This window comes from Acomys russatus, chromosome 3, assembly GCF_903995435.1.
Source record: "Acomys russatus chromosome 3, mAcoRus1.1, whole genome shotgun sequence".
Taxonomy (NCBI): Eukaryota; Metazoa; Chordata; class Mammalia; order Rodentia; family Muridae; genus Acomys; species Acomys russatus.
In genome coordinates, this window is record NC_067139.1 from 30152656 (window position 1) to 30296834 (window position 144179).

Below are 144179 nucleotides of genomic sequence, written 5' to 3' on the forward strand. Positions count from 1 at the left end.
CAGGAAGACTGCTGTGGGACACCTTGCTCAGCAAAGCATGGGCTGGGGAGGGGGTGTGAGGGGCCACCACAAAAAGCTTAGACCAGTTCTGTGTCTATCACATCCATCACCCTGTAAATCTCTCTCTCTCTCTCTCTCTCTCTCCCTCTCTCCCTCCTCTCCCTCTCCTCCTCTCTCCTCTCTCCTCTCTCCTCTCTCCTCCTCTCCATCTCTCTCTCTCTCTCTCTCTCTCTCCCTCTCCACCAGCATTTGATTCCACATGTTTAAAGAGCTCACCTCTCTTCAGCCTTCAGCAGAATTAGTGGGGGCGTGGAGGTGGGGGGCATCCTGAACACATAAATTAGACTGAACTTCCCTCTTGATGCAAGCTTTCACCAATGGCAAGACTAGTGTTATGTTAGCTCGTTTAAGTTCCCTGCAAAACAGTATTTCGTCTGTGCAGATTTCAGTGCTTGCATTATGAAACATGAGCGCTCAGCTCAACTCACCTTCTATCTGTGTGTCTGCATCACTTTTGTCTTCTTTCTTCCGTCCTCTCACATCACAGGAAGAACTGGTCACATGATCCTGCTGAGCTGCAGAGGAGTGGGACATGAGGAGGGCAGATGTCTGCTGACTTAGTGCTCTCTCCTATCCCCACGGAGCTTTGCCTCCCGTGGTTAGTTGCATGTCCCTTAAATCTCCTTTTTGGCAGAAGAATTTGTGGCTTATGGATGTGTTGATTGTTTTAACGAAATTTGGGTATATGACGTGATTTCTAAGAACGTTAATCCTGGGCTGGCAACAGTCAACTCAATGCAAAAATATGCTTAGCTGCATTTTCTTTATGCTTAGCTGCATTTTCCAATGCTACAATAAACATGTGTCTTCTATAGTGTGTGTGGGGGGGTGGGGAAGGGGATAAATAACCACCAGGAAAACAACCAGGATAGCTAATCTTGATTTTGAATGGAATCACCTAGAAGATCCACATCCGGTGTGCCTGTGAGCTTCCTTCCAAAGAGGATTAACTAAGGGAGAGGATTAGCTCTCAGAGTGGGCAACGCTTTCCAACAGGTGGCCCAGATATGAAAAGGTTCAAGGAAAAGTAGTGTTGCCTGCTTGCCTGCTTCCACTCCTTCCTGAGTGTATCTACCCTGCTGTTGCTTTTGCTGCTGCTGCTGCTGCCTCAGACTGCTGCTTCTTTCACCTTCCAAAGCAAACTGAGTACCAGCAGCTCTCCAGCAATCCTTTAGGCCTTCAATAACAGACTGGGACTGTCGAGGCTTCATGGACTAAGTAAGCTGCTACGATTTCTCTTCCTCTAGAGCCTGCAGATGACCGCCATTGGCCTACTCAAATCCTATGGTGTAAACCATTCTACAAATCTCCTCTTAAAATATATACATACATACATACATACATACATACATACATACATACATACATACATACACACACACATGTGCATTCTATTGTTTCTGTTCCTCTTAGGTGACAAGAGGATGAACTAGAAGATTACTTTGGGGCCTCCAATTCTGGAAAGAGAGGTGTCCCTTTGGCCTATCATTTGGCACTTATCTATTGAGTCTGCCCTACACAGTAGTCTGGTCAGAAAACTACAGAATACTGGCAATTCTGAAAGCTAGCTCATTTCATTTCTTTCTTTCTTTCTTTCTTTCTTTCTTTTTTACAATGAAAGCAGTTGACTTAGAGGAATTCACTGAATGTGATTCCCATCATGAACCCTCCTCTCCAAAGCCCTGTTGAAGATCTTCCAGCTCATAAGCACACCCTTCATATTGGGAGCTCTCTCTCTCTCTCTCTCTCTCTCTCTCTCTCTCTGAGTGTGTGTGTGTGTGTGTATGTATGTGTGTGTTTGTCAAAGACCACTGTGCAGATCACGCAGCACTCAGAAGTGAACTGACTGTTTTCACTGTGAGCTTAGGCTCTGAGTCCTGCAGATGGGGGGCCCCCTTCCTCCCCTTAAACACCCCTGGGGTAGATGGGAATGGAGAGCATAGTGGAGGTGACACCATGAAGGGAAACTTAGGTTCTATGTTAGTTGGGCACAGAGTGATGCCCAACCTTGGCTGAACAAGAAATCACCTTGGTGGGCAAGGGGTGTTAAAAACAGTCATTCTCTGGGTTAGAAAGATGGATCCATGGTTAAGAGCTCTTCCATGCTCTTCCAGAGGACTCCGGTTCAATTCCCAGCACACATATGGCAACTCACAACCATCACAACCTTTAGCCCTAGGGGATTCAGTGCCCTCTTCTGGCCTCTATGGGCACTGCACACTGAAGGTGCACAGACGAGCATGCAGATACACATCCCTACATGTGAAATAAATTTAAATAAATAAATAATGCTCATTCTCCCAAATAAAAAATACCAGGCTTCAGCTGTGTCATCTTGAGCAGGCCACTCAATTTCTGTCAGTCCCAGTTTCTATATCTAAAAAACCAACTTGAGAAAACCTGGCTACTTAAAGAGATGTTGTAAAGATCACACAAACGATTGCTTTCTAAAGTCACATGAACATGGTGACATGTTAGTCACATTATGATCTTTCATGGGCTTCTTGCAGCCACAGACTCCTTTCTGTGACAAAATGAGCACAGATGATATTTGATAACCATGGGATAGAATTGGCACCTGTAGGAACTGAACCCTATGCTTCTGGGCCCATAAGGCTTACATGTACAACAACTAAAGAGAGTGACCTCAAGGTTATGGTAAAACCAATCACTGTGGGAAATAGCAATGTTCTCTTGGGCCACTGTGTGTACAAACTTGTATGTTATTTGGGAAGCAAACACTAAGACATCCCAGCAGATGCTATGAAACAATGAACGTTCACTTAGGGCAATTTGCAAAGCTCAAGAACAGGGGTGTGTGTATGTGTGTGTGTGTGTGTGTGTGTGTGTGTGTGTGTGTGTGTGTGTGTGTGTGTGTGTGTGTTCTCAGCCATTGACTTTCAAATCCTCTCCCACTAGATGGGTCACATTGGAGCCTACTCCTAGTTAATCCTTCCTTAACTGTGTGACCTCAGCCAGTTCTCTATTTCTATCGGCCTCATTTGGAGCTGGAGTACACAGTAATTGAAACTGTTGGAATTTCTTTCCATTCCTAAAACTGAGTGGTTTGAAGCACAATTTCACATGGTCATTTAAAACCGTTTTGTAAATGACTTTAGATTTTCTCTGTAGCTGCTTTTATGTCATTATTTGTTAAATCAATGATTTGGTTAAGATCTCTTGCCAGGAGATTAGCTCCTAAAACGCCATCACTTTTCAGTAAAATAGGGACTGCTTGTCAGCTACAGTAATGGATACACTACGCATTATTTTTGCAACGTGGAGTCGGCAAATGCCTGTGGCCAAGCTTCCTATGTGGTTCATTCCTGGGGAAGGCAGAAGCTACTTTGTACACCCATTATTAACTAAAATGAACTTGGAGGTGACTTCAGCAGTGCTTCAAACGCATGACCCGAGAGCTCCGAGTTCCTTCTGCCTCCGGAACTGTTTGACATGGGAGAGTTAGCCAACGGTGCCGCCTCTGGTGGTTCAAGGGTTGACCAAGGATGTGAGACTCGGGAGCTCTAGGATCCTAGGATCAACATCCTAGCACATGGGTGAGGATAGGAAAGGGTGGCAACTGTGAACGCAAAGCTCTTCCCACAAAGCCAACCCAGGCTACCGCAAAGCCACCACAACGCCTTTGTGTCCCCTAGTCACCCAGCAAAGCCAGCACTGATCACCTTAGACCACATCTCCAAGGTCCCAGCTCCCTTCACCACCTCACTTTTTAGCAGTGAGTGGAAAACAGGGTCTAGAAAATGTCTTGGGGGGGGTGGGGAGACCACGCACTAATTCAAGAAGTAGACTCGAATGTCTCAGTGTGTCGGGCACAAGAGATACAGCTTTGAGCAGCACAAATATATTTCGTGATGGATTATGTTCTAATTAAAAGCTGGTAGAAAATGAAATCTGTTCTTCATAGCCTTTAAAGACATTTCAGCTTGGCCTACGTTTTTGTATGTTTCAGTCTGTTTGAGACTGGGTCTCACTTTGCAGTCCAAGCTGGCTTGGAACTTGAGGTTCTCCTGCCTCAGTTTCCCAAGTGCTAGGGTTACAGATGTATGTCACCACAATTTTCTTAAAATGCATCATCGCCGAGTTGGGGAAAACCTCCAAATATTCAAAATGTAATTTGGCTTCCAGCTCACAATGAGAGCATATTGTTAGTATTTATATTTACCTTTGCCAATGTAGGAAGATCAGTGTGTCTCATTTTATAACTTAAGTATTCAGCCCCCATGGCATAAGAGTCTCCACTTGTGCCAGTCTCAGGGACACCAGGATTGTCGATGTGTTCACGGGAAGGTTTACTCCCTTCAGGGTTAGGGTTTTTTTATTCTTGGCACCAAAACTTGTAGGTTTAAGTCCAAATTTCTGCAAACAGATCAACTGAACAGTATGGCTTTTGAGTTGAGTATGGAAATTGCCACACTTGGGAGGCAGCAGAGACAGGAGGATTACAAGTTTGAGGACCACCTAGGTGGTAACACACAGTTAAGAGAAAGGTATAACTTTTGTTAAAAACTTTCTTTGCAAAAAGCAGAAAATTCCACACAAGCTGGAGTAACCAGGGACGTTTTTGGTTTTTGTTTTTTGTTTTTTTGAGGCAGTGCTTTTCTGTGTCCTGGACTTGCTTTATAGACCAGGCTGACGTCAAATTCACAGAGATCCAGCTGCCTCTGCCTCCCGAGTGCTAGGATTTCAGGTGTGTGCCACCACGCCCAGCTGCATTTTGTGATTTTTCTACCAATGTGTCCACTGATGACTTTTCTACTTTATGATCCTGTTAGAGTGTTATATATTCAGGAAAAGGTCCAGTTTTGAAGTTTGATCTAAAGATAGATGCAGTATGGTATTCTCTTGTGATACCAAAGGGGAGCAAAGAGCTGAGGCATCTAGTCTGCTATGATGCTAGGCTGGGGCGGAAGGGCTAGTTGAAGTAGAAGGGGTAGCTGGGGTGGAATGAGTAGCTTAGGTAGAAGGGGTAGCTGGGGTGGAATGGGTAGCTGAGGTAGAAGGGGTAGCTGGGGTGGAATGGGTAGCTGTGGGTGAAACAGGTAGCTGGGCTGGAAGGGGTAGCTGGGGTGGAATGGGTAGCTGAGGTAGAAAGGGTAGCTGGAGTAACTAGGGTAGAAGGGTGGGTTTAAGTGCATTGGATGCTTTCTTGAATACCATGGTTTTAATTAATGGTGGGTTTTCAGGATATAACTCTATTCTAAGGTGTCATACAATATAAGCAAAAGTTCTTGGGATTCTAAAATCAGAAATCATAGTATCAGTAGGTCTTGCAGAGATGCTAAGTGGAGCCTTGGTAGCTCCAGGGATCAATATTCTAGAGGTTTGAGTCAACTTGCTTGGAAACCACTACATTGTAGGGTTTTTTGTTGTTGTTACATTTAGTGTGTGTGTGTGTGTGTGTGTGTGTGTGTGTGTGTGTGTGTGCACCACAGCACAGATATAGAGGTCAGAGAACAGGTTGCAGAAGTTGGGCCTCTCCTTCCATCGTGCGGGTCCTGGGGATCTGACTCAGGCAGTTAGGCTTGGTGACAAGTGTCTTCATTGGCTGGGCCACCTTCCTGGCCTTCCAATTCATCCTTAGCCAATTCCTCCACTAGGTTTCTTTTCTCTGCCTAGAAACTTCTCCTTGTGATCTGCCTTGTTCCCAGAGGTTAACTTTCTTTCACCTTCCGTTTGCTCCATCTTTCTAAAAATCCAAATCTCAAGGACAAGAGCCAAATTGGATTCCTTCATTCTGTTTTTTGTTTCATCTTCTTCTTCTTGTTGTTTGTTTGTTTGTAAAAATCTGACCACCCCAGGCTAATCTGTAGCCACAGTCCGAGCCTTCCTTGTTGCTTGTGAGCCCAGCCTTTAATAGCCAAGTCATCTCTCCAGTCCCCATTCCTAGTTTAATCAAAGCCCTTGGTAGATGCCGGAGATACAGTTAATTTGGTAAAGTGCTTGCCTTGCATGAATGAATCTCCCAGTACCATGTCAGTTGGGCATGGTGGAGTAGACGTGTAATCCCAGCACTCAGGAGATGAAGGCAGGAGGACCAGAAGTTCAAGGTTAGCCTCAACTACATTTTGAGTTTAAGGCCAACCTGGGCTACATGGGACCCTATCTCACAAAACAAAAACCATGGTGAGGCATCAGAGAAGGGCTGGCAGTTGTTGGGTTGTATGTGGATTAGTACTGAGTCTGCCTTGCTGGAAGGATCGGAGGCAGATATAGCTGAACATAGGCATATGCAAGGGGCTATGGGCACAGAGACACCACAGTGCCCACTACAGGGGTTGGCATGAGTTTTTCTAGCTTCCAATCACATTTTCTATGTATTAGGCTATGAGAATAACCATGGCATAACACTACCAACTGAACACAAATCACCAGGATACACATCTTCTGTTTGTGCCAAGCATAAGGACTACTAAATCTGTGAGCATCAGCCGCTCTTGGTTGTTTTCCCGATGTATATGGGATTACACTTCCTCCTCAAAGAGTTCCTATAACCCTCTCCAGTGGGGTCTGCATCCCTCCAAGTGGAGGCCCAGACATGTCTAAACCAAGGGCTACCACATTTGATAGTTTGAGTCCTAGGTACCAAAGCTAGGGTTGCTTAGAAGAGTTAAGAATCATTGTTAGAAAACGCCAAAGGCGGAGAAAGGCAGATCAGGAGGGCAGAGTGAGGTCAGAATCAGTTCCGGGGCCAGAGGGGAAGGCACAGAGGTGATGTGAGACGGGAGCAGGCACTGTGTTTGCTTCTGTGGTCTCACTACTTAACGTATGGCTGGTGTCCTGGAAGGATTTCCTTTCCTTCTTTCTTGACTCTTGGTCATAGGCTCCTCTCATTTCAGCTGATCCCGAATGATCTGCTGGAACCATTTCCTCTTGATTACCTGAGAACTCTTCCACATTTTTAATCATCTGGAGTTCAGCTTGCTTTAAAGAATATGGCACAGAAGACAAACTTTAGAACTACACCACAGGCTGCTGACATGAGTCCCGCAGCCTGGAGATGAGCAACAGTCAAACTGCTCCGTATTACTGACTCACAGGAAGAGCTGCCCTAGGTATTTCCTGCTGCATAGCCTGACCCACCCACCTCCCAAGAAAGACAAGCTGCCACAAAGTGCCAGGTTATAGTCATCATATCTCCAGTGTAGTCCAGCACTGTGGCACAAACCAACACCTGATGCTCTGCCTGGTAGGATACAATTCATGGCAGACCACCCTGGGTGTGGGATATGCTCTCTTAAAAAAAAAAAGAAAGAAAAGAAAAGAAACACATAGATGCCCGGCGTGGTGGCGCACACCTTTAATCCCAGCACTGAGGAGGCAGAGGCAGGCAGATCTCTGTGAGTTTGGGGCCAGCCTGGTCTACAAAGCGAGTCCAGGACAGCTAAGAGTATACTGAAAAACCAACCAACCAACCAAGCAAAACCAAACCAAACCAAAACAACAACAGAAAAATCCCACATGAGATGTAGAGTAAAAGATGTGGGTGGACAGATAGCTCAGCAGCTAAGAGCACTGGCTGTTCTAGAAGACTGGAGTTCAATTCTCAGCACCTACACGGCAACTCACGACTGTAACTCCAGGTCCAAAGGGTCCAACAGCCCCTCACAGGCATTCACGGAGGCAAGACACCAATGCACATGAAATAAAAATAAAGTTTAAAATGTTTTAAAAACTTAAAAGATGTGATTGATCATACTTTTTAAATCTTTTTAATTGGATCAATGAACACTAGCAGTGTTTAAATATCATGTTCTGAAGGAAACCATTCTAGTATCAACTCATGGTAACCCTACCTTCCTTGAAATTGAACTCACATCTCATCTCCCTGTAGAAGTTTCGCTGCTGAACATTCAAAGGAGATGTGAAGTCACTGGTCTATGAGTGATAATTTATTTGATTTTTTTTTTTTTTTTGAGGCAGGGTCTAACTATGTAGCCTAAGCTGGCCTCAGCCTAGTAAGTGCTAGGATTAGAGGTGTGTGCTGCAATAGAAGGAATCAACCACCCGAGTTCCTGTTAGAGGACCAGTGGTGGTGTGGGCTACTCAAAATGCTACTATTGATATTAGGTGATGGAAGCAGTGAAAGCAATAGTGGGGGGAGGGGAGGAAGATGATTAGTAAGTGAAGATGCTTGCTACCAAGCCTGAGTTCAACATCTGGGACCCAGATGGGGGCAGAAAAGAACAGACTCACTCACAAGTCGTCCTCTGACCCCGACACACATGACGGCATATGCACCCACACAATAAACAAACACACAAAACAACAACAAGCAACATGGACTTTTATGGTGTAGTATGGCAGCTAGGCTTTTACCTTGGGCTCCTAATGTCAGCACTCCTATCTTTTGGAAGATGCTTCACTCATATTTTTTAGGCAATCTTCAGTGGACGCATCATCACTATCCAAAACTCTTTGTAGCTAGGTGTGGTGGCGGCGGCGGCGCACACCTTTAATCCCAGCACTCGGGAGGCAGAGGCAAGTGGATCTCTGAGTTTGAGGCCAGCCTGGTCTATGAAGTGAGTCAGGATTGTCACCCGAAATGCCCTCCTAGTCCTTTCCTTAATTACAACCTCAAGGAGCCCTTGAGTCGGTCAAGGCTGTGTACGTTTCAGTTCAAGACATGTTTACAGTGCTCTGAAGGGACGAGGCAACTGTTTATTGAGAACACAGTGCTTGAATATCATTTTAAATGGCACAGAGAAGATTTCCATCACAAGGTGCTCCCGGCAGCAGAGATTTACCACACAGGAAGCAAAAATCACTTCTGCCATGAATGAGCTGGGGGAGACATCTAACAAACACAAGAATCTCATCTGCCCATGGTACTAGCATACAGTGGCTTTGCAGGCTTTTCACAACCCATCACTTAGGGAATGCCCCCTGTGCCTGTGGAGGAAGGGGAAGGGAGGGGGAGGGGAAGGGGGGAGGGAGATGAGAACACTTCACAGGCTCAGCCAAGCCTCAACCTTACTAGGTAGGTGACACTGAACTTCCTGCCTCCACTTCCCAAGTGCTGGGATCATCGACACACACTAACATCTAGGCAACCTTTGTCTTACAAGGAAAGAGCTCAACTTTGTTTCTTGTTCAAATCTTGGGATTGATAATAATCCTTCCACTCTGCCCTTGGGGGAGCTCACAGGTGAAGGTGACTAACACCACACAAAATCCCCTCTCTTAAAGATTCCACGGAGACCCCTTTCTTTGTCTCTTTGTGCGCTTCATCAATTGGCTACTTATACAGAGAGCATACTTAAGACCCGATGACTTTTTTTTTTTTTTTTTTTTTTTGACATCTGACATCGTATTTAAGAGCACGTGGTTTGAAGTGAGAATTGAGTTCAATCTGCGACTGTCCCGGTATATACATCTCTGAATAAATCATATTAAATTCTTTGGGACTGTTTTCCCATCTCTAAAATGGGACTAATAATAAAAATTACACCACTGTGTGTTAAGGAACAAATAAACTAAGATTTGCACATTTCTTAACATCGGGAATAGGCATTCACTAAATGACAAAGTTAATTCTTAGTCTTATTAGGCAGTTATGACTGCCGCAAATCTGGTACTTGTGCCAGGCAGTTAACACTAATCCCTGCCTGGATGGATGAGTGATAATTGACTCGCCCAGGGTGCAATTCACTCCCAATGACAACAGGACTTCGGACTCCAGGCCCCAGCATCCCCATCACCCTCCATTACCCTCCATCACTTTAAAGACTTTTATAGAATGGGATGCAGTATCCAGCACCAGAAGAGAATTCTCCTTGGTGAAGGCCAGCGCCACAGGGCGGGAAAGACCATGCGTGACCATGGGCTTCAGGGCTGGGAACTCCTCAGGCTTCCCCAAGCAGATGATGGCTGGCCCGGAGGTATCAGCAACAATCACGTTTCCTTGGTGATCGAAGGCCACGGCGGAGGCAATTATTTTGGAGGGAAAGAGGAGGTTCAGCCCGAAGCTATCCACCTGGCCAATCAGCTGCATAGTGGAGTTGAACACTTTCACCCTTGTGTTGACACAGCCTGCCATCCCCAAGGGATGCTCTAGGACCGCGACGGCCCCGGTGGAGCAAGACACAGCCACCCCACGGGGATTGCACAGTTGAGCTTGCAATCTCTCAATCCTCCGAAGGACTCCTTCGGGGAAATCCACTTCCAGCAGGTGCAAGGTCCCCGCCTCTGCGTCAGTCACCAGGACCTGGTTCTGAGAGGTGATCTCCACACCCCAAGGCAGAGAAAACTGCTTTCCCACAACCAGCTTGATCTGGCCAAAGAAATCAAACACTTTGAGGGAGTGGTCGCCAGCGTCGGTGACAACCACGTGGCAGTCATTGGTGACAGCAACGTCCAGTGGGTACTTCACGTCTTGCGCTGCGTCCCCCTTTTCTCCAAACTGATGTGCGCCTCCTCCTCCAGAGTCAAAGATCTTGACCCGCCTTTTACCGTCGTGCACGACCACTACACGTCCGGTCTTGGGGCACAGTGCAAGCCCCGTGGGGTTCACCAGGGTCCCCCACCCACCAAAGGCGTGGTGGCAGGTGAGAGCCCCGGGTGTACAGGGGGTGGCGCTGAGGGCAGCGGGGGACGCGTGCAGGGTGGTGCCCAGGAGCTCCAGAAGGTGCAGCACCGGCAGGCAATCGCTGGTGTTACAGGCTCGGCAGGCCCGCCTGCAGAAGGGACACTCGAGGGCCAGCGTCCGCGGGTGCGCGAGCGCGGCCACGCAGGCCAGGCAGACCACGTGGCCGCAGGGTAGGTTGCGCGGGCGCCTCTGCTGCCGGTGGCCGAACCTCTCGAAGCACACCTTGCACTCCAGCAGGCTGACCTCCGCCTCGCGCACCAGTTCGGTCCGCACCCCCGCCGCCTCCTCCCCCATCGCTCCCGCCGCGCAGCGGCCTCCTCGCAGTCCTCCGTCACGGTCACGGTCACCGGGCGGGGCGTCCGGTCTGACGTGCGGCGTCGCAGGGCCCCGGACCGAATGCCCGCTGCTGCCCTCTGGCGGGAACACGCCGCAGCCGTTCGCATGCGCATGGGAAGGGAGATGGGGCTTTAGAGATGAGAGTCTCCCGGAGCTGATGCCCAGCGGAGCACCAATCAGCTGCCCTAGGTGTTGGGTACCAGGGCTGCGCAGGAATGACAGGGCTCCTAGTCTCCGTATATTATGACTCTTGAGGGCAGAGAAACAAGAAAGAAAATAACTTCAAGGGCCGAGGCAGGTGTGCATACTTCTTTGGTGTGTTTTATCACACTTGTGAGAATGTAACACTCGCGGCGCTGGGTGTGGTAACTGTAATGCCAGAACTCAGGAAGCAGAAACGGGAGAATAGCAGTTGGTCATTAGAGGCCAGCTTAGACTACAGTGTCTTAAAACAAGCAAACACTCCACCACCACCATCAACAAAAACCCAGCCAAAACAAAATAAAGCAAAACAAAACCACAAACGAAAAAAACAAACAAAAGAATACTTGTGGAGCCCTGTGTGGTAGTGCACGCCTTTAATCCTAGCACTCTGGAGGTAGAGGCCAGGTGGGTCCAGGACAAATCCTATCTTGAAACACACACACACAAACAGAGAGAGAGAGAGAGAGAGAGAGAGAGAGAGAGAGAGAGAGAGAGAGAGAGAGAGAGACAGACAGACAGAGACAGACAGACAGACAGACAGAGAGACAGAGAGACAGAGAGACAGAGAAGAGAAGAAAGAAAGAAAGAGAGAGAGAGAGAGAGGGAGAGACGGGGGGAGAGAGAGAGAGAGAGAGAGGGAGAGAGAGAGAGAGAGAGAGAGAGAGAGGGAAGCAAACTAACAAACATTTGAAATGGGTTAGCTCCCTTGCATGGTGGTCTACATAGTGAGTTCTAGACCAGTTAGAGCTATATGGTGAGACCCAGTCTCAAAAACAAATAAAACAACAAGAAACTTGGAGTTAATAGCAATTCCTATAGAATTGACTCCATACCGGCCTTCCTTTAAGTGGTTCTCATGCATTGTTTTATTCAAACCCCATGGACAATTGGAGGGCTTGGATAAAGAATGGCTGGGCTGTGACTGGAACACGGCAGATTGACTATAGGCCCTCTCACTATCTGGCACAGGTCATCAAACATGGCTGTGTATGACAAATGTTTGAGTCTCATTGCCAAAGGTTTCACCGGTCCCTCGTGGGCTGGGCTGACGTAACATAGAGGTAAATTTGAGCCAGTGATTCCATCCCACAGTCTTCCAGGCTCAGGTAAGACTGATGGTGAAGGGACTGAAGAGATGGCTGAGCGGTACAGAACGCTTCCTGCCCCTCTAGAGGACGCGAGTTCAGTTCCCAGAGCTTACACTGGGGGGCGCACAATCACCTGTAACTCCAGCTCCAGTGAATCCGGTGTCCTCCTGGTACATACATATATGTGGCACACAAATATAGACACCTGCATATAAAGAAGTATGAGAAATATTTCAAAATTAAAAATGATTGGATGAAAATGATCTAGCATTTATCTTAGAACAATCTTAAAGTTACGGTCAGTGTCGCCTTCAGGAATCCACTGCGGTATTCAAACCTCTCATTTCCGGAGCTAATTCTGTCTTACATGCACAAGGTCCTTGGTAAAACCATGTGTGAGATCATCCCTGTTCATTTAAAGGCCATAATCATGATTGTTCGCCCTCTTGTTTCATAGATTTCCAAGAAAATGGAGGATTCAATCCTTTGTTAATACCCCTGGAGAGAGAGTCTCTGGAAGGCCAAGAAAAGCACTTTTAAAAAATACAAGTCTCAGAGACTGAATAATCAAGCCAATGCTATGACTTCAGAATGCATTCCCATTCTAAATAAGAAAGCAGCTGAAAATGTTCTCTCACAGAGATTTCTTTCTTTCTTTCTTTCTTTTTTTTTTTTTTTTTTGGTTTTTCGAGACAGGGTTTCTCTGTGTAGACCAGGCTGGCCTCGAACTCACAGCGATCTGCCTGCCTCTGCCTCCTGAGTGCTGGGATTAAAGGCGTGCGCCACCACACCCGGCTCACAGAAATTTCTTTTAGTAGTAATTTTTATTTGTTTATTTTTATTTCTTTGTGTTCAGGTGGGTGTCTGTGTAAGTGTATGTGCACATTTCTGTGTGTGCGTGTGTGTGTGTTCGCGCGCGCGCGCGCACGTGCACACCCTTGGAGGTCCAAAGAGGGCATTAGGTACCTGGGAGCTGGAATTATAGGCAGTTCTAGCCATTTGATGTGGGTAATGGAATCCTAACGTGGGTCCTCAGGATTGATCAGCACGTGTGTTTAACTATTGAGCAATATCTCCAGCTCCTCAGACATAATATAGACTTACAGTGTTGTGTATAAGTGTTTTTGTTACACTGCGTGTGTGTACCACGTACATGGCTGCTGCTGTGGGAAATCAGAAGAGGACGTCAGATTCCTTGGAACTGGAGTTATGGATGACTGTGAGCCACTCTATGGGTACGGGGAATCAAACCTCAGTCTTCTGCAAGAGCATTAAGTGTTCCTCACTGTTGGGCCATCTCTCCAGCTCCTCAGAAAGGATTTTTAAATCAAGAAATACAGTTGGGATACAAAAACTGGACTATTTTTAGAACCAGTCTTGAGCAATAGAAATATGATGAAACCCACATCTTAAAATAATTTCCTCCAGCTCCATTATTTTTTTTTTTAAGTAAAACAAAAAGGAAATTAACTTAGTTGTATACTTTATTCAACCCACCATTTGGACACTGCAATCACCTGAAAATGTGAATGAGACGTTTTATACTCATTTTATGTAGTAAGTAAAAATCTGGCATGTTTTACACTGAGGGTGTACCCAGTTCAGTTCAGTTAACTTCCCTTTGTGGCTGGTGGCTCCCACACGGAGCATGACAAATATAGACCCAGTCATGATAGATGTTACTTTTTAAAGGTATTTCCCTCATCAAATCTCTTACTTGTGTCTAACATCTCCACTCCAGCATTGCATCAAAACTATTCGAACACCCTAATTCAAGGCTGACTGCAGCCAAGCTGTGTCCTCCTGGGGCGTCCAACAGCTCGCACCCTGCTAAACTTCCCTCTCTGCCTTCTCAGTCCTTTGCTGCCTCCGTGAGGCTATTGGCAGTACTACACCACTAGAACTGTTAGGCCCAGGCAGGGTCAGCTTTGCAGAACAGCAAGCACACAATCTCCTCCTGGGTTTTTACTAAGAAGCACCTCACAAGAGTTTGGTTTGTTTGAGGCAGGGCCTCACGTAGCTCATGTTGGCTTCACATTGGTTAAAGAACTGAGGCTGGCCTTGACATTATGGTCCTCTTGCCTCTAACACCCCAGTCCGGGCATGACAGGTGTTTCCTACTGTGCCGGGTCCAAGTAGCAAATTGAAAGTGTGGCGTTTGATTGGCAGTTGAGGTTTCCTCAGATATGCAAGGCTTCAAGCTTGAGTCTATCGCAGTTTAGGGTCCTCAGCCATCATCACGTTCATAGTTTGCCTCCATCCCACGGCTCCACCAGTCTATTCTAGTGTTTCTAGCAGCCCAAGATGACAGCCCAGGCAGGTCTCCTTTCTGTATAACCAAAGATACAGAGTCTAACTGACTGCCTAATCTATTTAAAAACTTGAACTTCAGCCAGGCTGGGAGGCAGAGGCAGGGGATCTCTATGAGTTCAAGGCCAGCCTGGTCTACAAAGTGAGTCCAGGACAGCCAGGGCTACACAAAGAAGCCCTGTCTTTAAAAAACAAAACAAAACAAAACAAAACAAAAAGCAAAAAACAAAACAAAACAAAAAGACCAAAACCTTGCACTTAATTTTCATCTCTTTTTATTGCTTTTGTCTCTGAAGGGACACTAAGTCCATCTTTCGTTTTGCTCAACACTGTATCGTCCCCATCACGGGCCCAACAGGCATGTATGTACTCCATTTACTGGGTGAATGCAGTTATCGGGACAGGAGGAAATATGCAGGGATTTAAAAATCTTGGATGTGGTGGGGTACACCTTTAACCCCAGTGCTTGGGAGGTAAAGGTAGGCATACCTCTGTGAGTTCCAGGCCAGCCAAGGCTACAGAGTAAGGTCTAGCCTCAGGTAAAAAAATAATAAAGGCCTTGGGTTAGGCAGGTAGCTCCATGGTAGAATATGTGTTCTTTACAGCACCAGCACCAACCAATCAGAATTTTATAAAATAAAACAAAAAGTTTGCTTTTATGCTGGGCATGGTGGCCCATGCCTTTAATCCCAGCACTCAGGATGCAGAGGCAGGTGGATCGCTGTGAGTTTGAGGCCAGCCTGGTCTACAAAGTGAGTCCAGGACAGCCAAGGCTACACAGAGAAACCCTGTCTCAAAAAAAAAAAAGTTAGCTTCCGAGAAAAAATTTTTTTATTAATTTTTTCTTGTTACATCTCAATGGTTATCTCATCCCTTGTATCCTCCCATTCTTCCCTCCCTCCCATTTTCCCCTTATTCCCCTCCCCTATGACTGTTCCTGAGGGGGATTACCTCCCCCTGTATATGCTCACAGGGTATCAAGTCTCTTCTTGGTCACCTGCTGTCCTTCCTCTGAGTGCCATCAGGTCTCCCCCTCCAGGGGACATGGTCAAATGTGAGGCACCAGAGTACGTGAGAAAGTCATATCCCACTCTCCACTCAACTGTGGAGAATGTTCTGACCATTGGCTAGATCTGGGTAGGGGTTTAAAGTTTACCTCCTGTATTGTCCTTGGCTGGTGCCTTAGTTTGAGCGGGACCCCTGGGCCCAAATCTGCCTATCATAATGTTCTATTTATAGGTTTCTAGGACCCTCTGGATCCTTCTACTTTGCTATTCTCCCATGCTTCTCTCATCTAGAGTCCCAATAGGATGTCTTCCCCTCTGTCTCAGTTTCCTGGTAAGCGAAGTCTTGCTTCTGAGAAAAATTTTGTCACTCAGAAAATGTCCAAAGAACTTGAAAGGACGATGTTACAGATGTGTCCTGGGGCATGTAGTGCAAGCATAAGTTTGTAAAAACAAACAAAAAAATTTAAAAGAAAACATTCACCTCTTAGCAGGATTTGCCTCTAGTGAAAGGTTGTTTGGTTGGTTTTGTTTTCCTTTGGTAGTCCTCCCTAGACTTCCCAAGTTTTCAGATAGTATGGTTATTTTGTAATAACAAACATTTTACCACTGAGCGATATCCCAAACCTAGCATATTATTACTACTAGTTTTTAAAGACTTAGTTTTAATTTTTATTTACATGCTGTATGCTCTCTGAATGCATGTATGTGCCACTTACGTGAGGGTATTCATGGAGGAACAAAGAGGGTATCAGATCCTCTGGACCTGGAGTTATAGGTGGTTCTGAGCTACCTCACATGGATGCTAAAAACTGAACTCGGGTCCTGTGGAAGAGCAGTATGTGCCCTTAGCCACCAAGCCACTGCTCCAGCTCTCAGCATGTGGTCTTTACCTTTTTGTTGTTGTTGTTTTTCAAGCCAGCTGTGACCTTGGCTGTCCTGGAACTCGCTCTGTAGACCAGGGTAGCCTCGAACTCACAGAGCTCTGCCTGCCTAGGCCTCCCGAATACTGGGGTTAAGGGCATGCACCACCATGCCCAGTTGTTTTTTTATCATTAGAGTATAAATAAATGCTCACCTCTTATTTTAAAATACTGCTTCGACCAGGCAATGGTGGTGCACACCTTTAATTCCAGCACTCAGGAGGCAGAGGCAGGCAGATCTCTGTGAGTTTGAGGCCAGCCTGGTCTACAGAGTGAGTTCCAGGACAGCCAGGGCTACACAGAGAAACCCTGTCTTCTCCCCACCTGTTCTTCAGCACTCACAGAAGATTTTCAGGCCGATTTAAAAAAATTTACACATTAAGGTTATACAAAGCTGGGAGATGGGGACTGTTTACTAAAAACAGGGCAATTATGTTTAAGGTTCACATATGAATCCGCTCCCGTGCCCATTATTAACTTGGCTGCTCTGGTGGGTTTGTTATGTTGACAAGGAATAACATGCATTCAATGGCACAAAGTAGAAAGCCAGAGCCATGTGAATTAAAGACAATTCTAATAAAAGCATCCAGAAAGGTTTCTTTAAAAAATCCCTCCTCTCTCTCACCCACACACAGTGACCACAGACACACATGCACTAGTTACTTTTCTTATTGATGTGGCCAAACACCAGGCACAAACAACTTAAGGAAGACGGGGAGTCTGTTTTGGTTCCGGGTTTGAGGGAAGACATGGTGGAGGGCTTGGACAGAGGCAGCTGGCATGCTGTGCATCTGACTGTTCACTGGCACTAAGAAAGAAGCAGAGGAGGCTTGGGCCAGAACCCAGGCTCCCTATAAACCATTAAAACCTACCCGTAGTGACCTACTTCTTTCAGCTAGGCTCTTAAAGTTTCCAGAACCTTCCAAAACAGTGCCACCAGCTGGAGACCAGGTGTTTAGACTGCGAGACAGTTCACATTCAAATCATAACACGCATGTGTAAATACACACTGAAAATTGCTTCCTTTATGAAATAAAATGACAAGAACATCCTACAGCAGTGAGCAGGCGAGCTAATGCCTCTGTGGGCTGAGTTTCCGTTCATCAAGAGAGCCTCTCTTAAACATAATCCAGGCCACCTTCTGTGGTCCCAAGCACGAATCCTTTCCAGAGCCAATCTCCAGCTGGTCAGTGGATGCTTTGCTTGTCGTTCGTTGTGTGTGCTTTCCTCATTTGGCCACATAGACTGGCTAGGGCACGCTCTTCTTATTTCCTCCCATCTGCAGCTGTTTGTGTGGTCATGCGTGCAGAGCAGGGCAGTTAGCAAATCACGGTGCAGGGCAGCCGGTCTGTTATTTAAAACAACAGCATTATAAAAGAGGCATTTTTGGAAAATACCAAGAATAATTCAGTGTCTGTACCAGGATGTATATGGGGGTATGTTTTCAACCTCAAGGCTTTAAACATCAGAACTCCCTCAGTGAGAAGAGGCATGACGTGAAAGATTGACTACATAAGGCTATCTCATTGGTCTCCTTTAAGACTCTCTGGGTTTGAGTTACGGAAATGAATTCCAGTTACTGCCTGAGCAGTAGTCTACCATACCACATGAGGCTTTCTTCCTTACACTGACAGCAGGGCTCTTAGAAGAGTAAACCAGGGGGCTGGAATACTGATGGCCCCTGAACACTGCCAGCCCCTCTACTGTCCCTGTCTCCACTTCTCGGCTCTGTGGCAGGTCAGGGCAACCCGAGATCCTGCCTGTATCCATTAGTTTTGTCCTCTGAGCAGCTAACTTGCATTTTCAGCTCCGAGCTAAAAAGAAATGGAATACATCTCTAAAGAGAATTGGATTGGCCCAGCTCAGTGGTCCAACCTTGTTCTTTCAGCGGGCTACAAAGGTGAAGTCAGTTACTCATGGTTTCTAGGAGTCTACTCTGTAGACTGAGGCAGGTTTCAGAGAAGCAGGTTTGAGCAGGATATCCGAGTAGGTCAAGGGCAGAAGGCATCTAAGAATGGCACCCTAACTAAATGCTGCTGGAGAGGACGTGAGCTCAGCACTGAGCAGTAAAGAACTTTACACAAAGTTTAGCACTAGAAATTTGTTTCTCATGTGTTAAGTGGTTTTCCTGCATGCCTGGTGTTCGCCAAGGCCAGAAGAGAGTGTTGCACCCCAGCAGGGAGCTATAGACAGCAGTGAACTGCTATATGAATACGGGGAACCAAATCCGTGCCTTCTGGAAGAGTAGTAAGTCCTCTTAACTTTAAAGGATAATCTCTAGGAAGACTATCCATAGCTTTTATTATTATTATTATTATTTTTTTTTTTTTTTTGAGATAGGGTTTCTCTATGTCTTGGAACTCGCTCTGTAAACCAGACCAATCTTGAACTCAGATGTGCTGGTGTCTGCCTCCCTAGTGCTGGGATAAAAGGTGTGTTCTAACCCCGCCACACTCGGCTTTCACCAATTTTAATGGTGTTCCCAGTAACAACCATCACCTTAGCATGTACACAAATATGCACATATATGCACAGCAACCTGTTTTTAAACGATATATCACTGTATTAGCATGAATTAAAAGATATAAACCATGCAGGTGTTAAGTGCGCTGAAATAGACTGATGTATGATTTAACAAAATGCAATTGCTCATAAAACCTGACACATTCAGAACCCAAGCTTTCACAAGAAACAGCTTTAAGCCACTCATTTCAGTAAGACTAAATTAACAGAAAAAAATTACCAAACTCAGAAAAAAAAATTTTTTTTAAGGTTTTATTCTTACAGTTTGAGAGGAAAAGTTTTCCATATAGGTTGGTTTAAATTTTTTTCTCTTTCTTGATTCTGTTACATATAAAATTATAACAAAGGGGGAAGCAAGTGGAGATGGGGTCCCAGAACCTAAGCAGATTAGGATGTATAGCAAAAAGGGTTTGTTTTTGTTTTTGGGTTTTTAAAGACAGAGTTTCTCTGTGAAACAGCTCCGGCTGACCTGGGACTCACTTTGTAGATCAGGCTGGCCTTGAACTCACAGAGATCCGCCTGCCTCTGCCTCCCAAGTGTTGGGATCAAAGGCATACACCACCATGTCTGGCATAAGTATAATTTTTAATAAAGAATTTAAGACTACCCCAAGTCCTATTAAAATCTCACATTTTTTTAGTGATTCTAATTTTCACGCAGGATATGCTTTTTGTTTCTTAAAGTTATAAGCATCATATTTTTGTTTTTCAGTTATGAAAGAAATACATGCTGACTATAAAAAAAGACACATGAGTATTTAGTGTTTTGCTACCAGTCACATACTCTTTAAAGGACTGACTTGTAACATTTTAGTATGTGGTTTCATTTTCAAAAAGTCATGAGCAAAGATCAGTATGTTGCATGAGGAAAAAATTTAAATGATTATGTTTTCAAGCCTTAACATAATGTTTAATTGTTCAAAAACTCATACAGGGATTGACTATGTTTTTTTTTGTTTTTGTTTGGGGGTTTTTGTGGGGGAGGGCATTGGTTTTGCTGTTGTTTGGTTGTTTTTGTTTTGTTTGTTTTCAAGATAGGGTTTCTTTGTGTAGCCTTGGCTGTCCTGGAGCTCTGTAGACCAGGCCAGCCTGCTGGGATTAAAGGTGTGTACCACCAGTGGGCTGTTTTTTACTTCTCAGTAAGGAGATATAATTTTTCAAATATGGAGTCAATTCCCCAGGCTTTATGTCGTTCTTCAAAAACATCAGCCTCTTCAAGGCAACGGATGCTGCACTTTGTACCTGAAGTAAGAAGGTAACAAGTTAAAATATTGTGAAAGACATTAGGCATGATTCTAGAAATGCTCTTGAGGATTTTGTGGCTAAAAATCTTTACTCTTCGTGTCTATGTCTGTGTGTGTGTGTGCACGCACATGTGAACACATGAGTGTGTGAGTGTGGCAGCCTGTGGCAGATACTTGGTGTCATCTGTATCACTCTCTACTTTATCTTCTCAGACAGGGGCTCTCACTGATCCCAGAGCTCATAACTGGCCAGCAAGCTCTCTAATCGGCCTGAGCCCCCTCCACCACCAGGTGCTAGGAGCTCACACGGTCATGAGCGGCCAGGTCTGACTTTGATGTGGGTGCTGGGAATCCAGACTCTGGTCTTCAGGCCTGCATAGCAGGCACTTGACAGACTACACTGTCTTCCCATCCCTTCCGCTCTTGCTTTTTGAGACAAAGGTGCCAGGTAAACTAAGCTGGCCTTGAGTTCACTATGTAGCTAAGGCTGACCTTGACCCTCTGACCCTCCGGCACTAGCCTCCCTGGAGCTGGCACTGTAGGTGGCGTCTTTATCATAAAGCACACAGAGAAGGCGGAACATTATGGAGACTTGACCCTTCCACTAAATGCTCTCTGCTCTTGACATTTTATATACTTTAACTGCATGCACTAACAGTGCACTAGCAACTCAACAGTCCACTGAGTTGATCCTCAGAATGGAAGGAAAGAACAGGTTGTCCTGTGACTGCCACAAGTCACAAACACACACATACACACACACACACACACACACACACACACACACAGAGACAGACAGACACAGGCACACATGCACACACACGTAATAAAAAAGGAATGTTAACTTACCAAATAACGTTTTAAGTTCAGCATCTGGGACATAAAATGGGGGGCCTAGGAAAAAAGAGGTGTGATGAAGAATGATTTACTTTTCCAACTCAAATTCCAAAGACAAACAAAGTCTTGGGGTTACAAGACTCTTCTATAAACTACTCAGAAACCTAGATAGGTGAGGATGTAGCATGCCTTTCTGGTTGTTTTGTTTTATTGTGGGGTGTGTGTGTGTATGTGTGTATGCACATGTGTGAATTTTAAAGATAGGGTCTTATGTAGCTCAGGCTGGCCACAAACTCACTACGTCGTCAAGGATGACCTTTAACTTCTGACCCTCCCTGCCTCTATCTTCCGAGTGCTGAGAGTACAGGCGTGCACTGCCACCTCTGGTTTACACAGTGCTACGGACCAACCCCGAGACTCCACTCACCCTAGGCAAGCACTCCACTAATGAAGCTACAGCCCTGGCCCTCAGCCTTCGCTTTTGTATATCGCACATTGGCAGGTTCCCTTCGGTGTCCTTCTGAGGTGCTCATGTCTGCCCTTCTGCTTGGCTGTGGGACAGAGATTTGTAGCATCGTGTGCCCCACCCCCCAGCTGTCCTCTATTGTGCCCCACCCCCCAGCTGTTCTCTATGGTCGTGTGGTCCCCACCATAGACACAGCCAGTTGTGCTACTCCCCATGCTGCCTTCCCTGGGCCTCCTGCTCCAGGGCAGACCTTAACTGAGGTAAGCCGAGCTCACTTCTGCCTCCACCAGCTTCTTCCCTTTCCTTCTGACTGCCTCAGACATAAGTAGAGACACTAATGTCTCATGCTCTAGTGAGTATTTTAGATTCAAGGTTTTCAAATAAACAAGACTACCACACATAAATATTAATAAAATGGGGCACTTAAAAAAAAAAAGCTCAATTAAAAATGAAACCAATGCCAGACATACTAGCTCATACTTGTAATTCCAAAACATAGAAAGTCAAGGTGGCAGGAGCAAAACCAGTCTGGGATACATATAATTTCAAGGCCGGTTGGGGCTACATGAAACCACCCCATCTCAAAAACAAATAAACAAACCCCAGGGAGCCAGGTGTGGTTCCAGCACTCAGGGCATGGAGGAAGGAGGATAGTGAGTTTGAGGACAGCAGGGGTTACATAATCAGATGCTGCCTCGAAAATAGCCAACCAAGCTGGCTGTGGTGGCGCATGCCTGTAACAAAGTACTCAGGGAGGCAGAGGCAGGCAGGTCTCTGTGAAATTGGTCTACAAAGCAAGTCCAGGACAGCCAAAGCTACTCAATGAAACCCTGTCTCGAAAAACTGAAAACAAAAAAAAAAAAAAAAAAAAAAAAAAAAAAAGCCAAACAAACAAACAATAACCTTCTTCCCCAAACAAGAAATCAAGCAGGTTCTTAAAAATTAAAAGTCTGAGTATTTGATTCTAACTCTTTCATGAAAATACAAGTCTGTCCAAGGCAGATACTAAGCGTCAGTGTCCGAGGCTGGGCAGTGGCTCAGTGGGTGGCTCAGGACCTCTGAGGCCCTGGGGTCCATGCCCAGGGTTGCCAAAGCTTCCTCCCAGCGACAAAAATGAGTTCGATGGAATCATCCTTTCTAGAGATTTAAAATGAAGAGTCAGGCCCAGCATGAAGCTCAGTGATTGTGGGCTTGCCCAGCCACACACAACGCCCTGGGTGTGATCCCCACCAGTGCTGAACACCACACACAAGCAAAACCAGAGGGTGGTAGCGGCACACAGTGGATAGTGTAAGGCCAGCTAGGGGTGCTGGCCCATGTCCACAGCCCAGGCACCTGGACCACTGAAGCACAAAGGTCCTGAGTTTGAAGCTAGCCTAGGCCACATAGTAAGTTCCAGACCAGCTGAGCCTTAAAGGGAGACCTTGTCTTAAAACTAAAACCAAACCGCACTCTTTCAGAGACTTTTTTGCTATGACCCCACATCTCCTCATGCCTCTTCCTTTCTTGGCTGAACTCCCGTGGGGGATGTTTTTGAGTATGTATCAACACTCAATCCATGCAGCTCCACCTCTGGGAACAGCAGAGCCAGGCAATGCCCATGGCATCTCTTTCTCCTAATCTAGCGCTTGTGAGACATCTCTTTACATTACTATCCGCCCTTTTCTCCTTCCATGGATTGAACTATGACCGATGAACAAAACAGGAAAGGCATATAAGGAAACATGGACAGCGAGGAAGACACAAAGCGCCTACTGTTCTCATTAGCCCTGACTATCTTCATGCACACAAGCAGTGCGTGTCCTGTGAGATGAGATAGGAAAAAGTAATTCTCATGTTTATAGACTTGAATGGAGAAATGAGGCAAACAAAAACAAATGTTACGGCCAGGCCGTGGTGGCGCACGCCTTTAATCCCAGCACGTGGGAGGCAGAGGCAGAGGCAGAGGCAGGCAGATGTCTGTGAGTTCAAGGCCAGCCTGGTCTACAGAGCAAGTTCCAGGACAGCTAGAGTGGTTACATAGAGAAACCCTGTCTTAAAAAACAAAACAACAACAAAAACAAGTGTTACCTGCATGCTTTGTTGGATCGTAAGAAAGGGTAGCCACAAGGTAGTGAAACCCTCCTCTCAGTATGGACAGTATTATTTCTGCATAGCTAGAAAGAACACAAAAAGTATATTTCGTTTCTCTGTACAGACAGAGGCTGGAGGGGACAGGAGGCAATGAAGGAAGCCAGCATTTACTATCAACTTTTAAGTGAGTTTCTCTCATAATTGTATAAACCTTTGTGGTGGTTTGAATGAGAATACCCCCAGAGGCTCGTCCATTTGAATTCCAGTTCCCAGTTGGTGGAATTATTTGTGAAGAACTAGGGAGTGTGGCCTTGTTGTAGGAGGTGTGTCACAGGGCTGGGCTTTGAAGCTTCCAAAGCCCATGGCAGGCCCAGCTAGGCGCAGTCTTGCACGCTCTCTCTCTCTCTGCCTTCCGCTGGCAGATTACGATGTGAGTTCTCAGCTACTGCTCCAGTGCTATGCCTGTCTACCCGCTGACGTGTCTGCACCGTGACGGTCATAGACCGACCCTCTGAAGCTGTAAGCACGCTCCCAATTAAATGTTTTCTTTTATAGGCTGCCTCAGTCATGGTGTCTCTTCATTGTGACAGAACAGTGATTAAGATGACCTTGGTGCCCCCTGCCCAGGTTGGCCTCAGATTCACTATGTAGGCAAGGCAGACCTGAATTTCTGATCCTCCTGCCTCCAGTTCCTATGTGCTGGGATTATAGGCATGTGACACCTTGCCGATAGCATGTTGAGTTGGAACCAAGGGCCCTGTGCATGCCAGGCAGGGCTTTCTGTTTTGTTTTGGGTTTTTTGTTTTTTGTTTTTTTTTTTTTGAGATTTTATTTACTTTTATTTCATGTGTGTGGGTGTTTTACCTGGCTCGCATATTTCTTTTCTTTGAATTGCCACAGTAACTCTTAGAATTCATTTAATGCGGAGCTCTGAGCAAACTCTGCAGGTTCGAATCTCAACTGTCAGGTACTAGCTGCCAAACTTGGGACATATCTCTTTGTCCTTAACTTTCTCATGTGCAAATTAGAATCAAGGCAGCATCTATGTTACAGGGCTGCCAGGCTAGCTAAATGTGGTGACACACACTGCGTATTTCAAACTATGCCTGGCACAGGACGAGAGTCCAACAGGTGTTAGCGTTGGTTATGATACTTGCAGAAACAGCCTCAGGTCGCAGAGGGGTAAACTGAGGCCTAGAGAACCACGGTACTTTGGTCAAGGCAACAGAGCTTGCAAAGTGACTGAGCCACTGGCTTCACACATATGTTAGCCTTCCTCAGACTCAGCTAAACACAAAGGGAACCAAGACAACTGAAGAAATCAGCTTACCGGCCACGATCACCTGGGTTGACGGCCACCAACGCTCCTCTGTCCCAAACCCTGTCAAACTTGCAGATATTTGCTCTGCTCAAGAGAGGGGAAAGGTCATTACGTTTTGTCTGAAAAAGGTCAAATCTCAAACAAGATATCTGATGTTCCCCAGGGGACGTGTTGGAACTTAACCCGTCGTCAAGGTATCAGGATCTCACGTCAGCTTTGTTTCATAGACTTTGGTGGGGTGTACTGACCCGCTGGTGGGGATTGTTCACTTCCTAACTTCATCACAGTTTTGCTGTGACTTGGGAAAAAGAGGGAGGGACAGAGGGCAGTGAGTGACAGCTCTGTTCCCAGCCACCAGCTCAGGCATCAGGCTCTGTCAGGTACCATGTTGCCTCTCGCACCTTGTGATTCGTTTTGGTTACAGGCTCGGGTGTCTGGTAGAAGACAGTCTTCCTCTCCCTACCTTCACCTACCTGCTCTGCATCACAACAATGATTCTGAAAGTCTGGGGGCTATCCCCACGAAGTGGAGGGACAAGGCTTTCGTAAGAACAGCTGCAGGACAGCAACATTTGATGCTGCAGAAGTGGACATGAGTGTTGTACAATCCCCACCCCAGCACTGCCTAGCAAGGCCCACCATCATTGTTATTATTATTACCCAGTGTGTGTGTGTGTGTGTGTGTGTGTGTGCAGGTGGAGGTCAGAGGACAACTTTCAGGAGTTAGTTCTTTGCTCCCACTGTAGGTTTTGGGGACGGAATCTAGGTCACTAGGCTTGCATGACAAGCATCTTTTTCCTCTGAGCCATCTTGCTGGACCAAGGACACCCCGCCTTTTTTTTTTTTTTTTTTTTTTTTTTTGAGACAGCATCTCGCCATATAGCCCTGGCTGGCCTCGAACTCAGCGAGATCTGCCCGTTTCCAGTGCTACATTAAAGGCGTGTACCACCGTGCCTTCTTGAATGAACAAGTGGGTGCTTCAGAGGGTAAAGAAGCACTTATCATGCGAGCACAGGGATGTGAGTGCAGACAGCCAGAACCCATGGAAAAGCAAGACGTGTTTATAATACCACTGCTCCTATGGCGAGATGGGAGGTGGGGACAGCAGCGTCCCCAGAAGCTTGGAGGCCAGCTAATCTGGAGTACAAAGTGGCCATAAAACAGGGTGGTACGCAAGAACTGGCCCCTAAGGTTGCCTTCTGACCACCACTCATGTACCATAACATGCACACACTCACGCTCTCACACACTCAGTCACATACACTCACACACACACTCATATACACATTGGCACAGATAGAGAACTCAGTCACACAGATACATACACTAACATTTACACACACGCACTCACACACATTTACACATATATCACACATACCCACTCATGACCTCACACCTACACACTTACCCACACACACATTCACGCTTACATACACACTCTCACAGACTCACTTACACTCACAGTCACACACACACTCATTCACACACTGCCATAATGCTGTAGATAGTGCACTCGGTCCTACCTGGGAAGATCAAAAACGCTGCAGCAGTACAACGAAATGTTCCCCGAAGAACTCTGGAACGACACAACATAAACCACTTTTTAATACTGAACTAGGGAATGTCTAAATGATCAAGGAAGCAGGGCCCAGACAAAGCCAAGGAGAGGGAGGGAACACATATTAAACATATAACTGGGGTTTAACTGTACCTTATGTTTTCTTTTAAAACATGGATGGGGACCAGCTAGATGGCTCAGAGGGTAAGGTGCTTGCAGCCAAGCCAGACAACCTGTGTTTAATCCCTGGTGGATTACATGGTGGAAGGAGAGACCTGACTCCCATAAGCTGTCCTCTGACCTCCATATGTGCACCACAGAATATGCACATATACATACATACATACATACATACACACATACATACATAATACACACACACACACACACACACACATATTCTATCACATATATACTTTTTTCCCCCTGAGACAGGGTTTCTCTGTGTAGCCTTGGCTGTCCTGGACTTGCTTTGTAGACCAGGCTGGCCTCGAACTCACAGCAATCCACTTGCCTCTGCCTCCCTGAGTGCTGGGATTAAAGGCATGTGCCACCACGCCCTATTTATATGTCTTTTTCTAATATCAATTTCTCTAGCTATTATTTATCATCTATATATCAATATATCACCTTTACGCTTAGCTCTAACTCTATCATTTATCTTTAATATCTATCTACCTATCTATCATCTAGCTACCTACCTTTCTGTCTGTCTATCATCTTTTGTTTTGAGAGAAAAATCTCAGGATGTAGCATAGGCTAGCCTTCAGTCAATGATCCTCCTGTCTCTGCCTTCTGAGTGCTAAGCTGCCCCCGGCTGAAGGTCTACCTACCCAAAGTGAGCGACATGTAGGTAATCTGTGGTAAAGAGCAACCATCTGACACTTGTTTAACACCTGCACTTCATCATGGTAAAGAAAAAAAAAATCAGTTTTTGGTAAGGCACAGAAATACTTAGTTACCACAAGTGATGCAAACCTTAAATACTTTAGCACCAGCAATTTCGGTAAGTGGTTCTTCAGTGTACGAAAGATTCTGTTCCGAGAAAAATTCCCGAATCCCAATTTCACTGATTTCTACACCAACTACAGTGTGGCCCCGGTCTGCAAACCTGCAGAAAACCACATTTACACTTCAGTTTTACATCATATATACCACAAAATAAAAACCATAATAAATAGACATGGTTTCCCCTCTCCCCTGCCTGGGAATACAACTCAGTGTTAGAGTCCCTGCTGTGCCTAAGGCATGTGGATTTCTATGAGCTTAAGGCCAGCCTGGTCTACAAAGCAAGTTCAGGACACCCAAGGGTACACAGAGAAACTCTGTCTTGAAAAAAACCAAAAAACAACCAAAATAAATAAATAAATAAATAAATAAATAAACCCAAACCACCCCCCCCAAAAAAATGAAAAAAAGAAAAAAGATGCCTTGTGTGTATTTTCATATTGTATATGTGCATCTGCACATACAAGTGCACATACACACACATATATCACACATACCCAGAGAGAGAAAAAAAACCTATCAGTGTCACATTGGATAAACAGCACAATGAGACACTGCCTCTTGGATGGGGTCCAAAAGTCGGCTGCAGAAGGTGGGTGTTGAAAACTGTTGTTTGAATTGCTGTCAAGTTCTGGGATGAGGGAACCTTAATAGGAAGTTTCTGAAACCACATGTGGGGGAGAAAGGCTGAGCCTGGGGGTAAACTGAGGTAGCAAGGCACTGTTTGAGGAGCACACGTGTGCACTTAAGTCTATTCATACGCAGCTAAAGTCATCTTGGCAGAGTTTGCCTTACACCCCCCCCCCCCATCTCATGTCTTCCTCAGATGAAGTCACAGGTGAATGAAGGTGAACATCACATGATGTTCCAACCGCTCTCTTGTATATTTGACTGGGGATGGAAGTCACATTTTGAAACAAGAGCGAGGTAGACTGTGCCTATTATCTTCACAAGAGTGCACACTCCCAATGTGGGCAGAGCACCAGCTATTTATAGTTCTAAAAGGAAACATACTAATAACTTGTCTTTCACAGTGCCCAGGGGATTTGTACGCTAGCATATAGAGACTAATTCTTTCATCCTCACGCTTTTAAAGTTATAAAATATGAGCAAAGAAGTTATCCAAATTGACTGCATGTTTTGTATTTCCCACTCAGCACACGCATTTAGCCTGGAGTACAAACAAGGCAAAAGTGAAACCCTAAAATAACTTTCATATTTCTTTTTAATGCTTTTTCGCCTCTGTTCTTGGTTAGTTTAACTGCTCCTACATAGATCAGTTACATGAATAATAATTACTCTAACATGATAACTTACATGCAACTATAGTAGTTTGATTCTGTTTTATTTTTGTTTGTTTGTTTGTCTGTTTTTGTTTTTCAAGACAGGGTTTCTCAGTGTATCCTTGGTTGTCCTGGTCTCGCTTTGTAGACCAGGCTGGCCTTGAACTCACAGTGATTCGCTTGCCTCTGCCTCCTAGAGTGCTGGGATTACAGGCATATGTCACCATGCCTGGCTTGATTGGTATTTTTATTTTAATTTTTATTATTATTTTGCAGTTTGGAGAAATGAACCCTGAGTCTGTGGGTGCTAGGCAAGTACCCTCCCATTGAATTACAACCCCAAATCCCGGGTATTTGATACAAATGGATTGAGACCCCAAAATATTCAACAACCACACCCAGCTAGCCAGCTATATGGTTTCATTAATGTTGTGCAAAAGCTCTGCTCCAGCCGCGAGATCACCACTTCTGCTTAGAGAGTTGTTTTCTCACAGGCATTCTGCAAAGTCACTCTCTTCTGGTTTGGTGAGAGCCCACTAAAAGATATGTCTAATAAGAAACATAATTCTTAATTTCATGGCCACACTTGAATATCGGTCCTTAACAGCCATTTAAAAATTTTACTTGTTGATTTTATTTTTTACTTAAGAGCATGTGTGTGTCACTGTGTGTATGCTGTGCGTTTGTGTATCCACAGAAGGCAGAAGAGGTTGTTACAGGTGGTTGTGAGCCACCTGATGTGGGTGCTGGTAATTGAACGTGGGTCCTCTGAAGGAGCGGCAAGTACCCTTCACCACTGAGCCACCTGTTTAGCCCTATTACAGCCATTTACTATATGCTCTCAGCTACAAGCTGAGATAGCGTGGGCTATAAAAATTTACTCTCTCTATTGGAGAATAAAATACAAATGCATGTATGTTTTGTGGGTAGATCACTGTGTTTACATTGGGGCGGGGCAGAACATTTCAAAGTCGGGCTTGCATTTACTAACTTTTCCTACCAATCTTTTGCTCTTTCCTCTTAGTGGTAGAAGTTCTTAACATATAAGGTTTTAAGGAAATACACATCTCAGAGGATGTGTTTGTGGCGGGGCTTTGTGTTGCAGCAGTGTTTTGTGTAAAAAGAATCCCTGGGGTTGTGACTCAGGGCAACCTTGCAGAAAAAGTGGCTTGTTACTTAGAGTGAGCTCTGTAGAGGGCTGCTCCTAAGAACCATGCTCCTGACCACTGGTTTTTATAACAAAAAACTCCTGTTTGTTTATGGGAGGAAGGGAGAGCCGAGCTGAACTCTGGACTATAAACACTGCCCTGCTACAGCTTGTGGGACAGTTTGTGTTTTTCTGTTGCCTTCCATTTCAAACATCCATAGGTTTTGAAATTTCTAAGCCACTTACAAACATTATTAAATGACATACAAAGAGCCAAGAGATATGAAAAAGAAGATGGTGTTCCCCATTGGTTCCAAACTAATTCACCTCCTAAATGCTAAGCTCACAGGTGTGTCCACCACCCATGTTTTAAGTAACACTGGGGACTGAACCCAGGGCATGTGCGTGCTAGGCAAGAGCTCTTCCGGCTGTGCTAACCCCTCAGAACCCTGCTCCTTTGTTTGCTTGTTTTTTTTTTTTTTTTTTTTTTTTTTGTCTTTGAAACAAAATACAGAAGACAAGGCCATACCCGATTCAGTTTGCCCTCCTGTTGTTTAGAAATCTATCTCTAATTTTTTAACTATTACAGAATCTCCTAAAAATAAAGACACTCTTACGTTTGAGAATGGGATTTTGTTGCTGTTGGTGGTGGGTTTTTGCTTGTTTGTTTGTTTTCGAGACAAAGTTTCTCTGTGTAGCTTTGGCTGCCCTGGAAATCACTATGTAGAGCAGGCTGGCCTGGAACTCAGAGATCTGCCTGCCTCTGCCTCAGGAGTGCTGTGATTAAAGGTATGCACCACCATTGTCGGTGATTTTATTGTTCTTTGCATGTTTTGTTGACTGGCTTTTTGAGACAGGGTCTCATCTAGTCCAGCATGTAGCCAAGGCTAGCCTTGAACTCCTGATCCTCTTGCTGCCCATCTCCCGAGCTCTACTATTATGGCCTGTTTTGCCACACATGACTGAGAATTTTTGTTTTAACCTACACACAGCCTGTTCAATAGTCATCCCAAGTATCACTCCACAAAAACTAGTTAGTGCTTACTTGTGCATACCATTTCATCTCAACTGCTTTTCCACAGAGAGGGAAAAACACCCTCAGTCCACTCTGGCCGTTAAGAAACGTATCCAAATGCTTCTTTAATAGCCTGGGGGAGAAAACCAAAGTCACACAATGCCTGCTTTAACTAGCCCACACACACAGGAGAGGGGAAGAGTAGAATCTATGACACTAAGAGCTCCTCATGTGTTCTCTCAGCACTCCCAACAATGTACCAAGGAGGTAATGTTAATCATTACAGCCTGGACTTTACACTTCAAGAAACAGGGCAGCTAGGTTACTTGCTTTACTACCCCGCTACTCAGTATTACATATGACTAACTAAATGAGTTCTCATGACTGGGACACCAAAGATGCTTGCGTTTCCTTAAGTGACATATTTGGAAAAGTCTGCCATAATCATCACATTTATACTCTTATTTTTGTTATTATGAAGGTGATGTTAATCTGGGGGTCTCTGGACCTCTCTATTTTCAATACTTCACCGAATATTGTCTCAATAAGCTTAAGTCTTTTCTTCTTTAATTTTAGTTAAAGAAGGTAATTTATGTTATGTGTACACATCTGGGTCATGGCCCATGTCTGGAGGTCAGAGGACAAATTCCAAGAGTCAGTTTTCCCTTTCCATCATGTGAAGTTTAAGTACAGAATCTCAGGCTGTTGGGGTTGGTGACAAGTGTGTTCACCAGCTGAGGCAGCTTGCTGGCCTTCACCCTCACTTTTGGACAGAGGGAGACCTAAGCCTAAATGGTGTTTCAGCATTTGCTGCATGTATAAGCACCCATGACCAGTGTGAAGTAAGTACAGGTGTTTGTAAGAAAAATATGTATTTCAGGCTGGAGAGATGACTCAGAGGTTAAGAGCACTGAGCACTGACTGTTCTTCCAAAGGTCCGGAGTTCAATTCCCAGCAACCACATGGTGGCTCACAACCCTCTGTAATGGGATCTGATGCCTTCTTCTGGCCTGCAGGTGTACATGTAGGCAGAGCACTGTATGCATAATAATAAATAAGTAAATCTTTAAAAAGGATATGTATTTTATAACTCTAAGATGACATCATCCATAAGTCACATCATTATACACTGAGGAAAAAAACACATTGCTAATTAAAGTATGGTGTGTTATGGGTATTTTCTGATCTCCAAAGGGCTGCATAATGTGAGAAGTTTACAATGTATTTCTGAAAATAAATCCAATAATGTATTTGTATATTACTTTTATTTTGAAGTCTCTTTCTTTCTCTCCCTCTGTCTCCCTATTTCCCTCTCTCTCTCTCTCTCTCTCTGTCTCTGTCTCTCTCTTTTGATAAAGTCTCTTGGAAGCAAGTGCCAGCTTCAAAGTTACTTACGTAGCTTCAACGTCTGATCTTCCTGCTCCCATCTCTCAAATGCTGATATTACAGGCATATGCCACCATGCCCAGTTTTGTTCAGTGCTGCAGATCAAACCAGGAGCTTCCTGGATGCTAAGAGAGCTCTCTGTGAACTGAGGTACGCACCCACCCCACCAGTCAGTTTCCGAAAAAGCATTTCTCTGTCAGAGACCAAACGTGTCTTACTTATGCCCTTGTTCCTGATGAAATGCGATGTGACGGGTCACCCACTTGTCTTGCCATTCTTCTAGGGTTAGTACTCGGTTCTTCTGTGCCTCAGTATCTGGGTTCTCTTTCACATCAAGTGATGTGGTGTCACTCATGGTTTGTAGACAACTTTTGTCTCAGAGGCTGGTGTCTCCGGTGCCTAAGCAGAAAGATATCTACAATAATGTCATTCAAGAACAGGTGATTCTATTGGCGAACTATACAAAACCCTTCTACCTGGGCAATAGCTTTTTAAAAATTGTGTCAACATCAAAGACAGGAGTGGTGTCACATGCCCCCAGTACTTGGGAGACAGAGGCAAGAGGATTGTTGCAATTTGTAGGCCAGCCTGGTCTATATAGTGGATTCCAGGGCAGCCAAGCTTACATAGCAGGACCCTGTCTCAAAAACAAACAAGACAGGAATGGTGGCATACCCCTTTAGTCCCAGCACTAGGGAGGCAGAGGCAGGTGGATCAGGAAAGGTTAACCCGCACCGCAGCCTATAAGCCTGCAGATGTGACAAGGTTTAGAAACCCTGTTGTAAGAAGGTAGCAAAAGGAGCCCATGGTTTAGCCTTCTCTGAACCAGAAATTTAACAACCCAATGCCCTAGTTTCATTCCTGCTCCTGTTTCTGGGAGGGTTTAGGGATCCTGTATTGTCAACAGTCATCCATTGGTTGACCCATGGCTAGACCAGAATTCAGCTTGTTGAACCCATGAGCTTCTTTAGCCAGCAATCCTCTGCTTTCTGTGTCTTTACCTGTCCTTCCTTTAATGTATTAAAAAAAAAAACAAAACAAAAAACCAAATCCTGACATTTGGGGGCTGGAAAGATGGCTCAGTGGCTAAGAGCATTGGCTGCTCTTCCAGAGGACCGACATGGCAGCTCACAACTGTCTGCAACTCCAGTTGTGGGGGATCCGACATTTTCACGCAGACATATATGCAGGCAAAGCACCAATGCAAATAAAATAAAAATACACAGATTTAAGAAAAAAAAAAAAAAAAAAGAACCAGACACATGGGTTCAATAGATTATTGCTATATTGTAAGTTTATATTTTCAAATAATTTTCTCATAGCTTTTGGAAGGGTAGTAAAGATTGAACCTATGGGTTCATACATTCTAGACAAGCCCTCTGCCACTGAGCTATATTCTGCCTCTCCCACTTGCATGAGTACATGCACAAGAAAGGAACTGAAGGGGTAGGAACTCTATACAACTGCAATTGCAGACTGAACATGTAAGTAGATGCCTGCCCTTCCAATATTAAGAGCAACATAATATCACCATTCTTGGGGCTGGAGAGATGGTTCAGTGGTTAAGAGCACTTGTTCTTGCAAAGAGCCCAGGGCAATTCCTAGAAACCACATGGTGTCTCATAGCCATCTGTAATCCCAGTTGCAATGGATCCAATTAATGCAAGGCATTTGTTCAGTAAAGTAAAATGAATAAATAAACCTCAAAAAAATTTCCACGATTCCAACCTACTCTTTAAATCACTGGTGATCACATGACTTGGATGTGATGATTTTACTTGTGAAAACAGCAAACAAGCCACAAAAGCAGCAATTGTAAGGAAAGGCCCTTTTGTTGCATGGTTTAGCTTCTGGGGTTAGGATTAAAGATGGACACCCCCATCAACTCTGGGAACAAAAATGCACTTCACGGCAAGTATTTACTAACAGAAGGCTTTTTTTCCAGGACCTGGTGTCAGAGAGGAGAGGCCAGAATTCTGAGAGGTCAGCAGGAAGTATGGGATTATTGTAGATACAGAAAAGCAAGAGAATTGCTTTTTTCCTGTTTCTGTTTTCCACCAGAAACCATGATATCAAACGGTGCCCTCAGAAAGAAGTGCTCTTCTGAACACAGGATAAACAAGTCTTTACCCTGCCCAGCTCGTTGGCTGGGGCTGAAAGGATCATAAATACAATCACTTTAGCTGTTGTAACAACGCCTCAGTGTGGTGCTCACTGCTCATTTCTGGAGATAAAAAATTCAAAAACACAGTAAAAGTGCAAAGTACGAGGATGAGGAAAGACAAACACACACACAGTAATTCCCACTCATAAATGTTTACTTCCAATATGCTCACGTCCAAGAGTTCCACACCTAAAAAAAAAATACCTTTTTCTGCTTTAGGATTTTTTTCCCCCCCTGAGACCTTGGCTGTGGCCTTGGCTGTCCTGGACTCAATTTGTATGTAGTCCAGGCTAGCTTCGAACTCACAGAGATCTCCCTCACCAAGTGCTGGGATCACAGCACACCCGGCAAGATTTTATTTTACTTAGATTAGATTAAATTAAATTAAACAGAGGGTCTATCTGGAATTCACTATGTAGTCCAGGCTGACTTCTAACTCGTTATGATCCTCTGGCCTCAGCTCCCTCGTGCTGGGTTACAGGCGTGAACCTGGCTTCTGCTTTAGTTTTATTTTTGAATTTCGTTAAACTGAAAAGCAACTTCACTGAAGTCTTCAAATCTCCAGCATGGCTCAGGGAAGTATCTTACTCTTGGACGTGTGTTATCGGAAACACAACCACTAAGCGTGGGGGATATGTAATACAATGGACTCAAAGCATTCCCAGTCTGATCTCTTTATTTCCAGTTTTTGCTACAGTTCCCGGAGCCCCTTTTCGGGATGGGGGTAGCTGGGTCATCCGTGCTTTTCGGACACCCCATTCATAAAAACACCGCAACAGGTTCACATAGTCTTAGCAAACAATTGCCTTTCTCACTTGCAGGGAACTTACCTTCGCTGGGTCCAGAGGTGTGCCTCAAACCCTCGCGGGTCTTTCAGTCTGATAGAGCCTAGATATCTGCAAGGACACGTAGACCCCGCCCCAGGTACGAAGACCCCGCCCAGTGTGGACAGGTCCCGCCCCGGAAGGATTATTCAGGCTTGGTTCCTATACACCCCGCCCCCGGCGTGAGAACTCTGCCCAGGACGTGCAGACTCCGCCTGGCGTGCAGACCACGCCCAGGACAAGCAGCCCCTCCTAGGACGCTATGACCCCTCCCGGGCCACTCAGGCCCCACCTTCAAACATAAGCCCCGCCTCGACCCAAGGGCTCCGCCCAGAACGCCTAGGCTCCGCCTCACGCAGCTGCGGAGTTTGCGCAGTGGCGAAAACAATCGGGGCGGGGCAAGCCCCGGGACCCTCCAGCTCCCTGGGCCTGCGGGCTCCTCCCACTCCGGGTCACGGCGTGATAGGGGCGGAAGCGGCGACGGTCGAGCTGCTGCAGCTGGCGGTGCGGCTCCTGCCTTCTTGTGCAGCCCGGGGGCAGCGCTCCCCGCCTGGCCAGAGCTTTGAGGTAAGGACTCGCGGCTCCGTGGACGCGCCTGAGGGTGGCGGCGGGTTTCGGGTGACAGCGAGGCACAAAGCGTCCGGCTGTATGGCTAGTCCGGGCGGGAGGCGCGCGCGTTCCCCAGGACTCTCCAGTGTCCCGCATCTGGAAGGGGTGGCGTGGGGGACCCTGTGCGAGCCGGGGCTTCCCTTGCTGGGCTGCGGGGCTGAGGGGCTGAGGGGCTGCGGGGCTGCGGGCTTTCGGGCTTTCCCACTCGGCGCGCTCTCTGAAGCCGGCTAGGAACTGCTTGCACCTCGGCCGGGCGGAGGTGAGTTGGGGCGGCGGCTGCACCTGGCACTCTGGAGCGGTCACCAGCCCCAAACCAGGAGGAGAGGATCCCAGTCTGGATTTCCACTCGGGGCTATAAGGAACCCCGCAGCTGGGAGAAGGGGGCCCTCACTCTGGGATCCTTTCCAGGGCCGTAGGAACCCATCAGTATGGAGACCCAGCCGTAGCTGTAGGAGAAACCCCTTAGCGAAGAGGAGGGACCCCACGCTAGACTCCCATTTGGAGCTGAGGGGGGGATCCCTTAGCCTAGAGGAGGGCCTCCTCAGGGCTCCTACTCGGGGCCGTGGGAGCCCCCCACCTCCAGCCGTGAAGAGAGACCCTAGGCTGCGCTCCCACTTGCGGTTTGGGGGACCCCGTAGCCGGAAGGAGGGACTCTTGCAGCATGCGGGAGAGGCCTTAGGCTGTGCTCCCACTGATGGCCGTGGAAACCCCACAGCCAGGAAGAGGGACTCCAGACTGCCCTCCCCACCCAGAGCCGCAGCCTGGAGGAGGGCCCCCACTTTGTCCGGTGAGGAACCCCAAGGGAGGAGAAACCTCACGCTGGACTCCCATCGGGCCAATGGGGAGCCCCGCGGCCAGGAGGAGGGACTCCAGGCTGCGCTTTCCACTCGAGGCTCCCCACCTGGGGCAGCAAGGCGCCCCCAGGTTCGCAGGTGTTGCGGATACCCGGCGCAGCTGCGGGGAGGGGTGGTGATGAGGACTCCCGGGTTGCCTCCTCTGGGATTGCCCGGGGCCCAGGGCGCATGGGTGACTGTTAGTCCGCGCAGCTGGCACGTGAAAAAGGCAGTAGCCGGCCCAGCTGCAGAAAGTTGGGGTTGAATGTTATGGATCCCAGCCACAGAGGCCCAAGTCCTTGAGCACGCCAGTGACCACGCCAGGTGTGGGGAATCCCTCGCTTAACACAGACACAATTCAGGGCTTTGGTTAGTCTCCAACTCCCACACCCCCCAAACTCACAGTAACCCTCCTGTCTCAGCCTCTCAGCTGCTGATACAGAGTTGCCACACCTGCTTTGAATGTTTACAAAATATATTGTGAAATCCGTTCTGAGGGTACTTGAGAGAATTCTATTACTGATTGTTTCCCAGACAGGAAACAGTCAAGAAAAGACACAGGACAATAGGGAATTCGGAATTAAATTATTGAGTTGAGTATTCAATATTAAATTATAGCACTGGGTCCATATTTCAGAAATTCAGATTATCATGGGAATATGAAATGCTCTGCCTGCCTTATTTTAAATGACCCAAGGGGATTTCAGTTTCTTTCGTTAAGGATGTTTCTAGTAGCTTTCCCTGTTCTTACAAATAACACCGCCTCTACTGTAAATTTTTACTCTATTTTGGATTCTTTTGAATTCATATTTTTATGAATTCTATGTGTCGGTGTTTAACTTGAATAAGCTACATCCAGAACACCTGTGAATTATTTAAACGTAATTCTAAATATTGACATATTCACTTGTATATTTATTTTTAACGCTTAAACAAAACAAAACAAAACAAAACCCTAACGCTCTGCCTTTAAAACGAGGAAGAAATGGGCTTATAAAGTATTGACCACGAAGCAGATTGTTTCTATTTCGTCGGGTGTCTTCACTGAAGAACCAGGCGGGCAGGAGCAGCTGCGAGTTTGTGCTTCTCCCTGTAATCCCAGCATTCATGAGGCAGAGGCAGGAGGATTGCCAGCAGTCCGAGTGGTCAGGGCTCCATGTGAACCCTGCGCTAACAGGAAAGAGGTAGGTGGGAAAGCGCTCGTTCGTACTTGTTCGTTATGACAACGCTTCATTTCCAAGAGTGTGATTTACAACAGTAGTTTTCCAACTTCCCATTGTTTTCCCTTCATTTTAATGGAGTCAGCAGCAGTGGAAAAGTGGAAACACAGCACTCTCAGTTGTACAGCTGAAGGTGGAGAGATGCACTTCCTGCTTTTACAGGCTTCTCATTTCTTCAGACGTTTCGTGGTGCCTGTTTGTGCCTGTTTGTGCCTGTTTTTCCACGGTGTAGACCTCTGGGAACCATGCTTGCCTTTAGGAGCTGTGCACTCCTGCTGGGTGCTGTTCAGTGTAGATGAATCAGCACTTGATTCCTCATGTTCCTGACCCTCACACTGAGCTTCCTTTTTGCTACAGTACTTACGTATGCTAACTAGGCTTCATAAACATAGAATATTTGCATATTCTAATATTTACATGTTCTCTTTGTGGCTCATTTTGGGACTGCAGAATACATGTTTTATGTGTATTTTTATTTATGTGAAAATTATATTTATGTGAAGGGTTAAGTAGGACACCCGTTTGAAAGTACAAATAAGGCGTGAGTTGTAGTTCAGTGGTAGGTGCTTGCCTAGTAGCTTGTATTCCCCAATACAGCATGAAATAAGTTAAAGTGCAGTGGGATCTAGAAAGCCTTTGTGTAACAATAATGGGAGGTAGGTGGTATTTCCAAAAATATTATTAGTACTTTATCAGTATAGTAGACACCATATGGCCAATTTTATGTTTTGTGCGTGTTGGGGATTTAGTTCCGGGTCTCATGCATACTGGGCTTGCCTTTTATCATTGGACTGAACTCCTAGCACCCCACCCCTGCTGGGGGCCACTGAGGCATGGAGATGGATCTGCAGGTAAAAAGGCATTGGCTGCCAAACTTAATGAGTCTGATCCCTGGAACCCACATTGGAGGAGAGAACTGGTTCCTTCCAGAGTTTGACCTCTGACTTCCACACCTGTGCTTCGGTACGTGCCCACCTCTGCCAAGTACATAAACATAAAGGAAAAAACCACCCCGCCTCTTTAAAAAGAAGTATTCTGTGTCTTGGAATATGCAGGATTTATGTGTTTGTAGTTAGCTTTATACTGGCTTTAAGAAAGTAATGAAAACTTAAACTGTTCACAGTATTGTCATGATTTCTTTCATTGTGTGGATGTAAGGCCAGGCAGTGGTGGTGCACACCTTTAATCCCAGCACTCAGGGAGGCAGAGGCAGGTGGATCTCTGTGAGTTCTAGGCCAGCCTGGTCTACAATGCAAGTCCAGGACAGCCAAGGCTACACAGAGAAACCCTGTCTTGAAAAAACAACAAAACAAAACAACAACAACAACAAAAATTGTGTGAATAGAAGAATTTATTTCTCTGTGATTTTAATAAGTTATGAGAACTGGTCTTGTGGACAAGAATATACAAATGGGAACTGAGGTTAACATGGTGTGACTTGTAAGGTTACTGTCTTCTGTGGCACCACTTCCTTGCTTCCACGTCACTTGTCCATACAATGCCCTACTTATTTTTAATTCCTTCATTTGATGTATGAGAGAGGTAACATGATAGGAAAGGTGAATAATTAGATCCATATGTTGTTAGCTGTAAGCCTTTTCTTACTAAATATTTCCCAATAGCTTATAATCTTTCATGGTATCAGTGTCTAATTTAGAGATTTTTTTTTTTTTTTTTTTTTTTTTTTTTTTTTGGCTTGGTTTTGAGATAGTGTCTCATGTCCAAACTGGCCTTGAACTCACTGTGCAGCTGAAGCTGGTTATGAATTTCCAGCCCTCATGCCGCCATCTCCGTCTCTGCTGGAATTGCAGGCATGAGTGGCCATGCCCAACTAGTTGTTTGTTCGGAATGCTTGTCTGACTACGCTGTTACCAGACTAGTTTGAACAGTCTTTTCTTTTGGTGTTTGGAGACAGGGTTTCTCCGTGCGGCCTTAGCTGTCCTGGACTTGCTTCGTAGACCAGGCTGGCCTCGAACTCACAAAGATCCGCTTGCCTCTGCCTCCCAGGGTGCTGGGATTACAGGTGTGTCCCACCATGTCCAGATGAGGCTGAACATTCTTAGTATTTGTCTAATAGGAGATACTAGTGCTTTTATGGAATCCAGATTCCTGTATTCTATTTCTGAGTATTCCAGTACAGTGTGCCCGGTATTTGCCAGCTTGGACCAAGAAGAAATGAGTAATTTTAATACTAAAACATCATGATTCAGGAAATAGGAGACATAGTATGTGAAGGGGCCATAACAACAGACTGACAAGGTTTCAGTGTCCTGGATTTGTTGTGTAGCAAGGGACGACCTTGGAACTTCTGATCCTCCTCCCTCTACCTCCCAAGTTTTTTTTTTTTTACAGGTGCACCCCAGCATGTTTGGGTTGTTGTCATTTTGTATGTGGCAACACAGGCATCATGAGGTTAAGTAAGTTGGAAGTGGGGGCTTTATAGTCAAGCAGCACCCCTCCATGACAATGGATTGAAATATTCGCAGATACTAATAATTTAATGGTTTAACCACCCCCTCCAGATTTTCCAAAACAATGGCGGCACCTCGAGGGAGGTCAAAGAAGAGAGGTGCTTTTGAGCTTTGTCCTGATAGCCTGCCTTTGAGGAGCTCCGGGCGGCAGGTACTCTTTGTTCACTCAAGGACATGATTATGATGGGGACTGGAGAGTTAGAGCTGCACGGCCACCACCCAGGACCTTGTGCTGCCCTCTGTGGAGGGGTTCACGGTCGTGTGTGGAGTGTGCAGCAGGGGCTGGGAGGGTAAAGACTGGATCCCAGAGGGGTGCTGGGAGAATCACAGCCCAGGTGGCTGCTTCCAGAATGTGGCACTGAGGCCAGGTCATGCCTGGCTTTATGTCATTCAAGGGAATTTGGATTTGAGCTACTTGTTGCTTGATGTTGGAAGGTTTGTGTGTAGAAGAGTATTCAATAAAAGTTGAGTGTTTTAATTCTTTAGATTTTTTTTTCCCCTCCAGCTTTAAATTTTTCCATACTGACTTACCTATTTTAAGCGAGGGAAAAAAAATTCTTAGTTTGTAAATGATGTTTTAAAAAATCTTGTATGTATGAACATTTGCCTGCAGGTATGTATGTGTACCACATATGTGTCTAGTGCCCACAGAGGTCAGAAGAGGGCATTCGATCTCCTGGTATTGGAGTTAGACAGTTGTGAGCTGCCCTGTGGGTGCTGGGAAACAAACTTGGGTCCTCTATAAGAGCAGTAAGTGCTATTATTAACTTCTGAGCCATCTCTCCAGTCCCCAAGAATGACTTATCTTGGCTGTCACTTTTTCCCATAAGAAAGGCTCGTGGATGTTTGTTCTGAACTCACCTGTCATTAAGATGGTATTTCTAGCTCCTCCAGTAAGACAGTGGGTTGTTTATACAAACTGTGGTGCTGCCCAGTACTGCCCAGCCCTGTCCTATCGCCAGGATGCTGTTGACCTTCACATTTAGAATGTCAGTTGGTTAAGTGTTTGCCTAGTACTCACGTTTTAATCCCAAATGATACAAGCATAATGACATTTAGAACTTCCAGCTCTTGTGTGACCTCAGTAGCAAACCTTCAGTTGCCACGAGCCCTCCTGTACGCAGTGAAATCTTGACATCAGCGGATTCTTCCATAGGCAAAGAAGAAAGTAGTAGAGAACGCAGATGAGGATGAAGATGGTTCGTCAGAGAAGAAGTACAGGAAATGTGAAAAGGCAGGCTGCACAGCAATGTATCCTGTGTGCTTTGCAAGCGCTTCTGAGAGGTCTGTTTGAAGGGCTTACCTTGGCCTTGTGTGTCTGCCCGTGAGCATGTGCTTTGTGGGGATAAGCATCCTCCAAGCTGTTCTTCTAAAGACAAGTGCAGGAACTGTAACCTGCTAATTCTGACTGTGTAGACAGTCACCGCACACCACAGCTTCCTTGACACTCTGGTAGTATCTAACCTAACGGGAGAGGTCACATCCAGATCAGTTGGGTCCTCAGACACACCCAGCCGTCTCTGTAGCAGTCCTGGGCCTTGAGGTTCGGGGTGTAGGATATTACAGGCTCAGGCTTGTGGTAGGAACCCACGTATGTTTTTTTGTTGGCTGTTTACCTCATATAGCATGCCGCCTCTTCATATCCGTGTGCAGGTCTCAAACTCTAGAGTTGGTGAACGGAGGTAGCTCGGTTGGTACCGTGCTTGCCTAGCATGTGCCAGGAGCTGGGTTCCACCCCAGTGCTCTGTAAACTGGACGTGTTGGCACACGCCTCATAATCCCAACCCTTGGAAAGTGGAGGCAGGAGCACCAAGAGTTAGTTCAAGGTCTTCCTCAGTACACAGTAAACTGGAAGCTCGCCCAGGCTGCAATAGACCCTGCCTCAAGACAAACCCAAAAACCTGCAGCGCCAACTCTAGTTCCCAGCATTTGTGACTGTTGTGGCACAGTTAGGACTTTCTAGTTTCATAGAGAACTCTTCAGTAAAGGCTGGCTCAGTAAAATCTGAACAAACGAAATGTACCTGGGTCCGAACATGAGGTGGCCATGTCCATGGTGATGTGACTTCTTGTGCTGTGCCGCTGGCTGCTTGATCAGTGGTACCGCCAGCCTGCTTGTTTGCTGTTGAGGTCGCAGCCGAGCAGATGCTATTGCGGAGTCATTGCTTCATGAGGCGCCATCCATGCTCCTGAGTCATGGTTGGACTCCAGGGCCCCAGGCAGCCAGCCACCCAGCCGCAATCCCCCCTGTTATCACTGTTCTGAGGAAGCAAGTACGTCTGTAACTTGAAATGCAAAATGCTTAACCTTTAGAACTTCTGAGTGCCAGAAACCTTTATGTTTATGTTTGGGTCCCACGCCCTCCTCTCTGACCCCCCCCCCCCCCCCCCCGAGGTCTCACTGTACGTGAGTAAGCATTCTGAAACCCATAGAACGTCTGTTTGATCCTAAGCATTTCATTCAGGTAGTCTCAACCTGTATGACCTTTCAACTCCTCCTAGCTTCCCCTGTTGTTAGCCCCTGGCTATTAGAAGTGGAAATGCTGCAGAATGGGCTCAGGTGACAGGCTCCTTAAATAAAAACAATAAAGAAAAGTCTTCATTACCAAAGCTACATGTTTCTGCTCTTTTCAGATGTGCCAAAAATGGCTACACCTCCCGCTGGTACCACCTTTCCTGTGGGGAACATTTCTGCAACGAATGCTTTGACCACTACTACAGAAGGTTTGTTTCTTGACTGAGAGCTCTGTGGTGGAGGGGATGTGACAAGGCCTTAGGAGAATGGTGACAAAGCTGAGACCTCCTGGGCTTCATGAGTTACTGGGCCATCTAATGCCTATGATGACCGGAAGTGTGGCCAGAGATTCAGTGCTGTAAGCACGACACGCAGTGGCTAAACCTGGGTGTACATGGACAGGATTGGATGGAGAAAACATACACAAAAAGTGAAGTCATGCTGTTTATAGGAAAATGGGGACAACTGGAGATACCCACATTGAGTGAATTAAGATATTCTGAAAGATGGTTATTACACAGTATGTGCATTTTCTCAATTGTGGTCCCTAGATTTTATATAGATAACAGAATCACATTGGTATGCATGAGGTAAATGTAGAAGCAAAACTATCTAGTGGGGCTGACGGGGTTAACAAAGTGGGGGTAAGAAAGGAGAGTGTAATCAGCATACAGTGTATACATATATGAAATTTAAGAGGAAAAACTGTTATAACTTGGTATGTGTGCAGGCTCGTGTGTCTGCTATGACACGTGTCAGGTATATATAAGCTCTAGAGAGCTTGGCTGCTTGGCTCTTTGGTCACAGTGCACACAGATAGGGTACAGACATTTGGGAGGAGCTGGCAGAGCCCTGGTCTGCCATCGTCTTATTTATTTATTTATTTATTTATTTATTGTTCATAGCCTAGACAGGCTTGAGCTTATGCCTCCACCCTGAGTAGCTGGGATTACAGGCTTGTGTCACAAGGCCTTGCTTTGGCTTTTACTAATAGTTTTCTGTTTTGTTCTTTTTTTTTTGGCGGAGGGGGGCGGGGCAGTGTTTGAGACAGGGTTTCACTGCAACTCTGGCTGTTCTGGACTAGCTCTGTAAACCAGGCTGGCCTCAAACTGAGAGATCTGCCTGCCTCTGCCTCCCGAGTGCTGAGATTAAAGGTGTGCGCCACCACTGCCCGGCTCCCCCCCACCCACAATTTCAATTAAATGTTTATTTTCCCCTATTAAAAATTTAACGGTTGCTGTAGGATTTGCCATGTGAAAGTTTTCACCATCTAGGACTCTGCCCTTGCTTATTGTAGATGTAACTGTCCAGAGCAGGCTCCTCCTGGTCCTCCTAGTCTGTTACAGACGTGCCGTCATAACATCCCTCGTAACGTCCGTCCATGTGCCTAAGAATAGTAAAGTCATCAAAAGTAAACTTCATCAACCCAAATTATAGTATGAAAACCTGATGAACCTGTAGGTTGACTTTTTTTTTTAATGGTTTTTAGCCACAAAGATGGATATGACAAATACAGCGCATGGAAGAGAGTGTGGACCAGCAATGGCAAGACTGAGCCAAGCCCGAAGGCGTTCATGGCAGACCAGCAGCTGCCCTACTGGGTAAGGAGGGCCACTGCTACCCAGTGCACTAAAAGCTTGAGCGGTCCTAGCAATACTGCTTTGCAGGAAATCTTTCTTGAGTTATTTCTAGACTTACTAGAGCAAATACTTTTAAGTTTTGCAGAAATCTCTGCTAACTCAGTATTGCCTAAGGAAGAAAGTAGTGTCACACACTACCATCTGGCTTTGTATTTATCCACCCATCTTTTTTTTTTTTTTTTTTTTTTTTTGGTTTTTCGAGACAGGGTTTCTCTGTGTAGTCTTGGCTGTCCTGGACTCGCTTTGTAGACCAGGCTGGCCTCGAACTCACAGCGATCCGCCTGCCTCTGCCTCCCGAGTGCTGGGATTAAAGGCATGTGCTACCACACCCGGCTATCCACCCATCTTTTGATGGGCACTTGGGTTGCTTCATCTTTCAGCTAGTATGACCAGGGTTACAAATAATCAGACACCTTTTTACAGTTCTTTAGGCATATATACCTAGGGATGAGCCATATGGCATTTCTGTAGTTGGTTAGGTTTTGGTGGTCCTGGTGCTTGAGCTTGCTGTACTATTGAGGTGCACTCCCAGCCCACTCCTCCTTTTTATTTTGAGTCAGGGCTTGCTAAGCTGCCCAAGAGGCCTTGTATTTGCCATGCTCCTGAAAGGCTGGAATTTAACTCCAGGAACTTCCAGACTTTTCCCATAGCCATTCCATCATTTTTCACTGTAGTCTGAAGTGTGTGGGGGTCAGGTTTCTCCACACCATCACCAATTCTTTTTTTGGTTTTAGCTTTTTGTTGTTTGAGACAGGAGCCTCACTATGTATCCTTGGTTGGCCTCAAACTCACTGTGAAGACCAAGGCTGTCCTCAAAATCAAGAGGTCTACCTGCTTTCTGCCTCCCCAGTGCTGGGATTAAAGGCTGCCACATCTTGCTAATTTTGCCTTTTCTGAGATGGATGTCAAGTAGAGCAGACTGGTCTCAAACTTGCTAAGTAGTTAAGGGTGACTTTGAACTCCTGACTCTCCTGTCTTCATCCTCACCAACTCTTATTTGTGTTTTGCAAAGCCAGCTGTGTGAGTGGATGTGAACAGGCAACTCATTGTAGTTTTGCTTTTTATTTCCAAGTCTAGTGCTGTTTGGTCGTTTTCAAGTTGAGCTGTCTTTCTTTTCGTGAGAATTACTTACATGTTCTAGATATAAAACCCTTACCAGCTCTGTGACTGGCAGACATTTTTTTCTGCAGGTTGTTTTTCCTTTGTATGGGTCATTTAGTTCTGATGATAAACTTTATCATATTTTCTTTGTGTCTTTGGTCCCTGCTAGGAACTCACTACCAAATCTGAGGTCATAAAGATCCATCTCTGTGCTTTCATAGAAGAATTTTACTGATTTAGATTTCACATCTAGCTCATTGACTCATTTTTGTTTCTGGGTATGTGGAGAGCCAGATCTAACTTCCTTTGTCTACATATGGATATGCAGAATTTTCTGATTTGGAATAATACAATGAGCTTGCAGAGCTAGCCCCTAAAAGCTGTGTGCTTCCTGGCACGCACCATGGCTGTTTGTCAGGCTGAGAAATTAGCGCAGGCACAATGTGAGAAACTGCATTGCCAAACTTGATTTGAATTTTTATCAGTTTTCTCACCGTTTCAGTGACCCTGGAACAGTTCATGTCCATACTTTTTGGGTAGTAGTATCTAAATTTAATTCATTATTTCCTTGGGCTTGAGCTGAAAAATCTTCCTGACAACAGTTTTCAAATTTTCTTTTCATTATCCTGTACCGTGAGCTAGCATTGAATCGGAAATTACCCCGATGGCGTCAAAATGGGTATGATGAAGTAAGGGAAATAAAAGAAATGCTAGAATTGTTAGGATAGCCACGGGGGTTTGCAGACGTAACTGACTGCCGGAGCAGTTTCCTACCATGCATTAAGCCCCAGGCTCAATTCCAAGGGTCACAAATGTAGGAGAGTAATTGCAGAGCAGATGTGGTAGCTCAGGGTTAGGCAGTTTATTGATCTTGCCTTAATTTTCCGCGTAGGTTCAGTGCACAAAACCTGAGTGTGGAAAGTGGAGGCAGCTTACTAAGGAAATCCAGCTTACTCCACACATGGCGAGGACTTACCGCTGTGACATGAAACCAAATACTATTACCAAGGTATGAGTTCTGTGGTGGCCTTTGAATTAGTGGCCTTACACCAACCTGTTTGTAATTGTAGCATGTCTTTGTCATTTTCTGTGTCATTTTCTGATTATATAGGGTTGTGTTGGTCTGTATGTAAACAGAAGCCCAACATGGGGTAATCGAGTAGGAGTTTTCCTTTACTATAGGCAGGTTGGTACTGAGCTATTTGGGGTTGGTTTAGTTATCCAAGAACACAGTCTCCTGTCCAGTCCATCTTTAGTTTATCTTCCATCCTCAAGTGACGAAGGACTATGTCTGAATTCAAAGCAGAAAAGAGGCCAAGTGCAAAGGGCAAGAGCAGTGTCGTAGCTGAGTGTGTCCCTCTGTCATTGGGTAGCAGCTGGCCTGTTAGGGCTTTGCTCATTGGCTAGAACAGAGTTGCACAACTGTATGCTAGACTGCATGAGGACAAAGGAAGGCAATGCTTCACCATTAAGGGTGTTTCCCTGTATGTTACAACACCAGGCAAAGCAGCATTTTGTCAGTGAGGAGGGCAGGTAGGACGAGCAGTTAGGAATCAGCCATAGTTAGTATGCCTGTTCTGAAATTTGCCAGTTAGGGTTTGAAAATGTGGGAGAAACGTACTGATCTACACAAACGTCTCCTACTTTGAATATTAAAGAATACTGGGTATCAAATCCCACAATCAAAATAGTTCTTTTTCTTGAATTGAAGGGTGATGGCAGATAGTAAATACAGCCATTTTTGGTGTGTAGCCAGACACAAAATGATTGCCCGCAAAGGGCTCTGCTGCTTTAAACACATCCATTCTAAACAATAAGTGCAAAGTGCTGTGAAGTTTATGATCAAAGGGTTGATTTTTTAAACTTAGGATTCAAGTTAAGAAATGTTATTGGGTTGGTGATGTAGCTCAGTGACACAGTGTTTGAGTAGCCCCGGGATTTATTCTCTTCTGCAAAGGGAAAGCACCTCCTCCCTCCCGTGGGTGGGTAAAACTAAAGTGACCGCACTTACTGTGTGAAAACAGTGTTGAGGCCTATGGGTAGAGCTCAGGGATAGACATACATATCTACATAATAGAAAGTTCTCTGAGCCATCTTTTCTCTCCCTGTCTTCAAAGGTGAACTCTCAGCCTGGAGAATGTGGCTCAGTGGTAGAGTGCTTGCCTAGCAGGCCGGGAGCCCTGGGTACAAACATTAACATAGCATTGCAGGGGGGTGGGGCTGTGGGTGGGGAGTGGAGGATATAGTCTTTTTTTTTTTTTAGATTTATTTATTTAATTAATGTATATGAGTACTTTATACCTGCAGGCCAGAAGAGGGCACCAGATCTCATTATAGATAGTTGTTAGCTACCATGTGGTTGCTGGGAATTGAACTCAGGTCCTCTGGAAGAGCAGGCGGTGGTGCTTTTAACGCCTGAGTCATCTCTCCAACCCGGTGGATATAGTCTTAATGATTCATTCATCTTTCCAATACAACTTTAAACATAGATTTGTTATGACAGACTCATTTTAAGGCTTTAATAAGAGTATCCCAACTGCTTTTTTAAGATTGAAAAAAAAAAAAAAGAGTCAGCTGGGTGTGGAGGCAGGAGAATCAGGAATTCAAGGCCAGTCTTCCCCATATAGAAAGTTGAAGGCCAGCCTGGTCTATGTGAATACATTAGGCTGTCTTTTGTTTTGTTTTGTTTTGGTTTTGGTTTTGGTTTTCCAAGACAAGGCTTCTCTGTGTTAGCTTTGGCTGTCCTGGACTCCCTTTGTAGACCAGGCTGGCCTCGAACTCACAGCAATCCACCTGCCTCTGCCTCTTGAGTGCTGGGATTACAGGCGTACACCACCATGCCCAGTGTTAGGCTGTATCTTAAAGTCAAGACTCACAAGTAATAGGCAAGCATTGAAGTACAAAACTATATTATCAGCTCTTTCTTCCTTTTGGGGAAGAGTCTCTTTAAGTTGCCCAGCCTGACCTTGAACTCACTCTGTATATTCCAGGAAGACCATCGGCCTGTTGTCGTCCTGCCTCGGTGTTCTGCAGAGCTGTGGTACAGGCCGCAGACTGCAAGCCCAGCTTGTTCAATATTTATACTTCTCAGTAGTGTTGCAATGTCTGTGTGCATGCCACACTGCCATGTGGAAGGACATTTGTGTTGTAAATGTTTGTGTGAATGGAACTAGTGATGGTTCCGTGCAAATGTCTTGTGTTTCATTTTTGTGGGTGAGTGGGTAGGAGTAGCCTTGTGTCGTGGCAGAATTGGGTTTGGTTCTGAAGGAATCATGGTTGTCTATGTTTTAACATCTGTGGGAATCTGTTCTGTTGTTTCTCAGCTGTGCTTGTGTTAGTTCAATAGTTTTGGATAGTCAAGTCTTCCTGATTTGTACATAATTCTTTACACATCTCGATATGCATACATTTTGACTATTTTCAAAGTCTATATTTACTCTTTGCATTGTCAGTAAGTCTTGCAAAAGGAAGAATAATGGCATTTTTGAGATAGGCCAGCTTTGAGGTTGGGATGGCCCTGCTGTATTATCCTTCTGAGGACTGGAATTATGGCAAACCTTGACACCTGCCAAGAATTGTGAAGTGTGTTGTTGTTCTGAACAGGATTTTACTATGTAGTCCAGGCTGATCTTAATACACAAATTAAGTATATTCACATATATATATCCTGGAATATGTATACATGCTAGAATGGCTAATCTGGGCTAATGTGCATTACCATACATGTGTCTGTATGTACACACACACACACACAATTTTATGAGAACACTTGTAATTGGCTTAGTAATTTAAAAAGCCACGATTGAGTCTTAGCTTCACCTTCCAGGTAGAAGGCCTCTGAACAACACAAGAGGAGAAAGTACACCTGCCTCAGAAAATGAGTGGGCACGTCCTCCTCAAATTGAGCCCCGGCTCTTGTGGGTACTGGGCCTACAAAGGCACCTAGGGTGTGTTTCAGTCAGGGAGAATACTGTGTGTGCGACATTCCAACTTGCTTTTCTTCCTTTGCTCTCCGTTCAACACCAAGGCTTCTGATGCCTACAGCTCTGGCTTATCCTTGCTGAGCAGTGTCTGAGAGCCTTGGATCTCCTGCACCACATCTGCTTCCCTGTTCAATGAGAGATGAAGTGCCTTTTTCTAAGTCCTGGCTGCTTCTGATGTGTTTCCTGGAGTGCTGTTGCCTCAGCTTGCCCAGGTCTCTACCAATGTACTCGTTTAAGAGGAGTTTCTTTGGCATGTAATGTAGTCTGGAGATTGAATCTGCTAGGCTGTGTGTTCTCTCAGCCTTCAGTTAGGCAGTGTTTTTGTGTTGAAAGAGAAATCACACATATCAAAATGCCCAGCCCAGTGAATTCTCACAAGTACCTGTTCATCTGGCTCCTGATATAGAAATGGAATACTTGGCAGGTGCCTGGTGACTCCTGTCAATCACAGCCTCCGACTTTGCTCCATAGAGTAAATCACCTGCTTGCTTTTCTAGCTTACAGTATTATGGATTTGGCTGTGCTGGTTTTTGATTCTCACATAAATGGACTCGTGCAGTGTGCTATTTCTGAACTGCTGGCGAGGTCCATCTGTGTTGTGGCATGTAGTTGCCACTTGTTCTGTCACTGCTGTGTAGCACGACAGTGTTTGAATATCCTTAGCTTACTTGTTCTGTTGCTGATGGACTTTGTATTTAGCTTTCTTCTATCACAAACCGAACTTCTTTGGACTTCAGAAATATGTACAGTGAATTTTGTTTCAAATGCTTTTTCTGTCCTTTTCTGTGTAGCTCAGACTGGCTTTGGAGTCAGTCATCCAGGCTAGCTGTGAACTCACTGTTTGCCACAGGCTGGAACTGTCCATCCTTCTGCCTCACTCTCCAAAGCGCTGAGATTGTAGGTGCTGCCACCATGCCTGCTTAGCCATGCTAACTTTTTTGAGATTCTTCGGTGCAGTGCGAGGGACTGAACCAGCAGACGGACTCTTTTGTGAACACCGTCCTCAGCCTTTGAACCTTCTTGTGCATTGCTTAGCGCACACGTTACAGGGTCTGTAGGAACGTACTCCGAGGTGAAAGTCACTGGGTATGTTTATCTGATGCACAGCGGTGGTTCCATGAAAGAACACCAGGCCTCTGTGTCTTCCAAACGTGTGTATCTTGTCACAGCCTTCTCTATGCTAGTACATCTCTTTCTTTTCAGTGGGGAACATCTTAAAGTACCATCTTCCTGCACTCTCATTCTAGTGACACGTCAAACATTTTTCTTTGCCAGTTAAATAGGTTAAAAAAAAAAAAAAAAGGTACTATATTGGAAGAAAATGGACACCTAAGACTATGTTTCAAAGCCACTTAATTCAGATCTGGTCTTCTTTTGCAGCTGGACAGCCCTGACCACTGTTCTTTCCCCGAGGATCTAGTGAGTACTTGTGCTCTGGATCAGGGTTAACTGGGCTATTAACGATAAGGTCACTAAGTAAATGGCTGACGTCTGCTTGGATGTACAGCAAAGTCTTCGACTCTGCCGTGGTGACTGCATTGTGAAAATGCCCATCGTCATAGACGGTGATGGTGGTAGCAGTACTGTAGACTCACTGTCCCCTCACAGTGTAGAGTGTGAAGTTATATTGCTTCACACTTAAGTGCACAAGAGGGAAGACGCTGCCCCCACCTTGTTGCAGGGATCAGCTTCATACGCTTGTTTGTTTAACATGGCTATGAACTTTCCTCCACTCAGTCCTTCCAAGACAACAGGCTGGCCATGGTTTGACTGTCTCGGCCTGGACTCAGCAGCAGGAGAGGGCTCTAGGACTTTCTGACTAAAAGGTAGCCATTCTGCCATGCCCCTGCTCAGACATAGAAGGTGGGTCTAGCATGCCCAGCTGGCCATGCCCTGGCATAATCTAGCTGTTTCTGGTAAATTTTGCTGCTTGAGTTGGCAAACTCTACTTGCCATGTAACCTGATCTGGTTTAAAATGATTCTGAATATTCTAAATTCCTAAATTCCCAAGTCTTTCTAATCCGTGATTCAGAATTAGTGGTTTGGGGTTGTTCTCAGTGTCCCGAGTTCAAGGACCATAGCGAGGTTTCAGATGAAGGGAGAAGGGGTATATATTATGTTTACTTTGAATCCGTTCTCTTCTTTAAATGAGGGATTCTGTTCACATTTTTATTAAGTGTCATTCCTACATGGAGCAGGTGGTTCCTGGATTGGGGGTAAACAGGATAAGTTTATAGAAAGAAGGAAAAACAGCTTAAGTGCAACTGGAATACCTTCTCCACTGGCTCTAATATTAAGGCTGTTTTATACTCAGAAGATCCTTGACTTTAAGGCAGAGGCTGTATGCGCAAGGCAGAAAGAGTTGCGTTGGTGTGCTTCTGTGCTGCTGGGGAACAAGGCCTGGCCTTGAGCATGCCAAGCAAGTACCATGGTCAGGCGTCCTGGACTGGCAGCTAGCAAGAGCCTACTGGTTGCTGTTTTTCACTGACAGCATGTGGAGACCAATTGGAGCATCCCCCTACAGTGGGCTTCCAGCAAAGAGAGAGCTAGAGGCTCCTAGCAGGATGTTAGGGTGGGTCTGCTCAGCTTCCTTCTGAGCTGCGTGGCCCAGGAAATAGAATGGGATCAGCCTGGATTCATGATTTTTAAGATGCCAGATTCTGGATGTCAGTAGCTGAATTCTTTGCTTGGAGCTGAGCAAACGTCCTAGTTTCATTTCTGCCGCTGTGGTAGAACATCCAGATGAGAAGTAGTGTAGGAGTGATAGGGTGTATTTGGTTCAGAGTCCATCATTGAGGGGAAATCAAGGCAGGAACTGAAGCAGCTAGCTACATCATAAGTGTAGTCAAGACCAAACAGAGTAAACACATGCGGGCTTGTTTGCTTTCTGCTTTACATTTAAACAGGTGAGGGATTAGCCCAGGGAAGGTGCCACTCACAGTGGGCTGGGTCAATTAGCAAGCAAGACAGCCCCCACAGCTGACCTGATGCTGACAGTTCCTCATTTGAAAATCTTTCCTTAGGCCTTCCTAGGTTGCCAATGGTTGACCTTTAAAACATAACCATCACCGCAAAGAAGTGGGTTGGGGAAGGAGGACCTGGGATATTAGGGAAGCCGCATGCTTACCTAGTGTTAGTGTGTGGGCGTTTCTGGTTCGGGGAGCCTTCCTGTCCTTGGGGAAGAATTTTACCTAAGAAAGATTGTCTCTTGGTGTCCTTAGCTGTTTTCGATTCTTTGTATAAAACTCTGAGAATTGTTGAGTCTGAATGTGGGGGGACAGGCGAGCTGTGGATAAAGATGTTCATCTCCTCTCAGTATGTGCGTTTCCTCTCTTCCTCCTGCCGATGCATCACAGAGAGTGCTGGAAGTTTCCAACCACTGGTGGTACTCCATGCTCATCCAGCCTCCTTTGCTGAAACACAGTGTGGCAGCGCCGCTGCTCTCTGCATACTACCCTGACTGTGTTGGCATGAGCCCTTCCTGCACCAGCACAAACCGTGCCGCTGCCACAGCCACTACCACCAGCAGCAGTGCCAGCCCGGGGAAGATGGAGCCCTCCAAAGTGGCCCCCTCTCCACTTGGTGAGAGATGCTCTGGTACCCTTTCCCTTACACCCCTTGCCCTCTCCTTGGAAATTTAAGGGTAAGCAAACTACCGAAGACTCTTACTGTATGTGGCATGATATAAAGCACTCAGTAGTGCATGCATTTGGTTATGCATTGGCCTTCATATACATCTGCTGTTCATCTGTGGATTTGGCCAACCTTGGTGGGAAGAAGTTAGTTTTGCCTGTATTCATTGTATGCAGATTCCTTATTGTAGCCTTTATTGTGTGTGCCCGTGGCAGTCAGAAGAGACGATATCTGATCACGAGCAGCTCTCTGCATAGCATCTTCATTGTATTAGGTGTTAAGTCATCTAGAGATGGACCTGTTCACTGTTTGAGTGACCTGAGCATGTGTGGCTTTGAGGGACTTGTGTGGTAGTGGGTCCTAGAACTAATTCTCCGAGGATGTTGAGGAAGGATGGCACTGTGGGTCTATTGTACCATTAGCATACATGTATAGTTTACCTGGAAAGCCTATAATTCCTACCTGAGTTACATATAGGATTTGATGAGTGTTTATTTCCAAGATGGACAGCTGTGTCACTTACTGATTTTATAAACTGACTTATCAAAATGAAATTTTGTGCTGTGTGAGCACTGCTTTTTCGTTTCGTTTTGTTTTGTGTTTTTTTTCTTTTTGTCCCTAATAATACCAGTAGAAATCTACTCTAAAAAATTCAGACGTTCATGTCAGGGCAGTATATCTTACTGGTTTCAAATTCTAACAACCCCTCATCTTCCCTCTGTACATGAACAAATCACATTTTTTTTTTTTTATGGTGAAATTAGATTTTTTCCATCAAGGTCCAATAGTAAGACTTAGCTGATAATACTGGGTGATCCTTAACAGTGGGGTTGTAGGGAGATCCAGGCTAGTGCTAGTGTAGAAGCTCCCAGTGTTTGGAAGGTGCACTGAGCTGGGCACCAGAGTATCCATCTGTGTGCTACCAGAGTACACATCTGTGAAGACAGTTTGGCAGTGTGTGAAGACCTTATGGTCAGGGTTACCAGAGTACACATCTGTGAGGACAGTTTGGTAGTGTGTAAAGATCTTACAAAAATTTCTAAGCTAATATATTAAAGCCAATCAGTTCAAAACTGCATTTGCATATAAAATGTGCTTTAGTATTGCTTATGGTTTTAATAGGTGTGATATAAATGCCCAGGAGAGGGGAATGGTTGCATAGTAAGACCCAAAGCCACTGAGGGTATATTTAATGACATACAAAAACATTTAGAACACTGTAAACTTTATTTTATTATTTTTTTAAAGCAGGTTGGAAGACAACACGTTTATGGCATTTGTCCAGCTTTGTAAAAAACTAGTATCTAGAATGGTAGTAACAGGGTGCTCTGGATCCTGGAACATAGCCCAACAAGGGACATACCAGGGCTTTGGGACTATTCCACTTTACAATCAGAAAGTGCCAAAGGGTGAACTTTGTTTCTTTTTAATTGTTAAAATTGCATTTATGTGTATGTATGTGTCATAGCACGTATGGGAGGTTAGAGAACACCTTTGGGAAAGTCAGTTCTCTCCTTCCATATGGTCCTAGAGATTCACCTGAGGTCATCAGGCTTGATGTCAAGAATTTTTACTCAGTGAGCCATCTTACCAGCCCCTTGGTGTGTGCCTGGGCACACTTGTTATGGGGGGGGGGGGTGCGTGTTGAGGGTGTGATCGTGCACGTGTGTGATCGTGCACGTGTGTGTATGTGGGGACACTGTTGAGGGTATGGTCTTGAGTGTGCAGATGCTTCTTATGGACTTGAAAGTTACAACTTGCAGAGCTGCTTGTTCGTCACCTGTCAGTTCTAGGCATGAACCGGTACTTCCAGCCATTCTACCAGCCCAACGAGTGTGGCAAAGCTCTGTGTGTGAGGCCGGATGTGATGGAGCTGGATGAGCTCTATGAGTTCCCAGAGTATTCTCGAGACCCCACCATGTACCTGGCTTTGAGAAACCTCATCCTCGCTCTGTGGTACACGAACTGCAAAGTAAGTCAGGGAGTGCTGTACAGCATCATGGGAGTAGTGGGTGTCAGCGAAGAACAGAGTGCTCAGGGGGAGGGAGGGCAAGGCCTTTAGACCATGGGTTCTCCAGAGGGCCACTGGGGCACATGGCTCAAGGGGTATGGGGAGGCCGTTCGTTCTATATGCATCGTAGTGTATTTGCTCTATCTCTGGCCTCTGCTCTGGGGACTCCAGTGCTACTTCCACGTGAGACAAATGAATAGATACACGTTGATTACTTCTTACCTGGAACACTGGCAACAGAAGTCTCAGCTTTTGGAATTTTCAAGAAGTCTCTGGGGCTGGAGAGATGGCTCAGAGGTTAAGAGCATTGACTGCTCTTCCAAAGGTCCTGAGTTCAATTCCCTGCAACCACATGGTGGCTCACAACCACCTATAATGGGATCTGATGTCCTCTTCTGGCCTGCAGGTATACATGTAGGCGGAACACTGTACATAATAAATATATAAATCTTTACAAAAAAAAAGTTTCTGAGTATTTGAATAGGCTTCCCCAGCTGTGCATCCGCAATCCAGACTTCAGATGCTCTCAGATCTGAGACTTGAGTGCCAAAAGATTTGGAGAACATTTGAGATTTCATGTTCTCTAATCAGAGGTGCTTCATCTGTGTGAATCCAGGAATTTTCAGGTGGAGACAGGGTCAGCCCATGTTGAGTACAGCTTTGGACAAAGTGGAGTCAGAATGCATGAGGAGGTGCAAGGCTTGGTTCAAAGAGCTGAGGGGTGTTATCAGAAAGGCAGAAAGCTATCAAAAAGAGGATTATAAGCCCTTGAACAAAGATTTTTATTCACCTCTGTCCCCAGCTGAGCAAGACCAGTGTTTTTATTAGGACTGCATAAATAATTTGGGCCATCAGCATAGCATCCACTTGAAAGGCTGGTGGCAAATTGTAAGTAGGAAGAGCAGGGAATGCTAGGTTTAAAGAAAGCAAACTGGTCAGCCTTGGTGACACGTGTACACACACACACACACACACACACACACACACACACACACACCCTTCCTTCCACACACACACACACACACACACACACACACCACACACACACACACACACACACACACACACACACACACCCTTCCTTCCTTCCTTCCTTCCTTTAATTCCAGTACTCCTTCCTTTAATTCCAGCACTCCTTCCTTTAATTCCAGCACTCAGGAAGCAGAGGCCAGCAGCCCTAGGTTTTTGTTTTTCATTGGGTTACTTACTTCCTTGCTGTTGGGTTTGGTTTTGTTGTGAACACAGGAAGCTCTTACCCCTCAGAAGTGCATTCCCCACATCATTGTCCGGGGCCTTGTGCGCATTCGCTGCGTACAGGAAGTGGAGCGGATTCTTTACTTTATGACGAGGAAAGGCCTCATCAACACAGGAGTTCTCACCGTGGGAGCCGGCCAGCACCTTCTTCCTAAACACTATCACAATGTAAGCAACTGGGTGAGCAGTAGCTCTGGCTTTGGTGGTGAGAAGAGACTCGTGTATTGCTGTGACAGTACTAGAAACCACATCACCTGTTAGGCATAAGCTAGGCCCGTGAAGACTGCCCCAGGGGAGATGGGAAGCACAGGTGCCATCACACACTACAGGAGAATAGATCCCAGTGATGCCAGAGAAAGAGACTAGCATTGCTTGGCAGTTAGAACCTTCCAGAGCAACTGTAACAGCATTTTGTTTCCACTCTTCTAACTGGTATTTTGTTTCTTTTTAAAGAAATCAGTTCTGGTTGTTGGGGCTGGTCCAGCAGGCTTAGCAGCGGCTAGGCAACTACATAACTTTGGGATGAAGGTGAGACTCTGGGGATGTGGGGGTGGGGACAGATGGTTCATGGCTACTTTGCTCTAAATTTTCTAAGACATAAAAACCAATTCCTAAGTTTAATGAAGAATAACACACACACTGACCTTTTGAGATAGTTTTCACTATATAGGCCAGGCTAGTCTATAATTCACTGAGGTCACATGCCTGTGCCTCTCAAGTGCTGACATTAAAGGCCTGTGACAACTGCACCAGCTCACACCTTTTTTTGTTTGGTTGGTTTTTGTTTGTTTTTCAAGATGGGATTTCTCTGTGTAGCCTTGGCTGACCAGACTGACCTCAAACTTCTGCCTGCCTCTGCCTCTGAGTGCTGTGATTACAGGCGTGCGCCATGGTGCCCGGCTACATCTTTACAGTAGGTTCTAGAGAAGCCTTGGCATTGAGCCAGTCAGAGCAGGTAGAGCTTTAGAGGGTCCTAGATGGTAGGAAGGAACTTTGTTATTCTAACCTGGAATCCACAGAAGTTCTTGGCAGGTTATTGTTAACCAGTAGAGGTGATGGGATAGTTTGCGGCAACAGATGAAAGCACAGAAATTCATTGTCTCTTGGGGAAGTTTTGAAATACTCAGCGTTATTCTTTTTCCTTTTTTAAACCCTTAGTACTGAGGATGGCACCCTGGCCTCACTCTGTACTAGCCCTCCGATTTCCTTGGACTCTTAACTCCTGGCTGAACTAGGATTCTGATTTCTTGAAGACTATAGATGTGTAAGGAAGCTGGCTTCGCCTAGCAAATGTGGACCGTGCCAGTTACTGGAAAATGCCTTAGGTCTAGCCAAGATAGACTGCTAGAGAGTAGAGGAAGGGTGGTTCAGCTGGGTACAGTGGTGCTCACTTTTAATCCCAGCACCAAGAGACAAGATAGACAAGCAGATCCTGAGCTGTAGGCAAGCCTGGTTCTAGGCTACTCAGGACTACATAGTGAGACTGTCTCAGAAATTGGTATCTAAATTTTTATCTATCAGGAACCTTCCCCTGGCTTTCTCTGATTTGCTAAGTTGGACCCATTACTTCTGTTTAAAACTTTGCAAGAACTTTGGTTTTCATTGATGGCAAAGTTAAATATATATATTTTTTGTTTTTTGTTTTTTCAAGACAGGGTTTCTTTGTATAGACTTGGCTGTCCTGGAATTCTCTTTATAGAGTAGGCTGGCCTCAAATTCAGAGATCCGCCTGCCTCTGCCTCCCGAGTGCTGGCAGAGGCAGTTAAATATAACTTAAGTCTTCCAGAGGACCTGAGTTCAATTCCCAGTACCCACAACAGACAGATCACAGGAAATCTGACACTTTCTTTTGGTCTTGGCACTGACATTGATATTTCTGTGTATAATTAAAAATAGAAAAGTCTTTTGGGGGCTGGAAAAATGCCTTAGTGGTTAAGAGCACAGTCTGTTCTTCCAGAGGACTGGGGTTCAATTTCTAGCACCCACATGGCAGCTCACAACTGTCTGTAACTCCAGTTCCAGGGGATCTGACATCCTCACACAGACATGCATGCAGGCAAAACTCCAATCCACATAAAATAAAAATAAATCTTTAAAAAATATATAATTTAAGCTGGGCACGGTGGCACACACCTTTAATCCCAGCACTCTGGAGGCAGAGGCAGGTGGATTGCTGTGAATCCAAGGCCAGCCTGGTCTACAAGGCAAGTCCAGGACAGCCAAGGCTACACAGAGAAACCCTGTCTCGAAACACACACACACACAAAAATATAAAATTTAAGATTTCAATCCTTTGACTTTTCCCTATCTTGCCCAAAGAATGTAAACAGTACCTTCTTTGCAGTAGACACTCAAAGTCTCATTTCAGGGTGTTGGCTATGCATATACATTTTTCTCCTGGGTAGACTGAGGACTCAAATTGTGGATCACATCACACTGTTGGCAGAGGAGGAACGCTGGTTGGGTTGGAAGAAGTGTTTGTAGTAGGAGGTCCCTGCTGTGAGTTACAAAAGTGTTGGTGGTGTTTCAGTATTAGGTGTTAGGGTCGGTGTCTCTTGTTTGCTTTTTACCTGGGAAACTTAAAGTTTATATTACAGGGAAGGCTATTAACATCCAATGTCTGGGGAGGCGGCCTTTAGTGTTCTGTCCACAGAAACAAGCTGACCACTGTTAATTCAGAGAAAGACGGTGGAGAAGGTGGAGCCATAAGCTGTAGCCCTTCTAGTTATGGCTGGTGGAGAAAGCCCAGTGGACTCACCCCTGTCAAGTGACTGAGACAGGTTAGGAGACCTTCTGTCCCACTGAGGTTTGACAGGAAGGAGGGTCCTGTGAGTAACCTGGGCAGCTCTTGGAACAATTCAGAGTAGTGCTCCTGAGGATCTGGGGGCGAATGGCTGACACTACAGTAAGGAATACTCTATTTGCACCGACTGCATCCCAGGGTACTTGGAAACCTGGCGGCCAGGCGTGCGCACGCGTGCGTGCTGCCCACCCCCAGAGCAGCTCTGCATCTCACTGCCATTAGAAAGTTGAAGATGGGTGTGGGACTCGCTCGATTCAGCCAGCTTTCTTAGGTCATACCTACATGCTTGAAAAGGATAGGGATTTCATGGACAACTCAGCTCTTAAAGATAGTTCTTGTTTGATTTGTTTGAGACGGAATTCCCAGGTGACCCAAAATGGCCTCACATTTGATCAATCTGCCTCTGTCTCCTGAGTGCTGGGTTTACAAGCACATGCCACCATTCATGAATTAGACTAGATTGTAATGTGACTTCTAGGGATTTGGGAGATGGATAAATTGTTCACTACGTGAGCATGAAGACTCAGATTTCCTGTGTTCATATAAAACTAGATGTGACAGCATGTGTCTGTAATCCCATCATGCTGGGAGAGTGGAGATCAATGTCCAGCCAGTCTAGGTGGACGTGAGAGCTCCAGGTTCAATGCGAGAGAGCCTGCTTCAAATAAGGTCAAGCATACCTGAACACATATATATGTATACACATAGACATACTCTTTTTAAAAAATATTTATTATTATGTATATAGTGTTCTGCCTGCATGTACACCTGCAGGCCAGAAGAGGGCATCAGATCTCATTATAGATGGTTGTGATCCACCATATGATTGCTGGGAATTGAACTCAGGACCTTTGGAAGAGCAGGTGGTACTCTTAACCCCTGAGCCATCTCTCCAGCTCACATAGACCCACTCTTACACAAACTAATTGAAATGAAAAGAAAAAAGAAAAAAACAAACTTGTGCAGGGACTGGCGAGTTGCCTCAGTGGTAAAGAGCACTGGAAGTTCTAGAGGATCTGGCTTTGATTCCCAGTGGTCACATGGTGGCACACAGCTGACGATAATTCCGGTTACAAGGGGGTCTGATGCCCCTTTATGACCTCCAAGGGCACTGCACACATGTGGTACAGGTGTGTGTTTTGATAAAATACACATTAAAAAGACTACACATATGCATATGTAGCAGATGCTCGGTCACCTTTTGGGTCCCCTAATGATGGGAGTAGGGGCTGGCCTGCCTCTGGATCCCTTTCCCCTGGCTGGGCTGCCTTGTCTGGCCTCAGTGGGACAGGATGTGCTTCGTCCTGCTTTAACTTGAGATGCCAGGGTGGGTCAGGACCCCTTTGGAGCCTCCCCTTCTCTGAGAAGGGGGGGGGCTGGGAGGGGCATGAGGAAGGAGGGGGCCGAAATCAGGCTGTAAAGTGATTAAATAAATGAAAAGACGAAACAAAGCAACGGAATGCTGTTTAGTTAACAAATTTCAGTGCTGCACTCATTCATCACATCTTTCTCTCTTTGTTATTTAAAGTAGGGTCTCACTCTGTAGCCCAGGCTGGCCTAGAACTTTCTGTATACCCAGGGTGGCTCCAAACTCCTGGCAGTCTCTTGCCTCAGCCCCCAGTGTGCTGCGATATTACAGGCATGAGCTGCCAACCTGGGTCCTTGAATCTTGTCCGAATTGAAAGAGCAGTGGGAGGGTGTCCATGTGCAGCCCTCCCTCCCACTTCTGCTGGAGCCTCGTCTGGCCTGAGCATGTACCAGGGCTCCTCTCCATGCTTAGAGTTGTTTCTGTAGAAATAAGTCTCCCAGTGAGGATTAACACTGCCATTCTCTGTTTTTGTAATTCTGCATCTGGTATGACTGTTCTGTTTACACTCCCCAATTGTCTTTTTAGGTGACTGTCCTAGAAGCCAAAGACCGAATTGGAGGCCGAGTATGGGATGACAAGTCTTTTAAAGGCGTTGTTGTGGGAAGAGGACCTCAGATTGTCAATGGCTGTATTAATAACCCAGTAGCACTAATGTGTGAGCAAGTGAGTGTCTTGAGGACTTGTAGACAAGGAAGATAAAGCTTGTCTGTCTTGCATAGAGTAGTAACAGAGCTGGGGTGTGGCTCTGTGATAGAACACCTGCCTGGTTTCACCCTCGGTGTGTGGGGTTGGGTACATTGTGCTTCCAGAGTGGGCAGCATACATAACTTCCTTCATGCCCTCTGCAGAGTAAATAAGAATGGTTACAATATGCCTTTCCCGTTGGAGACTTTCCCAAAACCTTTCATTTTCACTGGTGGGTCATTTGCAGGCTACTTGGTTTGTAATCAAGGCCAAGGTTGCTAGATGTAGCAGGTGAAAATGTAGGGTTCTTAGATAAGTTTGTCTTTCAACAAGTCATTTTTTTTTAGTGTTAAATATGTTCCAAATATTACCTGAGATAATTTACATGTAACATTTCTGGCATAAGTAATACTTTTAAAGGATGGTCTTTCTCTGAAATCAGTCACCTAGCATCCTGTCTGCTATCTTGCTAACTTGTAGATATAAGGTGATTTCCACCCCCTGCCCCCCAAAGGTTTCAGCTTCTCTGAGTGTGTATGCTCATTTGCATGACAGTCTGAAGTACAGACAGAATGTTGAGTAAGGCCAGGCAGCCCACAGCCCCAGAAACATGAGCTGAAAAGTCAGAGTGCATTGCCTGGAAGCTGTTGTCACCCTCATCTTCCTGTTTTCTACTGCCTTGCTTGGCTGTCACCCCAGCAAGTGTAGTGAGCCTTGGTTTTGAGTTTTTAGACTCTTCTCATGAGAGCGCTGCCTAACTTCAGCTTAGAACTTATAGATATTTTTTTCCAGGAAAGACTTTCACGATGTTCTTCTTGTTATTTTGAAGCTTGGCATCAGCATGCATAAGTTGGGAGAGAGATGTGACTTAATTCAGGAAGGTGGACGGATAACTGACCCCACTATTGACAAGCGCATGGATTTTCATTTTAATGCTCTCTTGGATGTTGTCTCTGAGTGGAGGAAGGATAAGACTCTGCTCCAAGATGTCCCTTTAGGAGGTATGGGGAGAATGGTGGTGTGATGGTTCCCTTGTAGTATCTGCAGGAAAGCCAGTCCTTACATGCATCACTGGCTCAATTCTGCAGATTTTCTCAGAGGTCGGTAGTACTTCCCTGGGGACCTGCTGGAGTGCATGTGCTTGCATCACACACAGACATACACCTGTGCTGCTGGGGTGTGTGTGCTTATGCCACACACACACACACAGAGACACATGCTCCTGTGCTGCTGGCATGCATGTATTTATGCTACACACAGATATGCATGCAGACAAACACACACTCACACACACACACCTTACTTGGAGTGGTACATTAACAAAATTATCTAAACTTACTTTTCAATCTCCCAGAAAAACTTACTTTTATGGAAACCCGTGATAAGCCCTCCATGTATACGGCTGTTAGCTCATACATACTTTCTGAAGGTCTTTGGATATCAGGATTTCTTTTCTTTCTTTGGCTTCAGTTGTAATAGGTTAAGTTTTTAGTAAGTCTTGCTTAATGTATATTAAAAAGTAAGCATGTAGAATCAGAACTTAGACTGTGGTGCTTAAATGGGCAATAGCACTTGTAACTTTCCAGCACTTCACTGCTTATGGTGACATAGTTCCATGAAGGTACCAGCTGGGACTCTGTGTGCTGCCTCTTACATTTCTGTTTACGTCACCTGAAATTTTGTGATCTGCATTTTTCATTTGTAGTTCTTAGAGGGAGGCATGTTATTTTTTTGAAGTATGAATGTTTGAACTCTGTAATGTGTTAATTTCTTTAACCCTGTATTTTGAAGAGCGTGTTTTCAGTCCTTCAGCTGATGGTGTACTTTTCAGCCCTGCATGTTTTGAGTTTGCTGTTGCTGCTGTGCACTCAGCCAAGAGCAGCTCAGGAAAGGAAGGGCTTATCTAGCTGAAGTTACAGTCCATCCCAGTAGGAGAGTCACGTCACATCCACAGTGCGTACCTCGGCTTCCTTACTTCAGTAATAGGTCAGGGCCCGAGCCCCAGGACTGGTGCTTTCCACTTTTAGGCTTTGTCTTCCACAGCAATTAGGGCAGCTGAGGCAATCCCCACAGACCATCCCGATCATGTGAATCCCTCACTGAGATCACTTCCATTCCCAGGACATGCTACTTTGTGTCAAGTTGACAATTAAAATTAATGGGCAGACAGGGCATGTCCCTTCCTGACACCTCTGAGAGAGACCTGAATCACTGTTGGAAGAAAGTATTGGCAGACAAACCATGACAGAATTCCCGGAAGTACCCTCCAGGCAGCAGGTCTACTGAAATAGCTATGTAGTGTGTGGACTAGTTGATTAACCTCTTGGAATTAAAATTGTTAGGCTGACTTAAGATTTCTCCAAATTTTACTTCTTTTCTTTTCTTTTTGAGAGACTCTCACTATGTACCCCAGGCTCGCCTTGAACTTGGAATCCTCCTGCCTCAGCCTTCAGCCTTCTGGGATTTTAGGTGGGTGTCATCACGCCAGCTCTCTTCTCAGTGTTTTACACCTGTACGACAGACACTGGCTGGGTTCTCTTTACAGTTCTTTCTTAGTTGTCCACCTTGTTGATGAAGCTTTTTCTCTTGGCCTTGCTTTTAAGAAGTTAAAGGAAGCCCAAGAATAACTTATAAGTAATTGTTTAAGCTTGATATTTTATTTTAAAAGCTTTGATAATGCGTATATGCATCTGTATGAAGATAGAGTGCTGCGTTCTGCCTAACAGTATCAGTTGTCGGCAGTCTCAGTACATGGTGGGGGACAAGGGCCACAGAAAGGGGCAGACAGAGAATGCTTTGGGGCTGGAGGTCATTTCACAATGAATATGTAGTAAAGTTGTAAAATATTACATAGAAATTAGGTTAAGCCCCTCTTAGCCTGCTTATGCTTAACTTCTGCTGGGCTGTAACAATGTACTTCTCTCCTTTCCACAAAGTGACAGGAGTGTACAGACTCTCAGCAGGATCCGGCTGCTGCAGCAAAGGCCCTTGAGAGTGGCAAAGAGCTCAAGACTCCAGGGCAGAAATCTGTCACAAACTCAGGGTCCCTGGGTATCTCAATATTACAATTTAGTCTGAGAATTATAACATATCAGAATTAGGAGTTGGCAAAGAAACAAAAGTTGAGCTGGCCTTAAGGTGTTGAGGAATCAGGATGTGGGTACCCCCCCACACAATCACATTGTTGATACATACTTACCTTGTCTCAGAAAGCCAAGGCTGGGGCTTAGTAGGAGGTCACTTGTCTACCCTGCCCGAGGCACTGAGTCCATTTTCCAACTCTGAAAACAAAACAGAACAGATGTTTACTGGGGTTTTTAGCTAGACAGGTGCACAGCACTTCATAGAAACCAGGAATCTGTAATGTGTGCGGGCGGTTGTCGTCACTAGACAGTTAGCAATCACCTGTACTAAGATGCTTGGCATGAGGCCAGATACCTCAGTGTGTCCCCCCTTTCCCTTATGTCTAGTTAAGACAATCAGAAGAATTTCACAGGAATGTCTATAGTAATGGGATAGATAAATGCTGAGATTGATAGTGGGGAAAGATTGCACAGTCTGTAAAACAAAAAATGAAAGCTGAGCTGAGACTGGAGCACACCGCTGTAATCCAGCCCAGGGGGGGCCGAGGCAGCAGCTAGGAAGCACTAGATTGGAAGGCACGGAAGGCCCAGGCACTGGAGGGTGTGCTTCAGCTACACAGCAAGGGAAGCTAGTCCAGCGTGGCCAGAACTTACCCTGCAAGGATTTAAGAGCTGTGTGGCCAAGCTTCCAAGTGGGCAGGTTGTAGCTGCTGCTTGGGTGAGGCCAATAGGTGCCCATGCTGCTCAGCTTATGGGACTTAATTGTCCGTCCGCTGCAGCAGGAATTCATTAATGGTATTGAGGAAGATGGCTGACACAGCAGAAGTCCACAGAAGAGAATGCAGCCTTGCAGGCTTCTGGTAGGTGAGGGAGATGCTGTAGGAACTTTCAGGCCATAGCAGTCAGATCAGAAATGGAATAGTAATAATATATGTATATGTATATACACACACACACACACACATAGACACACACACATACACACACACATACACACACACATACACACACACACACACACACACACACACACACATACACACACACATACACACACACATACACACACACATACACACACACACACATACATACATACACACACACACACACACACACACACACACACACACGTATAAGGATGTTTTTCCACTTCTTGACCAGAGAGGAAACAGTTTCTCAGCTAAGCAGGAACTCCACATGTGTTAATGTACAGTTTCCTCTGTGGTTCTGTCTCCATAAAGATCAGCATTAACCAGCTGAAGGCTTGGCCCCATCAAGAGTTTATTACTTATCACTTACTCCTAAGTTTGCTGGGGAAGACTGGAAATTTGGGCACTGTTGGGGAAAGCAGGATTGGACAGGAAATTGCATTGCCGCTGACTTTTCTGCTCTGATCCTTTCCTACCACAGAGAAGATAGAGGAGATCTACCGAGCTTTTGTGAAGGAGTCTGGCATCCAGTTCAGCGAGCTGGAGGGACAGGTGCTGCAGTTCCACCTGAGTAACCTGGAGTATGCTTGTGGCAGCAGCCTGCACCAGGTAAGCCAGCAGGTCCTGAAATGTGCTGGGAAGTACTCCAGCGTGCCCCAGGGGAGCTGGATGGTTCAGAAAAATCCTGCTACACAAGCATACAGACCTGAGTTTGCATCCCCAGCACCTATGAGAAAGCCAGCCTAGCCAACTGGGGAGCTCTAGGTTCTGGGAGAGACCCCATTTCAAAAACTAAGGCAGGGAAGCAAGTGGAGGTACCCAATGTCCACCTCTGGCCTCTATATCTGTGCACACATATGCAAAAGAGTGCTTATAACCATGTGCATATTCTATGTATAAATATGGAACTTGGGCTGTTTGGGACCAAGGAAAAATGGTTCTGGTGCCCAGAACTTTGATAATCATGGCTTTATAGTGTATTAATTCTAGTGTTTTTTGGTTTTGGTCTTTTAAAGTTCTTGTTCTTTCTTTCTCCCCCTCCCTCCCCCTCCCTCTCCCTCCCTCTCCCTCCCCCTCCCTCCCCTCCATCCCTCTCCCTCCCCCTCCCTCCCCTCCATCCCTTTCCCTCCCCCTCCCTCCCCTCCATCCCTCTCCCTCCCCCTCCCTCCCCTCCATCCCTCTCCCTCCCTCTCCCTCCCCTCCATCCCTCTCCCTCCCTCTCCCTCCCCTCCATCCCTCTCCCTCCCCTCCATCCCTCTCCCCTCCCCTCTTCCCTCCCTCCCTCCCCTCCCCCTCCCTCTCCTCTCCTCCCTGCCCCTCCCTCTCCTCTCCTCCCTCCCCCTCCTTCCCCTCTCCTCCTTCTTCCTCCCTCCTCTCTCCTCTGTTCTTCTCCCTCTCCCGTCTCCTCCCTCTGTCTCCCTCTCCTCTCTCTCCTTCTCCTCTCTCTCCTCCTCTCTCTCCCTCTCCTGTTTCTCCTTCTTGTCTCTCTCCCTCCTCCCTCTCCTTCTTCTCCCCTCCCCCTCTTTGGGTGTGTGTGTATGTACATATACATATAGTTGCTTGAGTGCCTTTGCATTACATATATTGGTTGGAGGACAGCTGTCGAGAGCTAGTTCTCTGCTTTCACTGCAAGTTCTAACAATCAAATTCAGATCATCAAGGGGGCTAGAGAGATGCCTCAGAGGTTAAGAGCACTGACTCTTTTTCCAAAGGTCCCGAGTTCAATTCCCAGCAACCGCATGGTGGCTCACAACCGTGTATAATGGGATCTGGTGTGCTCTTCTGGCAGGCAGACAGAATACTGTATAAATAATCTTTTTTTTTTTAAAATTGAGGTCATCACTCTTACACAACAAGCACTTTCACCCACAATGCCATTTTCCTGGCCCTGTTTTGTGGCCCAGGCTGGCCCTGACCTTGCTTTGTATCTTCAGCTCCTCTTTCCACCACTGCCATCACCCTGCTTAGAAGCTGATGATGATTTAAGCATAGTCTTGAGGACCTCCACCTCCATGCTACTCTACATTACAATTTGAGTTGATCCATTTCCCCCAAGTGTGCTGCAGCTTGGCCTCTCTGGGACTCCTGCCCTTGTGGAAGAGAGAACATTGGGTATTCTCCTGTGGAGCTGATCAAATGCAGTTTGATCTCCATAGAATTCTATCTTGGCCAGAGTTGCTGATGCATAATCAAAGAGCAGTACCCATGTCCAAACTATTTAAACCTCCCCCCCTTCACCCCCATTTATCATGGGTGTGCACGTGCAGATACTGTTCCTCAGGTGTTGTCTACTTCTTTTTATTTTGAGACAGTCTCACTCTGTAGCCTACACTGGCCTGGAATTTAGGGCAGTGCCTCAGTTTTCTTGCTAGAATAACAGAGGCCATGAGCAGCCATGTCTGTCTAGACCTTCTGTGTGCCACACAGTTTGCGTTCCCCAGATAGTGGTATCCACTGGGGCTGGTTGATTGTCCTCACTGCCCTGCTGCGTTGGGTGGCTTCTCCCTCCTGAAGCTTCTTTTTGATGTCCCCAGGGGCAGCCTGACAGTTTACATTATGGCATCCTAACGTCTTATGTTGTTTCTAAGGTATCTGCTCGCTCCTGGGACCACAATGAATTCTTTGCCCAGTTTGCTGGTGACCATACTCTGCTAACTCCTGGCTACTCCACTATTATTGAGAAACTAGCTGAAGGACTAGACATTCGCCTCAAGTCTCCAGTGAGTATGGATGGGTGGGAGGCTCTGGTTTTTCCTTGTTTGGCGAGGATATGAAGTTTTGGGAGGTTAGTTTTGGGGATATGATTCTCAGATAGGGGCGTTGGGGCAGCCAGCCAGTATCTCCCAACACTTTGAGGGTACAGCTGTAGCCCGAGAAGCACAGTACCCACTCAATTGAATAGTGCCTGGGGTTTGGAAACCTGGAATAGCCTGGGGACACTTCACTAAAGATGCCTTGTTTAAGTATTGCATCCTGCTTAACCCCTCATCCTAACCTAACACTTCAGGTCTTCATCCCTGTGGACTTACAGCATCAGAGACGATCTGTCTTACTTTGTGCTGTAACATAAAGGGTTTCCTAGTATCCTGACATGCTTGTAAACTTGAGTCCCACACTCACTGGTTCCCATAGCCTCAGCAGTTCACATATGTATGCTAGAGGAGCTGGAAAGATCCTAATCCTCATGTCGTTTTGAAATGTTTGTCTTAAACAGGTACAAAGTATAGATTATACCGGAGATGAGGTACAAGTCACCACAACAGATGGTATGGAGCATTCTGCACAAAAGGTAGGTGCTGGGGTCCTACCAAGGTAGAGCACTGTACTGCTGAGGGCCTGTGGGGAAGAAAGCAGTCTTCTGCCTAGAGACGTGTTGGTTTCTGATGAAGTAGATCTACCCAGTAGTGGTGTGTAGCTCACAAATCTGAAATAGTTGAGCACCATTGAAACATGTGGCAGATGGAATTCTAACTGTGCCCCTTAAAGTGGGTCCTGTGGTATGTTGGTTCTAATAATTGAACAAGAAAATTCCCAGGGCTGTAGTGAAGCTCCAGCTCCAGTGTGAGGGCCTGGGTGTCATCCTCCGTTCTTCCTCCTAGAAGTGCCTTGGTCAAATGAGTTTGCAAAGTGTTGTGGCACAAACCTCTCAGGGCTGAAAGGGCTTGGAGAAGTTGTGCGTCGAAGGGACCTGTTGCTTCAGTTCTTTACTTTTACCATGGAGCCCTTGTCAAATTCAGGTTTCATCTTGAAAATATTGTTTGATATAGTGTAAGCACTTCCATGTAGTTGAAGTGCTTTCATGTAACTTTGGACTTTCAGTAAACATCTTAAGTTGGAGGGACAGTGTGAAGCCTCGTACTGGAAACTAAAGGCAGCTACTTGGGGCAGAAGGAATTTAATAAACCCTGAAGGCTTGCTTATTTCTGAGATTGGAATGATGATAGAGACCTCACCTGTTGGCAGACTAGCTTTGCTTTCTCCTTGCTGTCCACACCTTTCCAAAGCCCTGATTATTCATACAGAAACAAAGTATTGGATGTCAGGGAGAAGACAGGGCCTAGGATGCCTTTGGTTGGGGATATCCTAAAACTATCATCAGCTGTTTAGGAGACCTTCCGTTGGGTCTCAGCACCCTGCAGGGATTCTCATTGAATTTGGCTTGACAAGCCTCTCATGATTCTCCGAGCAGCTTGCTAGGAGCCCCTGGGCAGTGGTGTCACTATCTGTAAGCTCCTAGTCAATAAGTTTCTTATTAAGGTTAGCATTTTAAGTACCAGCTTTTAAAATTGCACCTCAGCTTACCCAACTGAGGGACTTACCTGCCTACATCTTAGTGTCTAGGATAACATGCTACTTGGTGTCCCTGTTGGGTGACCCTCTCTGCTCACATTAGCTAGACACATGCACTTCTGAGCTTGCGTTTTTAGGGCTTCCAGATGAAGTGTTTAAAGCAAATTTTTATGATGTAACTAGCACTCATTACAGTCTGTATTGGATGCCTTCTAGAACATGTGAGTAAAAGGTAAACCCAAATATATGAAGTATTTGAGGATGAGAGTAGATAGGATGCTTTGGAGTTGAGCTGCATCCCACCTGTGTCATTCTTACGTCATCTAGTTCTGAGAGAGAGAGGCAGATATATTTCCTTCCCTCCCTCTTCCCACAGACTCTCTGGCCACTAAGGTTTTCTCCAAGATTAAGACCCAACAAGTTATATACATATCTTGGAATGTGTGGCCTGCCTGGCTTTGCCTCACTACTGCTGCCTCTGCTGACAACATAGTGGCCAAGGCTCCTGGTTCTACTGCATCAGGGAACAGCAGAGATCCCAGGGAGCTAAAAGGCAGGGCCGGAGACACCTGTTTTGCTGGTGCAGGTCTTTCTATATGTGAGGTGATTCATTCTGGTGCTGGTAGCAGTAGTGATGACTTCTTGATTGAGCTGTGATTCGATTCTGGAACTAGAACTTTCTGAACAGTAAGGTTAGGTAACAGTTGATCCTTGATGGCTTGGTTTTATTATGTGGCCTCAAGGATCTTTTTTCCCCCATAGGTCCTTGGTTTGTAGCCTTGGTTGGCCTTACTCTTCTAAATGCTAGTAGTATTATAGGTTTGTGCTACTACACCCAGCCACCAGTCTTAAAAAGAGCTCAGTTTGACCTGTAGAGCTGCTTGGAGATCTAGTACTAAAGTACTTGTGCTTGAAAAGTTCTCATGTGAGCTGGACATGGTGGCACACACCTGTAATCCCAGCACTTGGGAGGCAGAGGCAGGCAGTTCGCTGTAAGTTCGAGGCCAGCCTGGTCTACAAAGCTAGTCCAGGACAGCCAAGGATACACAAAGAAACCCTGTCTTGAAAATCAAAACAAAACAAAAAAAGTTCTCATGTGGTTCCACAGTTATAACCCTAATAGTTGTGATAAGCTTTATCAATTATAGAACATATTATTGCCTCCTAGTTTTAATATTATTCTGATTCTGAGATTAGTAATGGTGGGCATTTCCTTTATTTTATAGGCTGTTGACAGGGATGGTATTGAGAGTAACAAAACAAGCTGATTATTTTGGGTCTTCCCTCCCTCTTTTTGTTCAATTTTTGTGGACAAGATCTCACTGTGTATCTGATTTGCCTGGGACTTGCTATGTCCAGGCTGGCATGATCATCTTGACTCCACCTCTGGAGTGCTGAGATCATGAGTGTTTAACCACCATGCCTGGCTGGGCATTTCCCTAGCACTCCTTTTTTAGAAATGAAGTCTGCTACCCCTGTGACCCAGCTCTATCATAGCCATTAGGGAAGTCCTTCAGGTACACTCCTGTGTGGATGCTATTTCTGCTCACCCAGGCACTTGTGTGCAGTGAGCAACCTGTGTGCTCTCACATGGAGATCATAGAACATAAAGTGGGGGTGTTGACAGAAGGGAAAAATGCAGGTGTTGTATGAGCCACCGAGAAGTGAGCGCAATGTCAGCTGCTGTCATGTGTTACTATTAATTGTTTCCCACAGGTGTTAGTCACTGTACCATTGGCCATACTACAGAGAGGTGCCATCCAGTTTAATCCACCATTGTCAGAGAAGAAGATGAAGGCCATCAGTAGCTTGGGTGCAGGCATCATCGAAAAGGTGACCTACATTACCTTAGCCTCAGAGCTCAGGGCTGGATGATAGTTTTGTTTGGATAATAACCTTTTGTACAATTAGACAGTAATCTTTTGTACAATTAGACAAACAGAAAGGAGTAAGTAAAAGGAATGTACTATATACATGAATGAATTGTCAAACAGTTAAAAAAAAAAGAAAAGAAAAATATTAAGAAAATTTTGACCTGTTTTTAAAAATTTCAATATAATCTAGATAAAAAGGGCCAGCTGAATTCCATTTTGACTTTTAGGTGACCCTAATCATCAGTTCTCTCCAACCCCTAGCTAGGGTCTCATGTAGTCTAGACTGCTTTCAAACTCTGTGGGTGGCCTAGGGGACAGACTTGAAGTCCTGATTTTTCTGCCCTCACCTATCAGGTGCTGAGATTATTGGCCTGCCTACCACAGCCAGCAGGGGATGAATCCAGGTTATCAGAGTTTGGCTTTGCTAAAGCAGTTCTTTGTTTGTTTGTTTTTCTTGCTTTTTTAAAAATTTTATTTTATGTATGAGTGCTCTGTCTGCATGTACACATGCATGTCAGAAAAGGGCATCAGATCACATTATAGATGGGTATGAGCCATCATGTGGTTGCTGGGTATTGAACTCAGGACCTCTGGAAGCATAGATAGATGGTGCTCTTAACCGCTGGGCCATCTTTCCAGCCCCCTTAGTTTGTTTTGTTTTCTATGTTCACCTTTTCTCCCAGTGGTTGGTCCCAGTATGCCCAGTGCTTTTCTGCACCACTATGGACCCCTTTAGCAGGCAGGTGCCATGGAGACTGGAAGCCTCCTGAGTGGTGTGTCACTTAAGCAGGAAGCTTAGAGAACTAAGTAGGTGGGGAGAATGGACAGTTTTGAAGCTAGTGCGATTGTTTCTGAGTAGACATCTAGCTTGCGATGGGAGATGGCCTGTGACTAACACAGGGCATGCTTAACCATTCTCTGCTTGCTTTCCAGATTGCCTTGCAGTTTCCATATAGATTTTGGGACAGTAAAGTTCAAGGGGCTGACTTTTTTGGCCATGTTCCTCCCAGTGCCAGCCAGCGAGGGCTCTTTGCTGTATTCTATGACATGGACCCCCAGGTAAAAATTTCTGGTATGGTTTGAATTTCCTTCTTTGAAGGGTTAGGGTTTTCTAATTACGTGCCATGCTCAGAAATGAGTGATAAGTGTATATATAGATCAGGATATGTGAGGGAACTGCTTTGACTGAGACATTCCCTTTGGGAAAGGAGTCCCAATCCTTGCCCTTTTTTCTTAAAGAGTATCAATTCTGCTCCCAGGGCATGACTTGTGGAAGCTTATTTCAGGCTGCATGTGAATTGTTTTGGTAAGCTCAGGGAGAGTGGACTACACTTCTTAACTGCTGCCTCTACTGAGCTAGCAGGCTGCCACCGGAAGGTCCATGGCGATCACTGATGGGAGCAGATGTGTGAGATAGAGTACAGCCTGGGAGTAGAAAGCTATGGGAACTCCCCTGAGCCGTGCTGCCATCCCAAAGGGACTTGGCCACTGTCCATACTTGTCCTCACTCTGGGGATGGCTTAAGGGGGTTTCATGGAGAAGCCATACAGGAAGGTTTTAATTTGTCCTGCAGACATATTTTTATTTTTTTTAATCTTTCTGTGCTTCTCAATTTCATAAACAGCTGAGGGAACCTTGAATTTGACATATTTCATGAGCATTTCCTTTTTTCCAGGAGGGAGGGAGGGAGAGAGGGAGAGAGAGAGAGGGAGAGGGAGAGAGAGAGAGAGAGAGAGAGAGAGAGAGAGAGAGAGAGAGAAAGAAAGAGAGAGAGAGAGTGTGTGTGTAATGTGAATAAGGAGAGGACAATGGGATGTAATGAAATCCAGCTTAGGAGAATGAGGCCCTTGTCTGTGGAACTGAACATTTAATGCACGTGTCCTATGCTTTTCCTTGTGTGCCTGCAAAAGCAGCAAAGTGTACTGATGTCCGTGATCACAGGGGAGGCAGTGGCATCCCTCAGGACCATGGATGACAAGCAGGTGTTGCAGCAGTGCATGGGCATCCTTCGGGAGCTGTTTAAGGAGCAGGTGAGAAAAAGCCTCCTTGAAAGGAAGAAAGTGTTTATTGCCAATGTCATCTTCTGAGCAGGTGGTACTGGAAACCATCTGTGTTACTCAGTTCAGAGGGACAAGGCATGACGCCACATTGCTTTTCCTTGCAGTGTCCCTCTACACCTGAGTACCCAGCTTAGGACTGCCTTAGCAAAATGCCACACACAAAGTTCTGTGTTCTAGAGACATACGCTGGTAATACTGGATTAGCCCTTCTCAAACATCCCTATTGTGATTCAGTTACCCATAAAGACTAAAGTTTCCAAGTTCCATTCTGATAGGTTCCAGTACTTGAACTTGGGTCTGTCGGGGGCCATGTCTTCTTACATCATTTACACTCATTTCCTTTTCTAAAACTGTAAAAGGTCATATTTTTTAAAAGTTCTCATGTTTACCCAAGCCATTGTAACAGCTTTGACTACATTTTTTTTGTTTTGTTTTTTGAGATGGGGTTTCTTTTGTGTAGCCCTGGCTGTCCTAGACTTGCTTTGTAGACCAGGCTGGCTTCGAACTCAGAGATTCACCTGCCTCCCAAGTGACGAGATTAAAGGTGTGTGCCACCATGCCTGGCTGACAATATTCTTTAAAAACAACAAAAACTATATAAATGAGCATGTGCCTGCCACCACATATATGTATAGGTCTGAAGAAAACTTCCTTCCACTATGTGAGTTGCAGAGGATCACTCAGGTCATTGGGTACTGAGCTTAGTGGGCAGTAAAGACAACATTCCTTTTAGAGAGGGTGTTTTCTAAGATTTTCTAGTGCATCACATATACAAGTCTGTCCTAGAAGGAGCTCAAAGAAACTTACTTTCCAGTCTTGGGAGATGTGGATGTAGACTTGACCTGTCTTTTGTAACTAAGAGTAGAAAAAGAAGTGAAATAACTCAAATGCTAAATAGATTTTAAGGAGCATTCAGTTGCTGGCCAGCTCTTTGTAAAAGAGCATCTAACTGATTCTGCCACACAGTCACTCTCATCAGCTTGGGTTTTCACCTGGAGTTTTAGTTGTTTGAGACTGTAGTTTATAGGGAAGTGTTTCTCATGTTAAAAAAAAAAAAAAAAAAAAAAGAGCTTGCCAGAGGCCTGCAAACCAAATTTCGTCACTAAAACATACCTTTTTGTGGTCTTGTGGAAGACTTCTGAAAATTCCAAACTATAATGTGTGTTACCACTCCTCCTATCTGCATTGAGCCACATTCCACTTTTACTTTCTTTTCACATGAGCCAGGCTATGGGGTACTATTAGCCACCGGTAATGATTTATTGTACAGAATGTGTCTTTGGTAGGTGAAACATAGACATAAAAGGATCAAATATGGCTGGGGTAGGGAAAGAGTTAATGGGTAGGAGGAACATAATAGGAAGCTACCACAGTGAACTCAAGCCTAGAAGAGGAAAATACTTATTTCTAATTGAGTTGTGGTATATCCACATTTTTTAATAATCTTTCTGTTTGCACGTAAGGAGATCCCAGATCCCACAAAGTATTTTGTCACACGGTGGAGCACAGAGCCATGGATCCAGATGGCGTATAGTTTCGTGAAGACATTTGGAAGTGGCGAAGCCTATGACATCATTGCTGAAGAAATACAAGGAACTGTCTTTTTTGCTGGTGAGGTACATATCTTGGCACCAAACTCAATTCTACTTTTTAAATTTCTACAAAAATGGTATGAACAGTCTTAAAGCCCATATCAGGTGTTTGAAGGTCTTGTGACTGCAAATGGCAGAAGCTCTCTCCATTCTGAAAGCCTCACTTTACAGTCTTTACTGGCAGCCACTTTTAACTGTCTAGTTTCCTGTGAACAAATCTTTCTTGTAGACTTACCTTCCTGTCTTAAAGTGTCTTGATACTGTATGACTTATTTTAGACTCAGCTTGCTTTGTCATGTTACAAATATAGCCCACTTAGTCTCTGCACCATTCTTTTAACAGAGCTATTTTACCTAGTTGCGATACATGCTCTTACAAAATCAGGTCTCACTCTGTAGTCCAGGCTGGATTACAGCAGTCTTCCTGTCCCAGACTTTGGAGAGATGATAGGTGTGAATCAACCCACTTGGTATTTGTGTTTTCAACTATCATGTACATTGTAATGTTTATTGCTGAGCCCAGGTGTTCATAGGTCCCATTATTAAACAGCTTTCTGATAGATGGCTGTAAGGCAACTATTTTGGTGCCTGTCTCCCCTGCCCCTCAGTCATCTCCAGTTCACAATTCATTCAGATCTCTCACCTAGCTGGCTCATTGTCTGAAACCTTGGAGTCTCTGCCCTGCTGTTCACTGACATGAGATTGTAGTAAGGTTTTCTGCTTGGTGTACTCCAGTAACTTCTGATCATTTCCCCCATTTTTAAATTCTTCAACCTTTAGTTCTCCTAAAACCGTTTTTCTTGTGTCTCCTACTTTTGGTAATCTTTCCATTCTGAAATGAGTGTTGCCATCTCCTCCCGCCCTGCCCCCCACCCCAAAGTCAATTCTGTCTTCATACTTGACCCATTGGTTATGTAGGCTTTTGAAAAATGTTTTGTTTTCCTTGCTGGTTGTAGGCAGTTTTGAAAAGCTTTCTGACAGCTCCAGCAGACTCTGGGAACCTTACCATTTTGTAGTAGCTTTGTTATGAAGCATTCTGGATGCTAGAACGCTCATTGATAATTATGAAAGATACTTTTTATATAACATACCTATGTTTTTGTTAGGAAGAGGGGTAATTATGTGCCAGTCCCCTGGAGCTGTTCACCTTGGGTGTTCCCCAAGGTTCCCCTTATTTTTCTGAGACAGGATTTCTGAGAATGAAGTGTAGGTCTTTGTGTTTGAAATACTTTACCAACTAGAGGGAAAGCAGCATTTGGTACCTGAAGCTCTTTTAAGAGTAAAATTTCCCAAGGATTCTTTGTAGAATGTTTTGCCTTTTGTTAGCTCCCATCTCTATTACAAGTCTAATATCTGTAGTCATGTTGTGTATATTGTAATTTGGGATTATAAATCTAGTTTTATCAGGAAGTTGGGTTTTGTTACATCTTAAAAGAGCCAGCTGTGCAAGTGGGGCAGAATGTAATCTGCTTCTAGAGATGGCAGGGTTAGGCTAAGGTAGAACTTTCTTGCTTTCCTTGGTACTCCTTCTCATGCTTTCTCCCTCAGCAACTTCACTGTCCAAGGTAGTTCCATGAATGCTACAGTACTTGGCAAGGGACATTAGATATATGTTGTAAAAGAAAGTACCTGGCAAGCATAGTAAAGGAAAACTCAAAGGCTGTCACAAACACTCCAATCTTTTTTTAGGTGGACCAGAAAAAGTATAAGGTCATATTACCTTTTGATGCCATCTAAATTATTTATGCAGTCTGAAACAGCTTTCTTTTTTTCCCCCCTCCCTGCAGGCAACAAACAGGCATTTCCCACAAACCGTTACTGGGGCATATCTGAGTGGTGTTCGAGAAGCAAGCAAGATTGCAGCCTATTAAAAAGAACATATATGGATCTTTCTGTACCCTAAATGGAAAAGTTTGAAACACAAGCTTTGTAAGAGAGAGGGAGCTCTGTATAGTAAAATTGAAGTGTTTCTGTGGTGATAGGAAAACATAAACCCATTTCACTCTTCTGAAATCACTGACCCTCAAAATCCTTCTAGGCACTTATATTTAATTGTATTTTTCCATGTCAAATTAGTGGGTTTCAGAAGATGGCACAGTATACCATTGAGACCTTAGTTCTGGTTGGGGGTTCCCCTCAGATTTGGACATTCTGGTTGGCAGATTACTTTTCATATATTGTAAAACCAAGTAATCCATCAGGAGTCACTAGCAAACTTAGAGAAAGCCATGTGTTTTTCTGTGACAATTTATCAGTACCTTTACCAATGAGCCTTAATATTTTTACAGAGCTCCAATCTTGGGCTTTCCTTAAAATTTACAATTCTTTTTTGATACAGCAATTTGAAGGTATGACATGACATTTCTGAGCTATTTTATACAACATATATTTCTTTTCATTGGGTATTTGAAACTTAGATATATTTTGGTATTTTAGATCAGCAACACAAGACTCACAGTCCCTTAACAGTGAGTATGTGTGCATACATTCTCAACAGGTGCAGGAGGTTTTTCACTATAAAACCATTTTTGGGTGGACAGCACCTGAAATTTAGCAAAATCTTGCCAGAATAGTATAAAAGCCCCTCTTATTTTTAATGTGACTTTTACAGTGAGTTTCCCATAGGCAGGTCCACTGGAAAACTGTAGAAAATCTTACTTTAGCACATTACTTTATAAGCCATATGTGAAAGTCTGGGCATGGCAAAACTTTTCCACTTACAGATTATTTAATAAACATGGGTTTTCAGGGTCTTTAGGATGCCTATTCTGCCAAGAAACTTCAGTTGATAGGTTAGAAATGCTTTTGTTTTAAAAAGTCTTTGAACGATTCTTCTTTGAATTATATTGGTCTGCTTTTAAAAGGGGGCTACAGCCACTTTTTGAAATACTAAGCTAATTTTGAATTTCAAAAATACCTGTTAACAAAAGACCTTAAATTTAGACAATATACTCTCTCCTGTGAAAGTATGATACAAGGCCAATGACTACATATTTAAAAGTTAATTATTCACTGTACTTGAAGGTTATTTGTTGAGACTCATTGGTACTGATAAGGGAAGTATTCTTTCAAGAGTAAGTAATAACAATGTTTACTGTGTGTGTGAAGTGAGAAATGCAAAGTTGTTAAATTTGAAATGGTTCCGTCTAAGTTATTTAGTTTCTAGGCACTGGAGCTTGTTATTACACTATTTCAAATATAAATGTGTATTTAATTCTCTCCCATTTCAAGTGACATACTTAATCTCCTATTGTGTTCGATAGGAACTATGGTACTTTTTGAGTTGTGGTTTTTAATTACGATTTTTGTTAATGAGCAGAAGTATACCTACAGCGATTTAGCTACATATCATGGATAACTGATTATGTAAAACTGCTTAATAAGTAGACTTTTGCAAATACCCTTAATAAATGGTCATAGCATCACTCTGTCAACCTCATTTCCACTCCCTGCCCCCTTTTAAGCACTTACTTCTATTTCTTTAATAGTAAATGGTCTAAGAAATGGTCAGTTACTGATGAAGAAACTCCAAGCCGTACGATAGGGGACTAAATCCTCTTACCCCAGAGATAAGCAGAGACTTAAGCAGATATTAATACAAGACACTTAAAACATTGATTTATTCTTTATTGCCAAGATTTATAACAAATTACTTAAAAGGCCAATTTTTAGTCCCCATTCAGTTGTTTGTTCCATTTCAAAGCATACTAAAGTTCAAATATGTGAAAATACCTGTTAATGCTTAAATCTATGATGTGAAGATTAAACACTTGGTTGGTACATCAAATGTCACTTCCTTAAGCAGCATATTCTTGTAATTCAAATAGGTCATTAGGACAGTCAAAGACAAAATCTAAATTCAGGAGCAGTCCATGTTTATTACCTAAAATCTTGATTGACCAAAATTTTAAAAAACAAAAGGTGTGGTGGCACACACCTTTAAATCCCAGCACTTGGGAGGCAGAAGTGGATCTCTATGAGTTCGAGGCCAGCCTGGCTTACAATGTGAGTCCAGAACAGCCAGGGATACACAGAGAAACTCTGTCGGGGGTAGAAGGGGGAAAAAAAAAATCAAAAAACTTTGATTCTGTAATACTTAATTTAAAGAAATTTAATGTATGGTTTTTGAGAAATACTTTTAGAGATACCTACACTGTCCACACAACAATTCTGGCATTACATCTGATACTTTTAATCATAATTATGAAGGTAACTGGGTTTCTTGTATCTAATATTTATATGGTCAAAATCAGTTCACTTACATACAAGTCAAGTGTGCTCACTTGCTCCCAGTTTTTGGAGCTGTGATGTGTGTTTTTTTTTGTTGATCCTCTATATAAAATTTCTATGACACTTAAAGTTAACACAACCACAAATTGATGACACTTTCAGAGCAAAGCAGAACTGAACAGTCCTCAGTGTCGCCACCACTGAACTCTGACTGCTGTCATTGCTGCCTGGCTGAACACTGACATTTAGTTACGAGTGTAAAGACGCCTACAAGAGTTTAAAAATTGATCTGCACAAAAGAAATTAAAAAAAAAATTATATACAACAAATTGTTTTTTAAAAATACAAAAATAACATCTGTCACTTCTGTCATGCCAACAACTTGACATATATACACATGCAGAAAAAAAAATCCAACTCGGTCAACTGAACAGCTGTGCTCTAATATGAACAAACCACCACTAGGTTTTCACACTGACAGAAGGTGTATTCAAAATATTTCATATACTAGTCTCTGCACGTATAAATGCTGGTTATAATAGTTTTTGCTTTGATTAAAAGTATGTCTTAAGCAAGCTAACATTAAATGCACGAAAATTCACAACAGTTCAGGAATCTATGACCTTTAAGAAATCCAAAATGTACAACTATAAAAAGCAAGGAACAATTACAGCCATGCAAGACTGAAAACTGCAAGAAAATGCAATTTAAAACCGCAAGCTCAAATATATTTAACACTCAAAAGGACTCAGCAGCAAGTTCTACCTACGACAACAGACTTAAAAAAGAATACATTCTCTTTGCTGGTATAAATCAGATCTTCAAATCTGAGAACAAGCCATCTGTCCTCTCAAGAAATTAGCTGCAATGAAAAAGAAAACCACTTTACCACTCCCAATACACAAAATCAAGTACACATATACCACAAAATTGTACTCGCATCTTACCTCAGATACAAACTACCATGCGAACTAGGACTCTATCTTAATGTAGGTTCTCTCAAAACTGTTCAAATTTACTCAGTGTATTTTCTCATCTGTGTTTATTACCAACCCTAGGATGCCAACTGTGACTTTTCACTGACATTAATACCTAAGAAGATGCAATCGTTGATGAGCCTTTGGTTTCTATGTCAAGTGATCATAGGAAAGGGAAAAAATATTTACCTCTTTTACAGTTGTTTTAATGAAATCTTTCCTCTCAGTTAAATCATAAGCGGGATAATTTTCATATACCTAAAAAACATTAAAAACAGATTTAAAAGTTCGTAATACTGTCTTTGAATTAAAAGTCAGTTTTGCTATGAATTACATGTAGATTCTGAGTGTTCTCAGTTCACCAAAGACTTGTACTTGCAAATGATATTTAATACTGTATTCAAAGCAATGAAGTCAACTGACATTCTCAGTGTTTTACAGCAGCAAAATATAGTTATGAAATAACAAATAATTTTATGGTTGGTGGTCACCACAACATGAGGAAGGCTAAGAACATTGCTGTGGAGAAAAAGTGACGGTCTATTGTTTTGGAACTCAGTGAATAATTCTAGATGTTTTTCCAGGTCTCAAGCCCTGCCCCAGTCCCAGGTGGGGCTGTATCTGTTCTGTGCTGCTGTGCTCTTCCCAAAGTGTTCTAACAGCTTTCACACAGCCCACTGCTGGAATATTTCTCTTTCTCTACCTCACTGAATAGCAGGCATATTTAAAGACAATAATGACTTCTCTGCTTTATCTCTCCTTTATTAAAAAAAAAAAATGTATGGAGCATTCTGCTTTCATGTACTCCTGAACACCAGAAGAGGGCATCAGACCACACTATAGATGGTTATGAGCTATCATGTGGTTGCTGGGAATTGAACTCAGGATCTTTGGAGGAAGTCAGTGCTCTTAACATCTGAGCCATCTCTCCAGCCCCTGCTTTAACTCTAAACACCTACTTTCAGCCTGGTATGTAGTAAAGGCTCAAAATCTAATGAGTTAAAAACTCAATAAAAGCATAGACTAGTTTGGTGAATTTCAATTTAACTTCAGTTAGTCATTAAGAAGTTTAGGCCGACTTGGGAGGCAAAGGCAGGCGGATAGATGTGAGTTTGAGGACAGCCTGGTCTACAAAGCAAGTTCAGGAGAGCCAAAGGTACACCAGGAAACCTGTCTCAAAGGGGGAAAAAAAAAAAAAAGCTTAGGCCAGGTGTGGTGGCACACACTTATAATCTCAGCACTCAGGAGGCAGGTGGATCTCTCTGAGTTGCAGCCTGGTCTACAAAGTGAGTCCAGGCTGTTACACAGAGAAACCCTATCTGGTAAAAACAAAACAAAAAAACTATAAAACCCCAAAACATGTGCATCTCTAACTATGTCTACAATATGGATAATGACTTACTTTATTTCCCCGAGATACATTAAAAGAATTCCAGAAATTTAATAAACCTAATCTGACAGTCATTTAGCACACTAACAAGGGAATAAGGTGGCTCCTAAGATTCTATTTAAGCCAATACAAGCTAAGGATGCATTATTAAGTTTCCACACCAGAAAAATGTGTTGTGAAACATAACATTATAAAACTCTTTAGGACAGAGATGTTTGAACCTGTGCCAATTACCTCTTTGCAAATCTGCTTCATTGTGACTTCTTCCAAGTTAGCATCAGCCAATAATTTCTTCACTGTTTCCTTTAACTCTTCATCTGTAGGTGGTTTTTTCAATTTTTTAATTAGTGGCTCATCATCAGAACTATCTTCAGATTCGGACTCTAAAAGGTTAGGATACTGAGTGTGAATAATCCTTTTGCATAACAAGTTTTCATGGCATAAGCTCCCAACTATAAATCGTTGCTTAGTTTTCATTTTAAAACAAAATTTTTACCTTAAAATTGCATACAAAGAAAGCATGCATTAAAAATATTTTACCTTTGAAAACTGGCATGCTACTTTCCCCCAATGCTCTTTGCAGTTTGTTTTCCATACACTCAAAACATGCACATGCATATGCTGTATGCTGACAGTTGTGTTATTCACTTCTAATGTACCTTTTTTGGAACTGTTTTGGTTCTTCTTGGTGGTGCTGCTATCTGCCTTCTTAACATTAGCACTTTTTACAGATTTTTTACTTTTAGGAGTAGCTTTCTGTTTTGCTTTTTCTTTTTTAGATGTCTTTTTTGGTGGTTGCTAGAAAGAAAAAAAGAAGGCATATACAAGTCACTATTATTCCTTCCTCTCCTTTCTTACAGAAAACACTAGCTAATTCAGCTTAAACATTACCAATTATCAACTGGTGAGAGCAACTGTACCCTAATACTAGTTATTTCAATGCAAGCCTAAGCATAGCTCACATATATTATTCCATTTAATTGAGAATGATAAGTAACTCAAAATACAGCTACTACTTATCTCCTATTCTCTTCCCCAACTAGAATTCAAGCTTTTAAGACAAGAAGACAAGCTTTTATTTATCCCTTTGTGTTCACTGATAACTTCTAAAATAGGGCCTGGTATACAGTTCCTATAAATTTGTGAATATATGTGGAAATCTGATTAATGCAAAGACTCAAATACAGATCTGACTCCAGATCACATGCTCTGAAGCTAAGGCTGGACATCTGCACAAATTACTGCTTCAAAGTACTGTTTCAACTAGCAAGTACAATTCAACATTCTCAAAGTATTATACATAACAACAACAACACCTAAGGCCAGGCAATTCGAGGCAGACCTCTGACTTTGAGGCCATTCTGGTCTTCAGAGCGAGTTCTGGGACACCAGGGCTACAGAGAAAAATCCCAAAACGAAACTAAGATTCTCATCTTTATACATTGAAACTGCCATGTAACTGTTGGAGTTACATCATCAAATCAATTTTTGTTGTGAGACACTGCTGCTATACATACCCAGGCTAGCCTTGAACAATCTTTTTGCAATGGCCACTAGAGCCCTCAATTACAGGCATGTTACACTTCACCTGACTTAATCCTTTTTAAAGGGCATAAATCTTGTGTTCAATCAGTCCTTTAGACCAATTTCTCTTCAGAAACTAGGTGGACTGAGACAATAAATATCTCTAAGTAGAAATAGTTCAATTTTTAGTGTTCATCTTTTTGTTAGTTACCATTGTACATATCTAAACATCTGGGTGAAAAGAGGGTAGGCAGGGAAAGAAATAAAGCCATTGTTAGAAAATTTGCCTCTGTACAAGCAAATACATCTATATTTGATACCTTCTTCTAGAAAGGGTAACATTCCACAGCTTTTAAAATATAAACACTAGCCTATTGTTGATTAATAAAAATCTAAGTGCAATTACACCACACAAGCACTACAGAGTAAGATAAAATAGAGTTTAGAGTGTAGGGTCTTTTGTTTTTTTCAAGACCAGATTCCTCTGTGTAGCCTTGGCTGTCCTGGACTCACTTTGTAAACCAAGCTGGCCTTGAACTCACAGAGAACTGCCTGCCTCTGCCTCCCTGAGTGCTGGGATTACGGGTGTGTGCTATCACACCTGGCTAGAGTGTAGGGTCTTGAAGCAACCTGCTTACTTTCAATTATAGCCTCAGTTCATCTCCAGGTCCTACATTCCCCACTCACCAAAAAAAGGAACCAACTTATTTCTTTATAGGAGATTAATGTACAGCTGTGTGAAAATGATGCTTTCTGGTGTATAGGAGACAATACTATTCACCAGTGCTGCCAAAGTGGTGACTGAGAAATTCCTTCATATTCGTATTAATTTCCCTAAAATTTGATGCTGTAAATAACCTTTAAAAGCAAAGTAGCTATTACAGAATGAAAATTATAAAATCAACACGTCACTGACCATGCCTCACAAGCATCTTCATTCCCGTAAGTCCATACAGTGTTTCACTTATTTTACCTAGTCAGTTGTAAATTTTGTGACACAAGGTAGAAACTGGTTTAGACTTGATGACTTGGAAATACTAAAAACTGAACAGTACACCAACAAGCTCATACTTAAGTGGTACAATCTTGGGCACAGTAAAATAGCTGATGGACTTATACCTTGTTTTTCTATGAATGTAACAATCACTTCATCTACTATTAGGTACAGGTGACTATGGAAAAGATGCACATTTCAAACAACATCCATATTTACCTTAACTTCTAAAACTGGGTCAACTGTTTCCCAAGAATGGACCCATTTTTAAAAGTTTAAATAACGGAGGAAAAATACAAGCCAGGAGGTGGTGGCACATGCCTTTAAGAGGCAGGCAGATCTCTGTGAGTCCAGGACAGCCAAGGCTATCAATAGAGAAAGAAACCCTGTCTTTAAAAACTAAACCAACCAAACAAAAAAACCCACAAAAACACTCAATGGGACATCTGATAAGTTAAACATGCTCACTGTAATTTTACACTAACTTTCAATCCTTACGAAAACCTTAAGATTGTAAAGCCAGCTTACTACCCACTAAACACCTTACAATGTTCCAATTTGATTTCACATTCCTACGACACCTAGCCTTTAAGTCATTAATCCCCACCTTGTGGAAGATACAGTACAACAATGAATAAAAGCATCAAGCTTTGCTTTAAATCTGGACTTCACTGCTCATTCTGCATTCTCAATCAAATCACTTACCCCTTCCAGCCCCCTTTTCTGGGTACACTCAGGAGGCTGTCTCCAAAAACCAAAAACAACCAACCAAATTCCTGAACTAATAAATGAGGAAATGCAGTAGTAAAGTGAGTCAGCACCTTACAGCTACTGTGTCCTACCTATATGGAAGATTAAGAACCACCTACCTATGTGTTCCTTTAAGCTAGGGTTGAAACTACAAAACTAAGTTACAGTAGCAAACCAAGTTGTATGACAAAGTATTTGCTATATGCTGAATATAAATCTTTTCTATTGTAAAAGCATTACTAATAACAAATGTGCACTGGCTAGCTAATTGGTTTAAGTTTCACTTGACTACACCTTTTTTCCTTCTAGTAAGTGGCCAACCCTCAGCTACTAAAGTATATAAGGATACATACGGCTAAAGACTGAATAACAGACTGGAGAGATGGCTCAGAGATTAAGAGCATTGTCTGCTCCTCCAGAGGTCCTGAGTTAAATTTCCAGCAGCCACATGGTGGCTCACAACCATCTGTAAGATCTGATGCCCTCTTCTGGTGTGGAGACATCATGTAAGCAGAACACTATATGAAATAAATCCTAAAACATTTCTAATTGCCACATAATTATTAAAGTGGAAAGTGTTACTTGACGCCTAGATAAGTTTTAAAATTTTCAGTCCACCCTAAAGTTCAGTTTTGTTAGTCATCTTGCTATGCCACAGAGTCTCTTCTTAGTAGAAATTCACCAAGCCTCTGGATTTGTATCATCAATATATTCTGGTGTAATTTACATGTAGATTTTTTTATTTCAGAAAGAAGAAAAGGAAGAAAAGACTATTGTATCAAGACATCAAGAGTACTCCTATAATCCTAGGATACTAGGGAGGCTGAGCCAGTAGGATTACAAGTTCAAGGCCAGCAAGAATATACAAGACACTTTCTAAAAGGTTCACAATAATGCTTAAACTATGTTAATAAAAGTGTACCTTCTACCTCTCCAAAGACAAGCAAGAGTTAAGAATTTATGAAATTTAAGAGATGCAAAAGTCTTAAGAGACACCTTTGATATATAACCAAACAGATGCTGAGACTGGGTTGTTTGTAAAATGTGGGAAAAAATTACGTAACAAGTTTCAAAGTGGAAGAAAAATAAACAAAAAGCTAGTTCCCAAACTGTAACTTGCTTTCAAAGATTTATTTTTGTTTCTGTAAATGTGTGTACTGGGTGCCTTAGAAGACCAGAAGAGGGTATCAGATTTCTTGGAGCTGGAATTTATAGGTATTGTCCCCTGACATGTGTATGGAGATCTGAACTTGAGTTCACTGGAGAGCAACAAATGTTTTAACAGCTGAACATCTCTCCAATCCAAAGTATTAAGATGAATAAAATAAATTTCCAAAAAATTGGAGAGCTTTTTCCATGTAGAATTGAGAAATGGCACAAACACTTTCTGGCCAAAAACCCAAAAATCTTGCGAGAACAAGGCTTACCTATCTGTTATAGGCAGCAGGGCTCTTGAAGGAGGGTCACCAAAAAAGACGCCTGTCACAGAGCCAGATTTCTGTCCTCACAGCAGAAAGGTTGTACTGGATGAATGAACAAATGAACAAAATAAAAATTAGCTTAAAATACAGGATTCTTCTAACAACTTGGCCAAGAAAACCCAAAATGCCAAGAGAAAAGAAATGTGTAATTCCTGTTATAGTTCAAAAAAAGATGAAGTGTAAATGGATTTTTTTGTTTGTTTAGTTTTTTGAGACAGGGTTTCTCTGTGGTTCCTTGGCTAGCTTCCAATGCACAGTGATCCTCCTACCTCTGCTGGGATTAAAGGCATGCACTATCATGCCCTGCTATAAATGGATTTTTAATCAAGGTGATCTTTCATTTTACATAGATTATTCAGTTTTGATATTTCCTTTTAAATTATGAAGTTTGTTTCTAAAAACATTATTTAAGAATAGCAAAACATGTATGTATGTTAACATTCCCACTACTGTTGACAAGACTGTTTTTCATATGAACCAATCTATGGTTATCTGAGACCTAGGACACAGGAAGGAGTACACATCGGTACTATAAAACCTGGATCAAGAGCCTATGAGAAAGAGCTGGGCCCAGAAGAGGATCATATTACTAATGTTTACCTACATGGATATGTAGTCAAATTGCTTTGTAAGTAGTGCAGCTCTCAGCCTAGTGCAGAAAAGCTCCTTTTGCAAAGGGTAACAATTAATGCACTGAGTCCTATCAGGTCAAAGTACAGAGAAAGTGATGAGCACTAACTCTTAAGTATCAACTCCCACCCAAGGCCTAAGGAACATTACAGAAAAGAGAACAGAATGAATTCAAGAGCTGGAGGATGGGGATGATTGTCACAGCACACGGCCCTCCAGACAAGATACTGCTACTGCAAGCACACAACAGCTCTGAATACTTTGATAAGATTGGCCTTTTGACTTTTCATCATGGATAGAGGCGACCACAAAGTCCATCCATGACTTCCTTAGGAGCTAATGACTATTAGTGGTTGCTGGTGGAGACAGTGTCGTGGGAAACTAGGTGGGAAGAAAGAGTTCAGAAGGAAAAGGGATACTAGAGGGTAATGGGAGATACTAATAAACATAATACACTGTACGTTTATAAAAACGGGAGAAAAGATCAACATGTCACAAAATACTGAGAAATTCCTTTTCTCAGAACTTACCTTTCAAAGTCACTTAGAACCTTTTGCAGAAACTAAATCAGCCATAAAGTTTTTGAGGTAGTTAGTTCTAAGTTTAAGGAGCTTTGGGCAGTATAAAATTAGTCTTGTTGGAGGGAAAATTACTTTAAACAAACCAATCTACAGACTTTACTAGAATTGTACTTCATAAAGCCTGTCAGGACAAACCCACGCAGGAAAATCCCCTAACAGCTTTAATATGGGGTGATTTGATCGACTTAATGTCTATAGCACATTTTCTTTGATTCTTCATGGATTTCCATCATTTGACCTGGATTTCTGTTCATCTCACTGGAGAGCAAATCTCTGATTTGTAAATGGGACGGTTTATATTTGTCCATCAAGCATCATCTTCCTAGACTTTATTTTGGCAACAAGAAGACTGGACTTAGAAATGGTACTTGGGCTAGGTGTAGTGATACACACCTTTAATCCCAGTACTCTGGGAGGCCAGCCTGGTCTACAAAGAAGAGTCCAGGACAGCCAAGGCTACACAGAGAAACCCTGTCTCGAAAAACAAGAAAAAGAATGGTACTTAGAATAAAATATCTTAAGTATTCTTTTTTTTTTTTTTTTTTTTTTTTTTTTTTTGGTGGGGAAGGCCTCTCTGTAGTTCTGGATGCCTGGAATACATTCTGCAGACCAGCGTGGCCTCTGCCTCATGCATGCTGGCATTAAAGGCATGTGCCACCATGCCTGGCTAAGGATTCTAATAGTAATAATATAAAATATATACAGAATGTGTTGCCAGCACTTTGAATTAATTTAATGTGACCCTATATGGCGGCTTTCAATTTTTCTAATGGGAATCTTGAGTGTAGAGGTTATGTAATTTAGTCATATATAATAAAGTCATATAGTAGAAAACCAGAGAGCAGAGACTTGATTTGTCTCTACCTCATGATTTGTTACAAGGAAAAGAAAGCTTACATAACAACTTTTTCTAATTTATCTTTTCATGATTTTTCCTTAAAGTTAAAACCAAAAAACAGTGACATGGTACGTGAGCAAAAAATTAAACAAGGAAAACAGTTTAAAATCATGGGAGCTGGTGAGAGTTCATGCCACGTAAGTGTAAACACTTGAATTTAACTCCTAGCATCCACATAAAAACAGACTCAGCCATGCAATGCCGAAGAATCATCATCATTACCACAGTATGCTATGAGACAGGAGAATCTCTGGTGTAGGCATGTTGTTGTGCACTGTGTAAAGATTTAAATGCTGATTTCTATTGCCTCCATATCTGGTTGCAACCCTTGTTCTGAGAATTTACTGTCTCAGTGTTGTATGAACACTGCTCTCCAATTATTCCCTCATATATCAATAAAGAGGCTTGACAGCCAACGACTTAGCAGTGAAGAGAATAAGGCTGGACTCTCTGTCAGCTAAGGGAGAAGAGCAAGTTGGGAAGTAGAGATTTAGCCATGAGGAGAGGTCCAGGAGACATCATGAGAGAGCGAGCTAGAGCAGAGAAAGCCATAAAAAGCTATCTTGGGGATTTACCCTAGAAGGGACCCAGATTAGTTTAAAGGGTTAAAATAGAGTAATACTTCTCAGTTCTTGTGCCATAAATCTTGTTAAATAAGTAAAACAGTTCAGTCTCAATTATTTGGGTGCTAGCTTGATTAAGATAGAAAATGCACCCAGGTTGTAGTGGCACAAGTCTTTAATCCCAGCACTTGGGAGGCAGAGACAGGCGGATTTCTATGAGCTCACGGCCAGCGTCGTCTACAGAGCAAATTCCAAGAGGCATGACTACATAGAGAAATCCTATCTCAAAACAACAAAAGGGGGAGGGGGGAGATTGCAATACATTTTAAAAACCACTAACACCTTGGGGCTTGCTGGCCAGCCAATCTAACTATTTGGTATGGCCCAGGGCCAGGCCCCAGGGGAAGGTAGATGGAGGCATGTTGTGATGTATGCCTTTAATTTACCACTAAAAAGGCATATCTCTGTAAGTTCAAGGTCAACGTGGTCCATACAGTGAGATCCAGGCTAGTGGGTAAAAGGGGGAAGGTTGGGAGCACTGGCTCTTAAGAGTTGCTTCTCTGGCACACACACACAAATGTCACAATTGATTATATAAATATGAACAAATGTTTTCCTCTCGGGTATCTGAGTGCAAGTGTTCAGACTGCTCATCTTCCCTCCTGTAGAGGTGACCTTCATTCACATTGTACTATGGAGTGTCTGTCTATTCGACTATAAGCTGCTGAACCAACTGTTACTTGCTCAACTGGCAGTGAGCTAAATGCTAACAGATTCTGGTATTGTCATTATTATCGAAGAATCTCCTGTGTCTCAGCGTTGTGTAAAAATTGTTCTCATCATCTCTGATATGTCAATAAAGAGCGAAGGAAGGTCCCTGGGGCATGAGGAGGTGGCCATGAGTGTTTCCAGGAAGACAAAAATGGAACAGGAACAGCCAGGGTGATACTAGATAGCAGGTAACAGGGTATGTGGCTGGGAAGTAGGCCAGGCTGGCACAGTCAGGTTAGAGTAAACGAGAATCTGCCCAGCTATAGTGCTTTAAAGCTTATTAATAAATGTAACAAGTCTCTGTCCCATTATTTGGGAACTAGAGCAGGTATAGGAAAAAAACAAACAAAACAAAACAAAAACCCCACAAACCTTTAATCTAACACCCGCCATACCAAAATACATTTTAAAAAATTTATAAAGTAGGAGTTGGAAGAGTGGCTTCGTGGTTAAGAGCACTTGCTGTTCTTTTACCAGTTTAATTTCCAGCACTCACACCAGGTGGCTTACAACCACCTGTAACTATAGCTCCAGGGGATCCGATGCCCTCTTATGGCCTCAAGGCACTGCACCCATCATATACACATAAACACACATGCACATGAATAAAAACAAATATATGAAGCACCTGCAAGATTTCTAAAAAACGTTCCACATTATGAAAGTAGCTCATATTTAGTTTCATAGACATCTTTAACAACCTGAAATTAGGATGGCTGAGCTGTTCTTCCAAGGGGTCAGGGTTTAATTACCAGCACCCACATGGCAGCTCTTAACTGTGTATAACTCCAACCCTAGGGGATCTAATGGCCTCTTCTGGCCTCTGTAGGCAACAGACACTAAAACAAGCATGGATTTAAAATTGAGATCTTGGGGGCTGGAGACACAGTTCAGTGGTTAAGAGCACTGCCTGCTCTTTCGGAGAACCTGAGTTCAATTCCCAGCAACCACATGGTGGCTCACAATGATCAATAATGGGATCTGATGCCCCCTCTGGCATGCAGAGGTACATGCAGATAGGGTATTCATACAATAAATAAATAAATATTAAAATTGAGATCTCAGGTCAAATAATATACACTAATAACATTTATATAAAACAGGCTTACCATGTATTTTTTTAAAAAAAGAATTATTTTTAATTACAGGTATGCAGCCAGGTGTGGTGGTGCTCACCTGTAAATCCCAGCTTTCAGTGAGGCAGAGGCAAGTGGATCTGAGTTCAAGGCCAGCCTGGTCCACAAATCAAGTCCAGGACAGCCAAAGCCACACAGAGAACCCTGTCTCAAAAACCAACATAAAGGACAAAGTATAGGTATGCATGTGTCTGTGTAACAATGTGCACCTGAGTATAGCTTCCTGCAGAAACCAGAAGAGGGCATTGTAACCTCTACAGCTGGAGTAACAGGCAGTTCAATTCTGGTCTTTTCCAAGAGCAGTACAAGCTCTTCAACCACTGAGCCACTCTTCTACTCCCATACTCTTCCAATTCTGTGTTCAGGAGTTGAAAAGCACCTTCCCTGATTGACAAGTGACATCTTTAAGTGTTTAGAGACATTTTTGGCTATAACAACTGTGTGTGCTTCCCACAACAAGGAACTATTTAGACTACAGTGTCAATCCAGGATTAATGAAGCCTATATACTTCTATACATACTTACAGAATAAGTTCCAATCTCTGAAGAAAAAAAAACATAACATACAACACATCATTAAGAACAGGAACTCAGCTGGGCATGGTGGCCCACGCCTTTAATCCCAGCACTCAGGAGAGGCAGGCGGACTGCTGTGAGTTCGAGGCCAGCCTGTTCTACCAGGACAGCCAAGGCTACACAGAGAAACCCTGTCTCCAAAAACAAACAAACAAAGAACAGGAACTCACTTTGCTAAACATTGACTGAGAATATAGCAAAACCTAGATTAAGTTCTCCTACCTACTATGCACTTTGGAAACATTTTACAAATACTTGTAAACAAAAGATGTTCAATTTCTAAGTAACATAAATTTTAAATGTTCTTATACTCATTAAATAATTCCCAAAAGGCTGGGGGAAAATGTCAACCTTTAACACTACTTTTTGTAGCAAATTAAATCAGTTTAAGTCAATTATAAAATATTAATACACTGTGAAAAAAACTCTTAATGTGCTCCGATGGACTGGAGAGACTGCTCACTGGTCTAAGAGCACTGGTGACTCTTCCAGAGGATCCAAATTCAATTCCTAGCACCCAAATGGTAGGGCACAGTCCCATATAACTCCCGTTTCAGGGATCCTGACATCCCCCTCTGGTCTCTGCAGGCACTGTACAGACATACTTGCAGATAAAAGACCCTATGTAAAATACTAAAGAATAAAGAACATGCTGCTCTGTGTTTACAGTGTACACCTCTGTTGCTTCCTTTACCATTTCCCCACTCTATATGGTGATAGCCAGCTCAAGGACCACTTCAAATTAGGTAACAAACTCAACTGTTCTGAAACTTTAATGTTTGATGGGGGAAGGATATAAGCTTACTCAATTATTTATATACCTTCACAATGAAAAAGAACCAACATTAAACCATTTGCTTGTCTAGACAGTATTTATCTCTCTGACAGAAAACAATAGTATAAAATAGTATTTTACCTCCTCTTCACTTTCTTTCTCTTCATCTTCTGAAGACTCTTCCTTATTTTTCTTCTCATCTTCATCACTACTAGATTCATCTGACAGGATTTCAGGACATTTAGTTTGCTTTGACTTCCTTGTCATTCCCGAACTGTTCCGTTCCTTTTTACTACCTTTGCTTGAAGATTTTTTGGATTTTGGCAATGGCTGTATATATAAATGTATTAGCAGTAACATCAATAAGGTTATTTCTAAGTCAATCAAATCCTTTGATAATTCTCAACTCAAAATATGTCAGAAAGTATTTCCAGGCTTGGCAGAGGGCTCATCTTTAAATATGCCAGGCTTCATTATAGGTATTCTCATCTGCGTCGTAAACACCTGGCAAGTTCATTTGCAAAGGGTGCCATTAATTCTAAAATAGGACTGGAAGTCCACACTGTAATGAGTTCAGGTAGTGTTTACATTTGATCAAAAGAGTATTTGAAATTATACTTTATTTCACTTTTTAAGAACTAAAGATGCTATTAGTAGGAGGTCCTTGCTTTATAGGTCCCATGAATCAAAGGAGTGGGAGGAACCATGCACAGAGAAAATAAAGCTTAATTAGCCATAATATACATTAAATTTATAAATGAACTGTACCACTTCTTTCAGTAATGCCAAGCTCTCAATGACATCCTTCAGTATGCAATAAATGTTGAGTATGTTAATTATGAAACTAGCATCAGGCATGAAGTAACTTGCTATTCTTTGCCTTTAGTTAAACCATATGCATTTATAATCCCATGAGGAAAATGATTTGATCAGCCAATGAACTTATTTTTAAATGCTTTCTTAGAAGTATTTGCAATTGGGAGGTAGAGGCAGGCAGATCTCTGAGTTTGAGGCCAGCCTGGTCTACAAAGAGAGTTCCAGGACAACTTAGAACTATTATAGAGAAACCCTGTCTCAAAAAAAAAAAAAAAAAAAAAAAAAAAACCAAACCAAACAAAAAACATTTGCTAAATTCTAAAATTTAAAAACTAGGTAACACCCCTACATCAACTATTTCCTCAATTTATTTCCCTTATTCCAATACCATTTAATCATAAAATTTTTTATCTTACCTTACATGACATTTGGGTACTTTCCTTAACTTATACTGCTCATATTTTATTTGAAAGAACAAATATGCTATTTGACTTACATTATGAAAATGTTGCACCTCTGGCAATGGAAGGCATATATTTTACATGCAGATGATAATTCTGTTGCTAAACTCTCTCATTAAGAGAAAGGAAAGACTGTTAATAATCAATTTCCTGAAATGGTAAAAACTTATCCTTACCTTACCAGAAGGTTTTGGATGCATTAAGAAATTCAAGATCCTCTTCACTAGTTCACTGTTCACACCTGACCTCTCTAAATCAAGAACCTCACAGATGCTCTTTAACATGGCATTTCTAAACCTGAAACAGAAAGGGGAAAAACAAGGTGACTACGTAAGAATTTGTAAATATTCTTCACGATATAAAGACAAGAGCCAACAAAATTAGTTTCCTTTGCTTACTTAGCAGTTACAAGTATTTCTGCATAGCTTACTCTTTAATCAACCTGACCAGTGCACAACCATTAAAAAATGAAGAATATTTACTAATAGTTTAAGTAAACTCACTAGAAAATCACATATGTTTCCAATACTACAAAATTCATGGACTTAAAAATGGTTTGTGTTAGTGATTCACAATGTCTCAATAAAAAACACTAATAATTTTTATTATTTAAATTCATCTATGGCCTTTAATAAAAAAAGTCCTAAAAGTCTGCAACATTGCTAGCATTATCAAAAATAACAATATCTCATCAAAGGAATTATCTTCAAAGCAAGTTTAAAACATATTAGTTAGAGCCAGTAACTGCAGGGAATAGAAATATATTTCATTACATTTCTTTCAGATCTTATGAACTTTTAGCTAGGAAATGAAAGTTTCAAGGTTTTCAATAATTATAGCAATCATTATTTACTAAATACAAGAGATAACCAAGTTGTTGCTAAAAAAAAAAATCTTGTCAAATCCTGACACATGGTTAGAAAACTACTAAAAAAAAAAAAAAAAACGAGTAGGCATTCATTTTTTAATATTAAAGGTAAGCTAAATCAAACATAGTATTTATAAAAATAACTTACTTTTTCAACATTTCTTCCTTCTTTTTATACTGAGTACTTCCTTTTTCAAATGGAAAGCCACTGAACTGACCCACATTCTTCTTTAATGAGGACACCTGAAAATGTTTTTAATTGTTAATGCTACTATCCAGTAATGTACAAGAGAAAAAAATTCATACAGTCTTTATTTTCAGATCCATCTTTCAAGTTTAAAGATTGATTTGTTCAGCAAAACATTACAAAAATCCTACAAACGGAATTCTTTGAAGTTTGATGCTGATATATTTTTTTTAACCTAGGAATATTTACCGTAATGGTTCCTGAGGCAGATGTGGAAAGTTACTTGTCAACGACTATTTTTTGAAAAGTAAATAATTAAGTATTCTAAAGAGTTAATGCCATTTATTAGTTACAAGACATGTGTAAATTAGATTGTTGTGCAAACTGAGGTGAGTACATGTGAAAATAAACCAGACCATGCTTCAGATATCCTCAATAGCATCTAACTTTTTTCACATACACACAACCCAAAGCAGTTTCTTATATCAACCATAGTTACTGAGGCTGGTGAGACGTATTTGACTGCTCTTCCAGAGGACCCAGATTCCATTCCCAGGCCCCACATGGTGGGTGGGCCAGCTCTCTCCAGCCCAGGATCCAATACCTCCTTCTCAGGCACCAACCAAGCACACAATGACAGACAGATATACACTCAGGCAAAATACCCACCCAAATAAAACCATCCTTTCATTTCAAATATAGTTACATGTAGTGTAATAAAATAACCAATCGTTTGGGAAAAAAAAAAAATCACCGCTCTTACAGGGATTTGATTAAAGTAAGACATAATTACAAAGAATTATTTCTTGTGAATGGCCAGAACACTGAAAAACAAATTAATTCTAGTGCCATTAAAAATCACAACAGATTGTATTATACAATTTAGACTTTCAGTTTGGAGCAAAGTTCATTTTCTTTTTTTGTTTTGTTTTGGTGGGAGACCCAGCTCAGGGCCTTGGGTACTGCAGATAAGCAATCTATCTTTAAACTAATTTCTCTAGTCCCAGTTAGGAAAAACAAGAGTTCTAGATATCACTTCTTAATAACTAGCTATGTGTACCATATGTCTGCAACAAGTATGATACGTTAGGAAGTATGTGTCTCAAATTTACCCACTGGTATAGTACAAAACTGAACTAGTTGGTCACTAAAGTCTTACAGAATTAATATTCTGGCTGTATAGTGAGGCATCTTAATATATTAGGTATCAAAAACATGGTAAAAATGTTTTTCAAACGTCTTACTGTGCCCGGTCTGTTGTAAAGTAGTTTGTGTAGATTTCTCAGTTCATCTGTTTTTTTCTTACTCAGAAAGAAATGTATCCTTTCAATTTCACAAAGTTTCTGACCCTTCCCTGGAGGAGGGGGGGAAAAAAAAATCACAGTTAAATACTCCACCTTAATAACATTTACAAAATTAATGTAATGAAAATGATCTCCACAGCTTTATTTGTGCTAATAGGAAAAGAAAAACTAAAAGTATGCCCAAATTATATATCCTACTTTCTAAAAGGTATGCTGCTATCAACAAGTATTTACTAGCTAATCATTTTTGCCTAATTGAGCATTTTCATTATAAAATAGAGAATAAACTTACCTTGTGCAATTGTAAATGGTTCTCTTTGTAAGGAAGACACTTGCATTGTCAATCTTTCTACTTTCTTCTTTTCTCTCTTGCCTTCCACGATAAGACTCTTTTCTAGAAGTTAATTTAATAATTCTTAAATATATAAGCAGGCAGGGAAAAGATCTCCCAAACTCAACAGGTTACTCCCCTCCTAAGCCAGTCTTGAGAAGCAAATGAAGCACTATGGAGCTTTTAAGACTAATGCTACCTCAAGCTTGTCAAGCATCGAGTCTACAACTTTTATCCAATTACAATTACACTCTAATTATTTGACTTGTGAAAATTCATCTAGTTTCTCACTTATTTCTTTTTGATACACAAGAGAAATGTATTTACATGTATATAACATAACAATTAGTATTTTAATCTCATTATCTTAGGTTGTGGGCCTCTGAGCTCTTCTAAATTTTATTTCTTCGGGTTTTTTGTTTTTTTCCCCGAGATAAGGTTTCTCTGTGTAGGCTTGGCTGTCCTAAACTTGATTTGTAGACCTGGCAGGCCCCATACTCAGAGATCAGCCTGCCTCTGCCTCCCTGAGTGTTGGGATTACAGGTGTGCACCACTGTGCCTGGCCTCTCCTAAATTTTCATACAAACATGTAATAAATTATTTTAAGCTGGGCTGGAGAGTGCTCAGTGGTTAAGAATACTGTCTGCTTTTCCAGAGGTCCTGAGTTCAATTCCTGGCAACGACATGGTGGCTCACAAAACCATTTATACTAGGATATGATGGCCTCTTCTGACATGCAAGTGTACATGCAGATAGAGCACTCATATATAAAATAAATCTTTAAGATTTATTTATTTATTATTATTTATACAGTGCCCTGACTGCATGTATACCTGCAGGCCAGAAGAGGGCATCAGATTACATTATAGATGGCTGAGTCACCATGTGGTTGCTGGGAATTGGACTCAGGGCCTCTGGAGGACCAGACAGTGTTCTTAACCATTGAGCCATCTCTCCAGCCCCAAAATAAATAAATCTTTTAAAAAAATTATCTTAGGCCTAGTTGTCATCCTACTATGCTATGGACACTAGAGCATATTTCTCCTATCTAACTGTATTTTGGTACTTGTTGTAAGACAGCTGACTGGATATTATTTTGTAGTTTGATAATAATGTTCACAACAGCCCTAAGGCACTGACAAAGTTAAGTATTGTTTAGTCCGGACTTCCTTAAAAAATTAAGTTGTGGGGCTGGAGAGATAGCTCAGAGGTTAAGAGCACTGCTTGCTTTTACAAAAGCCCTGAGTTCAATTCCTAGCAACCACATGGTGACTCACACCCATCTATGAGATCTGGTGCCTTTTTCTGGTATGCAAATATACATGCAAGCAGAACACTGTACACATAACAATAAATAAATAAATTTTCTTAAAAAATTAAGTTGTGGTGGCTGGAGAGATAGTCCAACATTCCCTAAAATGTTCAAGTCCCTGAATTTAACATTCAACTTTGGAAAGAGCAAAAGATAACAAATATAAGATTTGTGTGCCTGGCTGGCCAGATTGCTGGACATGTAAAGGTGCTTGCTGCCAAGTGTGGTGATCCAATTGCCTAGTCTCAAGCCTCAGAACAAATATGGTGGGAGCTAATTGACTCCCTATAGTCCATTCTGACCCCCACATGTACCACTCCTAGCCACACACAACAATAAAAGCTACAAAACGCTTTGTGAGGGACTGGAGACATGGCTCAGTGGTGAGGCACATTTACTGCTCTTTCAGACACCCAGAGTCTGATACTCAGCACCACATGGCAGCTCACAACCGCCTCTAACTTCACCTACAGGGCATGATCAGGCACCAGGCCATCCATGCACTTGGTGTACATACACACATGCAAGCAAACTCATACAGAGAAAATAAAAATAAATCTTAAATTTTTTTTTTGAGTTGAAGGGGAATTATTTTGGGGTCAGGGAGGGAAAAGGACCAAAATATTAGTGTAAGTTTTACAAGATAGTTCAGATCTGGGAATATAAGGAGTTGTAAAGAATGAATGAAGAGCTGGGCCATGCCTTTAATCCCAGCACTCGGGAGGCAGAGGCAGGCGGATCACTGTGAGTTCGAGGCCAGCCTGGTCTACAAAGTGAGTCCAGGGACAACCAAGGTCTTGAAAAAAAAGGGGGGGGGGGCTGGACAGATGGCTGAGAGGTTAGGAACACTGACTGCTCTTCCAGAGATTCTGAGTTCAATTTCCTGCAACTACATGGTGGCTCACAACCATCTACAATGTGATCTGATGCCCTCTTATGGCCTGCAGGTGTACATGCAGGCAGAGCACTGTACATATAATAAATAAACAAATCTGAAAAAAAAAAAAAAATGAATGGAGAAAGACAGCAGTAAGGATGTTATAACCGTTCCTATTGTCACTCAGTCTCCTCTTCCTTAGTAATTTCAGTCATTCACTTGCTTTAGATCAGGATCTACAAACTACCAGTAAGTTCTCAGTCCAACCTTGGAGCAAAGCTTTCAAATTAATGCATACCCAATGGTAACCTTGACAGCACCTTTATATCTTACAGGAACCCAAACACCACACCTAAAAGAACTCCTTGTCATATCCAAACTTGCTCACTCCTGTAACTGTTTTTCTACAGACCAGCATCACCCAAACCCTACCAATGAAAGCCTGACCATCACAGTTCCAGTTCATCTTTCTCATCTCCCCCAAATCACTTCCAACTCTTGCCTTATATGACAGACGTCAGTAATGTCACTGTCTGCACCTTTCCGTTATTATACTTAAGGTGAGTATTCTGGCCTAAGTAGAATAAAAATTTATAATTCCAGCCATCCCAACCACCACCGAAGAGAAAAATGAGTAATAATGAACCAGTTCTGAAAACTGTAAACGACTAAACCTACAAAATCGATTTTAACAATAACCAATTTAGGGGAGAGATGGCTCAGCAGATAAGAGAACTGTCTGCTCTTTCAGAGGTCCTGAGTTCAATTCCTAGCAACGAACCACATGGTGGCTCACAACCAATACTGGGATCTGATGACTTCTGGCATGCAGGTGTACATGCAGATAGAACACTCCTATACATAAAATAAGTAAATCTTAAACAAACAACAAAAGCAATTTATTCAACTAGAACAAAATCCAGAATTTTATGAATTAATGTTAGCCTCTCCAAATATTACTGTTTGGGCCTTTTATATATAACTTCTCAATTTCTTTGGCCCAAGAACTCACCACTCTAAAAATCACAACTTTGTCCCTTCTAGGAAGACACACACACACAAAAAAAAGTAAAAGTAAAATATCAGAGGTAAAAGGGTTAAGAAAGTCTCAGTTATACGGAGATACTGCAGCCAACTTTCAATTATTATATTATAAATGACCTAGAAGTGATTTAAACAATTCTTACTAGGATTTATAATTAAAGCCAGTGCTGTACTTAAGTGACACACTCCCGTAAGGTCTTAGGGCACGTACCATTTCAAATAAAAAACCTAGACTGTATTTATAAAAAGAAAACGACAGCTTGGGAAGAGAACTTTTTAATCTGCTCCCAAGTTTGGCTGAGCGGTAGCCATTTGTACGGTGATGCTGGACTGTGAAGTTGTGCCTCGGATTTTCCAAAAGTTGCACCTGTTTGATGAAAACGGCTGTACCCACAGAGAAACAAAAGCATGCATCGTGGGTAACTGATACCGCTCTGCACATCCTCTAGTCAAATAATGGTGGTCCAAAACCGAGACAGCTGCGGCTTCATATTTTAACTTTCAGTTCAGTTTCCTCGTTTTAAAACTACTTTCTCCAACAGCAGAAGCTTTCACTGGTGATTGCTAGGCAAAGTAAAAACGCTCCCACAAGAACCTTTACTGGAAAAAAAAAAAAAAAAAACAGAACAAAACAAAAACAAAAACAAAAAACCCAGCAGATACAAGGAGTTGAGGGTATGAAAACATCTCCCGGATTAGCAGACATACTGGTAGTGTTAGGTTACATTACAGACCTTAGGGTAACCTCAAAAGGCAAACGCTTCAGAACGAAATTAGCACAATTAAAACACTCTGGTAGCAACACGGCACTGGTGTAACAGAACAGATCCCAGTTTTACAAACTTCCTGACGACTGAAGAAGTGTTCCCGAAGGCACACCGCGAAAACTCGGATACACTTGGCACCGACACCCTGGCAAATTACTCCCCCGCCCCCCCAAAAAGGAATCCAGATTCTCTGCCGCTGACCGTTAGCAAAAATACACTAAATCCTTCGCGTGAAATCAACCACTCCGATTTGATGCCTCTAAGCGCCAAAAAGCAAGACAACTGCTTCCCAGGGGAGGAGGGGGAAATAACTTTTGATTTGAAAAATCCAGCCTCGAGGGTCGCGCGTCCCTTGCCCACCTTTTTCTTCCTCCTCGTCCTCGTCGTCGTCCTCCTCCTCCTCTTCCTCCTCCTCCTCACTCTCATCCCGGGGGCCCGGCATCTCCGGCTCCTTCTCGGACGCGGGCTGCACCGGGGCGTCCTCTCCCTCTGCAGCGGGGGCCGCCGCCGCCGACATGCTGGGGGTCTGCGGGCCGGGAGGAAGCCGCACGCTTCGGTTCACTCGCTCGCGCGGGCAGCAGGACCGTGGCGACCGCCCAGCGGAAGCTCACCTCCCGGGCGCCTAGTCCGGTCTGTCACTCCGCCCGCCTCCCCGGAGGGCGGGGGGGATGGGGGGGAGAGGGATGCCCGAGGCGGGAAACCGCGCCGCCCTCCCGCCGCCGGCGCGCGCGCTCCCGCCCGGCCTGCGCCGCTCCGGGCCGGGCCAGGCCAGTCCGGCCAAAGCCGAGCGGAGCCGAGCCGCGTCCCCTACCCTCCCCTCCCCCGCGACGGGCCGCCGTGGTAATGGCCGCGTCCCTCCTCCCCGCTGCTCCGCCACGGGGGCTGCAGCCGCGCCTCCCCGATGCCGTCCTCACCGCGGGTGCGCACGAGAAGGCCGCCGCTGAGTAGAAGGCGCGCGGGCCGAGGTCCTCGCGCCGCGCGCTCTCCTCTCTCTCCCCGCTCCTCAGAATCAACAAGATTTTCAAAATGGCGGTTCGGGAAGCAGAGCGGGAATGCGCTGGCCAATCAGCGCGCTGCGCTGGGAGTTGGCGCGCGCGGGCGGAGGGGGCGGGGCGGCGGCGTCTCCCGCGGGCAGCCGGGGCGGGGCCCCGAGGGTCTTCTTTCCGCGGGAGGAGTCTGGCGGGAAGGCGCTCGGGATGGCGGGCACGAGCGGGGCTTCCGCGCCGAACGGTCCGACCCTAGGGCTCCTGCGAGCTTCTTGTCTCCCTCGGCCGTTCCGGGAGAAGATGACGGGCCGTCCTGGGCCGCGGAGCCGGGGGGGTGGGGGTGGGGCGGGCGGCTGGAGGTGGCGAAGTTGGCGGGTCCACGGAAGTCTCTTTCGGCACCACTTCACAGAGTAGTTACCCTGCAGAGGGGCTTGACCAGGTAGCCATCACGTCGTATGTCTCCTAGAGAGCGTTGTAGATTGAAGGCTCCCAAATGTGACCTACTTGTGAGGATTCGCGTCGCCTGTACGCTGCACCGTGACAGGGACCCACCACGTTAAGTGCTCACACCACCAGCGACATAAATAGGTTTCATACTAATGAATGTAAGACAAATTCATTCTCTTTCTTTCCCTCCCCTTCGGTCTTCTCTATAATGCAAATACGGTATTTGTCCAGTGCACACGCTCCTGTCAAGAATTCTAGGCAAACCCCCACGGATACCGTTTAGATTCCACACTTTAAAAACTCATCAAAAAACTCACGTGCCCTCCTACGTGTAATTAGCTTCACTTTCTCCCTACCCCGAGAACACTAGCTGCCCAAATGATCGCCCTCTTTTTAATCCAATAGATCTGGTGAAATATAGTTAATGTTTGCCTTAATGGACTCAAGTTGCAGGACAATAGTTTGACTTTATTTTTTTCCTTCGGTGCCCCTTTTCGAAACATAAGCAGAGTCCTGTTACAGCTGCTTTCAGGTCTCAGACCAGTTCCCTGTCCTAACCCTGTTCACACTACTTGTACGCCCCTCTTCAGCTTGCATAGCAGCGGAGCCCCCTCCCACTAGTCACACCCCAGGCAAAGACATTTTTTTTTTTTTAAATTTATTTAGTGTGACACTCGCTTGCTTAGAACCTTTGGAAATAATTGGAAAAACCTCCAAATTTCTTATCACAATGTGTAAGAGGGCTACATAACCCAGCTGCTGGCCCTGGCCCTGTGTCTGAGAGACCTCTGATGCGTTGGCTGTGTAGTCACACAAGCCTAACCTCATGCTCCTTCACATGGCTGTCTTTCATACTGTGTGGGCTTCACACAGAAGTAGTACACACTTCTACTACCACGGCTGCTGCTTCCTGTTAGTCTTCAGTTCACTTGCTTCTTCCCGCCACTGATTTCTCTCACCAAGCACTTTTCCTCCCTCAAGGCCGCCACTGTTTTGACACTATTCTCATTCTTGTTCGCTAGAGGCTGGAGTAGGGTTAAGTGCCTGCCGTCTTGAACTGTATTTAAGACAGCGAGCAAACATACGTATATATTGTATGGTAGTGATAATAACAATTAAAGGGAGATTTGGAGTACCAGCAGGGCAGATGGGCTTTTCTTTTAAAAGTTCAACAATGAAGGGAAGTTTTGTTAATAAAATGACATCTGAAAAAAAGAGAAGAGGTAACGCTCTGAAGAGTTATCTAAATTACTAGATGTGGGAAGTGAGAATAAGAAATCAATGATGACTGGATTTTGGTTCAGACAACTGCAAACACGACCTCTTGGGATAAGGAAGACTTAAGGAAAGAGGGTGAACAAACATCTTTTAGGGAACAGCTTGTGGGAGAGCTGAACTTACTTTGTTTTAGAGATGAGATCTATGTTAGGATTGAAATTTATCATCATCAAAATGGAAATTAAAAATAAGCAGTTGGATATGAGTGTCTAGCAAAGGAAGAAGCAAGCAGTAACTCAAGATACAAACTTAGCAGTTGTCAACGTGTAGTTGGTGTTTCAAGTCCTGGCACTAGATAAGGTCACAAACAGGATGAATAAAGGTAGTGCTGAGAGATTACTGTAAGGAGCAAGGAGAAAGTTTCAAGACTGAATCTCTGAATGTCCCAGGGATTATGGGTTCAGGAGGGAAGGAAAGCCAGCTTAGAAGCTAGAGAGCAGCACTAGCAGTGATGTAGGAGAACCAAAGCTGCGTCCCAAGGGACTTCTTCACTGATCGTGTCTTCCAAGGAGAGATGACAAACTGGGTGAGATATGAATGGAGAATTGACCATTGGCTATAACAGTAGTCTCAATAACCTGGATACGCTATTTCTGTTACGTAGTGGGTGTGCAGATGTTAAGAGTGGGGATAAAAATCAAATCCAGGGCTGGAGGGATGGCTCAGAAGTTAAGAGCATTGGCTGCTCTTCTGAAGGTCCTGAGTTCAGTTCCCAGCAGCCACATGGTGGCTCACAACCATCTATATTAATATCTGGTGCCCTCTTCTGGTCTGGGTCTGCTGGCTCACATGCAGGCAGAGCACTGTACAAATAATAAATAAATAAATCTTTTTTAAAAAGTAACTCCAGCTGGGCAGTGGTGGTGCATATCTTTAATCACAGCCCTTGGGAGGCAGAGGTAGATGGATCTCTGAGTTCGAGGCCAGCCTGGTCTATAGAGCAAGTCCAAGGACAACTAGAGCTGTTACACAGAGAAACCCTGTCTCAGGGAGAAAAAAAAAAAAAAAAAAAAAAAAAAGAAAGTAAACCCAGACACTTCCCAGGAATTTGTCTTTACAGTGAGTCTAAGAAAGCAGTAGGGCCTCTGCTTTCTTAAGGAAGAAGATGTTACTGTGCTGTGATATGAGTGAATTGGTAAAGAGAAGCCTTGAGAATGCAAAGGAAGGAGGGGACGCCAGCTGGCGCCACGGAAGCAGCTTTGTCAGCTTGGGGTCTCTATGACTAGATAAAGAAACAGAATTTGGAGCACTAAATATTTTTTGAAGGGGTCAAGACCAGTGAGAGGAAGGAGAAGGAAGCAAGGCTGGACAGAGGAAGCATGCAGCAGAACCCACAGGCAAACCAGTGCTGGAGTCGTGGAGTGAGTACTACTCTTCAGAGGTCCTGAATGCTGACCGGCTAATTGCTCAGCCCTCGCATTCAGGCTGCTCCAGGAAGGGCTTGAGCTGGGGTGGGGGTGGGGCCTGACAACGACTTTGACACATCCTGAAGGACTGACAGGTGGGAGCTGTCCACTGGCCACAGCTTTACAGCTGGAGAAAGACGTGAGTGGCACCAGCCCAACTCTGTCACAGGAGCTAAGAGGACATGGGACCTAGTACACAAGTGGAAGAGTTGTCCTTAAGTGAGATAGTAAACAGCTCCCACATATACCTTAATCTTTGTTCCGTTAAGTGCCTGAGACTAGGTAATTGATAAAACAATCAAGGTGTATTTAGCTTATGGTTCTGGAGGCTGAGACGTCCAAAAGCGTGGTGCCACCAACCATGAAAGGCCTTACTGTTGTGTCACTACAGAAGAGTCCATCATATGGGGAGAGAGAGCAGCTGTGCTAGGTCAGATCTCAAAGCCATCTCTAAACCTAATATGCTTTCAACACATGAAATTTGGGCACCATCACACCCTAGCAACAGGGTCACATGAGGGACTTCAGAAGCTACGCATGCGTTCAAATTCAGGGTGGGAGATACAATGAAAATCTTAGAAGTTGTGATTCCTGATAAGTTTCTTAGTACGCTTAAGTATAAAATCACTGCTAATGAATGAGTTCATGAGAAGGTTGCTGGAGGTTTGAGGAGATTGGGAATTGAGCTAGTCTTGTCGGTGAATGGGAGATGACAGGATGAAGCAGGTAGCATTGCCAGGGCAGCTGCAAGGACCCACTGAGATTAGTGGGCGTGAAATCAATGACTTCAGCCTTTTGTTGTTCTCATGTCTGGCTACCCAGTGGTAGGTACACAGATGGCAAGAAGGAAGGAAGGGAGCGAGAGGGACAGAAAACACGTTTAACTAGGTTGGAATTTTTCTAAGCAAATAGGAAGTTACAAATAGAAGGGCAAAGGCTGAGTTGAGACTATGCACTGATAGTGGCTAGTGGACTATAGACCCCGAGTAAGAAGAAAAGGGGGCAGGGCTGGGGAGGTCTTTTCGGCAGTACATTCCTATCAGCGCCTGCAAATTCTGTGTTACTGTCTGTCTGTCTTCCTTAAAGTGTAGCTCTCAGATGCTGTAGCGTTTCTTTGTCTCGTTCATCACCATCCTCAGCACAGAAAGCCTTGCCTTAGTAGGTAGTGTTTGCCTAACGAATGAATGCAAGCCGAAATCAACTCGTGCCACAAGGACCTAGAATGTCTTTAACAATGTGACTGATACAACAAGCTATTTCAGTTGTCTGACATTCAGGGTTTATTTTTGCTCTATAAAACTCTGGTCTGTTGAGGCAGCTCTCTAGGGCTTCCATTCATGAAATGTCTTCACTGCTGCAGGCTCCTTTGATCTTAAAAGATCTGCCCTCCTGGCATGCGCCCTTTATGTTCCGGATAGTAGAGAGAGAACAAAAGAAGCGACACCTGCTGCTCTTCGTTAAGCCTGGCTAGGGGTCAGTTGTAAGACTGCCCACTGCACGGTCTAGCCAGTGTGGAGCATGAAGGTGCATGTTGGGGAGTACTGCTGCTTCTGCCATCCAGAGGGACAACAACCGCAAACTTAGGTGGTATGCTGGAGATGACAGAGAATGCAGTGGACTGTACCTGTTCGCTTTATTTGGGCAGCTGTTAAAAGGTTCATAAATTGTCACTCTGCCCCTGATAACTCTAAATATCCATTACATAGCTGTATCTGTGCTTCTCATGCGTTTATCAAACACATACATATCTGTCCCACCCTGTAAGCCTCATAGGCAAGAGACCATGTCCATGCTTTTTATTTTCCCAGTGCTGGCATAGGGACCTGATACTTTGAGAAGAATATTTAATTACACTGTACCCCTCTTAGGCAGTGGCACACGTCTGTTGTCTGAATGCTATTTAAAGATTGTTCAACAAAATTAACTCAGTGGGTTAACATGGTTTGAATAAGCTGATGACCTGTTCTTTTTTAAGCCTAGTCAGAAATGTAAATATAGTGACACATTTGTTTCTTCTAAAAACAAGATATCCTACTCTATTTTGGTAGAAAGAGTTAGCCAAAATACACATCAAGATTATAATGGCTTTAGTCTGTCTGAATGGTGTAGTGTCCTGCCGGTTGGTGATAAGCTTGACATTGGCTGGGGAGGACTACTCAAGGTAAGCAGTTAGAGTATATAAGATAAGGAACTCTTGGAGAACAGTGAACAGTGCTACTAAACTTTTGCTCCTAGGAATCAAGTTTATCAGAACACATGCCATTAATATATCTGGATTTATTTTGAGACAGGGTCTCACTATGTATCACTTGAACCTGAAATCCTCCAGCCTCTGCCTCCCAAGTACTGGAATTACAGGTATGTGCCACCATGCTGGGTTTCATTTAGTTAATATATTAGCTGCTTCCTATGTGTGACTGTTGACATTATCTTCTGGAGTCACCTAGAAGGCAAGCCTCAAGCCCTTGGAATATTATCTAGATTAAATTAGCCCCTGGGCATGCCTGTGAGGTATCTAGATTAGGTTCAGGTGACAAGACTTACCTACACTGTGGGTAGCACCATCCAGTAGGCTGGGGTCTGGGAGTGAATACAATCAAGAAACCGCTTTGAGCACTAGAATTCATTTTTTCCTGCTTCTTCGCTGTGGATAAGGCATAACCAGGTGCCTCAGATTGCTGTGACCATGACTTCTTTTCCTACCCTCATAGATTCAATTGTACCTTTTATGACAAACCAAAATAAAGCTTGTTTTTCTTGTGTTGCTTTCCTGAGGTGTTTTGTTACAGCTCTGAGACACATAATTAATATAGATCATTGGTACTGAGAACTGTGACTGTTGCTGCGAGAAACATTACCGTCCATTCTCCCCGCTCCCCCCCCCCCCCCCCCCCCCCCCCCCCCCCCCGAGACAGGGTTTCTCTGTGTAGTCCTGGCTGTCCTGGAGTCACTTTGTAGACTAGGCTGGCCTGGAACTCACAGAGATCTGTCGGCCTTTGCCTCTGTGAATGCCTAGCTCCTTAACTGTACATTTTATAGACGTTTAGAACTGGTTGCAGGAAGAATGTCAAAAAATTTGGCCCTCTGTCACAGTCATAGGGGAGGGGAGTAAGGGAAAAATGGGAGGGAAGGAGGAATGGGAGGATACAAGGGATGGGATAACCATTGAGATGTAATATGAATAAATTAATAAAATAAATTTTAAAAAGTTTGGAACTTTGGGCTAGAAAAGTCCTCAAATATTGATGGGAAAGCAGAAAACCAAGAGAAATGACACTGAGGCCTGGCTCATGAGGTTTTAGAGGGAAATGGGGATTTTTACCAGGGCTAGAAGCCATTCAGATTATATTCTAGAAAAAGATATGACTGCATTCTGCCCATGTCTTGAGAACTTGTCTGAAATGAATGTAAAAGTAATAGACTAATGTATTTGGTAAAGAAAATGTCATGGCAGGATAGCATTTAATCTATGGCATGGGGATTATTATTCTCATCATCTATAGTGAAAAAGAGCAACAAGCAGGGCAGAAAGACATTTAAAAACCCAAGCATTCTGGGGCTGGAGAGATGGCTCAGCGATTAAGAGCACTGTCTGCTCTTCCAGAGGTCCTAAGTTCAATTCCCAGCAACCACATGGGGGCTCACAACCATCTATAATGTGATCTGATGCCCTCTTCTGGCCTGCAGGTGTACATGCAGATAGAGCACTCATATACACAAACTACATAAATAAATAATTTTTTTAAGGTCCATTCATGAAGAAAGAAAAGGGGGGAAAAAAAGCCAAGTGTGGTGGGGCACACCTTTAATCCCAGCACTCAGAGTAAGAGGCAGGAGGATCTCTGTGAGTTTGAGGCCAGCCTCATCTACAGAGTCCAGGGCTGTTACACAGAGAAACCCTGTCTTAAAACTCCCCGCCCCCCACCACCAGTACATTCTGTCAAGAAAAAGAGCTCAAATATAATTAAAGTTGGAGCCAAGACCTGTACTAAAATTAGGCTGTAATTAATCGTTAAACCATCAGCTTCACAGTGGGCCAATAGGAAAGGAGTCCTCAGTGAGACTACTCCCCACCTATAAAAGGATCCACTTTAAATGCTAGTGTTCGCTGATCTGGGAAAGCTACTGTCTAGTAAAATATTTACTTTGGGTAAGCACATAGTGGCTACTGCAGTTGTGGTCCAGGGACACCAGGCTCCATCCTTAGCTGGCAGCAAAGCTTGGCAGTGTTGTCCACATGCTACTGGTTTTGCAGACATGAAAGATGCAAGTTTGAGTGGCTGTGGAGTCCTGCACCATGGCTTTAGAGGCCAGGGTTGGAGTTTGTGCAAGAAGGCTGTGGCAAGCTACCTGAGTTGAAGGTGAAAGCTAAGCTACAGTGGTGACTACAGTGTGTTGGAGACACCAGGACACTGATAGCCACTGAGCAAAGTGGCACGGATAGAGTGGGATTGGCCCGAGAGGAAGGCTGTGTGTGCTGCAGGCAGCAGTGCTGGAAGGGCTGAGCTACACAAGCTCATCAGATCCCGGATGATTCTATCGCAAACCCAAGATCTTCTGGAGTTTCAGGATTTGATGTTTGCCTTCCGGACTCACTCTGGTTCATTCTTTCCTTTCTCTTCTTCCATCCTTCCCTTTTTGGAATAAAAATGTTTACAATGTACAATTGTATATTGGGAATATGTAACTTTTGCTGAATTAAATAATGTTTTTTCTCCTATTAACCTGTTCTAGCTCTCAAATAATGAGAGAGATCTGTTAGACTTACTAATAAGCTTTAAAGTGTGATAGTTGGGCAGATTCTCTCTCTCTCTTTTTGGTTTTTGAGACAGGGTTTCTCAGTGTAGCTTTGGCTATCCTGGGCTCACTTTGTAGACCAGGCTGGTCTCCAACTCACAGCAATCCGCCTGCCTCTGCCTCCCGGGGGGCTCAGATTACAGGCGTACGCCACCATGCCCGGCTCTCACTATTCTAACCCATCTATGCCAGCCTGGCCTACTTCCCAGCCACATGCCCTGTTACCTGTCTTCTCATCTCTCCCTGGCCACTCCTACGCCATCTTTTTTCTCATGGCAACTCTTCCATGGGGACCTCTTTCTCAAGGCCTGGCAACCTCCTCCTCTTCCTCCTTCCCCTCCTTTGCCCCCCCCCCAACTCCCCATAGGGATTGGGAATTGCAAGTCCTGCCTTAACTCTCCTTGCTACAGGCTGTCCAGCTCTTTATTGACCAATCAGAGATGATGGAGAACAATTTTTACACAACACTGAGGCAGGAGATTCTTCAATAGCAATGGCAATGCCAGAATCTGTTAGCGTTTCGCTCACTGCCAGCTCAGCAAGTAACAGAATCACACCTTAATACAATGTGAATGTAGGTCACCCCCACATTTATTTGTTTGTTTGTTTGTTTTGGGTTTCTCTTGTAGTCTTGGCTATCCTGCACTTGCTTTTGTAGACCAGGCTGGCCTCAAACTCACAGAGATCCACCTGCTTCTGCCTCCCTGAGTGCTGGGACTAAAGGTATGTGCCACCATAGACATCCACAGTTTGGAGAGTGCATTATGCCCTTTTCTGGCCTGCAGGTGTACATGCAGATAGAGCCCTCCGTCATATACATAAAATAAATAAAATCTTTTTTAAAAATGTGTTTTGTTGTTTTAAGGATTTTCTGGAGACTTGTTAGCTCCCTGGCAGTACCCCATTCAACTAGAAAGAAGATGACTAGTATTGAGGAATCTCCTTTAGGAGTTTGCATCAAAAGTAGCAAGGGGCCACTAGGCAAAGAAATGCCCCACTCCCTCTGCAGATTATATGCTGTCCGAAATGGGCAAACTTGGATGCAGGCAAAGTCGACTGCCAAGCTCTGCCAAGACAGTAAGCAAGTCCTTCATAATTCCTACTTCACAAATATGTCAGATATTTTGGGCCATAAGGCTGAAAATTGATGCTCTAACATTACAGAGAAATTTTGGTGCCTGTCCAGGTAGCCAGCTGTCTGTCAATTCTCTATTTTGGAGGCTGTTTGCGTGCATTTCCTGCATACTCAGGTAACACTTACTTCTCAAGTCTCTGATGGGGTTGAAGACTAGATATAGTCTTACAATAAAGCTCAAGTTGTTTAGGATTTAAGAAAATGTTTTAAAAAGGGAATTTTAGGTCTAAGATTATTTTTTTAGGTTGATACATGCAAGCTATGATAGAAAACTATTTAAAAGCAGGATGTTGTGGCGCACACCTTTAATCCCAGCACTCAGGGAGGCAGGCAGGCAGATCCATGTGAGTTTGAGGCCAGCCTGGTCTACAAAGCAAGTTCGGGACAACCAAGGCTATACAGAGAGACCCTGTCTCAAAATAAAAACAAACAAACAAACAAACCAACTTAAGTACAAAACTCTGAACTCACCATGATAGCATAGATAGTACAGTACTTTCTCGAAAGTTGCCAAATACAAATGGACTGGACATTATGGATGTAATTCTTACCTGATAGATTTTATAGTTGTTTCACAATTTTTTATTGTACATAGTTTATTATGTAAGAAAAAGAGCCTTTTATTGGATTAAAGGGAGGAAACGCAGAGAGGACATGTATATTGTATGGATGCATTGCCTGTCGGCTAAAAATAAAAATGTGTGGCCTATAGGAAAGGGTAGAATAGAAGGTGGGGCATCTAGCAAGCTGAAAGGATTCTGGGATAGAGCCAAGCACAGGAGAGTTGCCTGGGAACCCGTGAGGACAGACCCATGGTCCCTGAGCAGAGGTAGCCAGCCACGTAGAAGAACTTAGAGTGGAATAAATGGGATAAAAGTTATGAACTAGTTAGAGAAGAGTCTAGCCATATGGCCTAGTTATTTGTAAATAATATTTTGAGTCTCATGAGTTATTATTCTGGGAGCCTGGGGCCAGGAGGAAAAACATGCTCCTTACTATAAACTTTGAACTGTGAGCCAAGATTAAGCTTTCTTTTTTAATCATTGCTTTTGTCAGTTGTCACCTTGACAAAACAAGTAGTTAGTGAAATGAAAATGAAGGGGTAGAGAAACAATAGAACTTAGATGTTTTTTGTTTGTTTGCTATAAAATAATATCTTTTGTAGAAGAGGGCTTTTCTGTCTTTGGACTGACATCCAGTGCTATGGTTGTATTTAATGTTGTTACTGTAGGTCAGGTTATAACGTCAAAGTAAGAAAAATGTTTATCAATATAAACTTGTTAGATATCCTTACCACAGGACTGTCAAAATAGTGTTATTACTAAACCAATATGTCTAGTAAAATAGTCCTATAAATATTATTTTGAATCTCTTACAGATAAAGCATTTTTAGATTTTATTTATTCTTTAGAACTAGAGGTTTCAATGAGTACCTGCCCCAAAGACATTTTAAAAATTAAATATTTTCAAATAATGAAAAGAAAAATAAAACGTTAGTACCTCCCAATATGATTTTGAAAAATAAGTTTATCACATCTCTCTTCCATTTACATGTGTGTTAGTCAACATTTTGTCACTATAGCACATATTTGACATATTCAGCTTGTGAAAAGAGAAAAAGATCATTTTGGCTCAAGGTTTCAAAGGTACCAAGTTTATGATTGGCTTCCTTACCGCTTTAGGCCTGTAGTGGGGCAACATATCACAGTGAGAACATGTGTTCAGAACTGCTAACCTCATGATCATCAAGGAAAGGACAGAAGGGAATAGAGGAAGCCTGACTAATGTCTGGACATAGTTTGGGCTTTCAAAACCGGGAGAGGTGCTATTGCTATGTAGTGAAATGAGGCCAAGAATGCTGTTGGACATGCCATGCCCAGGACCTCTGCAGACAACAGGTATACCCGGTACAAAATGCCACGTGCTGAGAGTGGCAAACTGATTACAATTCTACTGCTTCACCAAGATTGCCCTTCTTATGATAAGCTCCAACCCAGTCAAAAGCCTTTGCTTTTAGTTCTCCTTAATATCTCCTTTCTCCTTCCTGCCTTCCTATTTCCTTTCCTTTCCTTTTCGTTTCCCTGAGACAGGGTTTCTCTGTGTAGCCTTGGCTATCCTAGACTTGCTTTGTAGACCAGGCTGGCCTCAAACTCACAACGATCCTCCTGCCTCTGTCTCCCGCCTTTCCTTCTTTCTAAGTAAGAAAATTACTTTACTGTGTGCCAGTTTCTTTTTCTCTGAGGCAGTCTTAGGGTACAGGCTGGGCTGGCCTTTAACTCTTGATTTGCCTTATCTCAGCTTCCCCAGGGGTGGGATTGCAGGTGTGATTCCCAAGCCCAGCTTATTACTGAGTTTCTGTTCAGTATGACACTGTTTATCACCTCCCTATATATACATTTTTTCTACATAATATTGGTTTCTCCTTACTACAAACTTTGTACTGTGAGCCAAGATGAAAGCTTTTTTAATAGTTGCTTGTGTCAGGCATTTTGGCTAGCTATCCTTAGTCTAGTGGCCACTCAGTGTTATTCAGGCATCCAACATGGACACTTACTTCTTCCCCCATATATGATATTCCTGGGTTATCTTATCCATACCTTGGATATCAATGGACTCTAGAGTTTTAAAATCTAAATCAGTATAGCAACTTACTCTGTTTTGGTGTCGTAAGAACATACAATGTAGCCAGGCATGGTGGCACGTGTCTTTAATCTCAGCGCTTGGGAGGCAGAGGCAGGTGGATCTCTGTGAGTTCAAGGCCAGCCTGGTCTACAAAGTCCAGGACAGCCAAGATAACACAGAGAAACCCCGTCTTGAAAAACTAAAAAAACAAAAACAAAAAAACCCCCCACAATGTGTTATCTATTGGCTGCCTTTGCCCTGTATATCATCAGATACAAAATTTGAAGTTCAATATTAGGGGGGGGGGGACCTGCTCTATAGCAGCCTCCCCCTGCTTTTTTTTTTTTTTTTTACTGGCTCATTTAATCTCATTGTTGTCCACCATGTTTCTCAGACTTGACCTTTCCCACTATCAACTCCTCTGGTCATCTGGATTCTATACCTCTAAATAGCTCTTACACGGGTTCTGTTTTCTTTCTTTTTATTTTTTATTTTATGTGCATTGGTGTTTGCCTGCATGTATGTATGTGTGAGGGCATTAGATATTGGAGTTAGAAGTTGTAAGCTGCCATGTGGGTGAACCCAGATTCCTGGGAAGATCATTCAGTGTTCTTAACCACTGAGCCATCTTTTTAGCTTCCCCCAATTCTATTTTCCTTTAGACCATGTCATAGGTTTTAACTAAACTGTTGAGAGTTTCTTTACTGGTCTCTTTCTCTGAAGCCTTATCTTTTCTCTGAATTACCCAAAAGCCAATTTACCAAACAAGTAGTAATCTTGTCAATATCATAGACTAGTTAGTTCTGTATCTGGCCCAAAGAGATAATTAATGCCCAGACATTGCTTTTCCTCATGAGTATCCTTCAGGCCTCTGCAGCTGAAACTCCTTTTCTTTTTGTCTATACTGTGCTCACCTTGTATCTACATTTTTTACTCTTTGTAAAATTATATTTTAGTCATTTATGTCTTTTTTAAAAGATTTATTTATTTATTATTTATTGTATATGAGAGCTTTATCTGTACAAGAGGGCATCAGATCACATTATAGATGGTGTGAGCCACCATGTGGTTGCTAGGAATTGAACTCAGACCTCTGGAGGAGCAGACGGTGCTCTAAACCACTGAGCCAGCTCTCCAGTCCTATTTATGTCTTTATAATATATATCTAGTGAGTTGCCTAGAGTTCTAGAGTAACCTTTGAGGAAAAACTGCCTTGTCCCTTCCATCTCAACCTCCTGAAATACTTCTGGGAAGTAGCCGGTTTTCTGAGAGTGTAACAAATGCTAGAGATACATCAGGTTTTGTTTTTGTTTTGCTTTTTGAGACAGAGTTTCTCTTTATAGCCCTGGCTGTCCTGGAACTCACTCTGTAGACCAGGCTGGCCTCGAACTCAGAGATCCACGTGTCTCTGCCTATAAATGCTGGGACTAAAAGTGTGCACCACCACCTCCTGGCTTACTAAATCAGTTTTAAAAGACTTATTTTTGTTCACAATTTTGGAGGTTTTAGTCTTTTTTTTTTTTTTTTTTTGGCCGTGTGGTGAAGTAGGACATAAAAGCAAGGGCATGTGGGAGAAGTACTCACCTCAGGGCAGCCAGGAAGCAGAGAGGCTGGGCTCCAAACATCCCAGTCTAGGGCATGCACCCAGTGACCCTACCTTTTCCACTAGGCCCCACACCTAAAGTACCACCAGTGTCTAGTAGTGCAAAAGGCTGGTGGCCAAACACATAACATGGGCCTTTGGGAAACATCTATTCAAAACAGCACCTTCTATCTTTCCAACCTATGTGCACTCTCCTGTGTATAGAAGTTTGTAGACACAGTTTTCTATTGATTCTGACTTCAGCTAGGACAACTGGTTTCTTCTTTGGGAATTTGAAATTGAGAGAGATAATGATTCTATTTGATCACTGCCTCTGTAACATATAAAGTCAGGAAGTGTGGGGCTAGAGAGATGACACAGAGGTTAAGAGTGCTGCCTGCTCTTCCAGAGGTCCTGAGTTCAATTCCCAGCAACCACATGGTGGCTCATAACCATCTGTAATGAGATCTACTGTCCTCTTCTGGTGGTTACACAGAACACTGTATACTAATAATAAATAGATCTTTAAAAAAACAAACAAACAAACTGAACCAACCAACCAAACAAACAAAAAACCAACTAGGAGATATAGGGCATGTTTACAATTATTGAGAGAAATCCTGAACTACAGGGAGGAAAAATGAAAATGAAAGACGATCAAGACAAGGCAATGATATTTACTGTTGTCTGGAGTGCCCACATACAAAGTTAAACATCACTTCTAGGTTTCCAAAAGAGATTAGTATTTTAATTGGAGAGCAGATAGTTCTCCTCAATGTATGAATGGACACCACCCAGTCCACAGAGGGCCTGAATGGAGTGAAAAGGCAAAGTAGGGTTGAGTTCGCTCTAAGCGGAAACACTGACCTTCTGCTCTTAGCTGTCCTGACTCCTAGAAGTCTCCCCGCCACTACCTCTCTGGCTCTCGGGTCTTTGAATTGTTTCCAGCTTTCTTGGCTCTTCAACATGGAGACCGTGGACTGTAGGACTTCTTGGCATCTGTATCATATGAGCCCATCTCTTTCAGTGAATATAACATGAATATATATATATAGACATATATAATATATACATACATACATAAATTATATATACGCATGTCTATGTACATGCACACACAGTTGTCGCTACACATTCATGGATTCTATACTCACAGATTTTGAATTCAGGAATTCAACCAGCCGTGGAACCAAAAAGCACTGGCGAGATGGCTCAGCAGGTTAAGGCACTTGCTCCCATCCCCGATGACCTGAGATCGGTTCCCAGAACCCACATGGTGAAATAAGAGAAACAATCCCCGCAATTTGTCTTCTGATCTCTACACACGTGTGTGGCATGATCACATACATGCACACACAAATAAAAAGTTTAAAAACGTGCTTAGGCTACGATGGTGGCATTTGTGTTGAACATGTGCATACTTTTGTCTTGCTATTCCCTAAATAACAGAGTGTAACTGCTGTTCACCTCAAGTTAGGTATTAGAAGTCATCTAGAGATGAGTTCAAGTGTTGGGGTTCTGTGAGAAGCCTGGCACGGTAGAACACACCTGTAATCTTGGCACCTGGGAGACGGAGGCAGGGACATCAGCAGTTCCTACATAGCTGGACCCTATCTCTAAAACAAATGCAACAGCAAAACCAAAACAAAACAATAACAACAACAACAACAACAAAAACAGGTGTAGGGTTGAAGGCGAGTGGGCTATATGCGAACACCGTACCATTTTGTAACTGGGACTGAAGTGTTCACAGATTTCATTGTTCTGGGGAGCCTAAATACCCCACACATATATACACACATATATTCTGTATGTATAATCTCATAGTGACTCTTGTATGTCAAATTTTCCTTTATTTTATTCCACTGTTAAGTTACAAATCTACCTTTTAAAGGATCACTACACTTTACTTATTTTGAATGTGCGCATGTATGCCACTATAGGAGAGATAAACATGTTTTTTTGTGTTGATCCCAAGTGTGGGATGGGGAACAAATTTGTGAGAGAGGGGGATGTTTATCTCCTTATAAGTTGAACCACTTCCTGGGGGAGCTTGGCTGTTGCCAGCTGAAAGCATCCTAGTAGAGACTCTGAGAGGAGATACATATAAGAGCCCAAAACAAGAGCCTTGGGAGAGAGGACTTGGGAGTGTTTGGCTGTTGATTGCAACACTTCAAGAGGCTCCTAGAGAGAACTGCTGCAGGGAAAGCTTCAAGGTTTTGGATTTCAGCTGAGGCTTCAGGTTCCAGCCGCTGCTCCAGGTTCCAGCAGCAACTTTGGTGGGATTGCTGGTTTGCTGAGGTCCTGCTGACCACGTCAGAAGAATAGTTCCTTGGAACTAATATCCTTAAGGTTTCATTATTGAGTTCTTTAATCTCCTTTTCCTATTGTTTGGCTTAGTCGAGTTGTAAGAAAGGTAAGCTCATTTAATAAGTTCACAATAAAATATAGTTGTTAAAAAACTGAGCTACAAAGAATACCAAGATGAGACTTGATAGCCTACTACCATATAGTAGGGGAGGAGGTCCCCCTCGGTCATAGACCTAGGGGAGGGGAATAGGGTGAAAGCGGGAGGGAGGGAGGGAGGAATGGGAGGCTATAAGTGATGGGATAACAATTGAGTTGTAATCTGAATAAATCAATTTAAAAAATTGAGCTACATGCCACTGGTTTGGCAGTCATAAGAAAACCTGAGCCAGGTGTGGTGGCATATGCCTTTAATCCCAGCACTGGGGAGGCAGAGGCAGGTGGATCTTTGTGAGTTCGAGGCCAGCCTGGTCTACAAAATTAGTCCAGCACAGCCAAGGCTACACAGTGAAACCTTGTCTCAGACAAAACAAAACAAAAACAAAAAACAAAACAACAACAACAACAAAAGAAAACCTGGAGGACTATTCTTTCCCTTTTTAACGTGGGGTTGGGGAATCATATCCTGGCCATCAGATGTGGCAGGAAGTAAGCCCCTACACCTATTGAGCCATCTCTCTGGCCCCATTAACATCTTTTTTTTTTTAAATCTCTGAGATAGTGAGATAATAACTATATAAATAAGACAGTTTGTGTTTGATTTTTCAAGACAGGGTTTTTCTGTGCAGCCTTGGCTATCTGGAACTCACTCTGTGGAGCAGGCTGGCCTCAAACTCAGATGTCTCCCTGACCTTTGTTGATTAGTGATCTTTCTTTCTTTCTTTCTTTCTTTCTTTCTTTCTTTCTTTCTTCCTTTCTTTCTTCCGCCCTGAGCCTTCTCCCTCCATGCTTTCCTTCCAAGAAAGGCCAATCTCTTTGGGGGATGTTTCATGGGACCGAAATGAAACATTGGAGTTCTCAATGGCAGGAGGACTTGTTGGTCAATATTCATTGCTTTAAATGTCCTCTTCTGGATTCCTTCTGTACCCCCATCTCACCTCTCACTCTCATTCATTCTCTGCCCACAGCCAGTGGTTTATCTCAAATAAAAATCTGACATTACTAGCTGGCACAGACCTTTGATCCCAGCACTCCTCGGGAGGCAGAGGCACGCAGCTGAAGGCCAGCTTGGTCTACAGAGTTAATTACAGGGCAGCTAGGACTACACAGAGCAACTCTGTCTCAATAAAAACCAACCAAACCAAAAATCCTGACGCCGCATTACTGTGCTAATATGTCAGTGCCTCCTCCTCAGCTGTGAAAGTGCAGTTTTAAAAGCAGGGCGTGGAAGTGCTGCCTGCTGTTCTCTCTTGCGGCTTCTGACCGCGAGGCCATTCTTCCCCGCCTTGCACCTCCAAGAGATGATTCTTCATCCATGATAAACTTCCAACTTTTTGAATTGCCAAGTTTTCTTTTTCCTTTTAACTTTCTCCTTTTGACTTTTTCTCCTCCCTGCTGAATGACTTTTTCATACTCTTTGTCTACGGTTGCAGCCAAATTGTACTAACCCTTCTTGTCCCATTCATACTGCCCTCTGTAGGCATCCCCCGGCATAGCACCTGCACTGAAGAGCCATTTGACTCGGTCACCCACTACTCACCTTCATGTCAGTGAAGATGCTTTATGAACTTTTCAGTCTCCAGCACTCATTGCAATGGCATGTTTGATGATTCTACCCCCCACTGTTTACCTCCTGCTCAACATAGAAATCTGACAGTTCTAGTAGCTGCCTCCTTTTAAAGCCGTAAGATTAGAAAGCTATTTGATAAATTTAGAAAAGATAAGGGATTAATGTGAAGTCTCTTCAATAGATACGCATGTTTTCCAGGGCGTTATAATAATCTGGTAACCAAGTTAATCCTGGTCAGCTTCTGAGTTACAACATGACTATGAATATTTCATAAATGTGCATTATGTTCATAGGTGAATGAATGAACGGCTAGAATACCGTTTGACAGCTCACCCTCTTCGTTCCCGCTGGCAGTGTGTCTCTCACGTTAATGAAAGGTGGTGTTTCCTGCACTGCTTCCCATCCTTTCTCAGCTGCTGTATTATTAAGTAGGCTGTACTCAGTGCGAGTTCGTCCTCCATTAGAACCCTATTCCTTGAACATATCCATCTGCTTCTCCCTGGAATTGGAGCCTTGGAACTTCTGGGTCAGAGGAGGATAAGACAGACTCAGTAACCAAAACCAGAGAGCAAACAAGGGCTCCGTCATACACTGGCGGCCTTGACAGGTGGCATGCATCTATAGTACTGGCTAAGGAGACTTGCCCTGACTTGTGCAACTGAATATAGCCCTCCGGAGGCCCAGTCGAACTCCCTGCACCCTAGGTTTCAAGAGAGGGGGAAATGTCTACATTTTAAAAACAACGATAGGTTTATTTTGGAAAACTGTAGGTGCCTGGCAGGAGAGTCTCAATGGTGCTTACGAGAACATCAGCGCTGGGAAACGGCGAAAGGGAGGTTGCAGAGTGGGGTGGGGTAGACACTCAGTGGAGGCGAGAGATGGATGTTAATAGTTCCTTGAACCTTGTTGCGCAGATAAAGGATTTTAAACGGGTTTTTCTGAAGTTGTCGGCGGCTGGATTTCCTGGACCACTCGTGCTGCCTGCTTACTAAGGAGTGCGTCTCCGGGGGAGGTGTGTGCGCGCGCTGGAGGCGGAGAGGCGGCGGAGAGGGGCCTGGCTCCGAGAATAAACAGCGGGGGAGCGGCTAGACGGACATCTGCGCCTAAGGGTGCGGGGTGCAAGGGCTGTAGGCTGCCGGAGCGAGCCCAGGCATGGTAGCTAGAATCCTGGAAAGCCTTTGACGCCAGAAGAAGCCTCTGCCTGAAGACTCTGACAGCCCAGTCCTGCCCCTCCCGGAGTCTCAGGCTGTGGCTCAGACCTCTAGGTAAGGAGTCGCCCATTGCTGCCCAGGATCCGCAGGACCCGCCATGCCCGATACCTTCCTACCTCCTTAGGGCTGCCACCTCGTCACTTTCTTCCTCTGCTCTTCTCGGGGCGGGTGGGGGGGGGGTTGATCCTCGGCGCCAAGCTGACGCCCTGTACTGGGCGACTGGCAAGGGCTCCCATGCTGCGCGTTCTGGGTTTCTGCTCCGCGGCCCGCGGGACCTTCGCCCCCTCTCCATCATCCACCCGTCACTTTTACCTTTTTCCCAGAACCGCTCACGGAACGCTGCACCTCCACCCCACCCCGACTCTGGGTACTGAGAGCGGGAGGGTGGTATGGGCTCGTCCATCTTCTCCAGGTGTGTGGTACACAGATGCACTGATTGGCCCTGAGGTCTGGAAGTAAGTTGGAATCTGAAATGCTGCAATTCCTCATCTTCCAGAGCATACCCACGCCTTGTATTGCTGTCCTAACTTTGTAATGAATATCAACTCTTGAATCAGGTCACTGCAGCGTGTACCACTCTATCTTTGTGTGGTCACTGAACGGTAGGTTGGGATTCCCCAGCTTCTACCCTAAGCCCTTTCCCAGTTTAAACGCTAGTAAGTTTACAATGTTTTCAAGGCGACAGCAAATGCTACAAGTTTATCAGACCTTGAAACACTATCTCTTACCCAGGAGCTAGGGGAAAAAAAAAAGAAAAAAAAGAAAAGAAAAAGAAAAAAACCAAAAACCTCAGGGCCCACCCTTCATTCTTGATTCAGATCTGGAGGGAGAGGGTGAGAGGCTGTTGATGTGTATGTATGTGTGCTTTATACATTAAAAAACAAAACGCCCGGAAGTGAGTGCGATCCTCCTCCTCCTCCTCCTCCTCCTCCTCCTCCTCCTCCTCCTCCTCCTCCTCCTCAATTATCCTCTTGAAAGTATAAGATCCTTGTAGGAGAAAGACCGGTCTGCAAAGCTTCTGGCATGGCAGTTTGGGGAAGAGAGAGTTAGAGCTATTTTGAAACTCAGATATGGGGCTAGAGGAAAGTGCCATGCTTCTAAGAGACCAGATTTAAAATGTCACGTTTTTAACAGTAAGAATTTCCTCACAAATACTCCTGCGACTGGAGAGAGTGGAGGCCTATTCTGCTGGGAATCTAGAAATCTTTCTCCTGACTGTCCCTTGATTTTTGTCAACGATGGAATGCAGGCTTTTGGCTGGTGTACTTTTTGCTTATTCAAAGGAAAAAAGACTCAAGCAGATCAATCTCTAGGCAACAAAACAAGGAACCGTCATGTAAGTTAATGCAAATCTTGTTTATGTTCCTAATTATGTGAGCCCAGGTCGCCTACTCTAATGATAAATTTTATCATTTTTACGTGAATGCTAACGTTGTCTCTGTCTTGCATGTTGTCACAGTTGTACATCTACTATTTTTTTTAAATGTACATCCTTATATGTATCTGAGCCATTCTAAGTATTGGTGAAGCCATCAGAGGGTAACAACCATGGACAACGGAGATTTATCTATGTCTTCTGAAAAGTTGAGGAAAGGACTAACCTCTTAGCATATTGTCACATAGGTACACTATTAAAACGCCGATTTCTTTTTATGGATTAAGATGGGTGTTAAGTTTCAAACCCAATAGAAGGGGCTGAGGTACCTATTTAACATATCAAAGTGGACCCTGGCTCCAGATTCTCTCAGGAGCCCTCAGTCCCTCTACCTGTTACTCTGTGTGTGTGTGTGTGTGTGTGTGTGTGTGTGTGTGTGTGTGTGTGTGTGTGTCTAGCATACCCTGCCCTCTACCCAGAGCTCTCCAGCCCAGGGGCTGGGCTGCCCTTCCCCCAGAAGCTCTTCCCTATATGATCTGGACATTTTGGTTACACATTGCCTCTTGGACCTTTGGCCTCCTAGTTGCTGTACCTGGTTCCCCTCTCTCCCGTCCCCTCCTCCTCTTCCCACATGCTTCAGAGTCATGACCTCTCTGGACTCCCCCAGATGTGCTGGCCTCTGGCTCTGCTCTCTCACAGATCTTCGAGGAACCTTCTCCTCCACCATACCTAGGAGGAGTCATATTCTTTCCTTTTTCTTTTTTAAATTTAGTGTGAAATAGGGATGATACCTGGTACCTGCTTTCAAGAATACTAAGGACAAACTAGAGACTCTAAAGCCTTTTGAACATTTGAGAAAAGACACTCTGTAGTTATTAATGAGCCAATACGATTGTTTTCCTGGCAAATTTTTCTCCTTTTTAAAATTAACTTTCCCCAAGGAAAAATAGTACAGATGCACATGATTCGGCCCAGCCAAGTCCCGAAACTACTGTAAATTGTAAAAGTGACCTTACTTTATTCCTGTAGATCCTTGTTTGAGATCTGATCACAGCACATGTAGAAAAGCCCATTGCTATTTGGCCTTTGCAAAATGTCCCTTTGATGGTGTGGTTATGCACAGAACACAGTATTATGCTGTAAATTCTATTGGTGAGGCAAACATTTTATTATTTCACAAAATTTTCATGTATGCTATATACACTGTATCTGAGACTTCCATAATTATACATGTAACACATGTTTTTAATAGGAACCAAAACCCACAATATTTTTCTTTGTGGTGGGACAGTTAAGCATTAGGTTTTGATGACTTTTTCATAGGAATTTCAATATGACAGAACTAAAGGCTTCGAGAAAATAATCTCATAAGGATCTATTTGGAACTAGAAGTCCTTAAAAGAAAACGAAACAACAATAACAACAACAACAAAACAAAGAAAAAGATGCCTGAAGCCCCTGGTCTGCTACATGCATAGCCTGTGTACAAGTCTTTGGAGAGTAACAGTGGAGATCCAGTTCTGGCAGCCTTAGACTGTGGATGATTAGACCCTTCCATTTTTCAGCAGACCTTTAATTTAGTGTGTAACTTGATGCTTCACTGACCCCACACACTCTCTCTCTGCCACGCCATCTCACAGAGGAATGGCTGGCTAGCACGTAGGGTTGAAATTTTTCCCTCCTGTCAATTAGAACACACTGGTATAGGTTGCAGAATGCAGTTGCATTTTTAGCTCAGTAGTCTAAGAAATTCCTTTGGCCACAAAGAGGGTGGCCCTAATGCTGGCTGCATCACTTGCTGTTTTTAGCTGCACCCTGTTAATTTCTCAACGATTCAAGGGTGTAGAAACAATAGTCATAGGCACTAAAATTGGAAGAGCGCTTCAGAATTCACCTAGATTTTAATCATTCTTTTCTACAGATGAATATTGAAGTGCTCATTGCTACAATATAGTCCTTGATAATAGGCATTAAGTTTTACATTTTTTTCCAGTTCTCAAAGTAATGAGGATTTTGTTCTTCTGAGATGACTTCAATAGGGTGGCAATGGCTGCCAACTAGGTTGCAAATCTCAGCTAGATTTCCGATGAAAATCAACATAGTGCTAAAGAAACGTAGATTATTTGCAGAGGCACCAAGTACTTTGAAACTAACATCCCAGGGTTTTCATTATATTTGTGGTGACTGCTTGAACTGGCTAACAGAAGACAAAGGGAACCTCAAGGCAGATGAATGTAAGGGAGGGTGTAGAAAGAATGAGACTTAGTGACTCAGCAAGCCACTTGGGTGAGCGGCCTTTGGCTTTTTAAGTCCCTTTAAATATTGTGGTTGTCTTTTATCATTAACGACATTGGTGTCAAACAGTTGAGTTCCACGTATTAAATGCATCTAAGCTGAAATATAAAAACACATGGATACTATATAATGGCTTTTCAGAATATGCTATGTCTCAGACAGCCCCAAATATATACAGTTTAACCATCTCTAGATCACTCAGCACCTTGTACTCCTAGGGGGACATAGTGTGTCACGTTAAAAGGGGTATGCATCCTTGATGACAGCACTAACTTTTCTAGACACAGCTCTATCTGAAGAGGCAACTCTTTTGTTTTTGTTTTTGTTTTTGTTTTTGTTTGTTTTTCAAGACAGGGTTTCTCTGTGTACCCTTGGCTGTCCTGGACTCCCTTTGTAGACAAGGCTGGCCTCAAACTCACAGTGATCCACCTGCCTCTGCTTCCCGAGTGCTGGGATTAAAGGCATGCACTACCACTACACTGGGCTTTTATTATTTTTTTAACTTGGCATTATAAGGATTGAATTCAAACTTGAAAGGCCATATAAAACTTCTTGCCACGCCACAATTATCTATCATTGTTGAAGTTGTTTATATACATTAAGAAATATCTTTAGGTACTAGAGAACTGGCAGTAAGAGCCCTGGCTGCTCTTCCAGAGGACCTGGCTTTGATTCCCAACAACCACATTGCAGCTCACAGTTGTCTATAACTCACGTTCCAGTGATATGATGCCCTCTGCTGGCCTTTGTGAGTACCAGGCTTACATGTGGTGCACAGATATAATATTCAGGCAAAACATTTATTCACAAAATTAAAAAAAAAGTCTACATACCTAGGAGGCAACCACTACCCTCTTTAAACAGAGCTGTGTTCCAAAGAGCTTAGAATATCACTTTTAACATGTCACACTGCTTCCCTAAGAGGACAAGATTCTGCGAGGTCTATAGAAGATGACACTGTACACAGTTGGGGTTTCTGGGATATTTCCTAATTCTATAAAGACTTTATAAGACCTTCATATGTTTGTGTACCTTAGATGTATTCAATGTGTGGAGCTCAACCATCTGGCAAAACAATATCAACATTTAATGTGTTTCTGAGATAGAGTGGACCCCAATAATCAAGAGATTTAAAAAAATTTTCCCTTATAATTTTCTGAAATTTGAGGATTCATTAGACACCTATGGATGACATGCTTCATTTGAAATGCAAGAATCTCTAGTGTGTAATGTTTTCTTCAGGGCTAAGAAGTTCTTTTGGTGTTCTTCTGACACAAATTAAAATGCACACAATGTCATGGTTCATCTTTATTGTTCCCCACCCCACCCCAAGACAGGGTCTCTGTGTGTAGTCTTGGTTGTCCTGGACTCCCTTTGTAGACCAGGCTGGCCTCAAACTCACAGAGATCCTCCTGCCTCTGCCTCCCTGAGTGCTGAGATTAAAGGCGTGCACCACCAGGCCCAGCTACAAAGCAATGCCTATAGTGAATATAAACGTTTTTGTTTTGATCCCACGAGCGGGATAGGTATTGGATGTAAACATGTTTTTGTTTTGATCCCAAGTGTGGAATAGGGAACAGACTTGTGAGAGAGCAGGTATGTTTATCCACTTAGAAGTCGAACCACCTCATGGCAGGGGGTGCGGGGAGGCTTGGCATTTTGGGATTTGAGCTTGCAAGGCTTTGGTTTTGAGTTTTTTGGTCTTCTCCTCCTGGGCTGTAAGCTGAGCTAGTGAGCCTTTTGGGCCTTTTCCACTGGGACGAGAGGTGACTTAGGAAGGTTAGCTGGGCACTTCCTCTGCCTCTCTGAGCTAGCAGGTTTTCACCCCAGCATCTGGCTCCTGAGTCTTTATTGGTAAAATAGAATGATCTGGAACTTTAAATTAAAACTATAATCCCCAGTCCCCCCATTTTCTTTATTGCATATACCTAGACTACATTGAAACAGAATTTTTTTTGTTAAAGTCAGCTTCTGTTATTGTGACAAAATACCAGGCAAAGAGTGCTGATGAAGAAGAAACATTTGTTTAAGGTAAAGAGTTCAAGTTTGTAGGGTGGTGGTTTATGTCTTTAATTACAGTGCTCAGGAGGCAGAGAAAGGCAGATCTTTGGGTTTGAGACCAGCCTGGTCTACAGAGCAAGTTCCAGGACAGCCAGGGATACAGAGAAACCTTGTCTCAAAAATTGGGGAAAAAAATGATCTCAAGATTCAAGGGTTTGGTGCTGGTGTATATCACCTCTTGGCAGACAGCTATGGCTCTGTGTGTGTGTGTGTGTGTGTGTGTGTGTGTGTGTGTGTGTGTGTGTGTGTGTATTACTTTTGGAAAGAGGGAGGGGGAGAGAATAAAGGGATGGATGATGGAAGGATGGAGGTAAATATGAGTGAGTAGAAAATAATGAGTACAAGACCCAGCTTGGCATATATACTAAAATCTGGTTTCAAAGATAAGTTAAGATTGCCATTAAAACATCACCATCCAACATTAGCCTATTTCTGAGAAGATAGGGATTTTGATGCTAACTGCTCGGGTGAATTACCAGACAGGTATCTGGGATGGTGAAGCTTTCCTTTTCCTTTAAAACTGATTCCTTTTCTCTAAGTGTCCATCTTCTAGCACCCTGCCTCGTGGCTGTCTGCCCGCTCTGTTTCCAACTGCACTCCTCTACTGATAGTTTCTGGCTGGCTTATGGGTACACTCAATTCTCCTGACTTAAAAAGGCATGGGTTAAAATTAGCGAGGCAATGAATGAAAGAAAAAGCAGAGGGCATGGGAGGAGGGGCTAGCTGGAGAGACGTAGTATAAATAGCGTTAATAGCACTTAGTGACTGATTGGGCATGGCAGGTGACAGAGAGGAGGAATCCACGATAACTCTTCAGATCTCTGTGTGTTGTCATAGAAGGGGGGCGGGGGATCCTTGATGGGAGAATGAAAACAGGACTTTGGTGTAAGGGGCAAAGGGAAGGAATTCTAACTCTTACTTGAATTTCTGGTCCTCTGTGATTCCAACTAGGCTAGTGTCCCAACTCAGCACACCCAGCTGTTGGCCATGGCTCTTCTGAGATGGCATGTAAGCCTTTCCTGGGTTACAGGTGGAATATCCTTTCTCTGAGATGAGCAGGGCAAGAAATGTTTTAGATACTATTTAGAATACATAAAAAGACAAGGAAAAAAACAAAAAACAAAAAACAAAACCAAACCCAAAACAACCAGCCAATATTGCAGGGATGGGACCCAAGTCTAAACATGAAAGTCACTTAGAGACATGCTTGAGTTACATTGTAGATTGAAGGCATTTTTTATAAGGCATTTAAAACACATTCGGGCTTTCACTGCATCCTTTCAGGTAAAGTAAGAAATGGAATTTTCCACTTGAGATGTCATGTTAGTACTCAGAGTTTGGGCTTTTTGAGCATTTGGGATTACGGATGCTTAAACTATTTGTGTATTGTTTCCAGGAACTTTTGAGCCATCAGGATACAAAATGTTTTTTAACTGAGAAAAGATAATGAACCGAAAGATGGCAGTGTTATTACATGTGCAACTCAATATTAGAATGGAACCTTTTCAGTGTTCCTGTTGGCTGTAGTCCAAGACACATAGACCTCACAGTTCAAAGTGAGGTAAGAACACATGCTAGACCTGGCAAAGGCAGCACAAGGACACAAGGTAAACATCATTCAGAAATCAGTGAGCTCACTGCCCACTTCTAACTGATAAAGCTTAGAGAGGCCACGGAAATAATAATTAGGTTGTTTTTAGCAAGTTGGAGAACCGGAGCTTTCCCACCACACCCTGGCCTTCCTCATGAGAAAGGGATGAGAGGCGCTTCCCTCTTTAGGTGTAAAGAGGTTACATCAATTGCTTGGACTGTTTACTGTGCATCCTCCCCAGACTGAGAGGCATAGTAGATCGACAGTCTATGCCTGAGGAGGTTGCCAAGACCCTGTGTACTGGTTCCTGCGATGGCAAAGCAATAGAGGGAGGACAGACACAGTGATCTATGGCCAGATAGAGCAGAGCATAAGGATTCTGTCAAAGGTACATCATGATGCAGAGTGAGCTGGCCTGGGTCACCTCAAGTCATGGGCAAGGGGGCCAGCCACCCATACTGCAGCAGGGTAAATTGAGGAAAGTGCCGAGCGTGAGTGTCTCCCCTTTGCATAAAAGGGGTTTGCTGATGACACACACTCGTAGTGATGATGATGGAGCAGGTGTCCTGCCTCACCACTCTCCATCCTCGCCACCCATACCCTACTCTATGGAAAAGCTATAGAAAGTGCACTGAGGGCTGGCACCCTGTAACCCTTAGTGGTAGGATGCATGCTCTGAATGGTGAAGTCCTGGCTTCGACCCTTAGCCATCCACCGCACACACATGCTCACAGATCACAATCCTTCCTTGGATCATTGTATTTGTGTTATTCAAAAGAACTTGCTGGTTGATTATGCCCCCATCTTTATAGTCTCTATGTAGGCCTGGCTTGCCTGGAACTTACTATGTAGGCTGTTCTGGCTGCAGCCTCACATAGATCCTACCTGTCTCTGCCTTCCAAGTGCAAGTATCAAAGGCATGCAACACTGAGCCTGCCTCCTCTCTGTCTTATTCCCAGATGAGAGATTAGTATCAGAACCTGGGGACCTAAGCGAGCAGCAGTGTGGAGAGAGAAGGCTCTCAGTGCCCGCCTTTCCTGATGAAGGAAGCAGGGTCAGGCCGGCTGCGGCTGAAGCGGGCAGAAGCTACCTTTACATTACGCTGGAGGAACGAGGGCTGCCTTAGATTGGGCATGCTGGCAACAGAACTGTGAGCAACATCTTGACTTGGAATGACCTGAAGAGTCTCTGGTGACCAGAAACGTCACAACAGTTGTCCTGAATCTAATCCAAAAACAAGTCAAGAACAAACACGTATACTTGGAGCTTTTGCGAGAAACAGAAGCACTGGGAGACCCACGGTCCTATGGATGGGGACTGGATCACATAGTGATTGGTGCTGAGGAGGCCCTGACCTCTTGCAGCAAAGTGGAGGACCAGGCACGCCAACAGTGTAACTCAGTTGCCGTCTGGGCATCCAACACCCAGCTGCTCCAGGGTCTCAGCTCCACGAGGAGAATCTGCAGCTGTTTGCCTGGTCCTTCTCTTGAAGCCGGAATCAGCTTGGATGGCGCTCTGCTCTGGATGCTTTTTATTTAGTGTACTAAATCACATGCTAATTATCTTCTAGAAATACCTTCATAGACACGTCCAGAATGTTCTACTGGAGACCTGGGTATCCTTTCATCCAGTCAAGTTGACACATAGAATCAACCATCATGAAGCAGCAGTGGAGAAAACTGACAGTTTTCTGATTATACCCGTGAGGCCTGTTCATTTATTATACCAAGCACAGATGGCTTCCCAGTGACGTCTGAGAAGAGCGTAGAAAGGAAGGGCAGGAGTGATTGTTCTCTCAATTAGGCTTAGCCCTAGAAATGCCACAACGACTGTTTTTGTCCCTTTAAAATAATGCTAGGAGCATTTTAATTAATCAATTTAAATACACGTTAGGTAATCTTAAAATGAGCTTTGCAGTCTGCGCCACAGCTGGGGAAATGATCTGACATATTGCCTCTGTGTAATAAGCACACAAGACATTTCACTTCTGCTTCCGGAGAATCAGAGAAACAATAAAAGGCTGAGATGAATGGCTTGCCAGTTCTAGTCTGCCACTGATCAATTTTAGGAAAAAGCGTGCTCCTGTAAAACAACAGGGATAGTTCCCATAGCCAACAAACGACATTAACGGGGTTTTCTTTTTGGTGTCTGGGGATTTTAAAAATGGCTTTAAATTCTTAGCTTTGAGGTTACCTTCCAAGATTTTCAATGCTCTCCAATCCAAGTCTTTAAATGGTAAATGAGTAACAGGAGGACAATCCAAGCAGCATTCTTATCCATGTGTTCCTACAAATTGAAAAACGTATGTGCGCTGCACACAAAAAATAATCACAACTACAGAGAGCACGTGCAACAATTTCCTCCATGGGAGTAGAACTTTGGATCCAGTAGGAGACTGGAGTCCTGTAAGGGTGGAAGAGAGGCAATAGCACGGCATGGAGACCTGACTCAGTGCCTTCTGGTTCTAGAGGAAGCCCTTGCTGTGCCCGTAGGATCCCAAGAGCAGTGCTGCTTGCTGTAGCGCTGTTTCAGATGCTTTGAGCCGCTCTGCTAGTGTAGGTGAGAGGAGTGCCGGAGGGGCAGTGGGAGTAAGTACTTAAGACTCTAGGCACCCAACATCTGCTCCTGCTGATTTTTGCCAGTGGCAAATGTTCCCTTTTGTGTGTATATGTGAGCGTGACATGTGTGCTTATTTGCATGTGTGTAGGCACATGTGTGAGGGTGTGCACATGTATGTATGTATGTATGTATGTATGTATGTATGTATGTATGTATGTGCAGCTGTGTGTGGCGATCTGAGGTAGATATTCAAAGTCTTCCTCCATTGCTCTCCACCTTGTGCACTGAAGCATCTCTGAGTGAACCCTGAGTTGCAGTCTCAGCTATAATAAGCAGCCAACTTGTTCTGGGGAATCCCCTGTCTCCCCCCACCCCAAGTGCTGGGATTTCACATCCTGGTAGCAAGCACCTTTACCTGCTGATCTTTTTGGCCTTGGTTTTTGTTTTTCTTGAGACACAGGGTCTCACTGGGCAGCTCTGGCTAGCCTTGGCACTCTCTACATAGACCAGGCTGGCCTTGATTTCACAGAGATTGGCTTCCTTCTGCCTCCTAAGTGCTGGAATTAATGGCATTGGCTGGTTTCATGTCAGCTTGACCCGAGCTAAAGTCATCAGAGAAGAGGGAGCCTCAGTTGAGAAAAAGGACTGCAGGGCCTTTTTCTTAGTTAGTGAACAATGTAGCAAGGCCCAGCCCGTTGTGGGTGGTGCCATCCCCCGGCTGGTGGTCCTAGGTTCTATAGAAAGGAGGGTGGAGAATATCATGTTCGTCGACTAGGTCTAGCCGATGAACATGATATTCTCCACCGTTGAGTGGAGAGTGAGATCTGACTCTCACACGAACTCTGGTGCCCCTTTTCTGACCACGTCCCCTGGATGGGGAGGCCTGGAGGCACTGAGAGGAAGGATAGCAAGTTACCAAGAAGAGACTCGATATTCTAAGAGCATATATAGGGGGAGGAGGTCTCCCTCAATCACAGACATAGCGGAGGGGAGAAGGTGGGAGGGAGGGAAGAATGGGAGGAAACAGGGGAAGGGCTAACAATCGAGATGTAATATGAATAAATTAATAAAAAATGTAATTAAAAAAAAAAAAAAGAAAGCAGGGTGAACAAGCCATGGTCAGCAAGCTAGTAAGCAGCACCTCTCCATGGCCTCTGCATCAATCCCTGCCTCCAGGTCCCTCCCCTGTGTGACTTCCTGCCCTACGAGTGAAATAAACCCTTCCCCAAGTTGCTCTTGGTCGTGGTATCTCATCACAGCAATAGTAACTGTAACTAAGACAGCCACCATGCTCAGCCTTTGTTTTGTTTTATGAGACAGAACCTTCTGGTATAGTCCAGGCTAACCTCAAACTTGTGCTCTTGCTCTTCCTCGCCCCAGCACCGTGATTATCAGCACACACTGCTCAGTTCTAACATTTGTTGGTGCCATAGCAAGTATTTTCAGGGGTATAAATTCTCCTGTTGTCTTATCTGCTAATTTTCTTTTTCACGGGGAGCTCCTGTGTGCTGTGTTGGGGAGGGTGTGTGGCTTCTTATGGTACAATCTCACATTTTATTCTGTTTGTCAAGGCCTGTAGGTTTTCTTAGTTTTCAGCCTTAAATCTGAGAGTACATTTGAAGTCTTTCTTATACACTGAACAGCCTTAGATTTCTCACCAGTGGCTGGTTCTAGCTCAGTTTCTCCTAACACAGTAAGCAGGGTTTGTAGCCCCCGCCCCCTCCTGATTTTATACATAGGACTTGATTCTAGGTCCATGAGGCATATACGTCCTACATCCCGAGTCAGTATCTATTGTAGGCTCAATTTTTCTTAACCAATATATTTTATTAACAACTCAGTGACCGAGCATACGTCCCTTATAACCCGACTAACCAAAACAATAGGAAATGAGGATTAATGGACACAATAACAAAACCTTAAGGATATCAATTCCGAGGAACGATTCTTTGGGCGTGAGCTGTAGGATTTCTACTGCTGGAACCTGTGGTAACCAGAACCCAGAACTTCAGCAGGAGCCGGAGCCCCAAAGCCTTTCCTCGAGCGGTTTTCTCTAGGAGCGTCTAGAAGTGCAGCGATGAACAGCCAAATCTATCCCAAGTCTCAAAAAACAAAACAAAACAAAACAAAACAAAACAAAACAAAACAAAACAAAAACACGCCTCCAGTTCTGGGCTCATTTATATATCTCCTCCCAGAGTCAGTTCACGGGATCTTTTCAGCTGGCAACAATTAAGCTCCTGCACGAGGTGGTTGCTCTTCTAGTGAATTAACCCCACCTGTTCTCTCACGAGACTGTTCCGAGCCCGCACTTGGGATCCTAAAAAATAGGTTTATCTCTCCTTCAATCTACCCTTGTATATGCACTTGGGCTGAAGTTCCTAATCAGCCCTGGAGGTTTTGGATTTTTCTCTCCTTCCGGGGGAAAATTCCTTTCCTAGCTTTTTGCCCTGCTTCTCAGGAAAGGCATTTACCGGTGTTCTATCAGTGCTGACTCTATTAGTAGAGAGCAGTTTGGGGTGGATTTGGGCAGCATGGCATACTTCCTAAAAGCCTTTTGAGTTGATTTTGTGACCAGTTGTTTTTATTCAAACATATTAAATCTAGACTAATTTTGTAGGATCTATTAGTTACTCTCCTGTTTGCTTTGCACGAATGCCTGACAAGGAGCAACTTAAGGGAGAAAAACGTTTTGTTTTGGCGGGTGATACAAGGGACAGCTCCTGTCCTCGGCAGTGGAAGGCTGCTTGCCACATCGAGGTGTTGGGCTTTGTCTACCTCTTTTTGTGTTTTATTGAGTTTCAGGATCCAAACTCATGTGATGATGTCACCCATATTCAGGGTAGCCTTTCCCTCTCACTTCAGATCATGTCTGGAAACACCCTCACAGTCAAGTTGACAACTGAAATTAGTCATCACAGAGCAGGCGTACATATTTAAGTTACTGAGTCCTACTGGTGTGAATCTCATATATCTCACCATAAATACCTTTTAAAAATAGCCTACTGAAATTATGCAGCTAAAAGATATTACTTACACCTAAATTTAGTTCCAAGTTTTATTATGCCTTATTCCTACATGTTCCTGGCTTGTTAATTACCATAAGTAACTAATCTAATCATTATAGCTTTAGCTCTGTTCAGTTGGTTTTTTTTTTTCTCATTATTTGTACTGTATTCTGCCCGCATGTGTGCCTGCATGCCAGAAGAGGACACCAGATCTCATTCAAGGTGGCTGTGAGCCACAATGTGGTTGCTGGGAATTGAACTCAGGACCTCTGGACGAGCAGCCAGTGCTCCTAACCTCTGAGCCGTCTCACCAGCCCCTCAGTTGGTTTTCTAATTCATTTCTTTAGTATAAAACAATAACCTTATTGTGCCATTCAGGTTAATATTTTCATTTTCAACCTCAATTTATAGTTTAGGAATTGAAAATATACACTTACCAAAATCACCACCTAAAATGTACATGCAGTAAAATTCTTGAGCCAAGTAGACACTGGAAAGACTAACAAATCAATAGATTAGACCAATGGTTCTCAACCTGTGGGTCAAGATCCCTTTGAGGTCACATACCAGACATCCTGCACACCTGATATTTACATTATAATTCGTAACAAAATTAGAGTTGTGAAGTAGCAATGAAATCATTTTATGTTTGGGGGCAGGGTCACCACAACCTGAGGAACTGTATTGAAGGGTCACAGTGTTAGGAAGGTTGAGAACCACTGAACTAGACTAATATATGTCTTTTTGCATGCTAGGGTCAACAACAGCTTATAGAGATGTTGGTTGAGAGAAAGACCTGGTGAAACCGTGAGTAGTCCTGGTCTGTAACCAGGTGGCTTTAGGCAACAGATGCTTATGTGAGCTGGCTGACTTTGACTGCAAGTAAGAGGTAACTCACAGACACAGAAATGTTCCCAGGAAAGCCTTGTAGCATCAGTGGAAACTGGCCAGAGCCTGTTCTCCTTCCTACACAGGACTATACATGAAATACAAGTCTATCAGTGGCGCTTTTCCCACAGCTGTATCCAAAGATGAAGACCACATGTGGCTGTTTCTTACCACAAGACCATCACGTAATCAATAAATTATTATTGTTTTCAAAGCTGTGTTTATTTAATGCTACAGATCTCGTTCCTCATTGGGTCCGTTTATGAATGTGGACACTTAGAGGCTAAAAAAGACCCTACAGGCTTTGGATTCCTTCTGCGGAATACTTTCAAAATGCTTCTGAGCCTTCCAGTTTAGGAGATCTGCCCTGTGGATGGGTCTGCGTGCTTGGCAAAGTCCCTTGGGTAACCTGACATACTCTCTGGTTAGAACTCATTTCTCTAGGCTAACCCTTTAATTGTACGGCTGAGGCAATTTTCCTGGAAGGAAGAAAAATGCTTCTAATTTAAGGTTACCTTGGCTAACGCAGGTAGTTACAAAATTTAAGCCTTAATGATGCCATTTCTTCAGTTCTCTTGGAGATCCTCTTTCACCACTATCAGGCTGTAATTTAGTTTCTGACTTAGTGACTTGGGGTTTTTAGGCAGACCTTTATTTTCAAAACAAGCCTCTGTTTTTCTAGAACGTTGATGAATGGACAATGCCCTGCACTGTGCTTTGGGTTTAGATCATGGAAGAGGCCTTTTCGGTTATAATGATTCAAGTTAGTGGCAAACAGCTGCAGTTGGGGAGCCCTCTGGATCCAGTGCTGGTTTGTCCAGTGTTCCTGGAAAATAGTTTCTAAACACCTACTAAGTTACATTTGCAGTCTCTGAAATAATGAATAGTATATACAGTACATATAACTTATGGCTTGGCATCCTCTTCTGCCCAGAATGTGTTTAATGGGAGATACACTATTTTTCCCATGTTAAATAAAACAGCCACACAAATGTTCCCTATTAAGCCTGAATGATTAGGAGTATTTGAATTGTCCTTTCTCAACTGATTAGAAAAAAATAACCTTATTTGGGGGAAGATGTTTTGTGTTTCTTTTTGTAAGAAAAAAGCATAATGTTAGCTGCTCATGGTGGTGCGTGCCTTTAATCCCAGCACTTGGGAGGTGGAGGCAGCCGGATTGCTGTGAGTTCGAGGCCAGCCTGGTCTACAAAGCAAGTCTAGGACAGAGAAACTCTGTCTGGAACTACCCACCGTCCAAAAAAAGAAATAAAAAAGGATAACGTTATGTTACTGCCTTGTAGACTTTAATGTTATCTGAAACCACAATAGAAGGGACCAGTATAAGAAGAGAGAAGTAAACAGGAATTTGTGCATTTAAACATGGTGTGTTAGTTACTTTTCCCATTGCTATGAGCAGATACCTGACAAGAAGCATTTGAGAAAAGTTTACTTTGGCTCAGGTTTGAGAGGATACAGTCCATTCTGGAGGGGAGAACATGCAGCAGAAATGTGAAGTAAGCTGGTCACATTGTATCCATGGACAGGAAGCAGAGAACAGCAAGGAAATGTGGGCCAAGCTTCGACACCTCAAGGCCCACCTGTGGTAACTCACTTCTTCCAGTGAGGCTCCATCTCCTAACAGTTCTACAACCTTCCAAAAACAGCGCCACCATTTGGCCACCAAGTGTTCAAACATCCACCTATGGGGGACATTTCACGTTCACACCTCAGCACTTAATAATGAATAGACATATCCAGAATGGGAAGAAATCTTCTGCAATGAGAGTTCATCTATTGGTATAAGATTCTTGGATCAAGCCTTGGGCAAGCTATACACTACAGTGCCTTGAACAAAGAGAGAGTTTCCACTCTAGTGACTCTTAAACACAATCCAAATAAAGCAAAACAAAAACTCTACAAGCAAGAAGCACCCCTTTTGTAAAGTGTATTGAAATTAATACTTCTATATTTAAATTCTGCAAGAGCAGCCAGTGCTCTTAACTGCTGAGCCATCTCTCCAGCCCCTGCAACATTTTTTTAAAAAAATCTTTGTTCATTTTAGGATTAAAATGTAGGTACTTTATTACTTGTTGTATAGTCAATCAGGAAAAGAATACTTGGTTGTTTTTTATTCTATTTACCATTCCTCACCTTTACTTTCTGATGTTTCATTTGCTGATCTTGTGACCAGTTGCTCCAATTATTTGCAAGCAGAATTTTATGTCACTTCTGAGTAGTGTTTTTTTTTCTAACAATGACAGTGACAGCAACCACAAAGGTTGGAGAGAAAGCTCAGCAGTTAGAGCACTTGCTGCCCTTGCAATGGAGCCTGGTTGGTTCTTAGCACTCATACGGAGGCTTCCAACTGTATCCAGTAACTCCAGGTCCAGGTGACCTGACGCCCTCTTCTGCCATCTGCAGGCACACATTGTGTGTGTACATACACACTACACACACACACACACACACACAGACACACACACACACACACACACACATCTTAAAAGCAGTTTAAGGATGCCTCTATATGTGTGCGCGGTATGCATTTCCTTTCTTCCCATCCTCCATGTCCCTTTCTCTCTTCTCTCTCTTTGGATGAGGGTGGGTCTCACTGTGTGTCCTTGCTTGCCACCAACTCTAGTGATGCTTCTCCCTCAGTCAGGCCTGGGATAGCAGGAAACTGTATGCATATGACAACATACACGGCTCGTCTTTGTCATCATTGTCATCTTCATGGCTTTGCGGCAGGGCCTCCGGAAGGCCGGACTGGCCTCAAACTCATCGTGGGCAGAGGATGAATCTGACCTCCTGACTCAAGTGCTGTGACTACAGATGTGTGCAACGGTAACAGCCATCTGATGCCTTGGCATGTGTACATTTCAGAATGGCTAGATCTGTATTAACACGCTCTGAATAGGCATGTTTGCTCTGCCGTATGAGCATGAAACTACCTGGTGTCTGTCTCTAGGGCTTGGTAGTAACCCCTGGTTACAAGTTTTCTTGAAAGAAAGAAACTACTTTTAATTTAGGTTTTTAGTCTAGAAAGGAAATGAGGAATCTAGATGACACATTTGGTGCTTTAGGGCAAAAATGTGATTTTTATGTGCATACAGTATAGCTGTATGTGTAACTGTGATGTAGTTATGTTGGAAGAAATTAAATTTCTGTAGCCTTATCTTGACTTGTTACTTTAAGATATCATCTATGATAGTAAACTAGCAAGGAATGATTTGTACCTCGTCAGAAATTGTCTTAATTATTGTTGTTTAAAGTTACAACCAAGATTCATAAAATACAGCTGAGAGTCATGGAATCTGCTCTTCATTTTTTTCCTTGTGTTACTTACTGTGTGACCTTCAATCTGTGTGGCTCTCAGGGCATTCAGCTATAAATAGGCGCTGAAATAAATGGCTCATCCTGAATGTTTTTTGAGCTCTGTTGATCTGTCATTCTAGGAAACCAGAGTGGCATGCTGCTAGCTATTTTGAGATATGTATCCTCTCTCTCTCTCTTTCTCTGGTGTTGGGATTTAGAATCAAGAGCCTTATTATATAAGCTCCTAGGTTTTTGAGGGTTTTTGTTGTTCTTGAGACAGGATCTCACCCTGTAGCCCAGGTTGGCCTTGAATTTGGAGATCCACCTGCCTATGCCTCTCAAGTGCTGGGATTAAAGGCTTCTGCCATAACTCTCTGTCTCTGAGATAGGTTTTAAACGAACTTTTAAATTAGGTGAGCTAGATCTAAGTACACCTTTGTGTGATGGATAGTTAATTCTGATTGACAACTTGATAGGATTAAAAATGCCTGGGCCATTAGTTAGATACACCAGGAATATCTGAGGACCATGCCAGAGATGATGCTAAAACGAAGAGACCTGCCCACACTATGGTGAACTGCCCAACCAGCTGGGGTCCTGGACGGAATACAAAGGGAAGTCTAGATGAGTTTTCTTTTTAACTCATGAGCTTTTTCTTATTTAGCATTCAGACAAACAGTTTCCCAGGGACCCACTGGGACTGTGCCTCTGTGTTTATTTTCTTAAATCTCTTCCTCCTTCTTTACTACCTTTACAGGAGATTTGTTAGCTTTATCTAAATACGTCTTCTTCTGATTTCTAAGACCTTGAGGGAAAAGCAATATGCCCTGCATTCATCCCTTTTAAAGTAAATGTGTGGCTTCACCAAAGGTTCCACCGTCAAACGCTTTAGGAGGCTTTTCTTTTTCCAGTCAGCTTGGTAGGGAGGTACAAGTGGCAAAGCCATTAGACTCAAATGTGCCCTGTTAGTAGAAATGGTGTCACCGGTTCCTTGCTTTGACTTCTTGACTCCTGTCTTGTCAGAATCAAAAGCAGGATATTCAGGGGCCTTGGAGCTGTGTCCTACAACTGGTGACAACTTTTCTTTCTGCAGTTACAAATGGCACTCCAGGCTTTCATCCTGCCCCTTGATGGGAAGAAGCTTGGGGCTGACAGACAGGGAGAGGAGGGCAGCTCAGCTCAGCCCTCTCACAAGGCAAGCTTGCCTGGGGCCTCCCAAGCTGCTTCCTGCTGCCTTGCCAGGCTGCAGGTCCTGATGAGACTTGATGAGCTAGGGTGGGGAATGGGGGGTGCTCCCCTTTTCTGAGGAATAGGGGAGGTGGGAGAGGTGAAGAGGGAAGGAGGGAGGGGGCTACGATTAGGATGTAAAGTGAATAAATAAATAATAAATAAACAAATAAACCCAGTAGCCTCACTCAGAGCTAGGAGCAGTGGAGGCCATAAGCTCTAAAGTCTTGCTTGGTTTCCCCAAAGAAACTGTTGCTTTCTGTGTTCCTAAACACAGCTGCCTTCTGAAAACAGTTCATTCCTGTTGGAGCTGGATACACTTGCCATGTTGTGTCATTGTTGGAATTGGAGGTTCTTAATTATTTTGGAAGCTGGGTTTTCCTACCTTCTCTCTCAGAGACTATAGAAATTAGCCTTGCTCATTATACTGGCCCTTGGTACTTCGGACTGTCAGTGTGGTGTTAGTTTTCATGGTTGGTTCTTTGGAACAATCTTTAATGCTTTGCAAGAACAAACAACTAACTTAGACATGTGCTCTCCGCATGACAAGAACAAACAACTAACTTAGACATGTGCTCTCCGCATGATTGTATGACAAGCGGCCGATGGTGATCAAATAGCTCAGAAAAATTACTGACTTGGTGCTTCTTAACCCTTCAGGCTCAGAAAACCCTCTTGAGAATTAAGACTTAAACACAGGTAGTCTGGGAAACAGTGCATATTCTGTTTTACATGTGCCTCCTGGGTCATGAGACTTCCATGTTAGCACAGTACACCCTAAGCACTATTTACTGGCCAGCCCTGTACCCACTGGTCCTTGGTCATCGCCTTTCTAGGATAGGAAAAGGCGTCTTGCTCAGGGAAGGTGGGAGAGGCACTTCTGCTGAGCTCTGCCTTTTAAGTCCAGAAGGTCTTCCTGCTTGCCTGCTTGAGTGTCTGCATTTTGAGGTAACTCCTAGTGATGAGGCTTTAGCCAGCGAGAGATTCCGCACCAGGTGCTCCCTGGGAAGGACAAACTTGACATGCAGCTCTCTAGAGAAGAGGAAATCCTGTAAAATATAAACCCTCCTCATTCATTAGTCATTATGTGAGCTGTAGGAAGGCAAAGATGCAAGTGGGCGTGGCTAAATGGAGAACTGGATCCAGGCTGGTTCCCTCTACCTGAATAAAGAGCAGTTGGAAGCCTGGTGTTGAAAAACTCACCCCTTTAATCCTAGCACTTGGGAGGCAGAGACAGGATAACTTTTGAGAGTTCCAGACCAGCCTGAGTTCCAGGAGAGCCAGGACTACATAGTAAGACACCCTACTCCCCATTCAAAAACTGGTAGGATACCTACAATGTTTCAAAATTTCTGCTGGAAGATACCCGTGTAATTTATATTAATCTCATTGCAGTCCTAATGGCTGGATCTGTCACTGTTTCCTTCATTTTTTACTTTAATTTTTTTACGCCATACTCACTGAGACAGTTGGTTCTTTATCTTACGGGAACACCAGATGCTGGAGGGAGTTACTCATGCTGATCCTCTTTCCCTTAGGTTGTAAAAATATATTTTTACAGTGTTGGAAGCTGCTTGAAAATATAAATCTGCTCAGTCATATTGAGCTGCTGTGTCCTGTTCTAAGTTCAATGGGAAATAAAAGTAAACATAAGTTTGTTTGTTTTTGTTTTTCGGGACAGGGTTTTTCTGTGTAGCCCCGGCTGTCCTGGACTCCATTTGTAGACCAGGCTAGCCTCGAACTCACAGAGATCTGCCTCCCTGCGTGTTGGCATTCCACGCCCGGCTGTAAACATAAGTTTTAAGAAAGCAGAGGTGTAACACTTTGATTGGTATTACTCATTGTATATTGCTAGGATAGTTTCTTTCTTTCTTTTCCATTTTTATCTGATTCTGAATGGTAATGCTAGTTTCAGTGTACTTATCCCAAGAAATAAAAATTACGTACTATGAGCATAAACAGTGCTCAGTCACAAGAATCCCTTTTGAGTTTAAAGCCCCACAGACTGAAGACCTAGCTGTACAGTGCCTTGAGAAACTTGGGGGTGAGGGGGCTGGGGTTGCACTTGCCATCACTTGGCCTCTAATTACCCATCCTTCCTGCCTGGAGGGTTCAGTTGATATAGTGCAGTAAGGTGCTGGAGACAAGATTCAGTCTCCAGATTTCTCTTGGCTCCGTGGAATGCATTAGCCCCCAGAGAACAGGCAGTGCACTGTGAGCCCTCTGTCTGCTTGTGAACCACAACCCCTGGGGTCCCCAGAGAGGTATGAGAAGCATGTGAGGTGAGGTTTTTTTTTTTAAACTGACTTCTCTAAGCTACTGCGCTCACAGCATTCAGCTGAGCCCAGCCAGCATCTACATGTCACTACTTGGGTGGCTTAATTGCTGAGTGTGAAAGTAGTGGAATGCAGTCAGAGAGATGCCCCCCAAATGTGTGATTTGTCAGGAGGAGCGATGTGTACACTTTGCATAATCAATCTCAGCAGAGCACATGCTATTCGACACCGTCTTTGCTATTTGGCTTTTGAAATAAGTACTACTGTTCTCCTGATTAATATTAGTGCAATCATTCCTGCAACAGATGATAATATTGAGAAAGATCTAATGGATAACTCTAATAGATACATTAGCCTTTCAGCCAACATACCTGTAAGACTTCTAGTTGCCCAGCAAAACACATAGGGCACGAGTTCTAGCCTGGTGATCTTTAGCATTTAAAGGAGGTGCAGATGTTTTCCTTTCACATGCAGGGGTGTCCACAATACATTTAAGTGACTGCCTAACACTCCCTAGGGGGTTGTTGACAATAATAGGTTTGACATTTTGGAGGAAAAAAAATGAGCACATCAAAGTAAAAGCCAATTCAGCAAGGAAAAAGTTATTCTTGCATAAGCAATCTGTTCTCTTAACACTCCTCTGAGGGCTCTAAGGGCAAGAGCAAGCCACTTCTGTCAGCTGCTAAGCTTCACTTATGTGGAGCTCCTGATCCCTTTCCATTTTCAGAACAAGAATAGGACTAATTATAGCATCCCCGATTGTATTTACTCCGAAGCAGCAATCTCTTCTGCATCCTGCGCAGTAGTGACAGAAGATGGAATTTTGTCACTTAGGAACATTTTTGACATTGGATGTGAAATCTAAACCTCAAATATGATTTGAGAACACACTTAATAATTTAAGATTTCATTTGTTGATGTGTGAGTTTTCACACATGAGCCTACCCTGTGTGGCTGTGGTGGTCAGAGGACAACTTTTGGGAGTCTCTCCTTCCACTCTGTGAGGCCTTAGCATCAATCCCTGGCTATTAGGCTTGGCGGTAGATGGCATTAGTCATCTAGCTAGCTGAGATAGTTTTAATTGCTAGTTAGACACAGTCTAGACCCACCTGGAAAGAGCCTCTGATTAGGTTGGCCTGTAGGCAGGTCTGGGGGTGTGATTATCCTGGTTATCTAATTGACAGGCACGGGTGTGGCCGAGCCATGGCTGGGACTGCACTGACCATGGATGTGATGTCACTAGCTACCTCCACTTCCTTCTTCCTTGACCTCCCCATTGTGATGGACTACAACTGGAACAATGTCTTTTCTCCATTAAGTTGCTTTTGTCAGAGTATTTAATTTAATTTAATTTTATGTGCATGGCGGTTTTGTCTGCATATATGTCTGTGCACCACCTGTATGCCTGGTGCCCTCAGAGGTCAGAGGAGCATGATGGATCCCCGGAAATCAGAGTTAATAAATGGAGCAAATAAGTGTAAAATTTGCTTTTAAAGTTAGTGCGTGTGTGTGTGTGTGTGTGTGTGTGTGTGTGAGAGAGAGAGAGAGAGAGAGAGAGAGAGAGAGAGAGAGAGAGAGAAGAGAACTCATGCACATATGTGGAGGTAAGACAGTTGCAGCCATCAGTTTTTTTCCTTCCATCCTGTGGGCTCCAGGGATAAGTTTCATAAATAGCCCAAACACACACACACACACACACACACACACACACCAGAACCCAGGGACTTGCACGTGTACTTGCTAGTATTCTACTACAGAGGCATGTTCATAACACTCCATCCCGTCCCACACTATACACTTTACATTGTGGAGGCAGGGTCTTGTTAAATTGTGCAGACTGACCTGTACTCGCTCTGTGGCCCAGGCATAGCTTAATCTTGCTGCCTTCCTTCCCCGGTCACCTGGGATTGCAGGCTAGCACCACAATGCTTAAAACCAATGTTAGAAAGCGTTCTCCAGGAAATGAAAATTGCTCTAAAAGCTTAGGGTCCATACCCACACCTGACCATTGGCCAAAACATAAACTTGGTCAACTTTGTATCTCTTTTCTTTTTAAAAAATAAAGTTTTCTTTTCTTTTATGTGTGTGTTTTGCTTGCATGTATGTCTGTGACCATGTGAATGCCTGGTACATAAGGAGGCTAAAAAAGGGCATGGGATCCCCTGGAAGTGGAGTGACAGACAGTTGTGAGCTGCCATGTTGGTGCTGGGAACTCAACCCAAGTCTTTTGAAGAACAACCAATGCTCCTAACCTCTGAGCCATCTCTCCAGCCTCTGTATCTCTTTTCTTAGTTTTCTTTGTTCTTTAAGATTCTTTCCTAATGATTCCAATAAATGCTCAGCATTTGACTAAGTCTGTCCTTAATTATATAAAAAAGATATATGATCTTCAGAAGAAATAGAGGACAGGTGAAATTACAACTGTAAACACACACACACACACACACACACACAGAGGAGGGGGGGGTCTAATGAACCACTGATAGCAAGCAGGAACCTCTAACTTTGATACTCGTGGGCTAATTTCCTCTGACAGTGGGGATGTTTTCACAGGGCTTGGAGCTACAGGACCTGAGTCCTAGGTCCTAGCTCAGTCATCTCCCAGCATTCCACCTTGCTAGCTTCAGTTTCTTTCTAATATGTGAGGGATTAGCATGACTCTGAGGTGGCATGGGTAGAAGTGCGTTTGCAAAGTATGAAGTCCCCTATCCCTGCAGACAGTTTTAAAAATAGCGTTGAAGTCATGCAGGGAGTCTAAACATGGAGCCAGCCTGTGTTACTGTGTTCGTTAGCTCTCTGGACTGTAACAAATCCCAGAAGTGAACAGTTTATAGAGAAGCAAGGTTTATTCTGGCTCACAGTTTTGATGGTTGCAGTCCATGGCCAGTTGGCATCATTGTTTTGGGGCTTGTGTTGAAGCCACACATCATATCATGAACACATGGGGCATTTCCTAGCCAACAAACAGAATAGAATGGAGATGAAGAGGGAGGGAGGAGAGAGGGACAGGGAGGAAAGAGAGAGGAGGGGAGAGGGAGGGAAGAGGAGAGGAAGGGGAGAGAGAGGGAAGAGAGGGAAGGGAAAGAGAGGGAAGAGAGGGAGGGGAAAGAGAGGGAGAGGAGAGAGAGAGGGAGGGGAGAAGAGAGAGGGAGGAGAGAGAGAGGGAGGAGGGGGGAACACTTGTAGTGTTCTGTCACAGCAGTTTCCCATATTTATGACCTTCTGCTCTGTTTCTTAAAACACCCCCCCCCCCAACATGTGCCCTCAGCACTGCACCGAGGATCAAGCCTTCTTTTTGCCTTGGATTCTAGGGACACAGCCAACTGTAGTTACCATGATTTACTGCTTCTCACACTCAGAAACCCTGGAGTCTAACTATACCAGTCCTATTTCCTCAATTGGAAACCTGCACATTGAATTAGAACATTCCTTTCAATGTAAGGCTTTTGTTTTGTTTATGTATGTATGTATGTATGTATGTATGTATGTATGTATGTATATATGTGTG

General features: G+C 43.7%; 4 protein-coding genes across 5 annotated transcripts; 1 reads left to right on the forward strand and 3 right to left on the reverse strand.

Annotated features, from left to right (window-relative positions):
* Positions 1-9365: 9365 nt before the first annotated feature.
* Positions 9366-11023, reverse strand: Nhlrc1 (NHL repeat containing E3 ubiquitin protein ligase 1). The gene has a single exon (XM_051170857.1). The coding sequence runs from the start codon at positions 10958-10960 to the stop codon at positions 9776-9778; it is 1185 nt and encodes a 394-aa protein (XP_051026814.1). The 5' UTR covers positions 10961-11023; the 3' UTR covers positions 9366-9775.
* Positions 11024-19721: 8698 nt separating this feature from the next.
* Positions 19722-32745, reverse strand: Tpmt (thiopurine S-methyltransferase). Its single transcript, XM_051143303.1, has 8 exons — positions 32609-32745; positions 31045-31137; positions 27530-27662; positions 26517-26569; positions 25004-25078; positions 23671-23756; positions 21147-21191; positions 19722-20295 (listed from the first exon to the last, which is right to left on the reverse strand). Exons 1-8 carry the CDS (start codon positions 32743-32745, stop codon positions 20183-20185), a joined length of 735 nt encoding a protein of 244 aa, XP_050999260.1. The 3' UTR covers positions 19722-20182.
* Positions 32746-35780: 3035 nt separating this feature from the next.
* Kdm1b (lysine demethylase 1B) lies at positions 35781-77405 on the forward strand. 2 transcript variants are annotated; one of them, XM_051170838.1, is made up of 21 exons: positions 35781-35945; positions 40563-40662; positions 41668-41795; positions 43144-43233; positions 44514-44625; positions 46658-46774; positions 51129-51167; positions 53106-53331; positions 55170-55354; positions 56639-56815; positions 57101-57175; positions 61345-61482; positions 62333-62504; positions 66000-66127; positions 68107-68238; positions 68733-68807; positions 71525-71641; positions 72616-72741; positions 73596-73712; positions 75206-75358; positions 77121-77405. In XM_051170838.1, exons 2-21 carry the CDS (start codon positions 40576-40578, stop codon positions 77202-77204), a joined length of 2478 nt encoding a protein of 825 aa, XP_051026795.1. In that variant the 5' UTR covers positions 35781-35945; positions 40563-40575; the 3' UTR covers positions 77205-77405. The 2 variants fall into 2 exon arrangements, with proteins under 2 accessions (XP_051026795.1, XP_051026804.1); XM_051170847.1 differs by having other exon boundaries at positions 75209-75358.
* Positions 77406-79407: 2002 nt separating this feature from the next.
* Positions 79408-101615, reverse strand: Dek (DEK proto-oncogene). The gene is made up of 11 exons (XM_051170866.1): positions 101491-101615; positions 100937-101102; positions 96538-96639; positions 96186-96295; positions 94903-94997; positions 94063-94183; positions 92751-92939; positions 82590-82728; positions 82165-82313; positions 80730-80798; positions 79408-80425 (listed from the first exon to the last, which is right to left on the reverse strand). Exons 2-11 carry the CDS (start codon positions 101091-101093, stop codon positions 80414-80416), a joined length of 1143 nt encoding a protein of 380 aa, XP_051026823.1. The 5' UTR covers positions 101094-101102; positions 101491-101615; the 3' UTR covers positions 79408-80413.
* Positions 101616-144179: the final 42564 nt, after the last annotated feature.

Bases quoted from the DNA above. Each gene is read 5' to 3' on its own strand.
- Nhlrc1 (XM_051170857.1), bottom strand. From the start codon at position 10,960: ATGGGGGAGGAGGCGGCGGGGGTGCGGACCGAACTGGTGCGCGAGGCG.
- Tpmt (XM_051143303.1), bottom strand. From the start codon at position 32,745: ATGAGTGACACCACATCACTTGATGTGAAAGAGAACCCAGATACTGAG. The intron at 21,192-23,670 runs GTAACACTTGTT...CTTTTTTCCTAG, and splicing joins CGATCCAACAAAGCATGCAG to GCCCCCCATTTTATGTCCCA. The intron at 20,296-21,146 runs GTAAGTTAACAT...TTCTTACTTCAG, and splicing joins TGAACTTAAAACGTTATTTG to GTACAAAGTGCAGCATCCGT.
- Kdm1b (XM_051170838.1), top strand. From the start codon at position 40,576: ATGGCGGCACCTCGAGGGAGGTCAAAGAAGAGAGGTGCTTTTGAGCTT. The intron at 51,168-53,105 runs GTGAGTACTTGT...GATGCATCACAG, and splicing joins GTTCTTTCCCCGAGGATCTA to AGAGTGCTGGAAGTTTCCAA. The intron at 62,505-65,999 runs GTATGGGGAGAA...TTCCTACCACAG, and splicing joins CCAAGATGTCCCTTTAGGAG to AGAAGATAGAGGAGATCTAC.
- Dek (XM_051170866.1), bottom strand. From the start codon at position 101,093: ATGTCGGCGGCGGCGGCCCCCGCTGCAGAGGGAGAGGACGCCCCGGTG. The intron at 96,296-96,537 runs GTAAGTTTATTC...CCCCTCCTCCAG, and splicing joins ACCATTTACAATTGCACAAG to GGAAGGGTCAGAAACTTTGT. The intron at 94,998-96,185 runs GTAAGACGTTTG...AAACATTTTCAG, and splicing joins TTTACAACAGACCGGGCACA to GTGTCCTCATTAAAGAAGAA.